Source organism: Takifugu rubripes, chromosome 6, assembly GCF_901000725.2.
Source record: "Takifugu rubripes chromosome 6, fTakRub1.2, whole genome shotgun sequence".
NCBI lineage: Eukaryota > Metazoa > Chordata > Actinopteri > Tetraodontiformes > Tetraodontidae > Takifugu > Takifugu rubripes.
In genome coordinates this window covers 2,996,283-3,136,757 of record NC_042290.1, presented here as the reverse complement: position 1 = coordinate 3,136,757, position 140,475 = coordinate 2,996,283, and the positions used below count along the sequence as shown (strand labels likewise).

At 42.7% G+C, this 140,475-nt stretch overlaps 10 protein-coding genes across 23 annotated transcripts in view; 8 read left to right on the top strand and 2 right to left on the bottom strand.

Annotated features, from left to right (window-relative positions):
• grin1a (glutamate receptor, ionotropic, N-methyl D-aspartate 1a) overlaps positions 1-19,438 on the top strand; it is a 26,165-nt gene extending 6,727 nt beyond the window's left edge. The window contains exons 4-22 of one of the 6 annotated variants that reach the window (XM_029837806.1): positions 1,970-2,032; positions 2,796-2,893; positions 3,172-3,293; positions 4,239-4,413; positions 4,726-4,870; positions 5,214-5,300; positions 5,487-5,622; positions 5,787-5,914; positions 6,486-6,650; positions 6,778-6,896; positions 7,281-7,393; positions 7,824-7,972; positions 8,081-8,238; positions 8,767-8,928; positions 9,238-9,347; positions 9,678-9,823; positions 13,653-13,679; positions 14,391-14,501; positions 17,381-19,438. In XM_029837806.1, the coding sequence (XP_029693666.1) occupies positions 1,970-2,032; positions 2,796-2,893; positions 3,172-3,293; positions 4,239-4,413; positions 4,726-4,870; positions 5,214-5,300; positions 5,487-5,622; positions 5,787-5,914; positions 6,486-6,650; positions 6,778-6,896; positions 7,281-7,393; positions 7,824-7,972; positions 8,081-8,238; positions 8,767-8,928; positions 9,238-9,347; positions 9,678-9,823; positions 13,653-13,679; positions 14,391-14,501; positions 17,381-17,443 (2,277 nt within the window). In that variant the 3' untranslated portion in view covers positions 17,444-19,438. The remainder of the gene's footprint in view (positions 1-1,969; positions 2,033-2,795; positions 2,894-3,171; positions 3,294-4,238; positions 4,414-4,725; positions 4,871-5,213; positions 5,301-5,486; positions 5,623-5,786; positions 5,915-6,485; positions 6,651-6,777; positions 6,897-7,280; positions 7,394-7,823; positions 7,973-8,080; positions 8,239-8,766; positions 8,929-9,237; positions 9,348-9,677; positions 9,824-13,652; positions 13,680-14,390; positions 14,502-17,380) is intronic. The other 5 variants (XM_029837807.1, XM_029837808.1, XM_029837810.1 and 2 more) reach the window with 5 other exon arrangements.
• A 6,388-nt stretch (positions 19,439-25,826) lies between these two features.
• LOC101074310 (ectonucleoside triphosphate diphosphohydrolase 2) lies at positions 25,827-31,538 on the top strand. Its single transcript, XM_003976610.3, has 9 exons — positions 25,827-26,192; positions 26,601-26,718; positions 27,139-27,289; positions 28,984-29,143; positions 29,370-29,597; positions 29,736-30,005; positions 30,427-30,546; positions 30,869-31,003; positions 31,084-31,538. The coding sequence occupies exons 1-9, from the start codon at positions 26,079-26,081 to the stop codon at positions 31,315-31,317; spliced, it is 1,530 nt and encodes a 509-aa protein (XP_003976659.2). The 5' UTR covers positions 25,827-26,078; the 3' UTR covers positions 31,318-31,538.
• A 707-nt stretch (positions 31,539-32,245) lies between these two features.
• On the top strand, positions 32,246-34,112 carry phpt1 (phosphohistidine phosphatase 1). Its single transcript, XM_003976608.3, has 3 exons — positions 32,246-32,639; positions 33,500-33,627; positions 33,782-34,112. The coding sequence occupies exons 1-3, from the start codon at positions 32,474-32,476 to the stop codon at positions 33,872-33,874; spliced, it is 387 nt and encodes a 128-aa protein (XP_003976657.1). The 5' UTR covers positions 32,246-32,473; the 3' UTR covers positions 33,875-34,112.
• Positions 34,113-34,251: 139 nt separating this feature from the next.
• mamdc4 (MAM domain containing 4) lies at positions 34,252-46,507 on the top strand. Its single transcript, XM_011617585.2, has 29 exons — positions 34,252-34,703; positions 35,672-35,755; positions 35,976-36,140; positions 37,466-37,591; positions 37,660-37,893; positions 38,018-38,137; positions 38,359-38,508; positions 38,595-38,698; positions 39,240-39,395; positions 39,861-39,951; positions 40,051-40,164; positions 40,262-40,354; positions 40,444-40,581; positions 40,656-40,795; positions 40,949-41,057; positions 41,137-41,241; positions 41,549-41,683; positions 41,758-41,885; positions 41,970-42,186; positions 42,278-42,409; positions 42,486-42,613; positions 42,719-42,809; positions 43,718-43,867; positions 43,957-44,082; positions 44,181-44,305; positions 44,479-44,584; positions 45,118-45,311; positions 45,410-45,478; positions 45,773-46,507. Exons 1-29 carry the CDS (start codon positions 34,652-34,654, stop codon positions 45,806-45,808), a joined length of 3,618 nt encoding a protein of 1,205 aa, XP_011615887.2. The 5' UTR covers positions 34,252-34,651; the 3' UTR covers positions 45,809-46,507.
• Positions 46,508-51,112: 4,605 nt separating this feature from the next.
• Positions 51,113-55,437, top strand: LOC101073641 (glutamine synthetase-like). Its single transcript, XM_003976607.3, has 7 exons — positions 51,113-51,244; positions 51,956-52,130; positions 52,696-52,857; positions 52,951-53,097; positions 53,379-53,506; positions 53,595-53,794; positions 54,948-55,437. The coding sequence occupies exons 2-7, from the start codon at positions 51,962-51,964 to the stop codon at positions 55,258-55,260; spliced, it is 1,119 nt and encodes a 372-aa protein (XP_003976656.2). The 5' UTR covers positions 51,113-51,244; positions 51,956-51,961; the 3' UTR covers positions 55,261-55,437.
• A 1,768-nt stretch (positions 55,438-57,205) lies between these two features.
• On the top strand, positions 57,206-81,142 carry arrdc1b (arrestin domain containing 1b). The gene is made up of 8 exons (XM_029838003.1): positions 57,206-57,397; positions 69,146-69,256; positions 73,368-73,418; positions 75,990-76,144; positions 76,293-76,475; positions 76,981-77,157; positions 78,000-78,456; positions 78,960-81,142. The coding sequence occupies exons 1-8, from the start codon at positions 57,280-57,282 to the stop codon at positions 79,022-79,024; spliced, it is 1,317 nt and encodes a 438-aa protein (XP_029693863.1). The 5' UTR covers positions 57,206-57,279; the 3' UTR covers positions 79,025-81,142.
• An 858-nt stretch (positions 81,143-82,000) lies between these two features.
• slc31a2 (solute carrier family 31 member 2) lies at positions 82,001-85,449 on the top strand. Of its 2 annotated transcripts, none has more exons than XM_003976508.3 (4): positions 82,001-82,175; positions 83,383-83,449; positions 84,532-84,760; positions 84,881-85,449. In XM_003976508.3, the coding sequence occupies exons 1-4, from the start codon at positions 82,167-82,169 to the stop codon at positions 85,044-85,046; spliced, it is 471 nt and encodes a 156-aa protein (XP_003976557.1). In that variant the 5' UTR covers positions 82,001-82,166; the 3' UTR covers positions 85,047-85,449. The 2 variants fall into 2 exon arrangements, with proteins under 2 accessions (XP_003976557.1, XP_029693864.1); XM_029838004.1 differs by lacking the exon at positions 82,001-82,175 and adding an exon at positions 82,238-82,319.
• Positions 85,450-85,835: 386 nt separating this feature from the next.
• niban2a (niban apoptosis regulator 2a) lies at positions 85,836-103,447 on the bottom strand. Its single transcript, XM_003976507.3, has 14 exons — positions 103,179-103,447; positions 100,437-100,567; positions 99,597-99,725; positions 99,404-99,509; positions 99,105-99,272; positions 93,282-93,397; positions 91,728-91,832; positions 91,372-91,534; positions 89,506-89,693; positions 88,841-88,996; positions 88,516-88,629; positions 88,268-88,375; positions 87,677-87,788; positions 85,836-87,591 (listed from the first exon to the last, which is right to left on the bottom strand). Exons 1-14 carry the CDS (start codon positions 103,231-103,233, stop codon positions 86,690-86,692), a joined length of 2,553 nt encoding a protein of 850 aa, XP_003976556.1. The 5' UTR covers positions 103,234-103,447; the 3' UTR covers positions 85,836-86,689.
• Positions 103,448-104,439: 992 nt separating this feature from the next.
• Positions 104,440-124,362, top strand: stxbp1a (syntaxin binding protein 1a). Of its 2 annotated transcripts, XM_029838002.1 has the most exons (20): positions 104,440-104,573; positions 110,865-110,914; positions 111,901-111,982; positions 112,066-112,142; positions 113,387-113,465; positions 113,659-113,762; positions 115,053-115,201; positions 115,369-115,453; positions 115,581-115,711; positions 115,822-115,929; positions 116,004-116,064; positions 116,513-116,578; positions 116,727-116,807; positions 116,961-117,099; positions 117,270-117,379; positions 117,520-117,621; positions 117,898-117,983; positions 118,650-118,804; positions 119,642-119,799; positions 122,798-124,362. In XM_029838002.1, the coding sequence occupies exons 1-19, from the start codon at positions 104,537-104,539 to the stop codon at positions 119,749-119,751; spliced, it is 1,812 nt and encodes a 603-aa protein (XP_029693862.1). In that variant the 5' UTR covers positions 104,440-104,536; the 3' UTR covers positions 119,752-119,799; positions 122,798-124,362. The 2 variants fall into 2 exon arrangements, with proteins under 2 accessions (XP_029693862.1, XP_003976554.1); XM_003976505.3 differs by lacking the exon at positions 119,642-119,799 and having other exon boundaries at positions 104,441-104,573.
• On the bottom strand, positions 124,170-136,416 carry akna (AT-hook transcription factor). 7 transcript variants are annotated; one of them, XM_029837994.1, is made up of 23 exons: positions 136,301-136,416; positions 133,008-133,455; positions 132,386-132,935; positions 132,045-132,306; positions 131,797-131,871; positions 130,660-130,816; positions 130,500-130,585; positions 130,368-130,427; positions 130,182-130,297; positions 129,946-130,105; positions 129,442-129,617; positions 129,203-129,367; positions 128,901-129,096; positions 128,055-128,161; positions 127,686-127,930; positions 127,443-127,584; positions 126,877-127,026; positions 126,719-126,795; positions 126,397-126,534; positions 126,187-126,315; positions 125,993-126,070; positions 125,401-125,527; positions 124,170-125,310 (listed from the first exon to the last, which is right to left on the bottom strand). In XM_029837994.1, the coding sequence occupies exons 2-23, from the start codon at positions 133,342-133,344 to the stop codon at positions 125,040-125,042; spliced, it is 3,804 nt and encodes a 1,267-aa protein (XP_029693854.1). In that variant the 5' UTR covers positions 133,345-133,455; positions 136,301-136,416; the 3' UTR covers positions 124,170-125,039. The 7 variants fall into 7 exon arrangements, with proteins under 7 accessions (XP_029693854.1, XP_029693857.1, XP_029693858.1 ...); XM_029837997.1 differs by having other exon boundaries at positions 126,400-126,534; XM_029837998.1 differs by having other exon boundaries at positions 126,719-126,792.
• Between the last annotated feature and the right edge of the window lie 4,059 nt (positions 136,417-140,475).

The window sequence follows — 140,475 nt, the reverse complement described above, 5'->3', positions numbered from 1 at the left end:
AATATTAATAAAGTGCATCTACTCATCTTTTACCTGGCCTTTCAAGAAATGTTTCAAATGGAAAGCATTGGACACCAGAGACACTTTCAATAAGAATCATGCCTAATACTAGCATGTCGATGCTAACCATCGTTCCTGATGAATCTACATATGATTGCAATAACGTCAAGTGTTTAAGTGGGGGTGAAGGGTGTGCATTACACACTGCAGCTTCCTCCTGTCGCGCTCTGATTAAAGGAGAAAGAGGCGCTGCTGCTGCGATTCGGCCATTCTGCACACGCTGCAAATGTGTGCGCGCTGCAGTCTCATGGCATGTTTTTAGCTGGGTCACACATTCACAGGGGATCACTGTCACCAGCAGCAAAGAGGCTCTGGACACAGTGGACTTAAAATGCAAATGTGGCCGACGCGAGATGAAATATTAATGCCTGGCGGAGGGTGTAAAAATAGGGCTCAGGAAATCTCTTCAGGAAAAACAAAGATTTGGGTTTTGTGCTGCTGAATTTTAGTAGTGGACATTCTTCATTTTAGCTGTTACTAATGTATATGGCAAAACTCTGGGGGCATTACAGGAAGTCTTATAGTAACTAAGTCTTATATATAAATATATAGATATTGCGATAGTGACATTTAGATTAGGTGCGGCTGATTTTTTACATTGTCACCTTTGCCTTTCGGAATTCTGTTTACATCAAAATAAAACTACAGTTGGGTACAAGGTCTTCAAGGCTTTCAGTTATGAATGGAGGACAGATGCACAGTCAGTGTCGACTTACTGAAAGGAAGCAAATGGGCCAGGAGTGCACTGAAGTGTGTCCTGAGGAGCCAGGCAGCTGTGAAGAAAATCCTGCCAAGCAGAAAGATATTGTTTTCCAGCAAAATGGTTCCACGTCTCAGGCAGGACTATCAAATGTCTCCTCCCACGGAACATAAAGCTCAACTGCAGTTACAAATAGTGACAGCATGGGTGCTAAAATAATTTAAAAAACAATAAGAGTAGGTTTTCTCTGGAATTTCTGGAATTCATTCATAAAGAGCCAGGACAGCAGATGTATCCATAACCCCAGGAACCAATCCGTTCAATGTGTAGGGGTGGGGATTGTCTTTATAGAGCTAGTAGAAACCAATTCTTAAAATTTGGACTAGGGAGTAGGTGGCCTTGCCCAATCTTCTGTGTTTGGATCTGACAATTCTGACTCTATTTTATCAACGTTACCATTACTGGTCAGTGTAGTAGGGTGGGTGGATGTGGATGGGCCTGAGCAGTGAGCTAACTGCACATGCTAGCTTAACATATTACATCAGGCTTCCGAAGGTGTAAAAAAGCAGTTGGTCGTTGCAACTGGCTACTTGGAATTATGCACGCTGTGTTGGAATCTAGACTGTGTTGAAAAAAAGATGAGTGCTGCTCCAAAGGCTGTTGTTGACAACATTGTTAGCAAATGCGAGCCGATGAACACTGCTGCACATTATCCCATACCGCCAGTGTACAGTGCAATGTGAGTCATCTCAGATTAAACTAGTATTATCATTTTATGTGAAAGTTGGAAAAAAGTGTTGGTTCGTAGCTTATTATTTATTCTTTGAACTGGGTAATAAAGCACATTTTGCGCCCTAGAACAAGCTAGGAGAAAAGCTGTATTGCCTTAACCAAGTGTTAGCTTCTTTTTATATTTTTGCTAAAAACCTTCAAGAACGTATGTTTGACACCTATTGAGTGTTTATATTACAGTATGTTTCAAAGCATTTGGTATTGATTTTGGATGTCATTCATGCAAGTGTTCTGGTTTCCCCTAATCTTTGTGTTTTCGTAAATCGGCGCTGGTGTTCTTTGCAAGCCCCAATGTTAAAGATCCCAATTTGAAAAAAAAAGTGGAGATTTGTTGGAATGCTTTATTGCCCTCCATTTTCAAGTGTTTATAATATTTTTCTATGTCTGCATATTTTCTCTGTGCACATTACTCATCAGAATAAAAAAAGGAACTATGAAAACCTCGACCAACTGTCCTATGACAACAAGCGAGGACCTAAGGTATATTTGCATGGTCAATGCACGCCGCCCACCAACTTTCCAAACGTAGCAACTAGAAACCAGCCCAAACCAGTCACCAGTCGACCCAGAAATGTCCCCCTTCTCTCGATAGCACGTGTTTTTCTTTAATATTTTACGTTGAGATTTTTTTCCCCTATGATTTAAATAAAGAATGGTTTTTGTTATGAAAACTCTATAATTTTTTTGTCATTATGGAAAAAAAAAAGGAACTCAGTGAACAGCGCCCGGCTTTTTATCATTTTCATTTTCTCCTTCGATAAAGGAATGCATGTACTCAGAACACACACATACAAAAAGAGTTTGCAAGTTCATTCCTTTGTGGAGAACCGTTAGTGGGGGACAAAACTGTTTCCCGGATGCTACTTCCTCCTGTTTTGTAGCACTTCCCCAGTTTTCAGCAGCTTTTTTGTTGGGGGAAAACATCCTCCTCACCTCCTCACTTGTTTTTAGTTACCGGTTGCATTGACCTTCTTCTTCTTCCCCCTTACCTAACACATGCACGTCCTTCTTTGGAGCCTTGATAACCCTCAGTTTGCATGCGAACAAATGCAAAAGTTTTTTCCCCCCTTCAAGCTTTTTAATCTTTTAGTTCAGCCGGTTCCCATGGATCGTTTTCCTTTCAGTCTCTGACTGTAAAAAAAAAAAGCAACGTCTAAGCTCAAACCAACGAGGTAAAGAGGCAGCATGGTGTCTGAGGGAGGTAAGATAAGCTGGCTTGACCTTTCTTATGCCCCGATCACAGGCAGAGAAAGTCCTCCAGTTCAGCCAGGAGACTAACTTAACTGCCCTGCTGCTGGAGGCAAAAGAGCTGGAGGCCCGAGTTATCATCCTGTCGGCCAGGTAAGAACCTCACAGCTACAGGTAGACGTCACACAGAATGCTGCTGCTACAAGCTAATGTAAAAACAGTGCTGCCCAGGATGATTTTCATTGCTGATTCACCTGCTTATTTGCAAGATTTGCACAGAAGTCCCACGGGCGTAACGCTTCTTTAGCCAATTCTGTGCCTCTGCTCAGACTCATGCAGTGGAAAAGCATATTTGACCTTTACGGGGGGGAAAGACATTTATAAGTAAAATGTGTCCACTAGATTTTCTCTCTTCTTAATGAAAATTTCAGCGAGGAAGATGCCGCTGCAGTGTACAAGGCTGCCCGCTTCCTCAACATGACGGGCTCGGGCTACGTGTGGCTGGTGGGGGAGCGAGAGATGTCGGGTAAAGCCCTGAGTGAGGCGCCAGACGGTAGGTTCGCTCAGTGGCCAGTGGGCGTACATGAGTTAACCCCCCTGGTTTTAATCACAGGCTGATAACTAATGCACGCAGATTAGAGGGATTAACCATCGAACAATCCATGTGTTGCATAATTTGTTCCAAACGCATGTGGTGTGTTGGGCATTTAAACGTTTAAGCAGTGTGTGTTTAAAGGTTTAAATGTGCTGTGTAAATGCAGAACACAGTTAAACATATATGTGTTGGATTAAGGTAAATGCACTGTGCTAACGTGTCGTATTAACGCCCTGGATTCTAATGAATTAGACAGGAAGTTTTGTGCGACAGATAACTGATAGAGTGGTAAGGTAAAACCGATTTTCCTCGCAAGCCTCTCACAATATTTACTCACTCTGTGGTCACAAACGTCGAGTGTCTTCCTGCACCGTAAGCACAACCAGTCCCCGCAGAGCATCTGCTGTCCTGTCTGTGTCCAGTTTCATCCACCTCCTGAGACTGACGGACCCGGTTGCAATCAGAAAACTTAGCTGAAGTTGGATTGATGCTTGTGCTCAAATATACTTTTGTTTCCTTTATTTTACTTTCTACTTTTCTTTTTTCGGTTTCCTTTTTTCTGTTTTTACCTGGCACAAATACAGCTTTGCTTGTCCTAAACTTAATAGGATCTAAAATCCAACTTCAAGGGACTCTTTACACATGCTGTAAAAAAGGTCAGTTCAACCATCAGAGACCTGATCGGGACTCTTGCCTGGTTTCTTGAACAACCCAAATTAGGCACATTTCCTGAGATGAACAGGCATTGAGGACGGATCATGCTGCTGATGTCTGACCTTCGTTCAGGATGTCTAAACTGGAAGCCCTATAAGTTCTGATCCACTCTGTGTATTGCAAAAGGATCCTGACAGTTTCTAATTGGCTCAGATTAGTGACGCTTGTTTGCTTTGGGCCCGGTCTCAGGTCTGATTGGTCTCCAACTCATCAACGGCAAGAATGAGTCAGCCCACATCAATGATGCAGTGGCTGTCGTGGCTCAGTCCATCCAGGAGCTTTTTGAGAAGGAGAACATCACGGAACCCCCCAGGGGATGCGTGGGCAACACCAACATCTGGAAAACAGGGCCACTCTTTAAACGGTAACTGCCAGAAAAGATGCAGAATTGTAGATCCATAAATTTCCAGAGCACTCAATAGGATACAAAAATCTTACAAGTTTATACCTCAAGTTTGAAACCACTTTAATTTGGGTTCGAAATCACATTAAAAGGAAAACAAAAAAGCAGCAAGAAAAAGGACTGCAACCTGATAAATATGGTGACGGGAGCATCTCTTCAGCCATAACTCATCCTTGTTTATCATGAATGTTAGTCATTGTAACTCCAGCGCCTTCGAAGGCATCAGCGGTGTGATAATCCCACATGAAAGGTAACTTCAACCATTTCATACAGGGTACTGATGTCTTCGAAGTACCCAGAGGGCCTGACGGGACGCGTGGAGTTCAACGACGACGGCGACAGGAAGTATGCCCACTACAGTATCCTCAACTACCAGAAGAGTCGACTCATTCAAGTTGGAATCTACAATGGAACACAGGTGAAATGATATGATGCTTTTGTTGCTTCTCCGCTAATTCAGCAGGGGAATTCAAGCACTCCCACGAGATTATTTAGGATTTCATTTAATTTTTGAATTAAAATCCCAAACACAAAAATCATCTGATGATATGATAACAATCTCCTGAAAGTCAGAGGGTGGGTGGAGTAAATAGAAGAAGTGATGACCTGTGATTATATAATGCTGACTCATTAGTGCTGCTCACCTACAGTTTTGGTGCCACATCATCAGCCAGCCTTCTGTCAACACTTACCTATAACACTGCGTCTGCCTGCGTGCGTGTGTGTGTGCATGTGTGTGTGTGTGTGTGGCATCCCTGTAGGTGGTAATGAACAACCAGAGGAAGATCATCTGGCCTGGAGGAGAAACTGAAAAACCGCAGGGCTTCCAGATGTCCACTCGATTAAAGGTTCGGGCCCTTTTCCATCACAAACCTGGAAAGTGCACTGATATTTGCATCTCCGAGGGAAAAGAAACCTGCCAATGTCTATACAGGCAGCATTAATTCCGTATATTCCAGTTGCTCCGCTCCCTTTAGGATCGCAGCCGCTCCACCTCCCACATGGTAACCAGCTCTCTGTCCCATCTTCTGTAGATAGTGACGATACACCAGGAGCCATTTGTTTATGTGAAACCCACGATGCCAGATGGGACATGCAAGGAGGAAATGACGTTAAATGGAGTCTTAATTAAAAAGGTTATCTGCACTGGGCCTAATGAGACGATACCAGGTACCCCAACAGTGTGTTAGATTTATTATCGGTGTTTTTACTGCACAGCCCACACGCCTTTAGAGGTGTACACACCATAATATGCATTAGGTGTTTACGTGTAGCTTAGTTTACCATTCAGAATAAATGTGGGTTTTGTCAGTCCCTCTTTACGTCTGTTACAGGTCGGCCGACTGTACCTCAGTGTTGCTATGGATTTTGTGTTGATCTTCTAATCAAGTTGGCCATGACCATGAACTTCACCTATGAGGTGCACCTGGTGGCTGATGGGAAATTCGGAACACAAGAGCGGGTTCGTTTTATGATCACATTCATTCTATTATGAGCTGCTGGTTTTATTCACTCCAGTTTACCACAGTGACACATTAATGGTTAACAAAACTGTGGAGCAGAGCTTTTAAAATAAATACCCTTGGGTTTCTGGGATTCCAGAGTCGCCTCATTTACAAGAAATAAATTGGATGTTATTGTTTGATTGAATTAATATTTTCACTATTATGGTTTCTGATGGGTGGTTTAATTACAAGGTTTCTTCTGACAGCTGATCAATCTCAGATCATTTAAGGAAGGAATTCATTAAATTAGCAAAATACAGTAGTTTCTGCAAGTGTTTTTACACACTTTGTGTGCATATTCATCACAGACACACGTACAATATTACTTTAGTGCATCATTTTTAACCCTCCTTAACTAGTACAACAGAGACTTTTCCACAGATGTAGAGCAGAGACAGATATAGCCCAGACCCAATACGTCTATCCTCATCAGGCCTAACCCAGTTCCTTAGCGTCTGGAAACATTCTATGACAAACACGACAGCATTGTTGATTTTCAATGGCACCTTCTTTGTTCTGGGACTTTAGGTAAACAACAGTAACAAGAAAGAATGGAATGGCATGATGGGAGAGCTCCTGGGAGGCCTGGCTGACATGATTGTGGCTCCACTGACGATAAACAATGAACGAGCTCAGTACATTGAATTCTCTAAACCCTTTAAATATCAGGGCCTCACCATCCTGGTCAAAAAGGTCAGTATTCACCTTTGCACCACACGGAAGATGCGCAACAGTACACTGCAGTTCCTGAATCACATTGAAACCTTTTGTACATAAAATGATTGCATGTTTTCTAAAAGAAGCTCTGCGGCGTTTTCAGGAAATCCCTCGCAGTACATTGGACTCGTTCATGCAGCCTTTCCAGAGCACGCTGTGGTTGCTGGTGGGTCTTTCGGTGCATGTGGTGGCGGTGATGCTTTACCTACTAGACCGGTTCAGGTACAAGGTTGATCCGTGTTTGCGTGTGTCCCTCTCGGCCTGTGTGTGTGCGTGTGCGTGTGCGTGTGCGTGTGTGTGTTGGGGGAGGAGGGTATGACTGGATGACTGAATGGTTTATTTTTAATTTATTCCTGCGTGTACATGCACTTCTGCACACTGCTGATCTTCCCTCAGTGTGGACATCAAGGCAGAAAAAGGTGAAGATCGACCACAACATCCCACCTTTATGTCCACCTGCTTTCCTTCAGAGTTTGCATCTTTCTTGCTTTGCTTGCTTGGTTTTTAGTTCCTCTCCTTGCCTGGGGATGCCAAGGTTTTCTTGTTTTATTAAATACTGACATATCCTCACTTAATCTCCTCCAACCTCCCGGTGTTTCCCTTCAGCCCATTTGGAAGATTTAAAGTAAACAGTGAAGAGGAAGAAGAAGATGCCCTCACCTTGTCATCTGCCATGTGGTTCTCTTGGGGAGTCTTGCTGAACTCTGGAATTGGAGAAGGTGAGGCCAAAAAAAGAGGGAAAACAGAAAGATCTCCAAGTCGTCAACTTTAATAGCATCAAGCATTTTGGTCTCTGTGCACGTTTGCAGTTGCTGCAAGACAAAAATCAAGGCATTTCTAGTTCCAAATGTTGTTTCTTTGTCATGTTTTTCTTTGAGGGCGATGAATTAATTCCTTCCTTTCTTGTCACAGTTTCTTCTGTCATTTCAGTTAGCTTTGTTTTTTTCACTTCTCTTCTGTGCCAAGTTTGGGTGAAATGACTTTCAGTCATTACACAGTTGTCCATGTCATACTGAGGAACAAGGCCTCTCTCAGTGTTCTTCTACTCACCAACTTAAAACACTGATTTTACTCGAATCTAGAGGTTTCTAATGAAAACGAATTTATTGGAAGTAACTGGAAGAATTTCAAAACTTACGCTCCACACAGGTGCGCCTCGCAGCTTCTCAGCAAGAATTCTGGGAATGGTGTGGGCTGGATTCGCTATGATCATTGTGGCTTCCTACACTGCCAACCTGGCTGCCTTCCTGGTGTTGGATCGGCCTGAGGAGCGCATCACCGGCATCAATGACCCGAGGGTGTGTGCATGAAGACGCTCTAGTCACCAACCTATAAATACTGTATAAGATGAGATAAATCATCTATCAATTATGCAATTACCTTATTGTTCCTGTCTGTTTTTACAGCTGAGAAATCCATCAGACAAGTTCATCTACGCCACAGTGAAACAGAGCTCTGTGGACATCTATTTCCGGCGGCAAGTGGAGCTTAGCACCATGTACCGCCACATGGAGAAGCACAACTATGAGAGTGCCGCCGAGGCTATCCAGGCTGTGCGTGACAAGTGAGTCACGGTCAGATAGGGCTGACCAGAGCGCCTCTCGCCTGAACACACAGACCAGGGTTATTCCAGTCAGATTGGTTTGGTTATGGGTCGGGTGGGCATGGGCCGCAGGACCAGATGGAAGCGGTAGGATTTACTGCAGCTTCTGCTCTGATCCAGGTCCATCACCGAAATAACGATGATGTCCAGGGACAATGTGGATGTGTCAACTAAAGCGACACCAGTGTGAGGTTGAGCTAATACTGAGTCAAGGAGCACACTTTTTCAGGTTGAATCCAGACGCACATCAGTGAGATGGTGAGATGGGGAAAGCCAATGGGGGACACGCCCTCACCCATCTGGCATTGGATTTCATTTGGCCATAAGCAGGGAGCGCTGGTAAACGCCGAACGACTCACATGCTGTGGTGTGCGAGAAAGAGGGCTGGGAGCCGTAAATGTGTATGTAAATCATTGTACTGTTGCACCGTAACCCCCTCCTTCCCCTCCTCCTCCTCCTCCTCCTCCTCCTCCTCCCCTCCCCCCACAGCAAACTGCATGCTTTCATCTGGGACTCTGCGGTGCTGGAGTTTGAAGCCTCGCAGAAGTGCGACCTGGTGACCACGGGAGAGCTGTTTTTCCGTTCGGGCTTTGGCATAGGCATGCGCAAGGACAGCCCCTGGAAACAGAATGTGTCCCTGGCCATTCTCAGGTCTGTCCCAGCCAAAGCTGCATTACTCGTATGAATCTTTGATTTCCTATCGCTCTGATTTCGGGGTCAGGTATTGACCCTCAACAGCCATCCAATACATTGCCTAGTGTCATATCTCTGTCTATATCTCCCCTCTCCTTCCCTTGCTATCTGTTTGTCTGAGTCATGTTTGTGCCAGTCTGTCACCTGCCCTGCTGTTCCAATTTGCGTCCGTGTTGTTATCTCGAGGTGAACGGCTCAGCTCCTTCATCGTTTGCGTCTTTTGTTAACTTTGTCACATTTCTCCCCACCACCCCCGACCCCTTGCAGTTCTCATGAGAATGGATTCATGGAAGACCTAGATAAAACCTGGGTGAGATACCAGGAGTGTGACTCAAGGAGCAATGCCCCAGCCACACTCACCTTTGAAAACATGGCAGGTATGGTCCTTGTCGCATAGAGAGTGCGTTTAAAAGTGATTGGACAAAAACTGCAGTGGTAAGGTACTGTAGCATTTTTTTGTCCAATACCTTTATAAAAATCGATGTTTTAATGTCCGCCTGGGTGCTCTGTGCCGTACATTATCTTGTGCTGTGGCTTTGTGCAGTTGTGGTCTGCAAATAAAAGTGCGTTGTTTACCACTGTCATCAGTAGGAGCAGAGTTAAAATGGAGGCGCGGCCACTGAGTAAGACAGAGACGGAATGCAGATGGTTGTAGGTTACATCTCTACCTCTTTTCTCTGTTTGTCTGTCTTGTCACTTTCTAACAGGGGTCTTCATGCTGGTGGCTGGAGGCATAGCAGCAGGGATCTTCCTCATCTTTATCGAAATCGCCTATAAACGCCATAAAGACGCCCGCAGGAAGCAGATGCAGCTGGCCTTTGCGGCCGTCAACGTCTGGAGGAAGAACCTGCAGGTAGGATTTGGTCCCCTCAGGCTGCTCTAGGGTGGAGGGGGGTGGAGGAGCTGGGGCTATAATGGAGAAGGGGTCAACAGCTTGATAAACCTTATCAGATCCAGTTGCCACCCTTCAGTCCCAACAGTGACAGTTCCCAGAGGCCGTGTTTCTTCTGTGCGCCTGCGGGAGACTAAGGAGGCCTCTAGAAGTCAAGCTGTGGCTCGCACGCCTTCACTAGTACGTAATTAAAGAGCAGAGCCACATCCACCTCCATGTCAGCTCTTGTTCTTGGAGTAGCAATCAAATCAGCAGCTTCGCAATACTCTATTATGATCAATATCCAAACTAAAATGTCACCATCCAAGTCCATGACCTCATCACACACAAACACACCCAAACATTATTTAGAATATTAATCCTGATTACTTTCAATTTTGGGCGCTTTTCCAAGGACACCATTGATTTGTGTCACAGTCAGGATATAAGAACACAAATAGAGCGTAAAGATTAGAATCAATGCACTGGCATCATGCTGCAATGACACTTTCAATAAAAGCAGCAGAATTCTCGAGTGCACACTGCATTTGTCCCAACTGTAGTTATTTAATGCAAATGTATTACCCTTCATATCATACAGTTTCTCAGCCCACACAAAATCCCAATAAAAAGCACATTAATTAACATAAATCAATCTTGTAATAATGTAATATGACTAAATAATGTATTCACTAATGGGCACGATTGTAATTAATTACTGAAGGAATTGAAATATGCAGTTAAGTACTATTTACATATTACATTTAGTTCACATATAATATATCTAATGTCAATAAACAAATACCCTTACTGTAACAGGTCACCAATTCCCTCTCCAAACTTCTCAGCAAATAAACAAAAGTTAACGCCCTGCACCCCAAATGCAATCAAACCAGGCTTCAATTCAAATCATTCCCGATTGCTTGGGGTCCCATAAGGACCATTGTCCACACTGTTCATGGTTGATGGGGCCCGCTTTGTCTGCTGACTCCCTGTCAGCTTTGAGTCAGTGCAGCAGCCCTGCTGAGGTCATTCAGCAGGGCTTCTAGAAGGTACAGTATTCAATCTCAAGTGCTTGTCAGCGACCCAGTGTCCTTCTGACGGTGTCTGCCATCAGCCTGATAACTATATGTACATGTCTTGAGTGTCCTCTTGTGGATGTGTGTTCCTGAGGTGCGTACAGCAGGCAAATGCATGCAGAGGGGATTCACTGAGAAAGGAGAGGGTCACACTAAACTGCCGGGGGACTAGTATGTTTTATAATCATGTCAGCGATCATCATGTTGATTTATCCGCACTACTGAACAAAGACGTCCCACACTTGCACATCTTTGCTCATTGACCTCCACTGTGAGCCCCTCAAGCCAAAATAATGGATACGCACAATCGTCCACATCCCAATTGGGACAGTAGTTATGGGGTCTTATGCAAGTTTTCTCAAGAGGGAGTCATGTCATATCAAGCTAATACAGTCTGTTTGGTGCTGTGTGAAAGTGCTTCCGGATATTATTCAGATATTAAACAACTTATATAATTCCGCCCCCCCATGATGAGTCTCTCAAATTAAAAATGGCAGCTTTGTCATGTAGAACAGACACACTAAAATATGAAACGCAAAACCGGTTGATGTGGCCTCCTCCTTCCTTAGTGTAGCTCAGAAAATTATTTTTCTCACGTCATTCTGACTGCTTGTACATGTTTGTACATGAATGTATATCCTGCCCAAGGCTAATGTTTTAAGTTATTTGTCTACCTACCGGTATATATCCTCAAACACACACAAGGAACTTCAGACACCGTGCACTTCTGATGAACCTCAACCCCTGCTGTAAGGTGACATTATCTCTACGTGTGCTTAAATTCCCTGTAAATAAAACTTTAAACATTTTAGTGCTTTGCACTTGTATTAGAAATGCATGCTTAAGCTATTCCGGGTTTAAAGAGCCACAATGATGTAGTGGAGTTAAAGCAATTTGCCTACGTAAAGTTAAATATTGATGGCACAATTTAGCATATTGCACCACGTAGCTTTATTTGTGTCATATAATATAAGTAGGAGATGTAATGTTTACTGTATCTGATCTACAGTTACTCATGCATGAATACGATCGTATGGAGGCATTTAAAAGTCTCGCTGCGCCGATGCACTGTTCCAGCTAAAATAGCAACCTGAATAAGTGTACTGGTTTTATTGTTGGAAGAGCTGCGATTGCCCTACCGTCAGTGATGAAAATACAAAATGAAAGACTCAGGCCTATTTACAGCAAAACTGCAGTGAGTCATTCGCCATTGGTCTTAACAGCAAAAACAAGTCATCTTTTGATGTGTTTTGGTTTTGCTCACATAATCTGGTGTTTATGTTCAGGTTTAACATTACTATTATTGATATGGGTCTACACTACTTGGTTACATTTTTAATTCCTTCAATCAGGTCAGTTAATGCATCGTCGTGTGGTTGTGACAAGCCCGACAAAATAACTCATCATCATTATTAGCATTACAATATCAATTGTGTGTTGTCCACTACATCACTGAGGGGCTGCAGAGCTTAGCTTCTTTCTCCCCCTCCTACTGATGTTACTCAGAAGTGCACAGTCTAAAGAAACCAAACTTTTGGTCCAATTTCGGGTGAAAATACCGGTAGTGTTGGGCTGTGATGATGACAAGGCCGAGGAATTACGAAGACGCACTCTGGAAGCTTTCCTCTGTTTTGAACAAGAAGCAAATGAAGTCTCGTTCCACGCTCCATCTGATGGTCCAGCATGCCACGCATGGCCGGGGCTGCGCGCCAGCAGTGACCAGACATGGACACGTGTAAGAAATGCGGGAATGTAAAAGGTTAAAAGACGTAAACTGACTTGGGCATTGATTTCCCCGGCACTGAGATGTCGGTCCAGCGCTCCTGACCTTTCTCATTTACTAACATATTATTTTCCAGCAGGAATAAGAGTTTTTTTCATTATTGCTGCACAAAAAAAAAAATCCTTAAACCCAACGCAGATGTCCATTCAAACACTTCTTTGCCAGCCTTCATCTTATTCTCCAGGCCAGTGAATGTGAGCCACCATTGGATCTCATGTTTTATGGGGGATGGGAGACATGTGACCATGTGACGGATGATATAGTTGGGCTTTAATGGTGCCTAGTCATGTGACCTGATGAAAAAGGATGTACTGCAGGGCCAGTGCTGGCCAAGACGTATCTGTCTTGCTTTTTGTTTGGTGTTTATTATTCTATGCCCCCACCCCCCGCCCTCTCTCCATCCTTGAGAACGTTCCGGCATGTTGAAATTCACACCACACTGCCCGCCCAATCAAAGGGTTTTCCCCCGAAACTACATGCTCATCTTTCTCCTTATACGTTGCCATGCATCTTTTTCTTTAGTAGCTTCTTTTAGCCAATAATTCAGCATTATTTAAGAATTAACATTTATTTTACAGCTGCGGAAGGTGTGTAACACCTCTTTTACCCCCTTTTTTTGAGCACTCTTCATCGCCATCCCATTCCTTTGGGTGTGGGGTGAATTTCCATTATACCTCTAAGGTATAATGACTTTGAATGGGCTTTGATTACTGAGTTTGTCATTGCTGTTTTCCATCTTTGATATGCTTTTAAGTGGCTATTAAGACTGTAGCTTTTCTGCCTGCTTGGCTTTGGATGTGAGTGTAACGTAAGCTTGGCTAGTTTTTTTTAATCATCATTTTAAAATCTGCCCTATTTTGGTTTCTTTGGCTTTTGCTTATGGAGCGTCTTTGAAGTAATAATAATTGGATGGACATTTATTTTACTTTTCTTTTCTCCTCCTATGCAGCCCTCTTCCTCTCTAGAGACTCAGGATGTAAGAATACCTTAATATGAGTTTTCTTTCTTTACACACAAACACCAAGTTATTGTTTTGAGAGTAGCTGTGGAGCACTCTGATGGTATAACGGAGGGAGGGCACCAAATTGGCCCGCTATTTATAACAATATGGTCAAAATTGATATTAGTTTCTACTTTTTAGTATCTAAATGTCCCGAATTCTGCATTAGAGTACAGCAGTAGACATGCTTTCCTCATTATTAAGGCGTTCCATCTTTTTTCAAAACTTCCTTTGTGTTGTGATGAGGATGTTGCAACTGTCAGGCAATGAGGCTGCTCCAGGCAGAATATGGTAAACAGTTAACGTAGGTATCACAACCACTGACATCTTTACTAGTCATCTCTCATTTCAATGCATTTCTAAGGACCAAGTGAATGTGTCAACACTACTGTGCCATCGTGGAGAGATAATTTAAGCAGATGATCTCATGTCAGTCTGAACAGGTGATTTCCACTCTCGCATGGCTTTATCTCTTCCTTTCTCCCTCTATGCGCGTTTTATATATCCAAATGCTTTGGCCCTTCGCTCAAGGACCCTCCCTCTATTTAGACAAAATAAAGTAAGATCATTTATTGAGGTTGTGGACAGTGGTGGTGTTGTGGGCTACAAAGACTGGGTGAGACTGACTCCATGGTTATCACCCCAGCCAGAGAACATGAATAATTTTTCTACATATATTTATTTTAGGATAGGAAAAGTGGTAGAGCAGAGCCCGACCCCAAAAAGAAAGCCTCTTTTAGGTCCATCAGTACCTCCCTGGCCTCCAGCATCAAGAGACGTAGGTCCTCCAAAGACACGGTAAGAAGACGGAGAAGCAGCCTCTTCCCTTCTTTATTCCTCTCTTTTCCTCTCTTTCTCCCCCCCTGTCTCTGCTTTCACTCCTTCTTTCCTCCCGCTCTGTCCTCTCTACCGACATATCCATACCCAACCGAGAGACAACGCCATCTTTCAGTCCGTCCATCACAGCAGCCACAGTGTCTGTCCATCCACCATCGATCAGCCATTACCATTTAGCTGCTGTAGGTCCTCTAAAGGTGATCAGTTCAGGAGGGCAGGTCAGGTCAGGGGCTGAGGGGTGGGGTTGTGGTCCAGGGCAAGTTTTCTGCAATGTGATGTCCTAATGGTGCGTTCCTCTGGAGGAGAGGAGCGACAAAAGCCAGGCAGTCGACCTGTGGTGCTTTGTAATGGGCTGCGTTTCCTCCCCGCCTCTGGTTTGGACATTGATTCTTGATGGTGGTGTTGTGGTGTAAGCGTGTGCGTGTTTGTGATCGTGTCCTGTTTCGACCGACTGCTGAGTCCTTTGTGAACTCGTCATTTCTTCGCATCGACCCTGCCCGCAGTTGTGTTTGGCTTTCAGCCACTGCTGGTCCTGCTCTTGGTTTGAAAAGCATGTGCTGGTTTCTTGTCATTCCTATTTGAAGCGCGCCCTCCTGGGAACGGAAAAGCGACACTGTATGTTCTCATTTTGCCCCTTTCGGCGATACAAATCCTGTGAATGAATTGTCTCTTTGCTTTGTCATATTTTGTTCTCCTTGTTCATTTTCTTTCAGTTCCCTTGTGTTCTGAACTGTGCATGCCTCTTTCAGCTGGTCAAGGCAGCCTTCTAGTATGTTTCATGACTTGTTTTTGTGAGGTAAAAACCCAAGACGCTTCAGACTCTCATTGTGACACAAATACACAAATCTCGGCGATTCAATGAATGACTCTTAACACCAGGTTTGGATCCGTGCTTTGCACAATGAGGGTGTTGGGGTGCTTGTTCTTTTTTGGAGACTGTACTCCACAAACGATGGAGTGCACTGACAAACCGGTGATGTGTGATTATTTGGGCCCAGCTGTACAGCCAGACAAAGCTGGCCGCTCACCAAATTTGGCATGAAACTCTCTCTGGAGGTAGAATAGACACCTACACAGACAGGCTGATGTATTACTGTTGTGTTTTGAATGTGTCTCTCAGGGGAAATATAGCCTATGGAAGCGAAGGGCGTCCCAAATGAAAAGGATTTTGTGTGTTTCTGTTTTTATTTCAACTCTTGTCTTTTCTCTCCCTTTTGATTATGTTGTGTCATGTATATTTTTTGCATTGAACCTTCACTTTTTTGATCAAGGAAATCTGCTTTGTCGGTAACAACGATGAGTGAGTTTATTATGGTGAATGTAAAAAAGGAAGAAAAAAAAACGGGCCGTCGGATAAAAAAAAAGATGTTCCAACTGAAATATTTGTCATCCCCAGTCTTTGAGTTTTATTTTTGATTTTATATAAATGTGTTTTTTTTATATTAATGGATATCAATGGACTTGAGTGTCGGTGTCCCTCACCCACATGCCACACTGCTCCTCTCTCCCTCTGCTAGCATGCCAATGACTGTCATAGCCGTAGTAAAACTAGAATAAATGCAGATCCTCTTTGTAGCCACATTTAAGAAGTCATACCATCATAGTTTAATAGGTTTTATCGCACTAACTGTGGTTGTGATGTCAGTTTAGTGTCTCTCTTTTGCTGGTTTACTTGACCCCTGTAGAACCCTGAAGGTACCAGACAAGAGAAGATGCAAACTGGGGCTGTTAGCCTCATCATGATGCAAGTTCCCAATCAAAGCTGAGGAACACTGAATCTGAGTCTATTTAGAAAACCCCACTTTTTAACTCTCAGTACGCTATTCCACCATCTGTCCGCATGTTAGTTGCATAAGAGCTTCTAAAGCTTGAATGTAATGGCATAAAAGGAGAGGCACTTAAATTTCTATCATCCTGCTGAAGTGGATACGACTAAAGAACAAAAAAGAAACTAGAGGCGCACAAATGGAGGCAATACTCCTCCTTGTTTGGACCCCGCACTCCTTGTGCTAATGTGTGATGCATTCACTGAATGATGATAATTAGGCTTTTAAGAATTACAGCTGTGCAATGAATCAAGATTACAATTGGTATATTTAAAATAAATGCCCAACACTCCAGAAATCATGAGACTGCACCACAAAACGCTCTATGTCATTAGTATGCATGTGTTCTGACAATTATTTCACGAGTGACACAAACAGCCTCAGCTGCCTGATGCCTGTTATCCAATTTAAAAGACACGGGCAGAAGCGAAATCACCGGTGCCATAGAGACTGTAGATCTGAATCAAATCAGGACCTTGTTTAAATCCTGTAAATGCCCTTAATTCAATGCCGTCTGCTTCCAAAGAAGTATGGTGAAATGGGGAAAGAGTCTAAGAATCCAGCACAGCAACACTTTGAAATCAGTCAAAGATTCTTCTTCTGCAGAGGTGCTAAAATTAGAGATGTCTGCATAAATAATAACTCTGGGGACCTTCGGAACCATTTGCAGGATTAGTACGCACTGTAGAAAGGACTGATTCCAATGTGCTGCTGTCTACAACAGGATCCTCTGACTGTTCCCAAATGACCCACCTCAGACACAACCAAACTGAAATGAACCCAGCCCGTTTTAATCAACTCCATAGATAGATATGCACACATGTGTCTGAGAGGGGTCAGAGACCACTAATGCTTCTTAATTTCTGCAGCTATGCGGCAAATGTGCCAAAATAAGCAAACCAAAAAATGTAGAATGCTTCTAATGTTAGCTAATCTTCCCAATGCTACTGTTGTCACGATGTCCTGTTAAATGGCTGTCTTCTTTCTTCCTCCCATTTGTCCTAACCTCTGCAGCAGTACCCACCCACTGATATCACAGGCCAACTGTCTGACCCATCTGTCAGCACTGTGGTGTAGAAGAGAGTGGGGACGCCGATGTGCGCTTCTGAAGGAGAGAGGAAACGCGACCAGGAGGAAAAAGGATGACCCCCTTTTCCCCGTCGGGACAAAGTTTTCATGTCACTGATCTGCACGCAATGATTTTGAGGAGACGGCTTGGAAAGTATCGAAAAACACTTAATTGCACATTTTAAAAAGTCAGGATTACTTGTTATTAGATCGTAGGGTCCCTAAGCATGCACGTATATACCCATATGACACATAAACTTTTTCCTTCTGTATGTTATTAACTCAATGGTTTGACCTTTGTTATTTTTTATTTTTTGGTCTTTTTACTCACGGATATTTACTTAATGTTTGGTGTTAATGGGTTTCAGAGTTTAGCCTGGTCTAATAACTGGTCAATACTTTACTTGACATATCACATCCAATTAAATTTAGATAGCATTCCAATATCTATCTCTTTCTTAACATCTTGTAATGTAAGCTTTAGTGGACTTCAATAGTTTTCTAAGACACGATCTGTGTTTTTACACTTTACGGTTTTGTAGATGATGTTTTGTTGATTTGGGAGCACCAATGTGGAGGACTGTCTCGTAAACGATGGACGCATGCGTGTGCTCGGATAGGAATAAAGCCGAGTTTCCATCAAGGGGTTCAGTTCAGTTCAGGATAGAGCAGTCATTTTTGGAAGTGTCATTCCTAATTAGGCCTCTGTTTTTATCCAAAGATGAATAAGCTAGCTAGCGATAGCTAGTTAGGCTACAGTAATTAAAGTTAAATAAGTTAAATTACAGGAAAGTAGTGATAAATATAATGTAAATTACATCACGATAACTTAATATTTGTGATAAACTAAATAATACATCAAATAAATAGCTTTAAATTGTTCTTTTTTGGAGGTGCCAATATGTACTGTACTGAACTTTATCCTTCATTTGAATGATGAAACATTACTGTAATTATCAAATTGTGTATTTTATCTCTTTTCTGTTTACTTTTGTACTAATGTGAGAAATGCATGTTATTTTATTTGGAAAGCACTCTTATAAGAAAATTGTTACACTTTAGTACTATTTATAACAAGAGCTAAATATCCGAAGGCAGAAATTCACAGTATTAATCGATGATGTTGCAGTTCTGTTCGGTCCTTGTTCATCAACTGTAAGCCATGTTACACTTGGGGACACCCTCTTCCTCTCTCCTGCCGCAGCAACCTTTCTCATTTCCAGTCACCAGTGGGGTTGCATCAAAGGGCCAAGTTTTTCACCCAACCAACACTCGCTCTTTCCTGTAAAACTTCCTGCCTTCATGGCACCAGCGAACTTTTACACGAAGGAGCCTGAGTGACTTGAAAGCGCGGCTCAGTTTGTGAGCAGGTCTTGGTTAGATGCAAAAACAGGCCGTTTCCCAAACTTCTGGAGCTGAGAAACCACTGCTGTTTGTTCAGAGACTACCTTGTAAAATCCCTCGAGTGTCTGACACTGCTAGCACTTTATACTGAGGGGGGTCGAAGCTATTGCGTCATCACGAATTACACCATTTCCGCTAAGTCGCTCTTTAATTTCTTTTCTTAAGAAATCAAATTGTAAGTTTATCGCCTATGACGTCTCTGTGAGTAATGTTTCTCAAGATGTTAAAATTGGACTTGTTTCCTGAACTCAGAATCATCTCATTCTGACCTCTGCATGCTTATTTTCAGTGTTTTGTTTTTGGATCCCTGTTGCTAACTACAGTTAGCTGAGCCTCGTCGATCACCCGAGCAACATGAACTGTAATTCAGTTGAGGTTCAGTATCGCTACGTTTGATAAAATTGTGCTTGAAACATGACTGAAGCTGAGAATGTTTTAAACTGTAACTGTACACACACACATGGGCATGCATTCACACAAACACACCACCCAAAAGGGGAAGAAATTCTTTTTTTTGTTACCTTTTCCAAGGAAGACCTTACATTGAGCCATCATATTTATACAGATGTAAATAAAATATACTTTAAGTGCCATGCCTAACTAAGCCTGTGATTTCTTTTTCTTTTCATAATAAATCAGTAATAATGTTTTGAAATTAATGCTAACAGCTTTTGTTGTATTAAGACTTAAGTGAAATCAATACATTTAGAATAGTAAAAAGGCTGAAATATATACATATATACTGTATATTGAAATTTGTTATCATTTCCCTTCCTTCCCTTCCCATGTGTAAATTATGGATGTGACTGCTGCATTTTTAGTAACATACAATGTAAAACTCAGGAATGCACTCAAAGGTTATAACTTATTGAACATAAATCATTTTAAATGAATCACTGTCCCCTCTCTAAAGAGCTGTTGTAAACAGAATAAAGATTAAACAACATTTAAATACAACCTCAATAATGAGAATAATGTGGGGATTTCAGTGGACACGTTGCCTTCAGAACGCTTATAAAAACTACTGTCCTTGAACACAGCTCATCTCTGCATGACTAATGACACCTCTTAAGCAAACCAGATTTATTTAAACTAACTCCAGAAACTGTGTTACTTTAAATGCACCATGGTGTGTTTGCAGGTACAAATTAGATCATGTCACCTTTTGGGAACTTCCTTGATTATTTCCCCAGGTTCAAAGCAATTTTTAAACTTTTAAAATAGCTTTCTAACATGCAGTTTTAACCACTGTGACAGACTGCATTCATTTATTGGTGCCACTGTCATCCCCGTCACCATCATCACCATCATCATCATCGTCATCATCATCATCATCGTTATTGTCAGCATGGTTGCCGGTTTTAATAAGCAACATATTGTCCATTGTAGAAGCAGATGAGTCCCATTATAAGCTAGGACAGTTAATTGGGTACATTGATCCCCGGCCATGATTTTTGCCATCATTGTGTCAGAATGACTAATGAGGCAATTAACGAGTGCTGATTCATCGCCGTGGAAATGAGGGCAAGTGGTAGCTGTTTATAGGCTGTGGGTCACAGATGGGCGGATAGGCTGATATCAATAGCAGTTATGAAAAGTCAAGAATAATCCACACAAGCAAGATGAAGGGCCTCAGTGCTGGTCATCATTCCTGTCAGGGGAGGACTGGGACAATAATTCAGGCTGGGAGTTTGACTCCATCCCAGTACACCACCACCCGATCACTAGAGTGAGTTAGGTTGGGTGCTACTGATGGAGGAGGGTAAAATAATAAAGCAAAGGCTCCGTGTGCACCCACGCAGTTTTTTCTGTTTCTTTTCCCAAAATAAATGTCTCTCTTGTGCTGTGATAATCCTGAAATTTAAAATACGATGCAAACAATAGCCACAGTGAGTAAAAAAGGAAAGAAAAGGCTACGACGCTCAAAAACCCAAACTAATAACCTGGACTCAGTTCTCACCACTCTCACAAAAGCAGGCCACAGTCGGCCGCTGCCCTCTGCCATCCCATCAGTGGATAAACCTCCATCTCCAACAGAACCTCTTTCTCTTTTGCCATCAAAGGAAATGCTTCAAGTTTTCCTTCACCGAGGGAGGTTCTTGGGTGGTTCTTCACTAACCACCCAAAAGAGAGTTTAATCTCACAAGCAACCTGAGAGATCGACAGTGTGAGGAAGAATTTGGAGCCCAAACCAATGATGCGACATGCAGACACACTCTTATGGAGTACGACCCCCTACTCCACGTTTCCATCAGTGTCCTCCATGCCTTCGACTCGTTCATCACTGGAGGTTGTCCTGGTGTTGGAGCTGTTTATTAGTGGATGTTTAAATCTGTCCCACTGTAGAAGTGCTGATCAGTTCAACCTTTATTCTGTCAACACTGGTTTCATTGGTTTCCAGTAGATAATGGCTGAAGTCTCTTCTGGCAGCTTCTGGAAGGCCTTTTCTCCCTGAAAAGCTTCAGTCTTATAATTCTCTTCTCTTCTCCCCCCTCTTGACACGTGAAAACATCAACATGGACATGTTCTTGTAGGAGACGTCATGCTTGCTTAGCAACAGCAGAAGCTCCATGAAGTTTCCATGGTTGACAGCAATGTTTTCTAAGTCATATGCAGCTTTATTACAGTGTCCTCTGTAGCTAAGCCCACATTTACCAGTAGCCTTCGCTACATTAATAACACGTTAATTGACCTGCCTCCTTTTCCTGTCCCAGCTCCGCTAAACTGATTATCTGCTGGCTTCGAGGACAAAGACTTCTGTGATTTCTCTATGGACATTGTTTCTCTCAAGCTCTTTTATTCTCTGATCGAAATGTTTCCAAGTCTGGATGCCTCCTTTGAGCAATACACCAGTTGAAGGCTTCCTAAATGCAAGACATACTGAAGAGAATAGGGGGTGATTAGCATCCTTGTGTGTGCCATCTTTGGGGATTAACACATTGGGGATGAGTGTTTGAGGTCTCTGAATTGAACAGGGGAAGCGACCCAACAGCTTCACCATGAACAGACACCCTACCAACACCAAGGAACCCGAACAAACACCCACACTAGACAAACAAACACACTCCCCCACACGAACAGCCACCCCGGCCCTGACAGGCAGGCACAACCTGCTTAAATAGGCAGCAAGATGTAAATTGCCTACAGGTGCGCCCGCCTGCAGTTCCAGCTGCACCCAATTGTGCTCAACACCACCCCCTGCAGGCCAAAGACAGACACAACCCAGAAATCCCAACAAGCGCGGGCAAAATAATCCAGTGGATTTAGATGGATTAGAATTTAAATAATCTATACTAGTTATGCTTATCCTCAGAAGTGAAGCACAAATTGTTAAAAGCATAGTGTGTTTGGTTTCTATGCTCAGGCTTTCTGCACTGTTGCTGTCCACCGCCGCCATGACAGCACTGACAGCGGTTGTGAGTTGACGTTTGACAGCATGTGCACGGTGAGCTGCCCTCTTGTGCGTGTGCTGGGTTTTGATTGTATATCTCAGACCATGGGTCTAGCTGCTCCAAAGACAGTTCATACAATGGGCGAAGGCAGGTCCACCCCTGGATGAGGAGGCAGTTCAATAGTACCTTGGCAGTGGTCTGTTAATATTACTAAACATAATGTTACTACCATTTTTATTTTGTTACTACCATTGCTACCAGAACACCTGCCAAGTTTTGTCTGCACTGGGGCTTGAACCAAGAACCCGCCGCCTCTCAGCCCAGTCTCCAACAGGCTTAGCTACCATCGCCCACGGTACCTGAAAGGTCTCAATAACTAGCAACTAGCCGTATCCTCTGCGAGCTCTTGGCAATATATGTTTCAAGCACCACCATTAATCCAGGGCTCGTGGTGGCTCCTAGCTGCTCCAAAGACAGTTCATACAAACACTTTAGCTGCTACCTCGCTAGCTAACCTCTGTATGGATTGTTGCGCTGTGAACAACAAAGCAACTATTTTGGTTTCCTTGTGTAGATGTAAAGGCACTTATGTGTGTGTGTGTGTGGGGGGGGGGGGGGGGGGGGGGTATTGTGACAGAGAGCTTTACAAAACGAGAGGAAGGGCTGTGGTTGTGCCCAACGTTGCTGCTCTTCCTGTGAGGGACTGTTGGATTGCAGTACCTCTCGTGTGTCACTGCCAATCCGCGTGTTCTTGGAATGAAGACTTCAAGAAGAATAATGCCAATTTCAAAATGTATTTAACAATAGAACCAATTCAAGATACAAATATTACAGAGCTCCGGGCCAGTTCATAACCCTACAATAACAGAGTCTATTGCCAGGGCATGAAGTCTGACAACCTAACTATCCCTTGGCCCAGTCTTTTATAGAAAGACAGATGTAAATTATTGATGCTAATTCAGTCCAATCCAGTCCTTCTTCTTGGATGACCTCGTCTTCTTCTTCCAGCCTCATTTGGTGTTGGTGCGTCCTTCTTCTCCATTGTCTTCCCAAATGGCCAGGTCAGAACCTGTCCAGGAACTTATCAATCACCAGTAAATTATGCTGTCATTACCTTTTCCCTCTAAAGAGTTCTCCTTGCTGTGACCTTTGCACTTTACGACTGCGACCTCTGCTGGTTCCATGAGTGCCTGTGTCAGTTGCCTCATCTCTGCCTCATTTTTATAAGAGAGCCTGATGCTGTGTTAAAACCTGCCCGCAACCATTGACAAAGTTCTAAGTGGATAGCTCCCACTACATACGCTGAATCTGTATAGATGGTCAATTTCTTTCCCTTTGATATTTCTAATGCTGTAATAACGGCCTTCAATTATGCAAGTTGTGCTGACTCTTTACCTAGAATCTTTCCTGTTTTCACTTCCTCAAAGCCTTCTTCTGACTGTCTAACTATTGCATAGGCAGCTTTCAGCCCCTCCTGTGGGTGTCTGAAACAACAGCCATCTGTGATTAGTATTTCATCTGGATCCTTTAACGGCTCCGCCTTAAGATCTACTCTGATTTTTTCCTCTTTCTTCACTTTCTCCTCACATCTATGTGGTTCGCCCTCTCCCATACCATCTGCCATATTTATCCCTTCATGAGTGTATGTTATGTGCGGTGCAGTTAAAATCTTGTCCATCCTGGTCTGCCTAAGTGAGGTCATGGTGAATGCTGCTGAGCTGACCAGTGATACCACACTATGTGTTGTAAGAACTGTCAGAGCGTAACCCATCACTAAATGTGCTGTTTTTTGTAAAAGTTTTGCTACCCCTGCTACCTGCCTTACACATGGTGGCTGCCTGTTTTCAATGGGGTCCAGCATTATACTTGCATACATTAATACTTTCCTTTCACCCCCTTTTTTCTGAAAGAGAACACCATGTACTGTATGTTCTCCTTCAGAAACATCCAAAAAGAAAGTATCCTTATATTCCGGAACTGCCAAATGTGCAGCTGTAGTGAGTGCCTGTTTAAGAGCAATTAACGCTTTCTCTCCCTCAGTTGTCCATGTTAGCCGGGCTGTCAAATCACGCATTCCCTGTTCATTCACCATTGCACGTAGGGGCGTAGTCTTTTCTGAATATGCAGGAATAAAATGTCTATTATAGCTCGCGAGACCCAGAAATGACAACATTTCCTTTACAGTCTCTCATACCACTCATTCTGTTCAGCAAAGTCGACCTGTGCAGCCACACCCTCAGGCCCAACACACAAACACGGTGATGTAATCATCCAGAAACTTCCCTATAACTTTTCTCTAAACGCATCCTGATAGACCTCATTATTCCCACGGTCGTAAAATAGGGTGACATGATGGGGATCAACTGGCGGGGCAAAGGGACTCGGCATCGACAGCCAGGGCCTCCAGCTCTGAAACAATGCCACAACACCGACACCAGGTGAGGTCTCAGGCTCAAGTTCTCCCCAATAAATATCCGCCCACACCCCCTGTTCTGGAGAGGGTGTCGGACTCATCAGAATTTGTCCCTTCACACCTTGGTGTGAAATACAGCAATTCAGTTTCATTCCATTAGGAAATTGCACCACCAGACCTTTGTCTCCACACAGAATAGCTGCTCCTGTCCTCACAAGGAGATCTCGTCCCAACAGGTTGATAGGGCCATGTGGTGAAATCAAAAAGGGTGCAACACAGTCTGTCCAGCAAAACGAGTCACTAATGGCACAGAAAACGGCAGTCTCTCCGGTCTCCCTGAGAACCCCACAAGCTCGACGGTGTCAGATGAGATCGGCTCCGGTGATAAATTCCATGAGATGGTGGAACACTGCCTGGTACCTCCGGGTAGTTGTGATATGGACAGTCCCTTTGCCAATGACCATACCCTTTTGCTTCAGGACACACCCTAATGAGCAGGACGACTGATTGCTTATTTATAAAGCAAGCGCAGCCCGTGCCGAGCCTTTGGTCCCGACCCTCGGTGGTCCACCAGAAGGCCATGTTGTCGTCCAGGCTGCTGGGAAATCCCCGGCTCTCCCGATGGCCAGTCTGCCGCTGATTCCTGTAAAAGCATATCTCTTAGATGCTTCCAGCAATTTTCTTTGAAGTTCTGATTTAGATGAAAGCTGTTGATTTTTTTAAGGTCAAGGTCAATTGGTCAATGTGTGCGATTTTTTTTTTTTTTTACTGCTCCTACAAAGGCAAGCAAGGACTGTGTGACAGAAAAAATACAGCAACCTGAATGATGAATTATGTGCATGAAGCCACTGAAAATGTTACACTTTCGGCTAAATTTAGACTCTCTGAAGGGGAATTTATCAAAAATAGACTAATGTGGGAAAAAATACTTTGAAGCTCTGACTTCGGGAGATGAGGACAACATTTGTGAGTCGGGCATTGAGCTGCGCCGATTCAGATGCAAATGTGCCCACTGGACCGGAAGATCCAGCCTTTAAGTTCTTCGGTGCAACAATCTGGATCCCAGCCACCATAAGCCGCGTCCCTCGATGAGTTTAGGTGTGCGTAACACAGGGAATGTGAATGAGCAGCAGTGTGTCCAGCAGTTCTGGCTGAGATAAAAACATTTTTCCCTCCATAGCACCAGTAGCCTTGGAGTTGCTTTCATTCGCTGAGCAAAGGGGGGATCAGGCACATGGAGGAGGACCATAAATTCAGATTCAGGCTCTGCCAGCTCAAGTGAAATGTAAAACACGAGGCAGACAGGAGGTGAAGCGTGAATCACACGCAGGCTGTGATAACATCTGTGCACGGGGAAGCCACTTCTCTCCCAGCGCTAGTGTCGCGGCTTAAATTTCCGTCCTGGCCACAGAGGCTCACTGCTCACTTTCCCTTCATGGCTCATTGCTTCACGCGTGCTGTCCCAATCGTGCTGCTGGTGTTTGGACTGGCTGCGATTCTGCTCCTGACTGTCCCCACTGAAGACATCCAGGAGGCTCCGGGGTTCAGGGTAAGGCCAGTTAAGTTGGGTATTTTTGGAGCAATGTTCGCCTGGGTCTGAAGTATTTTAAGGTGAGGTAATCCAAGCTGTGCCCACTGCCATCGGCCCCACACAGCATTTTAAAAATAATTTAGCTTTTTTTTCTTTTTCTCATTTTGTTTCATTTTGTTTCAGCCATCAACGGTTCCATCATGGTTACATTAACAGTACCTGTATTTTGTAGGAGACAAGATTAGTTTGCTACTCTTCGACTGCTTTACTTCATCTTTTAAAAACTGAGTTTTTACAATATAATTACAATAACTTCTTTGTGGGAATTTCACCGGAATGAGCCTTTAATCACCCCTTAAAGGCCTTTTTTATACTATCGAGTCTAATTTCCAGGACGACCTCCTTCATCACTTTTTGTCTCTGCAGTATGGCATCGTTCTGGATGCTGGATCGTCACACACTTCTCTGTTCATATACAAATGGCGAGCTGACAAGGAAAATGGGACAGGCGTTGTGACTCAGCACAGTGAATGTCATGTTAAAGGTAAACACCGTCACCTTCTCTCTCAGGAAATGTAAAAAACAAGACTCACGCCACATCTGCCTGTTTGACAATATTACCTTTGCAGCTACATAAACTACCGGTATGTTAAATTGTTTTCACAGATCAATACTATTTAATCCCAACATTTAATCAGAATTTTAAATGAACAAAATGAAATGAGCAAGTGGCACCTCGATATTTGTGGGCAGCAGTGTCCAAATCTAGCAACACTCTTTTGACTGTGGTGTTTTTTCTATACTCGTCATCATGCTATTGCTAGGCAACACTATTAAAAAAAGCAAGTGCACAATTTTTATACATGTCAAATGTGATTTGTGCAGCTACAAAGTGAAATTGGGGCAGAGTTGGCAGCAGAGCCATATAATTCTCCAGAAATGTAACCAGATATCTCTCACACAGGAGGAGGAATCTCAAGCTACGCAGGTCAGCGCGGGGCAGCGGGGCGATCTTTGGGGGGCTGTCTTGATCAGGCAGTAAAGGACATCCCCAAAGAGAAACACAACCTCACGCCAGTTTACCTGGGGGCAACAGCCGGCATGAGGCTTTTGCAGTGAGTCTGTGTGTGTGTGTGTGTGTGTGTGTGTGTGTGTGTGTGTGTGTGTGTGTGTGTGTGTGTGTGTATGGGTGTGTGCGTGTGCGCGTGTGTGTGTGTGTGTGTGTGGCAAATAGAAAATTTACATAAGGGAGAACATGATACGGGCAGCACGGTGGTGTGGTGGTTAGCACTGTGGCCTCACAGCAAGAATAGTGGCCCCGGGTTCGATCCCCGGTTGGGACTGAGGCTGGGGACTTTCTGTGTGGAGTTTGCACGTTCTCCCTGTGCCTGCGTGGGTTCTCTCCGGGTACTCTGGCTTCCTCCCACAGTCCAAATACATGCATGATTGGGGATTAGGCTAATTGGAAACTCTAAATTGCCAGTAGGTGTGAGCGTGAGAGAGAATGGTTGTTTGTCTATATGTGTTAGCCCTGCGATTGACTGGCGTCCAGTCCAGGGTGTACCCTGCCTCCGCCCATTGTGCTGGGATAGGCTCCAGTCCCCCCGCGACCCTCAGTGGAGGAACAAGCGGTAGAGAGTGAGTGAGTGAGTGAGAACATGATACCTCAAACTGAAAATGAAAATAAAGGAGATATTGTTTGCATATCATTTGACTCCAGTTGCAGTGATCTCTCTGTCATAACTTACATGCTGGTTCATAAAGTAGCATTTTAAATGGCAAAATGTGCTGCGTTCAGTAACATTAGTGCTGAGTTTAGTAACATTGCTGTTGTGTTCAGTAACATTACTGTTGTGTTCAGTAACATTAGTGTTTGTTCAGTAACATTAGTGCTGAGTTCAGTAAAATTAGTGCTGAGTTCAATAACATTAGTGTTGCGTTCAGTAACATTAGTGCTGCGTTCAGTAACATTAGTGCTGAGTTTAGTAACATTACTGTTGTGTTCAGTAACATTAGTGTTTGTTCAGTAACATTAGTGTTGTGTTCAGGAACATTAGTGCTGAGTTCAGTAAAATTAGTGCTGAGTTCAGTAACATTAGTGTTGCGTTCAGTAACATTAGTGCTGCGTTCAGTAACATTAGTGCTGAGTTCAGTAACACTAGTGTTGCGTTCAGTAACATTAGTGTTGCGTTCAGTAACATTAGTGCTGAGTTCAGTAACATTGCTGTTGTGTTCAGTAACATTAGTGTTGTGTTCAGTAACATTAGTGTGGTGTTCAGGAACATTAGTGCTGAGTTCAGTAACATTAGTGTTGTGTTCAGTAACATTAGTGTTGTGTTCAGTAACATTATTGTTGTGTTCAGTAACATTATTGTTGCGTTCAGTAACATTAGTGTTGCGTTCAGTAACATTAGTGTTGTGTTCAGTAACATTATTGTTGCGTTCAGTAACATTAGTGTTGCGTTCAGTAACGTTAGTGCTGCGTTCAGTAACATTATTGTTGTGTTCAGTAACATTGTGTTGAGTTCAGTAACATTATGTTGCGTTCAGTAACATTAGTGTTGCGTTCAGTAACATTAGTGTTGTGTTCAGTAACATTATTGTTGTGTTCAGTAACATTGTGTTGAGTTCAGTAACATTATGTTGCGTTCAGTAACATTAGTGTTGCGTTCAGTAACATTAGTTATTGCTTGGTTTGTGGATCAATCTGTCCACCGGTCTGTCTGAATATGTAAGATATTTTGCATATTCAGCATTGGGTAATAGAAAACAGGTGTAAAGCAGTGGTATTCATATATCTTCCCACCAGGCTCTCCAGCCCACAACAGTCATTTCAGATTCTGCAAGAAGTGAGCCAGAAAATCCAGTCGTATCCTTTCGACTACCGGGGGGCATCAGTCCTCAGCGGTCAAGAGGAGGGGGCGTACGGCTGGGTCACCGTTAACTATCTCTCAGAGAACTTCATAAAGGTATCAGCTGTCACACATAGTGCAATGTGCAAACTATATATACACTTTTTTTCTTTTTTATTTTAGCACCTCTTAACGGTTAATCTTTTAATCTCAAATCAAACAAACAGTTGAATGATTGGGCTCCAAATCTGTAATTGGATTCGAAGTGCTGCATCTTACCTTTCAAGTAAAAGGCTTTAAAATAGAATTTCCCGCTAACTTCTGCTTTATTCTTGCTTCGCAGTATGGTTTTGTGGGACACTGGTTGAGCCCCAGCAGGCCCACAGTGGGAGCGCTAGATTTTGGCGGCGCGTCCACCCAGATCACATTTGAGACGCGGGATAAGATTGAGGATGACACTGATATGATAAAGTTGCGTCTCTATGGTTACGAGTACTCTGTGTACACACACAGCTTCCTGTGCTATGGACAGGGCCAAGTTCTTAAGAGGCTCCTGGCCCATTTACTAAAGGTAACACATATGCAAATAATGATAATAATACAGAACTTCTCACTATCCTAATTCTTTATTGACCATCTGTCCATCCATCTCTAGTGTTCACATTAAAGCCAACTAAAGTGAGCATCCCTCACAATCTCTCTGTCTCAGTCTCAGGGTTACTCTGCCTCCATCATTCATCCCTGCTATCCGGTGGGCCACAGCACCAACATAAAGCTGGACTCTATATTCGATTCTCCGTGCTCAGACAAATACAAAGCGCAGACCTACAACTCCCAGTCCACTCTGTCAGTACGCGGCAGCGGACATTATGAGCACTGCCTGGGCAACGTGTCCGAGATCTTTTCCTTTGACAACTGCAGTTTCTCCCAGTGCTCCTTTGATAACGTCTTTCAGCCGAATGTCACCGGGAGCTTTGTGGTAAGAACACCTGGAGAGGACACACCTACACACATCGGCTATTGAGCGGTAAATCGTTAGAGAGGTTATGGATTGGTTTTAGTGGTAAAAAGATGCTAAATAGACGTTTTACTCAGGTGTTGAACTGCAGCATTAGTACCAATTTCAGCCTCTCATGGGTCAAAATGCTGCTGGACAGTTCCCAACCACACAGAAACTCACAGTTCCAACAACTGCTTTCAACAAATATGGATCAATACTATTAGACATTTGATGTCTAATTTATTATTACAGATAGCCTTCTCCTAATCTACATAGAGACTCCATTTTAAGGCATTTTAAAGAGAATAATATCTCAAAAATTCAGTTTGTGGTTATTTTTTTTCTATCAATGCTCTTATCTCTTTTAGCGTTGTATTCTCTTTTCTGTCTGGGGTCTCAGGCTTTCTCTGCATTCTTCTACCTTCACTCATTCCTGGAGCGGATCACTGGGATCAGAGTTATTACTCCTTCACTACTGGATCAGGCTGCCAAAACAGTGTGCCAGATGACTTACAGCCAAGTAATCTCCCTTTTTTCTCTATTTTTATATAAAATCTCCTGTTTGGTTATGTGGCAAGTGTTACAGTATTTTTGACTAAAAATTCAAATTAATGTTGACTTGTAAACATGTGGACCATGTAAGAGTAAACCATCTGTTATGTCTTCCATGTTATAAGCAAAACTATGACAATGTTAGCATATGGCTAAACCAGAACAGCCTTTACTACACTACTTAGCTCGTACTTTAATATTGACATTTGTCAATATTATAGGAACAATGTTTAATGTATAGATTTGTTGTGTTCTCCTAATACATGTGAGACTCTTGGTTTTTGATCCAGATGCTGATTCGTGCTCCAGAGGACCAGGCTCGTTTGCAGGACTACTGTGCCGTGTCTGTGTTTGTGAAAATACTCATGTTGAGAGGTTACAGCTTTGACGAAACAACATTCCCACACATTTCTTTCCAGAAGAAGGTACGACCTGTATGGACTGAAAGAGAAACAAAAGAGGATTTTGATTCAATGCCAATCATTATTCATTTTGGATCCTCCAGGTCGGCGACGCCTCGGTGGGCTGGGCTCTCGGGTACATGCTCACTTTGAGCAATTTGCTGCCAGCAGAGATGCCGGCAACAAGGAAAAGTTTAAGCATGGAGGTGTGGGGAGCACTTCTGTTTCTTCTGGTATTCCTGCTGGTAGCAGTTCTGTTATTCACCTTATTAAAGGTTTGTTTTATAAAGAAATCAGTGGACTACCATGAGCCCAACACTGTTTCTGAGACCTTGTGAATGGTCGTTAATGCACCTATGCCAGAGGTTTGTTTTGCATTTAATGTACTTTTGATAATGATCAGGGACTCTACATTGTACTGAATTTATGTCAACTAATCTTTTGCATCTAAAAAGACCATGATGATTGGGAATCAGTAGTTGTTTAAGAGTGATAATAGTAATATTTACCTTTTAAACAGTATACAATGATGAAAAATAAAGGAATGGGAGACATCTTACGGCAGTTGTCATCATTTGTGGTCACAGTAAAATGGGTTTTCTTAGATGGGGTAAGGATCCGGTGAGAGCTGGAGCGTGGCTTGATGAGTCAGCCAACTCCACCAACTCCACCCACGTGAGCTCCTCAGGCCAGGACTCAGCAGTTCACCTGCATTCGAGGGACAAAAGACACTCATTTGAGGACAATGCCAGAGGTTGTGGAGGAGGAGAGGCCATTTGCACATGGCTACTAATGAACCAGCTACTAATTGTGTCAGCACAAGTGTCAGCAACCCAGATAATGAGGGGTGGAGCAACCAACAACCAGGTGACTGAGACTTCAAATGTGTTAAGGGATCCTGAAGAGTTGAAGTACCTGAAACTCCCCAACAGTTGGCTAGAATGAATGAAGCCTCTTGGATGAGAGGTGAAACATCTTCAAGAAACTCAAACTTACTATGATTCAGCTACCAGTACACATCAATCTTGATTAATTAAAAATGCATAAAAAATTGAGATTGTTTGTCATAAAGACTGAAAGATGATCATAAAAACTATAATAACGATTTCTTGGGGAAATAACCGTGTTCTCCACAAGGGGGCGGTCTCGGTCTGCGTGGTTTTCATATAGCCTTAGAGGAAGAAACTGACGCCGGGTTACTTTCACAATAAAAGCATGGGATTCATTAAAATGGGTGGAGTCATAAGAGAAAGGAACAACAATACTGAATTCTTTTATATTGAAAGGCGTATCATAATGTATTGCTAGTCCACGGTGGAACTGGAGAATCGTTATTATAACAAGTTCGCAGTAGTCATTCGTGTTTAATTTAAAAGTAACGACCCAAACCACTGCAACTCTTTCTGTGCTGGCCGAGACGCATAGCTTGTTATCAAAATTCAAGCCTTTTGGCTGATATTCTGTTGGCTAGTGTGGCCGCTGACAGGAGTCGAGATGTGCACCCAGACGAGGGCAGCGGCTCTCATGGCCAACATCCCGCCGGCAGATATCGACCCGTCCGGCGTGTTTAAGTATGTTCTCATCAGAGTTCACAGCAGAGAGGAGGGAGACGACTCGGAGGTAGATATAGTCCGAGGATACAGCTGGGCTGAGTACCACGGTGAGTCTCCGCTGGAAAGAGTCATGACGCACAGCGGAACAAAACCAGCAGCCGAACTCTAAAACGATTCTCTTCGTCAACACTCGGGATAACACACCAATCAAACTCATCCAGATCGTGTGTCTTATATAGACCCATGGCCTCCTGAGCTGCAGTCTCGATTTTGAATTTGATCTACAATAATGCTGGAGTTGAACCCGTTGTGTTGCGTTCGAGGTGCAGTCTGTGCACCATCTGGTGGCCATAGTACAGCCAGAGATCCAACAATAATGCTCCAGGTTTTCATCAGTCGCTAATATTAGATTGCATATTCATGTGGCTTAATAATAGTTTCAAAATAAATTAGCTTTCCACAATATTTCCAAGAAATCTGTATTCTGATAAGCAATTCCTCAGGGCTTGATCCGAGCCAGGTTTTGTATCCTACCAGGTAGAACCTGAAAGCGTTGCCTACCTGTAGGAGGGAAAACCCGGCATGTAACACTGGATTTGACCATCCCTGATGATCCAGGCTTGGTCCCAAAGCATTCTTGAGCCTATGAGTTGGACAGTATGCCAAGAATGATGCACCTGTGCCAGGTACTAGAGAGCCAGACAGGTGACTTTACTAGAGGTAAATAAACTATTCACCAGGGGTAAATGCAAAACACTTGTGAAATGTATGATAACAACAGCCACGAGGGCATGCGCCATTCACGCTCAACACCAGAAACGGGAGGTAAAAAAACAATGTGCCATCTCCAATGTTCATCTGTAATACAACATTGATTGGTTCATTCTTAAAACCTTTTTTTTTTTAAAGTTGATAACATTTTCTTAATAAATTGCTGTACTGTCATCTTTTTTTTTTTGTCCTGCAGCGGATATATATGAAAAGGTTTCTGAGGAGCTGGAAAAAGGTGAAATCTTAGACTGCGAATGCATCGGAGGGGGAAGGATCAGACATGACGCCCAGGCCAAGAAGATTCATGTCTATGGATACTCAATGGTGAGATTAGATTACAAATGGTGAATATTTACAGAACACCAGGAAGTTTAAAGCTGCAGGTTGCAGTAATGTGGGCTGGTTGTTTCTGAACTATGTACGCTAAAGTATTGGCTATTTTCCCAGTTGAATAGATCAATAATGTGTTTGTTTTCAGGGGTTTGGACGAGCAAACCATGCAGTAACTACTGAGAAACTGAAGGCTCGGTATCCGGATTATGAGGTGACCTGGGATAACGAGGGATACTGAACTGACCACAGATCAGCCGCTGGACTAAAGGAGCACTTAACGTTTCACACCAAGACTAAAACACTGACACAGCTAACAAAACAGGCCGTTTTTAAAATCACGAGGCTCGATTTGAGCAGAGAATTACACACAGCATTGCTTCATTTTCATTTCTGTGTTTGTATAAGTGTTTTTATTTCATTTCAATGGAGTGACGTTTTACAAGACAAAGTAAATAAACGGTCAGGTTGATTTTCTGCACAATAGTCTCCTAAATTTGTATTATAGAATGTGTTTTTTTGGTGCACATAAATCCTCCATTGTTAAATAACAGACTCAGAACCTGAGACAGGAAGCAGTTTCACTATTAAAATATTAATAAAAAAATCTATTTATTTTACTGACTTTGAACTGAAATGATCATTTAATATGTAGTTAGGAAGTGGGGAAACTGGCCATTGTGAATGAAGTGCAGAGGCACTAAATGACCTAAAAATGTATATGCAATATTGTGTAGACAGCTGATTGTGTACATTCACTGTTCTAATGGGAATATTGTGTTAAGCACATTCTGAAATCAACGGCCTCCAGCTCACTTCATGATACTGTGAATTGGCTGCTGCGACACTAGGTGTTGCGCAACGTCCAGGTCAGCCCTGTGCAGAAGACGTGTGCTGGATACTGCTTTATGATTACTGTGTTGCCGTGGCATTCTGGGAAAACGTAAAGTCCAGGACGGACTTGAGAAGCGGAGCAGAGAGTTCAGAGTCAACCAGTCTGTTCAGACGTGGAGTGAAGATGAAGAGGTGGATTAAATCAACCTTCCTTCTTTTCCTCGCTCTGCCCTTTGGTAAGAAAACATGCAGATTCCTTTAAAACTGAGGTGGTTTTTTTTTTCTTGTCACCTTTTGAAAATATGCATTTGTTTCAGCACCGGAATGTTGAACAGCGAGGGCGCTCCCAGATAGAATTAGTTTCATACACATTTAATATGTCTCTAAATGAGAAATTCACAATGGTCAGAGTGTGTTGCATTCATTTTCTAAGTATAAAAACGTCGCACTTTTGAGTGGAAATAGGAGCCTAGAATGATCCGTAAGTCTTATCATCTAACTGGGGATGGAACGTGCTTTTCCAGGACGCCTCTGACATAAATCCGTCAGTCTTAATCAGAGAACTTTGGATGGATAGACGCCTTTTGCTGATGTTGCTGACTAATTTTCATCTGTGTACTGACACGGGTGCACCATAAATGTTGGAGCTCTGATAAGAATCTGCTTTAAAACTTGAGCAACAATGGAAACTTTTAAACCTTATTATTGTGCTTGTCTAGTTACCGCCGGCGACAGTGGAGTTGAAAGCTTCACCTCCCTCCTCTCCCATTATTGAAATCTTGAGAAAATTGAAAAACAATTCAAAATAAAGCCCACAGAGGCATTTGGAAACTTCCTTTTTAAAGTTCCTATTAAAAGAAGCTTCTTTAAATTGGAGGTCAGATGTTTTTTAAAGGTGAAAGCAGGATGTCTGGGACTCAATAAACTGATTTATTTCTGACTTTTTATTTTATTTTATAGATGAAAACTTTAACCTTGGGGGTTAATCTGAGGCATTTTTGGTAATGTTTAAAGTGCATTTTGGGATATCGGTCAATAGGAACAGTACATTTGTTTTTAAAATTTTACCATCACAATTTTACTGAGTGATTAAATAGTGTTTTTTTTCTACCCCTCCCATATCCTTTTCTTTTTTTAGTCATCTGTCCTTTTCTGCTGTTTTTTTCCTTTACTTTTAGTCATATATTTTTCTTTTATTTTACAGTTTTTGGTTCTTCAAGACAGAATCTGGAAGAGAAATGTAACTTTGTGTGTCAGGCATCTGACTGCAGTGATGAAAATGACTGTGGTGAGTTTATTTGAAGTATATTAAGGATTGAATCTTGAGGAGTTTTGCTGTCTTTTGACCACATTCCTCTACTGCTACCCACATGTAAAATATACAAAGAGCATCAGCTAGTTTTACCAGTTAATCAGTCTTTTAAGCATCACATTAATAAGTTTGTACCATTTGTAGGAAAGTTGGGACTCGAAGTTTGATTGTGGACTTGTGTTTTTTGCCCGACAAGGATACAGTGGTAAAGATTTCAAGTGTGACTTTGAGGATGCAGGAATGTGCGGATGGCAAGACACGTCCCTGAATGCAGCAGTCTACAGCTGGGAGAGACGTCAGAGGGGGGAGACGCTGCCAGACAGCGGCCCGTCCTCTGACTACACCATCGGCACGGCCACAGGTACAGTCGGCATTAGTCGCGTTTTGTTTTCATCTGCTTCTCACATCAACACATTTAAATTCATTTCAACAATATTCTGTTTGATTTGGTACAAGCGTTTTCTTACGAAAGTAGAATTTCTTGGTGTTTATGATTGTACATAAAAAAAGCAAATAAGCAAGAACCTCCTACTGGCTGATCATTGCATGAGTGACTGTTTCAGCTAGCAAAACCCCAATTTTAACCCCAACTGAGTTGCTTCAGAGTTTTAAAATAACCATGTTGAAGGATGTAGAAAATGTAAGTTGGAGAAGGCTGCATCAGAGAAAACATCAAAGGAGGTTGGAGAAACTACTTAAAGGGGTTTATGGACTGTTCAACACATGATTAAAATCTGGAAGGACAGTGGGAAAGCATCGTCTTTGGGATCGAGAAGGAAATCCAGAATGATCATGATCAGCGATCGCTTGATCGTTTGGTGAAATTGAACCATAGAAAAACAACAGTAGAATTAGGGTCTATATTTATTGTGCAGGTAAGAGCATTTCCACACGTCCAAAGGGAAGGTGACCCAAGGGATTGGGCTGAACAGCTGTGTGGCCTTAAGAATAACCTCTAATCACTAATTGGGGGTAAATTTTGATTTGCTATGGAGCATAAAGATTGGACTCCAGAGCAACGGAAAACAGTCATGTGATCTGATGAGTCCAGATTTACCCTATTCCAGAGTCATGGGAGCATGGGGGTCAGAAGAGAGGCATCCTGCTTCCTGCTGACTGTACCAGCCTGTGGGGGCAGCGCTCTGATCTGGGGGGGCTACAGATGGTCAGGTCCAGGTTCAGCAACAATATCTGACCAAAGAGGTCAGAGGTCAGCAGAACACATGAATATACCCAACGACCAGATTATTGCATCAGTGGATCTAATCTTTCCCTGATGGCACGGGCAGATTCAAAAACACCAGGACTCATTGGGAGCAAATTCTGATTCAGGGAACATGAGACATCATTTTCACAGACATTTCATTTTCCTGGATCAGCCACCACAGAGTCCTGACCTTAACCCCATTGAGAATCTTTGGGAATTGCTGGAGAAGGCTTTACGCAGTGGTCCGACTCTACCATCATCCGTAAATGATCTTGGTGAAATGAAAATAAAAATGCCAAAGCTGAAGGTCCAGTGAAATATTGGAGCGCGTGGCCTTTCTTTGGTGGCGACTTTTTTTGGGGGGCCAGGCAGAGTGATTCAACAGTGGAAACAGGAAATAGTGGAAATCCTGGAATTTTCAATATGTTCAAGACCCGAGGTGAAAATTTAAAAAACAAAACGCATTTCCCTCCCCGCAGGTTCGTTTGTTGGTGTGAGTGAGGTGAATTCGCAGCATGGCAGCACAGCCGTCTTAATATCTCCCACAATGAGAGAGTCTTCAGCAACATGCCGCCTGCGTCTCAGATATTTCCTGTGGGATTCAGGTAGAGGCCGTTGTTTGGCTGTAAAGATGTCAAATGTAGCCCGTCCTGCTAATAATGCCTCTTATTAGGTCAGACAGGTCTGGGCTCTACACCCTTGTGGGCTTCCATCGTTTACCCGGACGCGACTGAGGCCGTAGTGTGGCGTCCTGAGGCCACCAGTATCCGAGCCTGGAGGGAGGGTAACATCTTTCTAGGCCGTATTCCCACAGCTTTTCAAATCCAGTTTCACTCCCAACGCTCCCACGGCCAAACAGGAGACGTGGCCATCGACCAGCTGGAGTTCTTAGACTGCGCTCTTCCCTGTGAGTCCCATCACATGAAGACAGGAGGGTCTTCACTTTAATCCGAATCGATCAAACAGGTTTGCAGAGGTCTGAGGAGTGTGTGACTGATGATTTTCTTATTTCTCTGTTCGAACATCATCAGCGCCTGGTGGAGAATGTCCTGCAGGCACGATGAGGTGTACCAATGAGGTCTGCGTGGAAGAACGGCTGGTCTGTGATGGCACAGATGACTGCGGGGACGGAACAGATGAACTGAGCTGTGGTGAATGACACGAATATGACAGATGGCAAAATACAGATTTGCATTTAATATTTTAAGTACATTTTAAAAAGAGTAAAAATAATAGGGAGACAATAAAAGAAACAGGATGTATGTTCCACAAACAACCACCAGGGGGCAATGAAGATGTTTCTGTCTTGACCCTTGAGTTGTGTTGTTAGGTACCTTTGTATTAAGGTAATATTTTACTTTATGATCGGCAGGAGGGTTGTGTAATTTTGACGAGGGCCTCTGTGAATGGAACCTACTCACCCTCTCCAAACTGAAATGGATCAGGACCAATCAGGAGAACATTTCCCTCTCCGATCCTCGGAAGGGACCCGGCAGGGATCATTCCAACAACAGTGTGACAGGTGTGAAACAATGCTGATGTTTCAGCGTGTGTAAGCAGCTCTGCCTGCATCTGTATCAATATTAACAATTATTGTTTCTAATGAAGGTCACTTCTTATATGTCACCGTCCCTGATGCCGGTCTCTCGAACGACTGGGCTTCGTTCCAGAGTCATCCGCTGGAACCAACAAATAGTTCCCATCCTTGCAAGGTCAGTCATCTGTTGTATAAAAAACTACTGTAGTAAAAATCACAATGCTAAAGTTTAAATACCAGTTTGATATTAAATATTTTCCTAGCAATAAATGTGCACAATCAGTCAGCTTTCTATATTGTTACACCACATTTAGTGTCATTTGCAAATCCACATTTTAAGTACCGGTCGTGTAACTTATGAACTTTCTCTTCACTCTTCACTCTTTTCTCACACTTTGCTTTGAATTCAAAAATATTTCTGTTTAATTCAGACTTGAAAGGAAGAATTTAAAATTAAAAAAATATTTTGAATGAATACTGGAGAGTAAAAGTAATGAATGTATTGTGAACTTTAGCATTGTGTGCAAAAATAAACTTAAGTACAGTGCTTCTGTAGATTTGTATTTGTTTTGTCCATTTTTGTCTTGTAAATTAGAAAATTAATGCCTTCTCAATTACTAAAGTGCAAAAGCACTAAATATCTTAATGCAGTCTTTCTGTTTGAGTCCATGAAACAGAAAAAAGTCCCAGAAAAAGAGTTTTCTGTACTTGTGCAGATGGTTATGTACACCCATCAGTTCGGGCCAAGGTCCGGCGGTCTGACGGTGCTGGTGGCCGATCGTAAAATCTACCCAGTGTGGGAGAGGGGCGGAGCTTTAGGCGACGTTTGGGTCAAAGCTGAGGTGGAGATCGTCACCAGCTCCGTTTTCCAAGTAAGGTTTCACTTTGTTACTTTTTTTTCACTTTTTGTGTTTCGTACAAATGTGACATTCTGACACCAACGTCCATCAAGGGTATTTAACTGCACTTGTGAGGTCCAGCAAGTCTCAAAGTCCTGAAATTGTGACCTAATCCTTGACAAAATTTCCCAACCCACTCTAAACACAAGTGATGGCAAATGTCCACATTAATTAAGTGAATAGGGAGGCCAGAAAAGGCTGTTTGTGCAGTTCTGTAAGTCTTTTCTATGGAACTGGGTCAGAAGATCAACCCACGATTTAAATTACGATCTCTGACCTTGTAAGACTTTAATTATTTTAGAATGAATCTTTCAGTTGTACTGAAACCAATCGGTGACCGATGAAAATGATTCCGCAATAAGACAGTTAAGCTTCCTGGAGCTGTTTAGTGGTTACCAGGATACGAGGATAACTGCACATCTCGCTGTGTCCTTTCAGATCGTAATAATGGCAGCCATCAGGGATTCTTCATACGGAGGTATCGCCATAGACAGCATTCGTTTGTCTCCCGACTGCAGAAAAGCATCTGGTAACACTCTCATACCAGTTTTTAAAAGTATCATCCCAGTTTTAATCTTGGCTTTAAGCATTGGCCCTTTTTTTATCCCCCTTTGTTCCTCTTAAGCAGAAAATAACACTTTAGCAGAATTCCCCAAACCTCCAAAAAATCCATGTGTGGAAGCAGACAAGATGTGTGACTTCACACCAGACTGCGCACACAAAGAGGACGAAGCCAAGTGCGGTGTGTCTGCCGCCCGGTTCCATCTTCCACTCCATTTACTTTCTACATATCTACACAGGAAGTAGCTTTAAAGCTGACTTGCTGCTTCTTCTCGCAGGGGACTTTTCCTACCCGGAGGGCAGCTCAGGCTGGACTGACACCAGCATCGGGAGTCAAGGTTGGGATCTGTATAAAAATTCTACATCTAAAGGTAAAACAACATTTTCATTCCATTATCTTGTCTCACTCCCACCCAGTGATTAATCATATCGCTCATATTTGTCTCGGTGTGTGTTGCAGAGGAGTACCTGTACCTAGTGGAAGCCTCAGGCCAGCAGCTGACCGAGGCCCAGACCCGGACCCCTCTCCTGGGCCCCACTGGCCCAGCCTGCACCCTGAGCTTTGATTTTGCATTAACTGGGAATTTAGATCATATCGGTAACCGGTTTGACGTGTTTTATGGCTATTTATGTTTTCAAAAGGGTGATTTTTTTTTCATGTGGGTGCTGCAGGTGAGCTGTCGGTCAGGGTGATTGACAGCATGCTGGGCCTGCAGCCGGGACTGTGGGAATTCATCGGAAAGACGGGAACGGAGGGGGAGGCGTGGCAGCAGGTCAACCTGACTATTGGAGCCAGGAAACACCGCTTCCAGGTCAGCCCAAAACATCAATGTCTAAATACTCCAGCATTCCTTAAAAACGTTTTCTTAGGGGGAAAAGAAAGTATATGTAATTTATTTTGAACTTCATTGCTTGGTGTTGGACAAATCTTTCCTGACGGGTTGGATTGACTCCATCTTTCCCAGCTGGCGTTCGAGGCCCGCGCTGTGAAACTCAGCCCTCCGACAATGATCAAAGTGAGAAACGTCAGCTTTCTAAACTGTTACGCCAGATATTTTCCGCTTTCTCCTACCGGTAAGCACGAGTAGACACTTGGGTAACATTGTATACCTTCATACATCACTTGATTAAATGTGATTTATTCATCGCCCAGGACTCTCGTGTAACTTTGAAGATGATCTGTGTGGATGGTATCAAGACAACAGCGACAATTTTGACTGGACGCTGCTTCGTGGGATGGACCACACCATCGGGATTGGTAGATTTATTTAAAAGGACAAAAAAATCATACGATATACATACAGGTTAAATGTGTAGTAAATATTAAAATGAGTACTTCTTAGCCTCTGTGGCAGGAAAATGAAATGATCAAAACAACAGTAATATTAAAATAATATACAGTTTTCCACATGATCTCATGGAGAGTATTTATTTTGGTATTTTTACAAGCCTATTGTTTTTTTTAAAAATGTATTAATATTATTTAGTGACGAACCAAGATTGCAGTACTGATACTTGTGAAAAGCCATGAAAAAGTGCCGACTGGGCTTTTTGCCTTCGTCCAGGCAGGAGCCCCACCGTGGACGTGTGGAGTCCCTCTCTTCGAGGCCTGTCCGGCCGGCTAATTTCTTACACGCAGCCACCGCGCTCCACAGCATACTGCCTGTCCTTCTTTTACAAGCTGTATGGGCCGGATGCAGGTAAGGACAGGAGGGGGGTTAAGGGGGAAGGTCGCCGCAGAGCGCGGCGTTTTAAAGCGGCGCATCTCGTCCAGGTACTTTGAATGTGAAGCTGGCAGACAAAGTGGATTTTGAGAAGCTCCTGTGGACCCGCAGTGGAGCACACGGCAACCTTTGGCATGAAGCGCACTGCCCAGTGCCGGCCCAGATTACAGAATTTCAGGTTTGCAAATGCGCCCTGAAATCACTAAAGAACATCCCAGCCTAAATTCTTCTGGATTTCTGATATTTTCGTGACTACTTCCAGCTGATTTTTGAAGTGGTTCGTTCTGGTTTCGATGGCCGTGTGGCCATTGACGACGTGAGTTTTGTGAACCGGGAATGCGCCATCCCGAGGATGTGTTCCTTTGAAGATCAGCGCTGCGGGTTCACGAGCTCAGGTGATGTTTTGTGGCTTCACCGCAATGGACACACGAGCTCAAGTATCGGACCCAGGACTGACCACACTCTGGAGACGTCTATGGGTGAGGGAAAGTCCATCAGGGGGGAGGTATACCATGTTGCATGCTGCAGAAAGGACAAGTGTGATCTTTCCCTGCCCTGTTGACGGTACAGGCTTCTACATGATGGCCAGAGCCGATATTCTTTCTGCTGGTCAAACCACAGTCCTTGTCTCTCCCGTACACCCTGGAAATGCCAAGACAGAGTGCGTCCAGTTCTGGTATTACATGGGAGGAGAGACTCCTGGTGAGATCACATGTAAACACATAATCAGTGGTGATAGAAAATACCGAATGAGCTTCACACCTGGATACTTCTGCAGGCTCGCTGACATTGTATATGAAGCTGGTGAGCGGCAGGAGGGAAAAGATCTTCTCAAACAGTCTGAATCAGGGAGACATGTGGCGCCACGCCAGCGGGAACATCTCGGGCGGGGGCGAGAACTGGCAGGTTCATTCTGCCGTTCATTCTGCGGCTTTTTCTGGCTATTGACAGCATCATTTCATGCGCAGAGTCTTAACCTAGGTGACTTGGAACATTTATTCTGCTCCACAGTTGGAGTTTGAGGTGACTGGAGCTGGAGGCAAAGACAGTTACGTTGCAGTTGACGACATCCTTATTTCAGCTCACCCATGTCAACGTCAAGGTATGTATCAAAAATATGTGTTTATTAAGAAAATATGTGACTTTTAGAATAACTTGCATTGATCTGGTACCACCTTGGACGAGGTACTACTAGACCATATAATTGTAAAAGGACCAAAGGTTCTGTGTTTCCAAATTCAAGTAGAGTCAATATGCATATTTGTTACCAGGCAATGAAAGGGCAAGGGAGTGGCGCTGTTGTATAAGTAAAAATCAGTTAATGTGTAAGCCTTTGTGATTGTGAATCTCTAAAGTTGCATATCTCAAGATATCTCAAGAAATTGCCTACAACTATAAACATTATCTCCCTGAATTCAGATTGGCACTGCAGTAAGTTTGCCTATGCATTTGGTGTCACATGTCAGGCTGTTATCTCTACAAAAGTCATAATTGTTGGCGCTGGTTGGACTCAGTTGTCATGACGCCAGTACACCACTAGGTGGAGACATTGTAACGCTGGAGTTTATAGCTATGAGTTATTTCTAAAATGTATACTTAATGTTCCGTTTATTTTGTATTTTAATTTTTTAAATTTAAAATAAAGGTAAATTCAATTTTGCATATTTCTAACCTCATCTTTATTTTTAAGTAATTCAGACAGGCATGATGATAGGAAATTAAAAATTTAATGTAACTCTACCTTTATTTTTTAAGCACCTCATATTTAGTCAAATAACAAGGTCATATGATTAAAAAAGAGAGAGATTAGCTAGAAACAGGAAAAACAAACCCAAAAAAAGAATATAAACACACAATGATAACAGTTTTATGTTCTTGGTCACGTGTTCCAAAAAACATCTATTGTTATTGGCAACTTCATGTAGTATCGACAAAATGTCTTAAAAAGCCACATTTATTTTACAGTGCAGCGCAGAGTGAAAGGTCTTTTTGTTGTGTTAACTGTGTCAGATTCTACGTGCACTTTGGAGAGAGGGTTGTGTACGTGGAGCAACACTCAAAATATGAACAGGGACAGTTTGGACTGGGAACTGACGAGCTCCGAATTAGAGAAACACTACCCCGTCCCACATGAGGACCACACTCTGGGCACAGAAAGAGGTAAACCACCTCAGCACGACCATCAAAGGATTAATGTATGTTAATGTTCAACACCGTGCTTTAAAATATTCATCCCATCCTTTGTCCAGGTCACTTCCTGTTCCTGTCGAGCAGCAACCGAACAGCAATCCATGAAAACGCACATTTGCTCAGCCCCCACCTGCCCCCAACCAAAGGCACCTGCCTCAAATTCTGGGCTTTCATGCCACACTCATGTAAGGTTCATTGCTCCACAATAATTCCCACATTTAGAATTCTTACATTTCCACCCAATAGAAGTCAAACAGACCCACATTCTGTCTAATAAACGCAGCGGACAGCACACTGAAGGTGTGGACGATCACTGGAGGACATTTAAAGGAGTTGCTGGTGGTGACTGAAGTGGGGGCCCTATGGAAACGCTTTGACATTAACATCATATCTCCTGAAGAATACCAGGTCAGGCTCTTAGCTTTTACCTTCAGCACCATGTAGCGTCCTTGTGGAGGCCTTTACAGATGTTCACTGTGGTGCTGTGGACACCTGCAATGATGGGAGTGAGGAGGAAAGACAGATGTGTTCAGATCCTGATTTACCAAATATCCATCAATATGCATTCTGGCTTTCATCAGATTGTATTAGAAGGAATCAAAGGAGCATCGGGTTTCGTTGCTCTGGATGACATCGAGTACACAACCGGAGTCAACTGTGATGATCAGCTCGTGGATCCTAAACCAGGTAAGATGCACCGGTGGCGTGAGCAGATGGATGGTTTAATACACGCAGATGTTTTAAGGAGATTTAAAATGGGTTGTTATTAGTTTCTTCATTCTGCAGTGGTGCTGGTCATGTTTTTCTCTCTTGTTTTAACATTTATTGGGGTTCTGCCACAGTCCAAAAACATGCCTATTAGGTTGATTGGTAAATATAATACCTTTGAGTGGTTGCGTATGATGTCTTTATCATACGTACATAAGTTCTTTCAGTAATTAATAGGACAAGAGAATTTCATTCCATTAATTTTGTGCATTTATGCAGATTTTTAGAATTAACAGGACCTAGTGCGGCCCATTAGACTTGCGACTACAATCTGAAATTAGTGTCTCCCCCAAAACTTGCTTTAAATAAAATAAGGATGATTTTTTTTAATGTCACCAAGTTTAACCAATTGGTTTGCAGTCCTGCTCATGTCCCACTTTGCTAATAAGCCACTCTTTACATGCCAGCTGTCGTTATCACTCAGAACACCAAATGGTGATTGTTTTCTGTAGGCTCAAAACAGCCAGACAATGCTGGAGGAATCGCAGCCTCCGTCATCGTGGTCCTGCTCCTTATTGCTACGTTGATCGCCTTGCTGGTCTACTACCTGCGAACCCGCCAAGACGCCGTTGCTGCTCCCTCGTCACCACCCCCATCGTCAGCTGGAGCTGGTTTCAGTAATGAAACGTACGGATCAGAACCTACTGTGAGTTCCTCTGATATCCAGAGCTTTCGCAACAAACACAACTGTCCATGTAAAATCATGTGACCGCCACTGATTCCTGTTTATTCACCTGTTTACAGCAGCCGGACCGTGTGATGGTTCAAACCGTGGAAAATCATCCAATGGCTGCTGGGTTCAATAATATCTCTGTGAGTATGTTGTGCATCCATAAAAGCAATGCCGCCCTTAAAATGTGTTATAAAGTCTTTGGCCGCTAGGGGGAAACAGTACACCCCAAATAAGAAGCGATTATCAAATATTGTATTTTTTAACATTCTTCGTTCTTTTAAATGAAATATTTAAAATGATAAAACACAATGAATTGGGTTGACATTCAATGAGCCATGAATATCTGGATTTAAAGGAAAATGTTCACCTTCCTGTAATCAGATTTGTGGATAAATTGTGGTTGTGCTCATCATCAGATCAACATCTTTCCACAGATCTCTGCTGATTTCAGCGAGAAAGAGGTGGCTTGAGGCAGAGAACACGGCGGTGGTGCCACCCAAAGGTGGCTCTGTGAAATGAAGGTGATATCACAGCAGAAGAACTGCTTGTGTCACCCGTACACGGCACTCACACACCTGCACACACGTACACGCTCACAGACGCAAACCGCAAGCAAAACCCACGATGGAGAGGCAATCGGATCAGACATCTCGGAGCTGAGCTGGAGGTCCTGAAGGTCGCTGCCTGTGGAGGGACAGATGGAAGAGAGAAGGATGACATGTCGCGGATGGACAATGGATGAACTTTCTTCAAATGAGGAAGAAAAGAGGCGTCCAGCAGAAACGATGGGTTATGGGGTGCTGAATCACACTTTTAGCTAACAGAATGTTGTGAAATGCCCCTTTAAAACTGTACCGCCCAAGACGTTGATTCCTGAGAAGCTGGAAGACCTGAGAAAGCCTCCAGGCTGACCCCTGGTGGCCAGAAGACAGTACGACAATAAGCGGCTCTTTATTCTTTTACTTTAGCTGTCACTGATTCCCAATGACGAATTATCTTGGTGGTTTTATCAAGTCAACAGATTTTCAATGTTGATTTTGTTATTTTTCTTTATGATAAAAAAGAATAAGATCAACATCATCAACATTAAATCAACATCATTGATAACTGGAACTGAAAGTCAATGCTCCAATCAGTATAAATAAATTAAAACTGAGCTTTCTCTCATATTTACTGTCCTTTATTCCGCTCAGATGTTAAATATTCTTGGACTTTAGTGAAATGTTTAGATTAATGACATGATATATTAAAAAACATGAAATTATTTCAGTCACATTTCATTATAACTTTGTTATCACATACGCATCACTTTATTGTTCTTTAATTCCGTTCAATGAAAAGCACGCTAAATACTACCAGGGAGACTAAAAATGAGTTTCTTTCTTGAGTTAAAGAAAAAAAAACAGATAAAATATCGAATTCCTGATGTAGTTTAGAATTCGATTTTTTAAAAATAAAAAAATCAATACAAGTGTATCCATTTGTGTTTTGATAAGTAATGATTTAGTGAGAAAATACATTCTTCAGTGGAACTTTTGCCGTTCTTTTTTTCAAATGTACAACAGTGAACGGCTTAAACCGCACGACGTCACGTCCTTAGCAACGGTCGCGTCTCTACGGCAACATCCTCCGAAGTCCCCTGTCGGCTGCGTCGAGGCAGAGAGCAAAATGTAAATGATTCTCTGGAACTCCGAAGAGCTGAAGACGGTCTGTTGCCATCATGCGGGACGTGCGTTCGTCCACCGCAACAATGCACAAAGAACGATATGTGCGCAGGATCCTTAATCCACGGTGATCCTCCTGTAGATGACCCGCAGATCCGTTCTGCTCTTTCCCACCTGGAACCGGACTGAGCGCGTGAGCGGCTGAACCACCCGGATCTCCTCCAGCGGCGCGTGCGGCCGAATGGATCCTGCTGTGCTCATCTTCCTGCTCTACGTCATGATTGCGCACGAGCTGTTCTGCGGGTGGATGCATTACCGCAGACAGAGACACAAAGCCCGCAAAGCTGAGGGACCTGTGCTGCGCTCAAGGTGTGTGTGTGTGTGTGTGTGTGTGTGTGTGTGTGTGTGTGTGTGTTTGTGTGTGTGTGGGTGGGTGTGTGTGTGTGTGAGAGAGAGAGAGAGAGAGAGAGATGGGACAAGGGACAGAAAGCTTATATATTGTCATTAAGGATACCAGTTAAAACCCAGTTCATTAAAGCCTTGGCTGTTTATTCACAATTCAAATATTTAGAGGGTTGTTCCAGCAGAAAGGTCTATAAGATGTTCTATGTTTCTTTTAAATTTATAGGAAGGTGTCAAACTCATTTAAATCCAGGGGCCAACATACTTACAACATACAACGTACAATTTGAGCTTTGGTGTTGCAGACTGCTAGAATAATATTACAATCATCATCCAAAATCAAGAGGAAGCTGGAAGTATCTCTTATATTTCATGTATAAGTGAGACTGAAATTAGAGAGAGTATTTGTTATAGTAAAGGAATATTATCCATTCTTCATTAATTTAAGAGACCATGGACAAATAAGTAAATGCATTAGGCTTTCATCATTTTTTCATATTTAGTCTTTGTCCAGATTGGACCCTGAGTTGAACCAGTTCTGGCCCATGGACTTTAGGTTTGACACCCCTGCAAGGAACATCTTATGGACTGAAAAACATGAGTAAAGTGCTGGAAACAGCTGGTATTTCATGTCTTCCCGTCAGGACTGTACGGGAAGCTGTAGCCATGGTTCACTTGAGGCAAAGGTCTGAGATCAGGTTTTAAAATAGAGATGTATCATTTATATATAGATATTATATTTATGGCTTATTACTAGCTTTAATCCATTTTTAAATTCCAGGGGCTTAAAGATCACTGGACACATGAAGAATCAACAACAGCATTTGTTCGATGTTACTCTGTCTAAACCTTTTATTCTTTTATTCCCTTCCCAGTAGCTGGGTGTATCCGAGAACTCGTCGGACAAGCAACCACCTGATCCCAGCTGCCAGAGGAGGGAGGGACCTTAGAAAATGTGGACGCATTATAAGAAAAGCCTGAGCTGGCAGAGGTGGATGGATGGATGAATTCTGTTTATTGATCAATTATATAAGGGTTTAACCAAGGATCATCCTCAAAAAAACTTGCTATCATCCAGAAATAATAAATATCAAGCTACTTACTGACACTGAAATATGAAGGACACAATTAAAGATGAGACATGAGTTACAGCAGCCCCAAAAGTCACTTTTGCCTTGGATTCTGATAGAGTTACTATTGTTGTCTGAGTGTGTCTTGTCTTTTTGCTGAAAACACACACACACACGCCAACCCAAATGCACACACCTCACACGCACGTACATACGCAAAGGCACACAAGCCAAACTACATTTTTCTTTTCAGTTGTACATTGATTAAAGGCTTCAGTCTCATGAATGGTGCTGGTTGCTGTGTCTTCGGGGACAACAAATACCAACTGGTTACATTCACCACTGGGACGGTGGCTTTTGGGCCTTGGACTCAATATCTGAGTAAATGTGGATATAATGCACATATAAACAACACGCATGTTAAATACATTACAGCATCTTTGTAAAATAAATAATAATTTGAAACTATGTAATGTTAGCCAGTAATTAAGAGAATTTATTTTACATTGACCAAAAACAAAACTGCAAAGTAAAGCAAAAAATATGTGAATGGTTGTTATTATTGTTGTTAATAATAATATTGTTGTTGTTATCATCATCATGACTATTATCATTATTATTATTGTATTGTGTTGCTGTTGTTATTGCTGGTATTATTATTGTTGTTGTTGTCATGTTCATGTTGTCATGATTTATTTTACTAACCTGCTGACAGAATTGTTCAACCATGTTGAGGCTTTGTCAGAATTGAACACCAGAGGTAAAACGGCTTCAAAACGTTGACGTCCAGCCGTCTTTTGTTCTTCAGCGAACGTCTTTTCTTTGATCTGGACCACTGAGAACCTTCACCGACACGTTTCAACTGGGGGTTTTAGGAAGAGGCCTTTCCTCCAGTGTTGACCCCTGACGTGTTGCTATTAACCAGGCGAGTTGGCCAGCGTAGCCGCAGGGTGATGCTAGGCAGGGCAGAGGACCTCCACAGGGACGGAGGAGAGCAGGAGAAGCTGCTACATTCCTGGAGCCCCCCAAGAATAGATTAGAGAAGGTCCAACCTCAGTCTGTCCACCTCAGGGGGAGGATCAGTGGATTAAAATGGGTTGTAGCTTTCTTTCCTAGGAGCTCCAGGGATGGAAAAGTGTGGAGTGCCAGGGGAACCTACCCTCTAAGCCCCCTCCTAGGTCCAGTTCCTGCCGCGTATTGACTGCTAATGCTGCTCGACAGGGCATTTTGTAACTGTCCTAAGGCGATGACCAATGCCATGCGCCAGGAGGCAAACGCCTATTGGTGCTCTGCTTTCCTATCGGATTGAGAAAGATCGGAGGATGTTCATGAGGGGTTTTCCCAGTCAGGGGAGGCAGGAGAGGCCCGTCATGATAAATAAAGGAAAGAATAAAGAGAATTAGTACTATTTGCACACACACCGAGTAGTGTTTGTGAATTTGGCCTATGCACTTAACCCATCTGTTTACACACCAGTGAACACACACTTGCCAGGCGTGGGAGGTTTTAATAGAAATATTAAAGCATTGCCAAGTGCCATGTTGTTTTTGCTGATATGGAATTAGAGATATTATGATATGTTTCTGTACCCTGCAGAGGGTAAAAATAAATGCCAGCTCCTGGTGGAGCAGGCAGAACAGGGATGTCAACCCCAATGACAATCCACCCAAGCTCGTCACACATGCTCAAAACAGGGAGTGATTTTAAGTGTGCATGTTTGTGCACATTTCAAACATTCTCTCTGGTTTCTGCTTCTGGGAAATGACATTGAACGCACAACAAAAGAAGAGCATTTATTGTCTTCGTATGTATAAGATCTTTCATAGGTGCATAACTAATATAAAAGGTAGATCATTGGTGAAGTTTGTGCGCTGATGCCAACTCTGGAGTGGGACCTTGAATCTGAAAATAACTTTTTATCTTATCTAACAATAAAGTTTTTATGATGAAGCTTAACAAATCAGAATAACTAGCAGAATTTCTCAAGCATGCTTGAATGCACTAGGTGTGTTATGATGATGTCAAAGCCGGTAAATCCAGTAAAGTTGTCAGGTGGCATTTTGACAGGCATTTTGACATCCATCAACGTCATATTTCTGTTTGGTGAAACAAGCAAATGATTCTGCAGATGCTATATGCGTATCTGCATCCAGAAAAACCTTCAGAGGACTAAGGTGACCTCCTGACCCTTAAGCCAGTCACCTCTTGATGTGCAGCTCATTATACGCTGAAGTACCCCTTCAAGGGTTTCCACCATGACGGCCGTTTCTTGGGAGCTGAATTCCCTCCCTACCTGCTTAATAGTTTCCAGAATGCTGACTAGAAGGAACAAGCAGATAACAGTGTTATCTGTGATTGTGCTCAGTGAACAGCGGCGCTGAGCTCAGCGGCCACCGCGGATGTCCGCTCCGAAATAGCCGGGTCTGGTCCCATTGGGACTTTATGTCAGCAGCCGCAATTTCTCTCTTATTCATTTTTAGAAATCATACAGACTTAGCTAACCCCCCCCCACCCCCCCACCCCCACCCCCACAAACAAACAGGTTTTGGATGATAATTAATATTTTTAAAAAGAGGTTTCTTTTAGAAACCGGATTGACAATGTCGTGCGTCTTAGCGCCAGTCTCGTGGAAAGTCTACTACAGACGTCACGGGCATTTTTGGAGGCACGGTTTCCATGTGTGACATCAGCCTAAACTATAAAGCCGGCCTGGAGGAGGCCCTTCACAACTTCACAGACTCTTACGGCGCGCGGAGCTGCTCTCAACACCGTGAGTACTCCTTGAATAGTTGTCTCTTTTTCCCTCCTGCACACACTGAATATCTTGTATAAAATTATATTATACGCGTTGTATCACGTTTGTATTTTTATTTTAATGCATTTGAATGATTTATTTGACGTTCTGACGACCTTGAAAAGTCTGATGCAACTTCTTGACAACTTTGCGTGAAACTACGTGAACGTTTTTTTTCGAGTTTCTTCTGCGTAAATGTCTGCGCTCTTCATTGGATATCCATATCTATATCTATATACGTCGTTTTCTTAATGTGAAGTACGATATTGAGCGTTAAATTAGGTGTTTTTTCTCTTTTCTCTTTAACCACTCCCCACACACGCACAAATATTCCAGGAAACGTCATATGAAGTGCGGCTGGGTGTGTAGTGACGTTACGGATTCCGTTGAATTTTTGCCATATTACGCGCGCATCGAATCGTGAAAAGATAAGATATCTTTACAATCATCCTTGGATTAAAACACAAAGAATAAAAGCGGTGGATCTCGTTTTGGCTCCTTTTCAGCACACAAAGTTCACGTTACGCGCCCAAACAAGCTCAGCTTTGTGTTGCGTTTGGAAGCCCAGAATCAGTTTCTGTTGACGTGTCACCATTTTGCCATCGTTCAGATCAGGGATGGCGTCGGTTAAATCTGCCGGGATTTGATCAAGAATGTAAAAGTAATTCTGCGTCTGTCCTCTTCCAGGTGAACATGGCATCAGCTTCACTCAGCTCCCAGCTCAACAAGGCCGTGCGCCAGCAGTACATGAGTCTGCCTCAGGGTAACACCTGCATGGTCACCTACGTCTGGATCGATGGCACCGGAGAAGGCCTTCGGAGCAAGACCCGCACCCTGTACGAGGAGCCCAAAACCCCCGCAGGTAATAAATGCGTAGTTACAATGTTTGGAGTTCTTTTTAAAATTAAAGAGAAAAAAAGGGCGGTAATAAACTGTCCAGGCCTGTCAGGGAGACGCGTCACGGAACAAGGTGGGAGGTATATTGCAGACAATATCCATGTGCATCCGGGAACAGCTGTAAGGTTCTGAAAGTGAACAAATATTTGCTGATATATTCATCACCATGCAGCAGCAGTGTGGGCCCTACACACAGGGAAGCTCACAATCATTTTAGCACGCTTCACTTTGCGTTTCCACCTTTGACAAATCCATTTTCTACTCATGTTGACACTGTTGTCTTTCTGTTTTCTCTGACTGCATTTTCCCACCCCCCAAAAATCACAAAGTTATGTGAAATCAATTCATTTGTTTTAGTACATTTGTACTAATCAAAACAGCAACCAATGTTTTTTTTTACATTCTTACTTTTAAAGCTGAGATCTTGTTTTCATGATGGGTTACTTTTTTCCCACCTTTAATGTCACATTTAATCATTTGTATCTTTTTAAAGCCTTGTTTGCCTAAATCTCAAACATTGTCTCCCTCAGATGTTCCTGAGTGGAACTTTGACGGCTCCAGCACGTTCCAGGCTGAAGGTTCCAACAGTGACATGTACCTCATTCCCGTTAGCATGTTCAGGGATCCATTCAGTCTGGACCCAAACAAACTGGTTCTCTGTGAGGTCCTCAAGTACAACCGTTTGCCTGCAGGTAGAGTTCACGGCGTTTTTCTTTTCTATGGTTTGTTTTTTTTAATATGTTTTAGGATGAGCAGAAGATTTATGCTTCTTTTTCCCTCCCTAGAAAACAATCACCGCAACAGCTGCAAGAGAGTAATGGACAAGGTCGCCGACAGCCACATCTGGTTCGGCATGGAGCAGGAGTACACGCTGTTTGGGATGGATGGGCATCCGTTCAGTTGGCCGAAAAATGGTTATCCTGCACCCCAAGGTGATTCAACTGACCTCCTTTCAGAGGGAAACAAAAATAAACTCTGACAAAGTGTGTAAAACACAACATAATAGACCTTTGAAAATGAGGACTAATAAGTCTTCAGAAATCATTAACTTGATGAGACCATTTATCATCGTGATCACGGCTAATTTGCCAGTAAAATAGAGATTAATTGTTGTTTGGAGACAGAATTCGGGATCCCCTGTTGATTAGATATGATGCATTTTTGCTCCCGATTATTTTGTGTTAACAAGCTTGCAATAATCATCCCCATCCAGGACCTTACTACTGTGGGGTGGGAGCGAACAACGTCTTTGGACGCGACATCGTGGAGTGCCACTACAAGGCATGTCTCTACGCAGGGGTCAAAATCTGTGGCACCAACGCCGAAGTGATGCCGTCTCAGGTAGATATCAACATCGCAGCAGGGATCTTGATCCAGAGACAGCACGTGGCGCTCGCTCTTCATGTCTGCTGCACACTTTCGTCTGCAGTGGGAGTTCCAGGTGGGCCCCTGTGAGGGCATCGACATGGCCGACCACCTCTGGATTGCCCGTTACTTGCTGCACCGGGTGTGTGAAGATTTCGGAATTATTGCATCACTGGACCCCAAACCAATGGAGGGCAACTGGAACGGCGCCGGGTGCCACACAAATGTCAGCACCTTGCAGATGAGGGAAGAAGACGGACTCAAGTGAGTAACATTTTAAATACACGGATGTATTTCTAGGGTGGATACTGTCAAGCTCAGTAGGTTGTATTGACAAGCTCAGCATAGATGGTGACATTAGCGTGACTGTGGAAGAAGACACCATGGGCGGAGTTAGGCAAGAACATCATGTTCTGAAAAGTTATTAATACATTAAAAGGAATTTTCGATCAAAACGGATACCACTATTTATATTACTAGAATTCTGCTTCTAAATGGAAGCAACTATTCTTTAAAATTAAGTGATCCTCATGAAAGTTGAATCTGTATGAAACATGGAACCTCAGTGGCTGATAATCCATAGCTATCATCATTGGAGTCACGGAGAAGCTGCTGTCATTTGTGTATCCGACACATTTGCTATTAACGTGATAATAAAAAGTTACTTCTCCCCTGCAGAGTGGAGGGTGGGGGGTTGGGAGTAAGTCTATTCTGGTATGTGACAGCGCTCCAACTGCAGTAATGTGCAAGCTATAATTATGAGACAGCCACAGGGTGGATCGGTTCAGGCTGCAGTGCAATAGTCTTTGAAAATGAGTGTGGTTTATTCTGCCACAGGCGTGACTGCAATTCTTTGTTAGTGCAGCTTTATTGCGCCATTCCTTCAATTTAATTTATGTTCAGCTTGAGTCATAATTAAAAGTTCAGGTTTCAAGTTACTGGAGTTGCGTAACAAAAACGGAAAAACAAAAAGAAGCTGATCAAACATGATTAAAGCTAGAAAATCAGCTCTGTGTTGTTTATGAGATGAGGTCACTTCACATGATTTCAGTTTTTCTGTCAGTTGTGAGATAACCAGTTGCATTGTGGTCACCTACACACATGACCAAAACATTATGGGACATTAGTGATAAAAGAAATTAATTATTCAATTGTTTCTACAAGTTGAATGTATTTTGGAGAATTTTTTAACTTGGCGATAAATGTTATAAATCGACGTTAAATTATTTATCATAAATGCAGCTATTTACTGCCCCTAGTGGCCATATTTGTGAATTTAAAAAATAAGATCGATTTTTATAAACCAACAATTAGGTGTTAGTCAATAAAGAAATTGTAAAAGTGTGTATATTGGCATTGTAGGTATTCTTAAAACATTTTGCAATTTTTAATGAAATGCCTTTTCTTCTGACGGCAGGTACATCGAACAAGCCATCGAGAAGCTGAGCACAAAACACAGCGAACATATCCGTGCATATGACCCACATGAGGGAAACGACAACAAAAGGCGTCTCACAGGTCGCCATGAAACCTCCAGCATTGAAGATTTCTCAGCTGGTGTGGCCAACAGGGGCTCCAGCATCCGCATCCCTCGCCAGGTAGCCCAGGAAATGAAAGGTTACTTCGAGGATCGCCGACCATCAGCTAACTGTGACCCGTATTGTGTTACAATGGCCATTGCAAAAACATGTCTGCTCAGCTCAGAAGGCAAAACAACTGATCAGTCATAATGAACTGAGCACACCCAACAAATTGTCAATACACGTTCATCCACAACATCCGTTTCAGTGCTAACTTTATAAATTAAACACTTTTTTTTATCCCTGGGACGAAATAAATTATTGTGCTCCAGAATTATGACAATACATTTTCGGTGAATTGAAATAAAATGTTAGTGGGCCTTTCATGTCTTGTTTGGACTTTTCTTAATTTATGTAGACGTGTCACGTTCTTGACCCGGACATCCAAAATGACAGTATCTGTATTTTAAGGCTATGGTTTGGTAGAAAAAAGTTCCACCTTTTTAAAGGTTTTTATGACTCAAATATCAGTTTTACCACAAAAAGGAATCCATGTGTTTTAATTAAAAATACAATTTGTGGGATTTGCTGCAGCAGCAGAAAAGCGTGTCAATCGCCCCAATATAGTCATGAGACAGCTACGCCTACAGGTGGCGCCACTTGTATGCTTGTCCTGTTTTTATTGATTTAGCCTCTATTTTACCACGTTGTCCGTTGACATTCGAGCTTTGGCGAAGGAGACCCGGCCCAGATGCTGAACTGGTGCACGGCTGCTGCGTGCCTTCGTTTTTCCTTATTCGAGATTAGATCAAAGGTCAGAGTGTCACAACATTGCAGCGCTGTCTGTGCAGGAGCGTCAAAACATCGACATTAAATGCTGCTACACAACATTTAGAGACGAGACGTGAGAGAAGACTTGACCTGAAGTGTCCTGTGGTCACGCTCCCACCTGACGTTCAGTCTGCCTAGCGTGACCTTATCCTTTTACTGATATTCAATCCCGTCACTTTCAACCCCCCAAAGTCAATAGGACTCATTCTTGAAGCTTTATGAAGGGCGGACTTTGTAAGAGCAGTCAAGACAAAAGAGAGATGCTGGTCCGATGCAACCGCACATGAGATTTCCCTGGATACTGGCTGTAACTTGGCAACCGCGGTGTTTGCCTGTAGTTGTGGATACGCGTGCTTCTGCAGCTTGGGGTGCGTTTAAGTTGTTTCCTGCAAGGTGATGCGTCTGAAAGTTCGAAGAAAGTCAAATAACATTCATTCTAAAGCACTGATGTTCCATACCACATCTGCCCCTCAGCTGCAGCTGCACATTGAGACAGGAAGTGCAGTCAGAGGCAGGAAGTGTGAGGGATGTACGCCATTCATGAAGAGCTCCGCGACTCTCATTTAAAATAATAAATGTATGGGTCGGTGCTGACATCATATTGGGGAGGAGTTTACAAAATACAAGATGATGTAGTGCAAATTTTGTCAGGAGTGGGAGCAAAAAGCAGAATATAGAAAAAGAGCAAACATAAAAGGCTATACAGTAGTTCTAGTGGAACTAGTCGTAGGAAGAGGGAAAGACAAGGACCGCTAGAGGACACTAGATGATGCTGTGGAGTAGTTGAAATAGTGGCGAGGTTAATGTGGGATCATCCCCACTTCTGTACCTGGTGGGAGGAACGATGAGATAGCCAAACACCATTTTTATTTCCCAAAGGTTGCTCAAGGAGACTCCCAAGAATATTTACTGTGGCTGAGCTGACAGAGCATCAGTAGTTTCACTAAAAATGCAAAGTGACATTCAGGGGAAGGAGACTCGAGACATCTGACTGATAATTTAATGCTTTTCTTCAATTTGAGAGCGTGTTTGTGGGAGGTGGGTCCACTCTCCATCCTGGTTCGCGGCGTGCACGTTTATTTGAGATGTTGTCATTTGGGGGTGTTGGTGGTGGTGGTGGTGGGGGGAGGGGGTTGTTGGTCGGGCGGAGATAATGCGGCTTGACTCTCGCTGAATTACATGTGAGACCCCAAAAAGCGCAAAGTCCAACATTCCCAGCATCGTCTGCGCTTCAGCGCGTTGGGAGTGACGTCACTGGTCTCTGGGGAGGTGGTGGCAGGTGGGAGGTGGGAGATGGTTGGGGGGGGGGGGGGGGGGGGAGAGAGAGCGAGAGAGAGAGAAGCGTCTCTCTGCATCTGTCCGAGCCTCAGAGCGGCCAGGGAGTAGCGAAACTGAGCCATGGGGAAGCTTCAAGAATTTGACATCACTTTTACCAACAACAAGGTGGTTTACGGTCCTGGAGAGTCCATGAGCGGAACCGTAAAGATACGAACCGGCAATCCGCTGCAGTATAAAGGTACAAGCTCCCTTCCCTCTTTTCACGCCTTTCTCCGACCGCGTTTTGCGCGCAGTGAAGCGCGCAGCTCGATGGAAATAAACTTTTCGTCAGCGTGGACGCGAAGAAGAGTAGAAGCAGGGGACAATCGTCGGGATTTGGGGTCTGTCCGACTCATTTTGTGGCGGCGAAACTCTCGGAATCCATCTCGGCTTTTCGGCTGTGGTGCGGCACGTTTGCTCCCTCCAGCTGAAGGGGCGGCTGTTGCGCTGTCCTCGGGCACATCCTGCTTTTCACAGCCTCTTACTTCCATGTATTGTCTAACATTAATTAAAGCGTCAGGGGGGCTGTGAGTAAAAGACAACAAAAACGCAAAAGTTTTTAGACACCTTCTTGTTTTCCGCCCGGATTTGCCTAAAATGGAGGTGGACAAGGTGAAGGACAACCTCTGAAGTTGCCATGGGAGAACACAAAGAATCTCTTGTATGGATCTCAGAGGCAAAGCTGCCTGATAATAACCACTCGAGTTGGGCATGTTGAATTTGGGAGGTGTAAAGTACAGAATAAATGGGTTGGTGATGGTAAAGTGATTTGTAACAATAAGGAGCTCCTATTCCAGGGCTGGTTGGCCTCAAACACCACATAGCAAGAAAGATTTGGGTTCAGTTCGTGGATTATTAGCATTATCGACTGGGCTGGACTGTGTGACCGAATGGTGTCCTGGACTGGCCCCCTGTCCAGGGTGGTGGTGTTGGCCGTGATGAGCAAATGAGGTGGGGGTTATTCTGGTCTAAGGTGGGTTTTGAGATGGGAATTGATGTTGATATGCAAATTCCCTCTTGTAGCACTTTCCAAAGTCAATAAGTGCCCAAAGGATCCAAGTCTCATGGTGATTGGATGGCAGAGTGGAGAGGAGGGAAGCTGAGGATGATCTCAGTGGACAGGGGGGTCTGAATATTTCGCAATGAGATCTGGAGGAGCAGGGTGGAAGCACAGAGGGGCAGCTGGTGGTCAGGTGGTAGACAGGCCGTGCCAGTGAGGCCAAAGTCTGAGTTCCCATACACTCTTTGGTGTATACATGTTACTGGTGCTTCTTTGTGTGGACATTTTCTGCCGTCAGCGTAAAATGTGGGCGTGAATGAGACGTGTCATGTAAGTAGTCAGCAATAAAGTGTTAGATAAACACACAGTTGTTGGTTTTTAGGTGCAAATTTGAAATAGATCACAGTTAATTTCATAAAGTATAAAAAAAAAGGCAAGTTTAGCAGTGCAATCAAAGTTTAGTTTGGTGTTCTCAGAAAAAGAGCGCTGGGTGGCTTTGAAAGGGATTTGAGAGTGAGAATAGAAACCAGTCTATTCATTGCTGCTCTGCTCTGTGAGGTTATTTTCTCTGTAGTCTTAAGAAGTCACACCTGCACCAAACTGCTAAAGTGTGACGGTGGCGGTTTTTAGTTGTGGCAGCAGCACATTTCAGAAAAACTGATGCCACATCAGGCATTTTCATTTTACTGGGTGGCCTCAACACCATGATTGTAGGACTCAGTCTGCAAACAATACAAATGATAATATGCACAATTATTGTGGGGGCAGTAATATAAATAACACATTGTAATGGAGCAGACTATTATTTAGCATAGCTCTGGATTTTAAACATTGAAACATTCCTCACCCCACCGAGCGGTTAACCCGCAGTGTCATGTTGTCTTTGTCTCTTTCATTCTTTCAGCCACTATTTCACTCATGCTTCTTTAAAGCATATGTTATTTCCTCATTAGTCTGAGCACCTTTGTGCGCTTCCTGTTTCATATCAGGAACAGTGACACTCAAACATGTACGTCTGGTGTTCACTGTCAAAGGAAAAAGCAGCAAAGGAGTAAACAAGTCGAGTTCAGTTAATTCTTTTACTACTCGTCATAAAATGTGACCGTGAGCATTTGAAAAATGCAGTGTCCCAGACTTTATTTGTATATTTAAAGTGTGATCTTTAAGTTCAAAGAAGGTACTCTAGTCCCATACTTGAGCTCGGTGTGCTGGTTAATGTACTGTAAATGCCAGCGCTGCATTATTGGCTCAATGACATCACCCCTTTGCACTTCAACCAGTGAGGACTCCATTAATCAGCCAGCTTAAATCGTGCTGAAGCTGGGGAACGTGCCTCTGCTGTCTATGCCCATGAGAACGTCCTGTTTTCACATGTTAGGAAGAGACGCGCTGTTTTGTTGGTAATCTGGGCAGTCGAAAGCGGGTTTGTCATTTCCTGCATTTCTTGATAATGATCCCATCTTGTTTAGTCGAGGGCAAAGATGATGAATCACGTGGAAGTAATTACAAACCATTTCCACAAAGGAGCCTGGTTAAAAGCTCAACCTGGCCCTCATTTTAAAAAAAAAAGAAAGAAAAAGAAACAGCTGTCAATATAAAGTGAAATACCCAAAGTGGAGAGAGCTGCAGCTGCCATAAGCGCTGAGTGACCTCACACATGTGGGGACAGGTGGCACGCAGGTGTTAGGAGATGCGACTGTTCCGAATTCTCCTGCAACTCACTGTCTTCACAAACTCATTACAGCTGGAAACAACTGTTGTTGGCAATAATTGACCTGGCTGTTGTCAATCCAGGAATGTCACTATGAAACAGCTTCAGTCAACGTTTGCAGTCATGTATCTGAGCAGGTTATTAGACGGGAAGTTCTGAAACATGATTCTGTATAATATACACACTTGCTAAATCACATACACTATATAGAACTACCTTTATTCTCCCATTGGTAGGCCTTTTATGGCCTGGGACGGGATGTAGAATATTCATCAGCTGTATCAAGGAGCACTTTATTATCCTGTGACAAACCCCCATTTTTTTTTCATACTAAACCTGTTTGTTCAATTCTAGTTGGTTTAGAGTCAACTATCAGCTTGTTGGTGACTGACATGATAAGCCTCCCACCAATAACACTGCATGCATCAGGAGATCTGTATCCTCTTCCATCTCATGCCACTAATGAGGTCATCAAATGTCATCTGGTTTTGCCAGTTTTGTTTTTCTAGTCAACCATGAAGTTTGGTCAAAATTACAACTAGTAATTACACCGTGCTTCATGAATTTCCCCTGTGGCAAATATAAATACATTTGGCAAAAGATGATATGTAGTAGGAATCCAGCAGTACGTAGCAGTCCGGTAAATTCCATAATCAGCTAATCTAGCTAATTTCATTTTAGCTAATTGACTAATTTACCCTCCAACGATGTGTTTTGGGACGACATTTGGACAGATGATGGGAGCAGGTCCAGCTTTTAACTACTCCTTTCACTCACCAAAGTTTGATTGCCTGTCCCTGTAGTTTCCTTTTTTCCTCCTCTGCTTTTCTCTTGTCTCAATGGCCCGCTGTTATAAAGACCAACTTCTTCAGCTCCCTCTATTATTGATGGTAGAACCCATTAGACAGCATTTGTATTGATCACCTTCCTGACAAAGACAGTAGAGCAGGACCAGTGCTTAGGTGAAAGTGCATGAATGATCCATTTACACACACGCTGAACTACAACCCCGTTGAAAACTTGATCACCATCGACACCAACATTTTTTTGTGATACTGGAGCCCCGTAGACCACAGCCTTGAAGGTGGGTTGCAGATTGGAGGCAGAAGGCGTGTCGTCATCCGATACTGCTGTTGTTACTGGTGGGGCTCACCTTGTGTGGACGTTTCATCTCATCTGGGTCACATGCATGTTGACAATTGGCTCAAGGCTTCAACCTTCTGAAATAACATGCTCAGATGTGGCTAAAGAAGAGCGAAGCGGTTTTGGATTAGCGAGCTGAAACAGGAAATGACTGACAATGTGCCAGTCCGTTAAATGTGACACACACCCTGGCTGTCTAATGTACAGTATCTTTGTTGTATGTACAGACTCTATAACAGCTCTGGCGTGTTTGGATGTGTTTTCTTTTGTCTCTCTGCTGACAGCATTGGATCTCAGTTTACTTTTCAATAAAACAGAAACACAAACACTCGCTGTAACCCAATCGTCATCTGCGGTAATAGAAACAACCAGCCTTATGTAAACAGCAGAAGATGGCCTAGTTCACATGAAACTGGCCACAGGTGTGTATATAATGTATACACACGTGCTCACACGGGCTCGGTTGGACAGTTAATTTGAGTAATTTATAGATTACAGCCAGAGGCTGAAACGTTGATTTCTTAACTGTTTCCTGTCTGACTTTATGCTCTTCCTCTATACTTTTTAGGACTTTTTTGCTCAGGAAATGGGCGATTTACCCATAAATAGCACCAGCAAAATTGGGTGATGCTTTACCTTTTAAGGTGTTTTAAGTAAGGTCAATAAAAACTGTAGGAATTGACTTGGTAAATTGTCAATCTGTGATGCAAATCACATAAATGATACATTGTTGTAACCTTTCGCGTATGTGTTGGTTTGAGGGAATTAATCTGCTTCTATTTGCTAATGTGATGTTACTTTCTGAAGCCTGACTTCTGGCTTGTAGATATGTTGATACATAATCCAAAGTAGATCGTGAGCAGTTTAATCGCATCCGGAACATGCCTTGATATTGTCATGGTAGATAGAATTCAGAGATTTGGATATATATCAAAAATGTAAACGCCACGCTCTCTGTTCTTGCTGCTACGTCAGACAGTCATTGAGAATTAATCAAAAACAGACAATATTGTGGCCCAAGTGTCATGATTCAGAGTCCAGTTAGCAGAAACACATCTGGAGAGGTCTCATTATCTGCATCAAAATACATAATTAAACCACTGTGCAGATTTTTGGATTAACAGATTAAACACTAAGTGATATAAAATTGATTGAAAAGCATTTTGTTAGTAAATTGCCGGTGCTACGGGGCGGGGACAGGGGTCCCCGTGTGGATGTCTAGACTTTAGGGCCTGATTAAATGATGACATCACTGCCTGGAGAGCGAATTATTAACCACCTGTGAGAGAAATCACACAGAAACCAAAGAGATGAGACATCCTGATGACAGCTATTTGCACATTTGTCTCAGACTCGGTGCAAACGAACACAACAGAGGTCCTTTTATTGAGAACTCTGAATCTGCTACCTTGCTTGAGCAACTGATGACTTAATGCTCAGTTTGTTTAAATCATGATAGAGTAAGATGGGAGGATGTTTTCTGGATTGGTGAGTAATTGGGATTGAATAATTATTTCCCTGTTGACAAAAACTCTCTCAATTTAAAACACTTGTGAATTGTAGACAAAATAAGTTAAATGTCTTGTAATAAAACCACTTTAAACAACACAGAAGTCTCCACGAGAGCAAAAACAATACAATATTTTTGTGAGTGAATAAGTGAGTGAATAAAAAACAAATATGCATAAGATTTTTATGAAGTATAAGACAAAGGGCCTGTGCTTGGTTTTCCCCTTCTGTCCTGAATTGTGGAACTTGAGCCACGATTACTCAGTGTGAATAACAGTGACTCAGATTGACTCCTTCCTCTCTGCTGCACCTTCGCTGTGGGTTGGAGGCATTGATCCAAGTCTGCCCATCAAGCCTGGCATCAGCTGCTCTCTCTCCCCTCAGACAAATTAATCACACACCGTATTCATCCTTTGTCTTTCAAAGTCAAGCCTCACAGCTGGTTATTTAGGTTGAGTATAAGAGGATTCTGTCTATCCCCCTCTTAAAGCACAGAGACACCCTCATGGCCCCTCCTCTTCCTCTCTATAAAAAAAACACGTCCCACTTCCAACACTGTAAAATGAGCTCCCAGAGATGCTGTCTAAAGTGTGCAGAAGTGGAACAAAATCTTGGTTGATTGTAGCAGAAAAGAAACCCAAGATAGAACACTCAGCTGGTGTCGGTGGTTGTGCTGCGCTGTTGTGAAATGTTGGGCAATGTGACCGTGCACACCCAAATGGTAAATAGTTAACAGTTGTTACTTAAGACAGTGGAGTGGGAAAGCTTTCCTTCCCTGGCAGATGAAGCATGACTGCCAACCACAAAACTTAGGACCTTTTTTAAAAGTTGCATTTGCACTTAAGCATTGTGGTCCACTCAGCTTTTTTTTTATTATCTTCAAACAGGTTCTGATAAACATCACCATAGTCTTGTACATTCCCACAGTCAGCAAGTTTAAAGTTTGTGACTAGCTTGTTGAAAATATGACTCAGCTCCAATTAGGAGACAAACTTTTTAGGCCCTTTTTTTACAACTTAAAGAATATTTCCACAATTATTTGGAAAATCTATAAAAGAAAATAGCACTATTAAGGAATCATTGTCCAGGTGTAATGGACAACGTCATCTCCAGAGCAGGTTTTTATTTAAAAAATGGAAACCAAGCTCTGATATAGCCATATATGACTTCAATCAATCAATCAATCAATCAATCAATCAATCAATCAATCAATCAATCAATCAATCAATCAATCAATCAATCAATCAATCAATCAATCAATCAATCAATCAATCAATCAATCAATCAATCAATCTTTATTTATATCGCGTCTGTTACAATCAGAATTGTTTCTAGGCCCTTTCCAGAATCCCAGGGCCTGACCCCAGACAAGCAGCAGTGGCAAGGAAAAACTCCCCTTTAACAGGAAGAAACCTTGAGCAGGACCAGGCTCATGTAGGGGGACCCTCCTGCTGATGGCCTGCAGATTTGTCTTAATCCATCTTCTGTTAGGATCTCTGAATTACCATTTTTTACTTTGTCTATTTTGAGTACTTCAAGTCATCGTTTTCGCTCCTCATCAGCCTGACATCTCCCCCCTTGCCTGTATTGTTTAACAAAGCTCATCTTTTGACACTGTTAAACTATCATTGCACGTACCCTTGAGTCACCCTCGGTCAGCTGACGTGATGTATGTCAGTCTGGTCTGTTTGGATTACAGAACAGAGGGATGAACATCCGGAAAACGGCAGAGCAGCTGGAGCTCCTTCGTCTTCAGCGCCTGCTGTGTGGAGCTGCTCTGCTGCCAACAGTGCTTGTACCGATCGATTTTACAATTATGTGCTGCTGACAGTTTAGATACCGGAAAGGAACAAAGTATATCCGTTTTGTTTCTGCGTGGTGTGAAATAAAACAAGAAGAACGTCATAATTAGGGTTTAATTGTCGGAAATAATCTCGCTACGACTGTTGAAATGAGTCGAGATGATGCTGTTGCAGCGAGAGAGCAGCTTAAACATCTGCCTGTAGTGATGTAAGTAATGTGAGCGTAAGCCTCTCGCAGAAGGGAGTGGCGTGCACCTCACACGCATGCATCACTCTCTGATTTGACTGAAGTGCGCAATGCTTGTCTGCAGCCGTGCAATGACAACAGGTTTGGCCTAGCAAGTGGTATTTTATTTACATTCAAAGATCCATCTGCAAGCGATGACTTGCAAATAATAGGTCTCTTCTGCCATTGTCATAGGAACTGCAGCCACTGACACTACTTCCTGTTTCCTATGGAAACTCGCCATGTTTCCTAATCAGGCTTTGGTGATTAGCTTCCTGAATTTTGAACATTTGTTGCCATGAGAGGGGCCTGTTTGGTTGTCTAGGGTGAGAAAGCAGGGCCTGTAGGAGGATGAAGTGTGTATCACACCCTGCCCTGAGGGTAGGAAGAGATTTAAGTTTTGACTAATGGAGCCATGAAGGGAATAAATGTCTGAAGTTTAAATGCACCCCAACTACTGAACACTGGACATTTCATGTTGCCTTGGTTAACGGTCTCTAGCGGCGACTCGTGCTGCCATTTTCACACATTTTCTTGCATTGTTGAGATGGTTGTGATGTTTATGTTCAAGCTTTAGCATTTGTAGCTACTCACACCGCAACATTTCTATGTGGAAATGTTACTCACTGCGTGTCTGAACAAACAGCCTGGGCTCTGTGGAGCCGCAGGGCTGCCTTTCCAGTCAGGAGTAATAGATCAAGAGCTCAGATAAACCCACTGACACCTCTCCCTGTGAGGCATTTGAAAGCAGATGAGGTAAGGAAATGTTATAAATAGGAAACTAGAAGTGGGGTTGTTTGTCCCCTGTTGTCGACATGAGGTTGTGATCTCTGGCATTTGTAGAAGAAATCGGGCAGACTTCTTTTGAGATTGTCCAAAGTGGCAGAAAATCGTCTGCAGCAAAATTGCTGTTTTGTGAGTCCAACAATGAGAATAGTGTGGTAACGTTTCCTCTTTTTGTGCAAGTCACTCTGCTTTTGAGAGTGGCTTCATTTAACAGGAATTTTCAAATTTCCGAGGAGTGCGTAAGAGCATGTAAGGAATGCTGGTCGTTTCAAGCAGCTTGATGTCTTCCTGATCCATTTCAGGAAGAAAATCTCCAAGTTGCTGAGACAAAAGTCTTTGTTTTGCTGTTTGAGCTCAAGGTTCAGTTAAAGTTAGGACCGTAAGCAAACCCACTGAGGCCTCTTTGTTCTTCCAGCCATCAGCTCTGACCATTGTAAACAAAGGAACTGTCATTATCGACCCCTACTTCCCGGCATGCTCCCCACCTACAACTCAAGTTTTGCCAGTTTCCCCTGATGCAACAGGCAGCGCTCTCTGACTGCACGATTCTATCTGCAGTGGCGCATTGTTTCTTGTCAATTTTCCTGGTAGAAATGCCCTAAAGGACAACATTCCTCTACAGGGAAGGTGAACCCAGCCAAACAGGACTTAATGTCTTACATCATCTTTATGCTTAACACAATTTGAAGTGACCCAAAACTGTTGAGTTCATCAGGTTGGGCATTAACCCCTACTGGTTTCTCAAGAACCGGCTCTCCACCCTCCATTGTGTCTTGTTGACCTGTGTAAACATCACATTGTTGTGATGGGGGTTCAAACTCTCTCAACAGCTAGTGAGGATGTAGAAAGGCGACTCATAACGGAGATTTTAAAGTAGCAGGCATCAATTCTGACAACGCCCATTCAAGAATACTTAGAATGGATAACAACTGCACAAGAAAATGTGTGCACCCTAATGATTAAACTTTGCTTACATTAGCATTGCAGTTCTGGAAATGTTATCTTCTTCCTTTCTGTGTTATCTGATGTGGCAGAGATGAATCTTTCAAGCTTTTTCTCTGCCTATCAGCTATCGCTTTTAGTGAAATCCCCATCTATTCTCTTCACCCACATCCTCCTTCACCAACAAGCTTCTCATAACCCACATCTGAGAGCCCAAATTCAGCAAAGCTTTTCATGTTGATGCAGCCAGATCTGGGAAACAATATTCGGTGCAGTTTCCAAGATGTGTCTGCCCACACAGTCTAATTGTAAAATCTAATGAGTAGTAGCACCATGATCATCACCACCTACAGACACACTCATCACAGACTGGACTGACTCCAGTGCGTTGGCAAATCCTCCAGGGAGCAGCTGAATCAGAGAATGTCCAGCTCTTGGTTTAGCTGTGGTTTATAGCCGGCATCTCTGGATGTACAGTCTGATCATAACTCCCTCTGATTTTGATAGTCAGCCTCAATGTATTAGTGTAATACTGTTGCTCTTCTGCTAGATGTCATAGGTCACCACCAGGTTTGTAATAATCCAGTCCTTCAAAGCTTCTGTCTTCAGAATGCACAACTTCCTTTCCATGATAGGCCCTGGTGACCATGACATTATCATTAGCCAGCACACTGAGCCAATTGTACAGTTGTATGACTGGTATGTTAGAAATGTGCCAAAAATCAATTGCAGCCAAAAAAAATATAGTCATAAAAGTAATAACTATTTGAATGTAGCCGGTACTTGCTTTACAGGATTGGCAACAACAGATTTTCAGGTTAATTGGGACTAATATTCACTATTTGTGTTATTTTCACGTCAGGAAAGTTGCAATTTCACTTCAAATGGAAGTAGAGTAGCATTTTTGTCCAGTTCTCATGGTTTCTGCAATACTGACCTCATCACCATCATCATCATCATCATCATCATCATCCCCGCTCTGGTTTCATGTGGCTCCATGTGTCTGGGTGTGTGTGTGTTTGGAAAGCCCAGGCTGTTATTCAGACCGCTCAGTCTCTGAGCCAAATCAGTGCATCTCTCATGACAACTATTCACTATTCAGCCCTGCTACAGCTGCTGATGCTAACAGATTGCCCCGTCCTGACCTTCCACGGGCTGAGCTCTTCACTTTTTCCAACACAGACAGCTGCAAAACAGTATCCTATCACAGCAATACAGAAGTTCCCATAGCCGTCACATGCATGTGAAATACATTTGTCAGAAGGGCACCAAAAATCACATTTGCAGTGTTGAAAAGGTATTTGTCTTTAAGAAGGTTGCAGGTGGAGGAGCAGATTGTACATGGGTTTAATTAATGATTAGATGAATGAAAATGTGCTCTGCATGGCTGAATGGCCCCTCATTGTCCAGTGAGGGGCAGATTTTAGGTTTTATTTTTACTGGTAGAAGGAGGTTCCTCCCCCTTTATGGAAACTGTGCCAGCAGCCCCGCTGCCATGGAGGGTGAGACCATCTGCCGCTGCGAGACTGCATTTGTGTGTACAGTGAGTGTAGCAGGAGATCCAGGATAGACATGAACCTGCATTAGAACCTTTTCCTGGCATGTTATTTCTTAAGAATATCTATTAGAGTATAGTTTTACCATGCATCTAAATCCGCGGTCCAGATCAGCATGTTGACACTGTCGACATGATTATTGGATCATTTTTAGATCATTGTGGCTTAGAGTAGCTGTAACAGCCCTTTTTTTTGCTTTGTCTGAATGCGTTAATACTCAGGGTGTTATTTCAGAAATAAAATATTTATATCAGAATGTCTGTCTGTCTGTTTTTCTGTAATTCTGTCTGTCTAGCAGAAAATTGGGATGATTCTCAGACTAGGACATCATTCAGTTTAATCCCTTGGCTTCTGTTGCCGTGTGTGTGTGTGTGTGTGTGTGCGTGTGTGTGTGTGTGTGTGTGTGTGTGTGCGCGCGCGCGCGTGTGTGTTTTATCAGAGGTTTTCATTTCCTCACAGACAGATCAACAGAGAGATTGAGTAGGGGTGACATGGGGGGGGGGGGGGGTTCTGTTGTCCATTTCAGTTCTTCTTTGTTTAAACTCTTCAAGGTGGAACTTTCAAATCAAATCAAATCAAATCGAACTTTATTTATATGGTACTTTTCATACGATTGACTAGCACAAAGTGCCTTGTAGAGGGCAAAAACAACAATCAAAACAAGACCAGATCCTCCCTCGCCCGCATGTATAGGCACAGAGATACATATAGTTATAGGCACACTCACACTCACACTCGTGCACTTGCACACATCCATAAATACCCGTACACACACACTCACACATTCGACCTCACACATCTTGTCTCTCAAGAAACATGACTGAGTACTGAGACCTGAATTGAGGAAGAAGCTACCTTTAGAGGGTCAACCACTTCCCCTTTTTCGGTTGTGTGCATCTTTACTGCTGTGTTTATTTAGTGGGAGTCTAATTTATGACAAGAAGTGCTTCTTTTAGCGTCGTCATTACCTCGACCACCGTTTTTGTACTCTGTACTCTGTTCCTCAGATCATGTCATCATGGAGGGTATCATAGGTCATAATAAGGGTCATTGGAGATGCTGTTTTGCTAATCTCTGGTTGACCTTAGAGAGAGGAATTGATATCACAGGTATTAAGCACTTAAAAGCCACTAGATAAAATAAATAAAGGTTATGGAAATCATATATACTTGTGGTGGAGGCACAAAGAGTTGAAAGGCAAAATCATTGAGAACATGTTAAAACCATTTAATATGGAATATGAATTGACCTTTGTCCTTTCTTGTTTCACAGCCATTAAAGTCAACTGTCAGGGCTCATGTGGGATCTCCAACAAACTGAATGACAGCTCGTGGGCCGTGGAGGAGCAGTACTTCAACAGCACATTGTCCGTTGCTGACAAAGGTAGTGAATCATTAATTAGTTCATTTTTATTTTGCTCTACAATATGACAGCAACAAAGAATCTGCTCATTATTCCATCACACATGTGCTTCAGTGCTGTGAAACTGAGGCCGCCTGTTAATTTACAGCCGCTATTGATAGAGAAAAGCATCAGCTTAAGTCAGCTGATGTCTGAATTGTAGCAGCTCTTGCAGAATTTTGCTGACCTCCCGCATATGAAATCCATTATCGCTGTTCTTTGAGAGAAGTGAAGTGTCAGAAGCTCCGCCCTTATCATCACAACGACATCACCGAAGCCCCCAGTCTTTCACCTCATTTGCTTTATGAGAAAACTGCTGCAAGACTTAATCCTGCAGGGGCTGCAGCAGGCTTCTGTAGAGATGAGCTATAGCTTCAGCTCCACGTAGCTGTGCACGGGCTTTTAGTGGAGCTTTTGAACGTGATTCACTGATGACCGATGGGTTTGTTTTGTGCTGCTGATATCCTCCCAAGCCAGGGGAACAGTGTCCCGCATGCATGAAATTGTAAATGGTAGAATTCTTAAAGGTACTCACTAGAGCGCATAATCAATGCAAACACCAAGGAGCAGTTTAAAGTTTAACTTTTAAGGCTGTTTGCAGCTATGTGTGCTGTATAGTCAGTGACTCTCATGGCAACCTGGCCAATGATTTCCATGTTATGGGTAATCATTTGCTATTATTACCAGCAAATATTAATGTAAAATGTAAAGCTCTAATAATTATATAAAGTCTTGGGTTGTGTTTATATTGGTGGAGACTCTCACATGTAATGAATATGTGGGAAACACAACATGCCCGTGTCAAATAACCCTGTAACCAGTACAACAGGGACCCATTTAATCTATCTATCTCATTTATCTATGATATAAATGATGCTTATAAGACAGTATTGTGCTTATACGTACATCAAAATCTATACCTTGCAAATAGCATTGATTTCATTGTCCATCTTTAAATTTGAATTTGTTACAGTATGTTGCCAAGCTAATCTCTATGATGTTTTACATATGTAGGGTTTTTATTTTGATATTCTTCAGAATAGGCGATGGTTCTATAACTTCCTGTACTATTCTGCACTCATTTTGAAATCACTGGTATATAGTGAGTTATCATCATTAAATCATTTGATTATCATAATTAAATCTTGAAAGTTCAGGTTTTTGAAGGAGTTAATTAATTTGTTTTTATTAAAACAATTATAATCAAAAATGAATTGCTGGGAAAGAAAATAAACCTGATTCTTAATTTTTCATCTTGAGCTATTGAATACTGGGCCACAACTATAATTATACAAGCAACATCGTTTAAGACTGTTCATTCAAGCACCAGACACATCACAGTCCAAATGTAGGATGACGTTAATAATTCAGGCCTCATCCTCCCTTTGTGCCCCAGTCAAACTCTGCCTTTTCTTTATATCTCTTTCTCTTTCCAAATCGGGCTGCTCTGGCCCCGGGGGCCGGACAGCTCAGGGAGTGTGAGGCAGACAGGGTGACGGTGGGCCAACACACACACAAAAGTGTGCAACGCTCTCTCTATGGCTGACTGATAATCTGGTATGCCATACATGCTTGATGGTTACAGGAGAGAAAGCCGGTGACGTCAGCGTCCACTGCTCATCCTGTCAGTCTAACTGTTCTTTTCTCTGCATCAGAATGATTTAATAAATAAATGTAAAGAAATGCTTAAAACTAAAGATGTGCTCCTAGTATGACGCTTGTTTGCTTTGTCCGTTGTCAGTTTTGTAAAGGAAATTGAACCAGCAGGACAGGTCTGTTATTGCTAAGTCAATATTGGCATCCGGCCATAGCAATTACAAGTCCATTCTTAAACAAAACTATTTTGTGGGCTGCAGTTTCTGTTCTGAAGAACCAGTTGGGGGAATATATAAGCTGACTGATTGTGTGTTAACCTGCTTAGTCATCATGGAATGCTGGTTATATTCCCTTGACTTTGGCACAGGATTTGAAACAACATGCCAAGTATTGCATGAAACTATGCTTTAAAAGGATTCATGTCTCATCATTTTCACAAATGTACTTGAATAGTCTGTCATTGATTAGATATTTATATAATGAAATATGATTAAGATCGGGATTCTGCATTAGAAGGCAACTTCTTCGTAAAATGCTAATTATGGCTGAGTGGTGTGAAAATGGTGTTGCTAATTTAGACTTCCTCGTGAGAGGGTTGCAAGTGGAGACAAACATTGCAACAGGTATAATGCGATGACACATTCATTTCTCTAAGTAATAAAATGACATTTTTAATTGATATCCATGTACCAACCCTTCCCCGCGTTAATCTTTTTACTGTGTGCTGAGCTCACCACAAAAGCATAAACGCGGGTGTTTTTTCCTTTACTTGTGCAGCACTAAGAGTACAATGCAAATGAGCGCACACGCCACTTCCCCCTGAGGAAAACAAAGCCGATGGAAAAACATTGCCCTTCGCTAATGACATCAGACATGTTGCTGTCTGGAAGAATTTAATTGGCCTGATCTAGCTGATCTAGGGAATTAACACAGAAGTTGGACTCTTTCGGCCACAGCCATGGAAAGAGTGTGACTGGCATTATGCCCTTGGTATCACTTTAAATGAACTTATGAACTTAAAGTGCTATGCTTCTTCTTGAATGGCTGAATCTGTATATCAAATACAAAATGTATAATAATTTAGTAGACTTTAATTAAAATAGTTAAAAACAGTTAAACACACTATTAGACAAACCTAGCATTTAAAGTTTTTAGACCGTGTTAGAGAAAACGTCAAAGATCACTGGTGAATCATTAAAAATCCATTTACAGGTATCGCCGCCTTCAGAGCTGTGTACTGACCTCCGACCCCGCCGACCCACTCAACCAGCAGCTTATTCAATTCAATTTAATTCAATATAATGTATTTTTGTATGTATTTCTATGCCTTCCCTCCCCTCCCCTCTCCTCTCCTCTCCTCTCCTCTCCTCTCCTCTCCTCTCCTCTCCTCTCCTCTCCTCTCCTCTCCTCTCCTCTCCTCTCCTTCCCCTACCTCCCCTCTCCTCTCCTCTCCTCTCCTCTCCTCTCCCTCTCCTCTCCTCTCCTCTCTATCCTACCTCTCCTCTCCTCGCCTCTCCTCTCCTCTCCTCTTCTTCCTCTCCTTCTCCTCTACCTCTCCTCTCCGCTCCGCTCCTCTCCTCTCCCTCCTCGCTCTCCTTCCCCTACCTCTCCTCTCCGCTCCTCTCCTCTCCTCTCTCTCCTCTCCTCTCCTCTTCCAGCCTCTCCTCTCCGTCTCCTTCCCTCTACCTATCCTCTCCGCTACTCTCCTCTCCTCTCCTCCGCCTCTCCTCTTCCTCATTCCCGCTACCTCTCCTCTCCTGCATCCTCTCCTCTTCCTCTCCTAGGCCCTCTCCGCTCCTCGCCTCTCCTCTCCCTCCGCTCCTCGCCTCTCTCTCCTCGCCTCTCCTCACTCTCCTCTCCTCTCCTCTCCTCTCCTCTCCTCTCCTCTCTCTCCTTCCCCTACCTCTCCTCTCCTCTCTTCTCCTCTCCTCTCCTCTCCTCTCCTCTCCTCTCCTCTCCCTCCCCTCCCTCCTCTCCTCTCCTCTCCTCTCCTCTCCTCTCCTCTCCTCTCCTCTCCTTTCCCCTACCTCTCCTCTCCTCTCTTCTCTTCTCCTCTCTTCTCCTCTCCTCTCTCTCTAACCCCCCCCCCCCTCATCAGCAGGAGGGTCCCCCTACATGAGCCTGGTTCTGCTCAAGGTTTCTTCCTGTTAAAGGAGAGTTTTTCCTTGCCACTGTTGCTTGTCTGGGGTCAGGCCCTGGGATTCTGGAGAGCGCCTTGAAACAAATCTGATTGTAAAAGACGCCATATAAATAAAGATTGATTGATTGATTGAAAAAAAAAAAAGAAAAAAACCCCACATGATTTTAATGATAACTGCTGAAATGATTCCAGTTTGGTCATTTCTCTCCAACTCAGATTTATTTTTTGATTTGATTTCACTGCAGAAAGGTTCAGAGGCGCCTGCCATTTCAGTCTCGATGGAAAAGTACCCATTCATAACTTTTAAGAACTTTTTTTAAGATTTGACATTAGCTGACGCCGTTTCCTCTTTTACAGGAACTCTGGCAGCAGGTGAACATAGTTTCCCTTTCCAGTTTGTCATTCCAGGTGAGTGTGGGATTAACTCCTGTTGCACTGAGCCTCATTTCTCCATGTCAGGAACACAGGCACCTATTTTCCTGGACGTCTGCCTGACGTCAGTGAACAGGAGTGCACTGTGCAGGTGTGATAACCTCTGATAACACTGACGTTCTTTTTCCTTGACATATAATGAGCTTGTTTTTTTTCCAGACACACCCAGATTTCTGCTCCTGTTGCTGTGAGAAAGATCAGTTATTTAATAGCCAGCAGTGGCACAGTATTATCAAGATGATGTGGTTAATAGCTTTTTTTTTTGGTGAGACCGAGATAACCCAAAAGGAACTGAGCATATGCTGTGCAGGATTCTGTCTGATGCGCTCTCAGATGTCAGCGGAGGCTGATGGAGGGGTTATTTTTAGGTTTATCCCCTGTTGCGCAGTCAGTGTTTAATTGGTCTTCATTGCCCCGCGATTCCCCCTCCCCTTCATTTAGGCCCTCATACTTGACACCATCAGCCCACAGGCTGCGTTAACTACCGTTCATTGGGAAGTCAATCAAATGGCTCCTGCTGCCTCCTGCTGGTGCATCAACTGCACTGACACGCTCTTCGTTGTCTATTTTAGACGTGCACTATATCTGTGTGCAGAGGTGAGGACCATCGCATATTTACCCTATGAAATTCTGAGCTAATTGCAATTTAAGTTTCATATTTTGACCTGGAAAAAGGAACCTTTCACACAATTCCTGCTAATTCTCTTGTGAGAATTGTCAATGAGGTAAAAATGACAAACCAACAGAGCTTTGAGGAGCCTGGGTAGAGGGGAGGAGAGCAGGAAGCCAGTTTATAGACTGAAGAAAGACCTTCTGTCCTCCCTACAGAATGAGCCTGGATATAAAGCGTAGGAGGATAAGCTTCCATGAGTGTGTAATTAGCCAGGTGTGTGAGTGGTCAACAGGTCTCAGTCAGGGGAGGAGTGCACACCCACACCATGTGGTCTAACCCCTCATCATATGGAATCATTATTACCTGGAGTCCTCTCGATCTGCAGCGTCTGTCTGTCCGCTGTAGCGCTCCCCCGCTGCGCCACAGCTCTCACCTCCTCTGGCTGCTTTTCTACTGCTCGCATACGACTCTGGACGATCTGATGAAATGGTGATCAGATTTATCTGGAGAAGAGGCCGAAACCAACCAGACAACCACCTGCTGGCCCAGAGCACAAGAACCAACATTATAAATGCTACATGCTGTTACATCATTAATATAAGTGGGAAAAGCTAATGGCTCACTGATGATCAATGTAGGCATTTGAGATGTTTAACGTAAATATTCCGTGCACGTGGCCTCATACAGCGTTACAGGATAAAGATCACTGTTACAGTAACTCATTCTGTAACTACATGCACCATCATGTTGTTGTTATATCATAAGAAATGGGGTACAGTTTTTATTTTCTGACACTCCAGGGATGCACCTGTGTAACGCTCAGATTATCCTACACTTTGTAAGGATTGATGCAGGTCAGGAGGAAATTAGAGCTGGATATTTGTGACCTGGAAAAAGGAACCTTTCACACAATGCCTGTTGTAATGCAGCAGCAGAGTAGTGGGTTTTTTCTTCTTTTTTTTTGTTGTCGAAGCCCAGGGGAACATGTCAGAGTACATATTCCTCAGCCACCTTTGGCTGCCATCACCATTTCACTTTGGTGTGTCTCAAGGGAAAGTCTGGTGCTTCGGCTTGGCCTTGGTTGGCCAATACTCAGCTCTGTTCTTGTTACCAGGCTGTCTGCAAGAAAGCAACATCCCAACGCTTGTAATGAATTCTTATTGACAGCATCAGTCCCTGGAGCAGGTTCATCTTGCCTCACATCTGAATGAGTGTCAGGGAAAACAAAGATGCCTGCGAATGGTTTGCTGAGTAGGAGTCTTTAGCCTTTATTTTTCCTTCTTATTTGGAGATGCATCCTTTTTAAATGCTGAATGCACTGAAGTGGCATGCACACTAGTGTATGGAAACATTAAACACATTCAATTAGAAGGAGTCACCCAGGGAGCGACACTGGGGAGCAGTGCCTTGCTCAAGGGTGCTTCAGCAGCTCCCAGTAGGTGAAGTGGCACCTCGCCAGCTACCAGTGCACACTGGATACCAACTTGTTGTGGTGCTCTACCATTCTCCGTTTATTTTGTTTCTTGTTTCTAAGTAGGTTGTTGGTTTTATTTGGTTGGTAAATTGGTTAAAGGGGATTGAAAAATGGGACTTTCTGAATTTTGTCAGTTTCATTGCTTGATAACATCTCAGCAAGCACTAAAATGTTTTTTTTTTTTTTAAACAAAAAACAACAATTCTTCAACATAATCCTGCAATTTTGGCTCATCTCAAAAATAATGGTACTTTCAATTGAACAAATCAATGGTTTCAAATATGGAGAAGAAATCTTGTTAGACAATATTATACAGTACATCTAATAGACAGGGTGCTGTTTGACATTAATATGGATCATTATATCTGTTCCACTATTGATATTCACCATTATTATAATTCAAACACATTCTCAGATTTTTACATCAGTTTAATGTCAATATGTACAATTCTTTCTCCAGTTGCTGTCCCGACATCCTTTGAAGGACCCTTTGGAAAGATTGTTTATCGAGTGAAGGCAGTTATTGACACGCCGCGGTTCTCTAAAGACTACAAAGCCCAGAAACCTTTCTACCTATTGAACCTGCTCAACCTCAACGAGGTGCCTGACATTGAAGTAAGAAACCGGTGCACACTTGTTACTTCCAGAACAACCGTGACCAAGTCTTCTAATTCTTTTCTTTTTTAGTTGATCAGTGCAGCATCTTGTGAAACGCCACCATTCATTAATAGCGGGCGGTTTGTCTTCACCTGTCTCTCTGCAGCAGCCTAGTTATGCTGTGACAACAAAGAAGTTCAACTACCTCCTGGTGAAAACAGGGACGCTGATGCTCAAAGCTCGCAGTGACCTGAGGGGTTACATCCCTGGGCAGGTGATCAAGTTAGCCACAGAGATCCACAACAAGTCTGGGAGGGACACAGGATGTGTCCTGGCAAGTCTCATTCAGGTAGCTGCTTGACTGTGCCCACTCATTTTTTTAATCCATTGATTTGAGGAATGGAGCGACTCTTGATTTCTTATTGTGATTTTATTTTGCAAATTCTATGAATTCCTGAAAAGTTCACCTTTCTAGCTCTTCTAAAGGTGAATTAAAATGGGAATTCAGTTAAAAGAAGACAAACGACTGTGGCCATTAACATCATCTCATCTCCATTGTCCGCATTAATCTTTCCTCATCTCCGTTGCCTTGCCGTAATGCAATTATTGGTAATATGCCCCGGGGGGCATCAAGCATGCACGCTGCCCCCCGGGACATCTCCATTTTAGAAGTAGTGACCTTTGAGAGGAGAACCATTAATCTCTGTTACAACTCCAATTAGATCTAGATATTAGCATTCATGGTGCTAATCCTTTATGTGGGTGCTCTAAAAAATGCCCATACATTGCACTGCAGCTGGCATTAAAGTCACCACACGTTTAATTTCTGTGTCTTTTTTTTAACATCAAATCAGAAAGTGACCTATAAAACCAAGCGGCCCATGTTTGACCTGCGGACCATCGCAGAGGTGGAGGGGGCCGGGGTGAAAGCAGGAAAACACGCCGAGTGGAGAGAGCAGATCATCGTCCCTCCTCTTCCTCAGTCAGCCTTGGCTGGCTGCAGCCTCATAGAGATTGAATATTTTATTCAGGTCAGACGCGTGTGTTTATATGATGATCCTCCAAAGCTTTATTTTATCGCATTTCATTTTGAGATCGAAAGATTAGTTTGGGCCTTTTTGAATAACAGCTGTCAGTAGATCAATTTGTGTTCTTTTCCATTTTCTTTTCAGTTAAACTCACTGGAGCTCCAGATATTATTTGGTTGTTTCTGCTGCGTTCTAAAATTTATTTGAGAACAATCAACTACAATTTTTTGGAATTGAAGAGTGATATAGAGACCGTCAGCTTCATTTATCACAGATAAACCACCTGTTGTAGTAAAAATAATAACTGTTTATTTTGTTATTGTTAGAATTATGTAGAATCAGTTTCTATAAAAATTGAAAGTAAAGTACATTTTAAGTATATTGCACCAAATTAAAACTTTAAAATTAAAACTGGGTATACCAAACATTCACTACAGCAAATTAGAAAAAATACAATAAATAAATAAATAAAAAGCCAATTATCATAACTGAAGCCCTAAAGACATAGTTTTTCCACTGGAGAATGAACCCAGGAAGTTTAATATCTAAAAAGATGTAAGGTTCTTTATCACTGTGAAATGTTAGAAATATGTGTAGATACATACATACATACATACATACATACATACATACATACATACATACATACATACAATACAATACAATACAATACAATAAATAATAGACTAGTTTGATATGTCATTTATTTTGTACACTGAGGGTGTGTAGTGATGCCTCTGATAATAGAGCTCTCATTTCCAGCTCACATCTGTGGACATAATGATGTTTATTTATATACCTAATGGAGGTCACTGTTGTGTTCATAAGCCATGTTTGTGTTGCAGGTATCGCTAAAATCTCCCGATGCTGTTGTTACTTTGCCCATCTACATTGGCAACATTGCCGTAAACCTGTCTCCATCGAGGACCATGCCCCCCACTCCTGTGCGTAGCCCTGCGGACGTTGCATCACCAGGTGTGACTCCCAGTGCCCCGCCAGCGGAGGACAACCCTCAAGAGAGACTCTGTGCAGGCGGGTTAGTCAATGAAGAGATTTCAACCAAGAGTCACTCTCAACAAGATCCGTCGGGTCAGCCGGTCACGATGTCTCCCAGCGCCTTTAGCCACGCCCCCGGCGCCGCCATTCCTCCCAGCCACAGGCAGCCGAATGCATCTGCTCCCTTGTTCTGCGTGTCCACCGGGGCCACCATACCTTTCTTCACAGAAGGAAATGTGACTCCCATCCCCACATCCTGTTCGCTCATCCTTCCTCCCGAGTACAGCAGCTGGGAGTACCCTCATGGTTAGTTTTACAGTTGGTGCATTATTAGTCATGGATCTTATCATTCCACCCACATGGGTTGATATCATGTAGAGACACGAAAGCTATGTCTGAGATCTCACTCTCGTACCCAAACTCTCACTCTCGTACCCATACTCTCACTCTTGTACCCTACTGGCTATATAGAAGGCTAGGTTGAGTGGACAACCTCACATACCTGAAAATCTGCTTTTGGACATGAAGCCATTTCCATGGCGTTACAGCATCCCATAATGACTATATATTTGATATTGATTAACGCATTTAAAAAAAACACTACCAATACATTGTGGGATACATGGAATGAAGTAAATACATTGATTCTAAATGAACATCTTGACAGCCCTAAAAAACTGGCACACACCCTAATTAGTGCACTATATAGGGAATAGGGAGTCATTTCAGACACAACTTTAGACAAGTTTTCTTTAGACAAGTAGAACAGAGACAATACTCACTCGTTGTTTTATCCTTGTCTGTTATAGAGCCCCCTCCCACCTACGAGGAAAGCTGCAGCACCGCCAACTCTAACTTCGACAGCAGACCGTAAAGAAGCAAGAGGTGCTGCGCTGAGCTGCTGCTGTTCACACTTTTTCTCTCAACACATCAGGACAGAGAAGTATGGGGCCGGGGACATGGCACCGCCTGCAACTGACTGTGACAGTAGCGTCATGGGATGGGAGATTCCAAGGATAAGCCACAAGAATATCTAAGCCGGTGAACATGTCTGTGCTTCATTCGAAGTGAACACTTTATTCACCTCCTTGCTCAAATCGAGCAGAAATCTACAGGAGGCGAATATTCACCAGTGCTTGTTTCAAGTGACCAGTCGCACCGACAGATGACCCATTTCAACACTCAAGAACATCCTAAATACTCTTTCTGTCCTCGAATGTGTAACAAAAGGATTGCAGTTCATATCGATAGTTGACATTTCTCCTCTTTTCCAACCAAACTGTCTGAAAAGAATTGATGAACATCGTCTGTGCCTAAAAGATCATTGATCAGCATTGAATAACTGAACAAAATCATACTTTCATTCTACTTTATGTGAGCCAACATTGATCCTTCATTCAGACCTCTTACATTTGTGCACTTGCCCTAGTGGTTCACTGCTGCTGAGTCTTCTTGCTATCATTTTCTTGCTAAATGTCGAAAGAGGCAATTGTTGCTAGTGCAATTTCAGTTGTCTGTACAGCAAAATATAAGATATTTAAACAGAGCTCTACTGGATTACATATTTGAAGTACATTCTGAAAATAACCAAGCATAAATGTAGTGATACTTAATGTTCTTGGATATGATGAATCGGGTTAGCTTAAATGATTTATCTCCTCTAAACCACCGCCATCTTTTCTATAGCCAGGATGCTTTGTATTCAGAAGAGAGTGTATCTGCAGATGAGGCTGATTTTTCCTTCAGCTGAGTAGGAAGTCTGCAGTCATTGCTCCTTATCTGCCCTCTCCTGGTCATTGTTGATACAAGCTTTATGTTGACGCAACACAAAACCTTATCCAGGCAAAGGTCTTTTGTCCAGAGGTAGTTTTTATATGGTATGCATATTTCTTCTTGTTTGGGGCCTTATTTTTATGCTTCCCTGAGTAGATCATCTAACTTTTATCCCGTGCAAATTATAGACATGCACAAGCACAAAAATGCACCTTTTTTTTTAAAATCTTAAATTGTTCTAGTGTGTGTGTATGTGTGTGACAGAGGAATAGAGAGAGAGACATATATGTTCCCTTGTTACTAAGGCATGTGTTATATTATTGTTACTTCATAAAAATGCAGTATCAGAATTTCACATGTTCTGATTGTCCTCTTAAACTCCCAACAGTTTTAATTAAAGAAGCATGTAAGTAATGCCTTTTATTCACATTTGGTTTTTTTTAAATGAATAAAAAACACAACACAGCCTGACTGATCGCATTTCTGTAGAAAACAGTGTGAATGTTTAGCACAACTGCTGTGCAGGCTAGTAAATGTTTATGAATAGAGAAAAGCTGTGCTCTTTGACCCTTAGCTGTTAGCCATTTTGCCATGGTGTTGCTTTTTTGAACTCTATTTTCCATCTCAAATGTTAGACGCACTGCTGATCATGATTACCTAAAGTGTGGTTTAGTAAATACAAGTCTTAATTGATCCCGCCCACCCCCCTAAAATCTCTCTTAGGAGCTTTGAATAACTTTTTTGTTATTTTAGTCATCCAGGTTGTCAGAACGCTTCCCAGCTGCTTATCCTGTTTTGTGAATCCTGCTAAGTGCCCTACTTGTGTACAAATGTAGCTTTTAGAATTAGCAGTGACACTGGACTTGTTGAATTTTGTTTTTCATTAAAATATGTGCAATTCGTGTTATCTCTTTGAATGCTGCAACAGTAGCCTTCTGAAGTCATTTGTTGCTGCCTTTGTTTATCCTGATTAGGTTCAGCCCTCCAGATGGTACTATAGCTTTTATAAAGGATAAAGGTTTCATCACTTTATGCTTTTCGTTTTGTTTCATCTTTACATGAATGGTGTCTGGTTTTGTACTTTTTTGTACTTGTAAAGAGTTTACAGGTGCAGTATGCAAACACTGCAGCACCTCGATCAGCAAATGTAATTTAAACACTTACAGGGCAGAATCAAAAATGTACTGTACATAGCACACAAATAAATATCAGAAAAGGTGTTATTGTGGTTTCTGAGTGGAGCACTTTTAAGCACGACAAATCAAACAGTGTTTATATTTTATTATTGCTTAAAGCATATTTTGAATATAGCAACAGCTTATCGTGGCTACTGAGCATGTGAAAAAGAAGTTATTTTAAAGTGTCATATATGTTGTCACATATTTTCTATCTATACAGGTGGAAAATGAGAATGGTGGGGAGAAAACGTGCACATTGAAACATGCACCAAAATCAAATGTAAGAGAACTGTTTTTAATTGTTTCATACCGAGTTTATTTGATTGGTTTGTGTGTCATGTTTGGCTGTATATACCCCCAATGCTGTCTGTCTGCAAGGGCTCTAAAAAGGTTAGGGTTAGGTTTTAAAGGTTTCAAAAGACATGTTAAAACAGTCTACATGAACCTGTCGCTCCAGAACAGCATTTAAAATTAAAAGTTAGAAACTGTAACTGTTGGAAAATAAACAACCAGAGGTTTACACTCAAGATCATGAATAAACCTTTCATAATCATATCGATGTCGAATTCAGTGCACTACATATTTCACTCAATCCAACATCCCTATGTAGTGAGTAGTGAATAGGAAGCGAGTGTGTGGTTCCGGACACGGCGTTTAATTTACCACGGAAGAAAAAGGCGTTTATTTGCGAGATTACGTCGACCACGTGACCACGGCGCACAACGTAATTCGTTCGCTCTGCAATTCTCTCCAGATTCTTTGAACGTTACGGAAACAAAGGCGATTCTGTCACTGCCGTACGCAGCTTGAGCGCCGTTCCACCAATAGACAGTGTGGATTTGTTCAGACTGTTGCGCTCCGCTTGCTTCCGCACTTATCAAAGACTCCATTTCCCATCAGCCCACTGTTCTGTCGTCACGCATCCGCTTCATTCTGCAGCACGATAACAGAGCTGCGTTTGAGGCGGTGTAGTACCATACGGAGCAGGAATAACAAGCTGCTCTGTGGGGAATGGGGAAGCCCAAATCGCAAAGCTGCTAGCTTGAGTCCACTTTCCAGGTCGCCATGATGCCCGTAAGTCGTGGTTTTATTTTAATGTGTTAATTGTGCGAAGCGCAGTGAAAATAAGTGGCAGTTCGACAATTGGCGCGTCTCGCTTGTCGTCAAAGAACAAAAGTCTCTTGTGTTCTTGAGAATGGATGATCTGCTTTCGATAAAGTTAGTGCTCGCTCAAAAGGCATTTTTTAACATTTTTATTTATTCGCATGTTTATGCAATTGTGCACGGCAGCAATCCCAACACACAATTTGTAACGAAAAATATATATTACTGATCCAGAAGCCGTTTTCCTTCAGTTTTGCTTCCTGTCTTGGATTTCTAGTTACATATTTGCAGTGAAGATATCATTTCTAAAGGTTAGAGTGAACATTTCCATTGCAACACACTTGAATGTGTGAGAAATAAGAAATATGAGCACTGTTAGCGCTCCTCGCATTTTATATCAGTTGGATTTGCTGACCACGAAATTGTTTGCAACCTGCTTCTTTCTTTCCAGTTGACAGGATCCTTTTTATTCAAAATAAAATTCGTAGTATTTTTGCATATATTAGTATCCATAATTTGCTGCAACACACCCCGATCCATGGAACAGGTGTGCTGTTAACAAATTTCTGTTGCAACCTGATCATTTTCCAGAACTTCTCCCCAAAATGCATAAGCCTTATCTCCATGTTCATTCGTTCTCATCTTGACCTTGGGCTCCTAAACCTCATCATGACCTCCACTGAATGAAAATATGCCCATTCCTTTCTGCGAACTGCCATTTCTTAAGATTCCAAACGGAGGAGTCAGCTACCTGACAACAATACGCCGTCTATTCAGTATTAAGATGGTTGGGACACCGTTATGAGTAGGGTTCTTTGTCTTTCTGTTCTGATAGTCTCAGGCTGTAGTTGTTGATTAGATGGCAACTAGAAAAGCACTCACACACTTTTCGCACTATGTAACTGTTGAAATTTTTCAGTATCAGCTCACATCCCGAAGCCTTAGAGCTCCTGGACCACTTATTCTCTGCTCAGAAGTTTGGTTTTTTTTGCCCGATTGCAGTTTTAGAATAATATTTAACCTGATTACATGATTCAATTCTTGTATCAACGTGTTGTTGCTCCATCTCAGCAGTGTGGAGGCTCCAAGACCGTTCTGCCCTAAGGACAAACGCAGAACAAAAAATGCTGATCGGGCTTCCCCTTCAAGTTTTGAGATGTTATTGTTTCTCTTCCAGATGACGTTTTATGTGTCAAACAGAGTTACGCTGCTGTTTGACTTTTGGGATGTGCATGGACCTGTAGGTGAGTGCGACACGGCAGGCATTAATGCTTTACTAGCTAATGGGATTGTTTTAAAGGTGTTTCCAGGTGTTTTGAGAGATTTAAAAAAAAACAACAAACCTTTAGTTACATCCTTCTTCAGCACAGCCTTCATTAAAAGGTTTCTGGGATATTTATAGTCTTTGTGGTCATAAATGCAGTTGGCATGGGGTGGAATCAATCGCCAACTTAAACAGCCCCATGAAGCCTGTGCCAGGGCCCAACATTGATTTCCTGTTTTGTTTACTGTATCACAGCAATGATGAAATGTATGAACCTATATTTAAGCTCGAGGCCCAACGATGGCTATCTTTAAAACAAATATGAGTTCTATGGATTTGGACTGTATTTGCTACTGTCAGACATTGTTTTTGGTAAGGAAAAATGACTCCTGCCCCTTTAAAGACCCCTTTATAGTTTCTCCCTAATTTCACCCTAACTTGTCCTGTAGATTCACCTTTACTCTCTGGCCCCTCTTATTTAGTGTCCTGAGGTAGCTTCAGAACTCCGTGACCTTTTCTTCTTTAGCGTTCTTTCTGTAGACAAAGCAGCACAAGGGACAAACAAGCCAGATAATTCTGCTGTATCCAAGGTTAACGTTCTCTACTTGGGATAGCTAAAGACGGAATGGCTGACGCCGTACATGGTCGTAACCAGCCATTGACCTTCCACCTACCTCTTGGTAGGAATGGCTCATCAGATTTGTTGCTGCCTCCTTGGGCATGAACTGTTGCTACGTTGGTACCACTTCTCCCAAATGTGTCTGGCGTGTCTGTTTCAAACCAAAATCAGCTTTCATTAATATACACCATTTTCCTCAGTTTACCTCTAGATATACAGCGATCTTAGCTCACTGCTTACAAAAGAAAAAAAGGGTTTTAGAGTTGTGAAAACTTTGAAAAGGTAACGTTGGCCTGTAGGGAGTGAACTGTTTTTATCGACAGAGCGTGATATTTTGTAAAGAACGCACAGAGAAAATGCAAATAGAGTTGAATGATATTTAAAGATATGCATGCAAAGCACTTCTGCATGGACGTAAAAGCTATATGTGTCTGTTTCCTCAGGGATGCTGCTATCTGTGTTCGTGGTCCTGCTACTGACGGTTTTCTACGAGCTGTTTAAAGTGTGGAGGGCCTGGCTTGAAACCAAGTCAGAGCTGCCTCAGCCCCACCTGAAATACACCCCCCCTCCACCCGTCAGGAGTGACAGTACCACTGTACTGGAGAGCAGCCAGTCTGAACTCTCCCTAACACACGAGGAACCTCGCCGTCTCGCTGTGAACGTCAAGAACAGGTCAGCAGCTCTCTGAAACCCACCTACGGGTTAACATACACGTTCGGATCAGGCTGGATGTGACTTTTATCTGGAGTGGTAAACTTAAATACTTGTATTTACACACTATTTGCTTTTCAGCTGGCTGCTTCACATCATCCAGACGTTCCTCCACCTTCTGCAGGTGACTCTGGGCTACATGTTGATGCTCTGTGTCATGTCGTACAACACCTGGATCTTCCTTGGAGTTATAGTGGGCTCTGGCCTCGGATATTTCATCTCATTCCCGCTCTTGAACCGGAGCTGATGGTGTAATCGCTCCAGTGATGTATATTTCCTCGCACTTTGAATCCACTGGGCAGTGTGTGTGACGTCAGTTTATGAGCTGAATGTAAAAGCTTTATTTTAACATGAATGAAACCTTTCATTCACTGATTGTTGCTAAGAATCTTTTTTTATTTTTTATGAGCAGTTATTTTGCATTAAAGCAGCATAACTTTTGCATCTTGATGCCAGCACTGGAGACTGACCAATGCAGGTGGAGCCTAGATCGCTGCCTGCTTCAATTAATAGTTAATTTGTGGGAAAAAAAAAAAACAGTTCTAAAGATTTAATAGACATTTTTATATACCTATTGCTTCTTGTGTATGACAGAAGACTACTGTTACAAGAATGAGATAATAGAGGTCCTTTATAAAAAAAAAAAAAAAGATTTTATACTGTTATCTATTTTATTGACACAACAGATAAGAATTTAGGAGAGCTCCAAACTCACTATTGTCCGGGCTTTGGAATTATTGCGCAACAACACCTTTGTGCAGATTCTTTAGCACTTATTTACAGTGGGGTTGCATGATACTGCTCATAATCAGCAAATGAAATGTGTAACTGGATCTCTAAACTTGTCCTGTCATCTCAGGATCACACGGCCATGACACACAAGCGTGATCATGAGGTTCTTATGGTCTTTCCCAACCTAAGTGCCTTTGGGATTTCTGATGTTACTGAAATCAAATGTCTTTTTACCTGTTTAATTCATTAAATCATTCACAGAGTGATGATTTGCTAACAGAATAAAGGGTTATATCATACAAAGTCGATGAAGCTGTTTTATTCATCTTATGGATTTACACAAAAAGTGGTAAACAAAGGTTACGCTGCTCACAAGGGACAGATCTTTGTCATAAATAAAATGGATATGTGGAATTGAGCCTCTCGTGTCAGCATTTTCACTCTTCAGATGACAGAAAATAGATTTTCCCTCTTGTGTCAGCAAATCTCTAAATTCCAAATGATACGGTTGTGTCAAAAAGCACTGGATCTAAACTAAAGATGTGAATTCAGTAAAACAACTGCTTGAGTCTGAGCATTTACTATATGACACGAAGGAAATTTTAAATAAGTCCTATAAAGTTTATGTAAGTTTAAAGTCATCTTCACCTGCCAGCAATGCAACAATAAACTATACTGGTTGTAAAATAAAAAACCTAAAACAACCAAAGCTGGTTCCTGGTTCGAGTCCTAAAAAAGCCCATTTCTAAATCTAGAAAAAGCAACATGGAATTTACAAAATGACTCTTTCAAACAAACAAACAAAAACGTTACTTTGTAAACCACTACGTCTACTACAACTCCCCATAGAGTACGACCTCGAATGTTTGATTTGCGCGCCCCCTACTGCTCAAATAGTAGAAATACATGAATAGTTTAAGGCCCATATACGGTAGAGAAAATAGACCCTTTATTTTTTTCTTTGCAATACTTGTTAAGGGGCCCTGTGTATGCTTTTAGTATAGACATCAATTATCACTAATCAGATTTAAAAAAAAAGGAGCTCCATACAAAAATGGAGTCACCAAGCTGCAGAGAGAATGCTTCCAAATGTCTATGAGAAGATGGAAGTGTCAGTTTAACAGTTTATAGTATAAATAATAAAACCGTAATGCTCTTCTACACTAAAACCACTTTTACTGGGCTTGTAATTTTCTCCTCCTTATCAAGACTTTCATTAAGTGGCAGGGGATCGACTTCATCCATCCCTTTACTGGTTAGTGACTGGAAGCCACTGTCGCTGCCTAAGCTGGAGTCTGTAACAAGTGGAGACTTTGGTGACGACTCGCCATCAGATTCTGCTGTAGAGACCTCAGCGGTCTGTTCGCTGGCATCTGGCCGTACCTCCGTCTCCTCACTGGTGCTCTCAAAAACCATTTCCTCTGGTTTATCGGCTTCATGCTTCCTCATTCCTTTCAGCTCCTGGAGAATTGCTTGAGGGGAAGACTTGTCTCTTACAGATTTTCTGGAGACGGTCTCCACCTTGGTGGTGAGGTGTGTGATGTCCTCTTCCAGCCCGTCCTCTGAGATGACGGTGCCTGTTCTGATCTCCATCCCTGTGCGTTTGAGCGAGTCCTCCTCCTGGTTTCGCTCTGATGCAGGCAGCACCATCTCCAGCATGGGGTTGATCAGACCTCGGATTTCGTTCACACTGTCAGGAGATTTTGGATTATCGCACGGGTCCAGATCTTCATTATCCTTTCCTCCATCTTTGCCCTCAGTCATCTCAGCGTCCTCCTCGGGGATGAGCTCCACACCTGGCACCTCCAGACAGGACTCGTAGGGCAGAGGCACGCCATCCAGCTGGATCATAGACACAACCTGCTTACGTCTTCTTGAAGAACCGCCTTCTTTGACTTCAGCAACATCCACAGAACCGTCCACCTCATTGCCTCCAAACTTAGTAGACCACTCTACTGACGGGGTTTCTCCCAGCAGCTGCAGGTTTGGATCGCTGTTGGACAGAATGATACTGTCTCGGTACAGGTTGTGTCTCCTCTGGACAGCCGCCTCCTTCACAGCTGGACCATGAAATAAAGAACAGGCCGTGTTAGACTACAGTGATTATTGCTACGATGAGAACAGGAACCCCCCTTCCTTCCTCACCCATCATTATGTCCTTGGAAACAGACTGGAGCACCACCTCCTCATATATGTTTTCCACCAGCAGGAACTTGGAGAAGTCCTCAAAGATCAGCTCTTTGAAGCGAGGCAGCTCCTGAGGATAGCAGGGCAGATATGGCAGTGCCTTCTCATCCATTTCTTGATTAATAATCCTAAGAATTTATCCTCCTTTACTCAGATGACCTCAACTGACTCCCATAAAGCAGAGCTGGTGATTATGCGAATGCTACTTCCACTTATGTTTGTCAGGAAGTTGTCAATTCTCGTCACACAACAGGTTGCACAAGTAACTGCTGACTTCCTAATTTACATCCAGTACATGTGACTAGTTTGTCTAAAAAGATGAGACATTTTTCCCTCGACATCATTGGTTGCACCAAAAATGCTGGCACTTAAAAGAAGAATGCAATTTTCCTGTTTGGTTATCTTGAGGTCTCTCTGGGGATGAACTCTGAGGACACAAGTCTGGCTTCATTACACAAAATATATTTTGTCCATTCTACAGATACGTAGCGGTGCAGCTAAAAGAAGAAAAACACAATACTCTAATGGATGCAGTGTTGTTCAACTTACGGGTGAGCAGGTTGGCGAGAGCTGTTTTAGCATGTAGGGGATGATAATCTGCAGCAGAGCCTCTCTGAAGAATTTCTTGCGCACAGTGCTGCTGTCGTAATCGTATTTCTTACAAGAACACAGCAGAAAGACATTCTCACTCAGTGACTCCTAAACAACACTCACTGCTGTCTTTGTCTGACATCTCATTCTGCTAAAAGCCTTTTTTAAGAGGACATGTTTTTTATACTTTCTTCCCCATTTTATACCTTGAGAACGCGGTCTTGGCACCTCTGAATGGTCTTGCACATGTCCTCTTGTCCCTGGGACTCTAGAGACTGGTTAAACAGCTGCTCAAAGGTGTACACCGAATTGTCCATTTGCTGTAAGAACAACAGTAATAACTTTAGGAAAAAAAAAATTGAATTACACAACATAATGCTTCTGGTCATGGGACCGCCTTGACTGGTTGTAATACTTGATTTGTGCAGTAGGTGTCAGTATAGACAATTTGCTAGCGTATTTTTAGGGAGTGTTTTGGTACACACATCCTTTTTCTGTGTTACAAAGGAGTTAACTAGTGTTGCACATTACCTCCCTCATCAGGATCTGAACCCTGCTGACAAACACTGACGGGCCATGGACATCAAACCTCTGCTGTAGTCCCTCCAGATTGAGCTCTTCCACCTTGTCATAACAGCTCTGCATCTTCACAGGGTGGAAAGCGAGCATGGATAGCTTCTCCATGTTCTGAGGGGACATTTAGAGGTGATATTCAGGTTATGAGGCTCTAAATTTTCTAAAATCTACAGTAAAAGAATATGAGGACAATGCAGCTAGGGTTAGATGAAGCCCAGTGACGCATCTGTACAGTTGTATCTCAATTTCTCTGAGTTATCCTCAGAGTTACTAATGCAAGTTAAATGTCATTCCATATTCAACCACTACATTTAATTGAATATGCATTTCCTATTGTCACATATTTTTTTGTCAAAGAAACACAGGCATCTTTCAAATATTTCCTGTAAAGTTAAAGCTTAGTCAATGCTTTTAACAGTAACAGCAAACTTTGGTCTTAGCTTTATATTGAATTTTCACTGTGGCACTTTTATTCTGGAAACCTTTTTCACTCTGGAGGCCCAAAAAGAATGAGATTTTGACACGACCTCTAATGTGACCTATACTTTTCTTTACTTTAAATCAAGGTCAAAATTTAAAAAGCAATGATTGTAGCACGTTGGCATTGGAACATGACTCACGTCTCCCAGTTTTTCTTTGCCTCCTCCATTTAGTGAGTTCTTGCTGAGTTCCACCAGCTCTTTGAAGAAAATATCCCTGACCTCAGAGAAACCTCTACTGGTGGGCTCCATAAGAGCATCTAGGATGGAGCTGATGTAGGGCTGCACGCTGGTTTGTAGGAGTTGCTCTGCTTTTGGCGACACCAGAGCTTTAGACCAGCAGGGGCACGTAATGAAAAAGAGAAAAGAGTGTGTTTAGTTGCAGTGACTAGTCAATCAATGGGATTTTAGAAATATCTGTACATCCAAATGTATTATTTGCCTTCAATAATATTAACAATGCATGAGCTTCTATGAATACACTCTATATGTAACATAACCTGTGGGAAAAACAAAAAGTTAAAATGACATTTAGACTTACACCCCTCAGAGATTTACATGATCCTTGTGTAATGTACACCAACATATTTCAGTCCAGTGGACTAGTTTGAGGCTATATATGAGAGTCATAAGAGCAGATATGGTACTGTAAGTGATGGAATGTAGTTGGGCCACTTTAGCTGAATGGGAAACAGCCACGCAAAAATGAGCAGACTGTGCCGAGTTGGAATAGAAATGTCGACTGCTTGACATTCAAGCAGGTTTAATGCAGAATTACCAAAAAGGTAAAATATGAGAAGAAAAACACTGGGAATGTTCTTTACCAAAAAAATGAAAGAAACTGTCTGAGTCACAGGGAAAAGCTATTTTTACCCCCCCCCACCCCCCCTCCAAAAAATAGTGAGAGAATCCTCGGTGATCTGACTCTAGGAGTTCCTGAAACAGACAAACAGCAGCTACACCTCAGATGAGTTAAACAATGAAGCCTTATTGGCTCAGGTTACAGAGCACAATGAGCACCAAGTCAACAATGCAAGCCTGAGTTTCATGAGTTTGAAGTCAACCAAGGGGTTGTCAGCTACATTTAAAGAGAAAATACTATTTTCCGCACTTTACTGTGTTTTTTTTGGGAACTGCAACAGCCTCTTCAGGCAGCCAATCCACAAGAATTTGGTGGGAACATTTTTTTTTGCCCCAAAAGGCCAAGGTATGTTTGGCATGAAGGTGGAATTGGTATTCACAGAAAAGCTGGCTGGTGCTTGGACCAGTTCGCTGAAAGGGTGTGTCAAAGCATGGGCTCCTGACGACAAACTGCATAAAGGAACACCCATCTGAATAGGCCTTTCTGAACTTCACTCATATGAGGCTGTTTTGTACAGGGGCCAAAAGATTTTGATGCTCTGCAGCACACACGCAACACAACACGTGCTGGGCAAGTTCTTAACTCAGCCAAAACAAAAATGTGCTTGCTGCTTTAGCTTATCTAGTTGTCAGTCTTGGCTAAGGTACATTAGCATTTTGCTAGTCATTAATTAATGATGAGAATGACCGCATTCACGGGGATAAGCGTGCATATAAAGACAGATGCACATAGGCGCATGTGTCATGCTGTTTTACAGATAAATGCAGCTGTGCATGAGTTCATTTAAGTGAGATAAAAAGAAAAAAGAAATCTTTGTCTATAGCACAGAGGCTGTCACAGCTGGAGACCCTCCATGCTGCACTTGAGGAGCAGGACCAGTGTCCATCTGCGCTCCTGGTTAAAAACGTCTGCTGTAACTGGTTTTCTGGCTGCTGGGCCTCTGCATGCCAGGCTCACCAAGGGCTTAAGCACCAGCTCGTGGCTGCTGTTGTATACAGATACTCCGAGCCAGACCTGAGGGCTAAGTGCCAGAGGAGCGTCAATTATGAGTGAAATATGTGACTTTGTCCTGTCCTGAGAGGTACTTCCCTCTTCCTGACACCATGGAAAAGCATAAAACAAAAAGAAAAAGCTCTTTTTCCTACCTCTTATCTTGTTGGTGACATGCTCTTTAGATGTGACAATCTGGTCCATGTCAGTTCGAAGCCTGGCGTCCAGCGGGACTCTCTGCACTTCGCATGATTCCACCAGCTCTTTATATCGTCCATTGGTGTGACACAAGACCTGTCTGTACACCGCGTCAGAGATCTGCAGGGAGAATCATTCCGTAACGTTTGGTTTGTCCCTCCTCTGCACTGCTTAGAGCAGGGGGCCCAAATCCAGTCCTCGAGGGCCATGCTCGGGATCCAAGGTGACAGTGGTGTCTAATCCCAGCTGCACTTCGGTCCTCAAGGACTGGATTTGGGCACCCCTGGCTTTGAGCAAGTCTGCTGGAACTCACCAGCATCCAATTCCTCTGCTTCTGCTGCATCTTTCCCTTGAGGCGAGGACCAATCATGTCTCTCAGGTCTGAGTGAAGGGTCTCCATGACCAGATTAGCCAAAATCTGCACAGAAAGGAGAAGTAATGACATGATTTTCCTGATTTTCCTTTTAATTTTGCATTTCTTGATTTACATGACCAAAAAAAGGACTGTGCTCCCCAAAATTACTGTAATTCTGTTAATACGGCAAGGTTCAGTCCATGATTTTGAAATCAAAACACAACCAGTTGTGTAAATGTTTGTCATATACTAAAATGTGTGTTTGTTTATTGACAGCTAATATATCAGCCCCGCCTTCTTCAGAGGGAAGTTCTGCTTGTTCTGGCAATGTGTCAGGGTTTTTACAAGGGTGGAGTCATGCAATAAATACCTCCACCTAATTTAAAACACACACACACACACACATAGAAGTAAGTGCACTCTCTCTCCTTCCTTTTGTTTAGAGATATAGAGGGTGGAGATGGTGCACAGCTGGAGGTAGAAAAGATGGTATCAGTGGCACTGCCCTCATAACACACACACTGCATTTTAGCATGTGTTCATATACTGTAATTATTGCCTTGTTAATCTGCTTTGAATCAAATCAAAACAAAACTAAGCTTGGTGTACCTCCTTGACTGTAATGTTTGGTACTTTTTCACTTGTGGTTGTAAATTCTGCATCCGTGTAGCTGAATAAACATGGGACTGCTGGTAACAGAGCTGAACTGTTACACCAGGAAGAGACTGAAAGGGTCTCATTCAGAGAGACCCTAGAAAAGAGTGTGTGTGTGTGTGTGTGTGTGTGTGTGTGTGTGTGTGTGTGTGTGTATGTTGACAGTGAGGGGTGAGGTCTTTTCTCTTTAGAGGTCTTACATAGCTGCGTACTACTTGAATGGTTATGTGAAAAAAGAGGTTGTAAGTTGTGGCTGGAGAGTTTTCCATGTTTTTCCCTGGAAACAGGCCCCTCCCCTACCTCTACAGCCATCCCTGCAGTCTCTGAGCCAGCAGCCATGTCACAAACTGACAGAATTCAGCGGTAAAACCCCTGATAAATCAATGTATACGATGCCAGGTTTATGATGTGTTCTAAACTACTGATGATTTGATGGTTTTAGGTAGTTGAAGCTGACCACCAGTTCAAAAGGGAGTTTTTGGGAGAGGTGGGCTCTACTCAGCAAATGCAGGCTTCCGTTTAAGCACAACAACACGTAAAGCTCTCCAACCACCTTATTTTTGTAAATTCGACTGGACACAATTCAATTATTCCCAACACAAGAGATGAAAACAACAAAACACAATGGAACCAAACTGTTTTGGAACCAAACTGAGGAAACTGTTTTACACACTTAAGTACAAACTTAGACAAAGCAAAAAGGAAAAATATCAAACATTATACCTGTTTTTCCATCTTTACTTCTGATGCATTAAGGCACAGCAATGACTATCAAAGGCACTTTCTCATCCATGTTCCCTCCATGCTGTCTCACACCATCTTTCAGTGTAATCTACAGAACAATAGTGAAGTCCTGACCTGTGGGGGCTGTCCACACATCATGTCCCATGTCCCATAGTGTCCCTTGGCCTGTCTGTATAGTCTCACAGCATTGGTGAAGGCTGGTGTCTGAACAGGGAGGTCCTCTGATATACCTGTTGTTTGAAGGGAAAACATTTTTGGTGATCCTATATTACATGAAACCTGTTTTGACCATATTTGTTGATGAAATTAATAGAAAACAATGGAACATTTCTGTTATTTAGCAGTAAATCTGTCACGTTTGCTTATTTGTAAATGAAGATTTATTTGTAGAAGTGTGTTCTGTGTGGTCCACTTGGGCTATGGTATAACCTCCATTATTTTCCTTTAAGGGGAAATGGGTTCTTATGGGTTCTGGAGGTCCAGATGCCATGAGCAGATGATAAACAATGCGTTTAGGCTTGGATGTACATGACAGATGATGGGCGAAAGGACTTGAAAACAGCTGATTCACTACATTACTGTGATTTAAGCAATCATCTTGTTATATTAAGCCACTTTCCAAGCACAAACAACAACGGGCCACAGGAACCTTCCAGAGAAATCTACTGGCACCCTATTTGGTGGGATGTGAATTTCTTTCAATAGCTTTCATAAAATGAGTCAGAAAAGCAACATTTTGGTCAGTGGGACCGTCACCTACACACCATGGATCATTCCTCTGAAGAAAAACACGAGTCGCTTTCTTGGAAGACAGATTTGAGTTGGTGAGGTCATCATCCATCCCAGTTGCCGAGACAATAGATGCCGCTCACAAAGAACGCAACCGTGTTTGCTTGGTTTTGGGGATCTGATCTTTATTGTGCGTTTGTGTTATGCATATTATATTCCGTGCCTCCCACAGGAATACACACATGCTTGTGGAAGGAAAGAACATCTTTGGGTGGATGAAACCAAGATGTGTGTAAGAGCTCAGGTGGAGACCAACAGAGGAGCAAACACACAACAACAACAACAACAACAGGTGGAGACAAACAACCATAAATGCTGAAATTTCCCACTGTGAATAATAGTTGGTTTACCCAGCATGCCTCCTTGGCTAATTACTGCATGTACAAGTAAGAAAAAAACAAGCATCACACAGCAAGTGTGTGTCTGTCTGTGAGTGTGTCACTGTGGTCTGTGACTCAGATGAAGCTGACAAAGACAGGAAGTGGCTGAGGAGTGAGGAGGGGGAGAAGCAGAGCCAGACAGGAAGCTCCCGGTTCACGGATGTTGATCTGAGGGTCAGTGAGGGGGCTTATTTTGGCTCAAATTTTCCAAACCAAACCTTAGTTGGAGGTGTTGGGAAATTGCCCACTGCTGCCATACTGGGAAACCCACAGCAGTCATTTGGAGGCCCGAGCGCTGCAGCAACAGTCTGGTTCATGCATTTCTATGTATACTTGTACCAGACAGGTCGCCCGAAGCTAATACGCACATCAACAACAGCTAAACAGGCTGACCGAGCAGTCTGCGCATGATAATTGTTCTCTGAAAGAATGAATGAGCATTCACAAACTTGCACCAGTGGATGTTTACAACTTTATACTGTCGCTCCCTTTTTCTGGTTTAGCACAGAATGACATTGTGGCTCTTCTGATGCACGAAAAGCTGCACTTTGGGTAGATCTCGTGGGAAAATCTGCAAATTTGGACGGGAAAAGCGATGCGATAGTGTGTGTGTGGCAATAGGAGCACGCAGAGAACCAGTCGCAGCTGCGTTCACCATCCAGATGTTTCCCCCATATATATAATTTATAGAAAAGCAGAAGTACTGGGTGTGACTGTGAGTCAGGACTGAGTCAAATTTCAACAGACACGGTCCACAACATTCAGTGTGACCTGTTAATGTGTCGTTATGTCCAGTTTTTCCTCAGTTCTATAAAGGTTTTAATTTGGCAAATAGAGATTATAAAAAAAAAGAGGATAACAGGAACAGCTTATTTGCTGTCTTCCTCAATACACTTACAAATCCAATACAAATGTTCTATTTATAGACAGTTTAAGGATGCTTTTACCTTTACACTACTAATTGGTTAAAGTTCTGCGGGGAAAATCCTCCAGTAATTATAATCAGGGTCACAGAAGGTGCTGGAGCCTGCACCAGTGATCACTGGGACAATACTGGACGGGTGGACAGTCCATCACAAGGGACGCACCATTCACTCACACACTCATAATGTACATAGCTGCATTTTAATCAAAAATGCTAAATTTACAACTTTTTTGAGTTGTGACGTTTTAGAACTTTAGCGAAGCATTTAAAAGAAATCATACAAATAAAGCCAAATGTTTTCTAGATATTTTTCCATTTTTAAATCACGATCATTATCCCACCTGGGATAATGATCTGTGAACGTATACCTGAAGAGGAACCTTGCAGACTGATGGAAATTTAACATTAAACTGGTGGATGTTTGTTAAGCTTAGCTAACAGGACTGAGAAATGCCACATACATAATTCACCACTCTGAGTTCTGAACATTTCCTCTTGAGTCACACAGAAATAAATGCTGTAAAGTATAACAGTAAACACGACCCCATCACATGCGCCCCAACCATGTTGGGTTGGGGGGCACATTCCAGTTAACATGCACATGTGGCAACACTTAATACGGTCACTCCATTTGAGGAATTTCCTTTACAGACTCACCAGCCTGTATCTGCAACCACAGATAGGTTCCCAGGCATTTGTGTGCACAAATGTGAGGCAGGTTTTTAATTGCACACACACACACAAACGCGCGCACACACACATGCACACTACTAGGCACATGAGTAAGATTTCCTACTCACACCACACGCAAAGATGTGGAAAAGATGTGACTAAATGAATACTTCCTTGCATTTTAACTTTAAGTTAACACATTATTTTCTTGGCAATCATCGTAATATTCTCTGGTAAAAATAACACAACGCGCAGAGGTTCTGACAAGCATCTGGTAAAAGAGCCTTTATCTTTTAAATGTACAAGTCTCTTCATGCTCACTGGATTTAGCCAGATTGGAACAGGCAGATTGGGATTGGTTTGAAAGGTTCAGGGGGAGGAGAGATGCTATTGTGCCTGGAATCGTAATGCATCAGGCGGCAAAACACAGGTGCAACACATGTTTCCATTTATATTTATATTGTAATAATACATTGATACTAATATGTGAAAGAACCTTGAACCATTCACATTATTTACAATAGAAACACAATAAAAAATCAAAAGTTGAAGCAAAGTTCAGTTGGATATTGAACAAGTAAAGGGATGTGGCGATGTCTAGTGTCCAAGAACATTTGGTTTTAGCCCATTGAGGTTATGGGGACATCTCAGTCCGGATGACACTGAGAAGTGGAGGGTTCTGGGGTCATGTCCCCGTGTTGTGCCGTGACACCTTTAGAGCACCGCCGAGTTACCCGAACCCCCAAATGCTCACAAAGGACCCTGCAATGAGCTGGCGGCTGGTTCAGGGGCGACCAAAGGCAGCTGGGATAGGCTCCTCCCACGTTAATATTCAGAAAACCAGTAGGGCTTCAGCCTCCTTTTAACGGAGGCGGTTAACTTTGCGTTTTGCAAAGCATTCAGTTTATTGTGGAACTATTGTGGATCACATGTTCAGTAAATTCAAATAGGCATTAGGGATATCTACGTGAACATTTAGTTTCAGGTCTGAAGCTATCAAACGAGTTGAATAGTGTCAGTGTCGTGCTGACCTGAACTGCTTTGCATGACGCCTATGAGTCAGCGTTTCATTCTTCATGCATAAAGGCAGTCGCCAGGTTAGCATAGACAACATTTTTAAAAAAAAATGCACCAGGAAGCAAAGGTGGAGCTATAAAATCATTTATCACCCCACGGAAATGCCTATTAACCTGCTCTGGTTTGCATCAAAACGCCAACACACCAAAGGCGAGAGTGGACGTGTCGCCACTGGCCCGTAGCACAAACACCAAACTCTACCAGCGACACCAGGCAAACAGAAACACACTTGTTCATTACAATTAGTCTTGGAGGCCAGTTTCACAGCTGGAATGTGCAGCAGGAGTTTAGTGAGCATGCCTGAACAGGTAGTGTCAGGAAGTTCATCAGTCAAAGGAAAAGCCGTGCTGGCTGCTCCTGATTCCTACGGCTACACAATGAACTTGGTCTTTCAGGGGTTGGTCGATAATACGACGGTTGGCATCGTAATATGAGCTTTCTTGGCAGTGTAGCTGACCAGAGTACGTGTTGGCTGGGTGGATAGGGGCTTGACTTCAGTAAGCAGTAATTAGATTTAGTAAATTGCACGAATGCGCACCGATTACCTCGAGAACAGAAAGGACTTTAGCATTATTGGGCTTGCTAGCACTCAAGGGAAGAAAACTATTCATAAAACAAAAAGCTCAACCATTAATTTAATGACGTGCGTACAATCAATGGAATGTTAGAGCTGTAGTTTTTCTTCCCGCCTGTGCCTGTGGTACATTAGCATGCCATTACCAACCGTCATCATTTCAGGTTTGCAACTTATTAGTCACTAATCGTTAAGATAAACTACATAAGGGCAAATGGAGCAAACCGAAAGATGAGATGGCGTGTTTACTGCGTCTACACGTGCATGCGGGGGCAAAAGCACTTTGGGCTGCTGGTGAAAATCGATGCCAGAGTCGCTGGCAACAGACTCAGATCAAACTGGTTCCTCCTTCTACCAGACAACCAACACATGGCTTCCACACGAGCCTTTAAAGGCACGTTGGTTAAAACGCTCAGGTTCAGATCCAGCGAACATGGGCGGGGGTTAATCAGACAGGTTAAACTTGGCTGCTCAAAGAAGTTAAGCCATATTATGGAACGCCCATGTGACTGCAAAAAACAAAACATTGCCACGGTAACAGATGAGTTTGCATTTCCATTGTCTGGCAAAGATCACCCCAAACCAAAAGAATGTGTTTATTTATTTGGACTTGTTGCAGACCGTAAAGGCAGATAAGTGCTTCGATTTGGGCAGCTCAGCGTTTAAAGACTGATTTAATTTCTCCTTTTAGGGAAACACCTACATGATGTGAACTGATCAGGTTTCAAAAATGACTTTAGGGAGTTTAGAATATGGCGCAAGGCTCAATGTTACTTCAGGGTTGACATTTTAGAGGTCAAATGTCAGGGCCATATGTTCTAAATGTCTTCAGAATAAAGAAATAGAATAGAGGAGGACTATAGACAGCTTTACACGACCACAAAACCCAACTCAGCTCTTCCTCTCGACCCACCACACACGATAACCATCATTTAACCACCGGGCTGTGACACAATAGGAACACAGACTAGATCTTAATGTCATTAATGTTTATATCAACACTGACGCAGACTGTAAGAGCAAGTGTGGGTCACACAGCGCCAATCATTAATCGGGCAAATATTTCGATTTACTTGTCTCCAAATCTGAAATAGTAACAAAGGCCCCCACCCACTGTGTGAGTGACGCAGACGACGTTGGGATTTCCATGTGGTAACCATTTACCAAGAAGAAAAACAACATAGACACAACATTCCAGCATCCATCCAGCTCACCCACATGGCATGAACACATTCAACACTACGACACACACACGCGCGAGCAGACACACACGTACACACGCCCTCTACAGTGCCAAAAACGGCTAAGAAAGGCATTTCTTGTCTTAGGTGGAGCGCAGAGGTAAAGTGAATTCCCTATGTGGTCTCTCAGTGCATTAGGAAATTAAAATTCAGACCTAAAAACATGCAAAATTACATTTGGACTATGTTTTGTATTTGCCCTCTAATGGGTGGAGTAATTAGAAGTATGAATTGATGTGAAAGAGGCTGAATGAAGCTGAGGAATAGATGCATGGTTACCGTTGTTATTGTGCCTCACACAGTCCTGCAGCACAGCGTGCCACTTCTTCTGCTCCTTCTCCGTCATCACGCAGAAGTAGCGATGGCGGGCGTAAGGGTGCCAGAGGATGAGGGGGAACTGAGTAACACGCTTGATGAACGGCTGATTGCCCACTTTGCCCTTGATGCCTAAAGAGAGAAGTGAGTATTCGATTTGGAAACATAACAACAACACAAAAGCAGAAAAAGCAAGTGGGGCTAAAATGTAAAAGACAATAACACAACAAAGCATGAATTGGGGATTCATTTGCTTTTCCTACCTGGGAGGCTGGTATTGATCAACTCAAGGTATTCCTCCATTGACGTCAGCACTTTGTAACCAGCACAGTTGATGGTCACTTTTGGGTGGAGACCCCGATCATATGCCTGTTAAATAGACAGCAAAAAGGTCCGTTTTAGTATATATGTGTCCAATCATCTAAAGAAGCGGGGAAGGTTTCAGCTGGAACGCACCGTTTTTCTCTCATACAGTCTGATGGCGTAGCTGTTTGGCACGGACACAAACCGATTCCTCCATTTCTGATTTTCTTCCAAGTACTGAAAGAGGCTTCCTGAGAAGATGGAGCGGCCCGCCAGAGGGTCCTGAAACAACAGGTGGACCTGAAAGATGATCTCTAACGCGCATGTTGTGAAACAAGGGGTTCAGTTGACAGGTGGCAAAAAATGCTAACCCTTGGCAGAGCTGTTGCGGCGTTGCTAAAGAAGTTCAGATGGACTTCAAAAGGAGCGTGCTAAATTTATTTGCTAACGTTAGTTCCTTTCTAGAAATTAAACAATTTTAACATTGAACATGAATTTAGACATTGTTGTTATTTGTTACTTGCATGTAGCACATTTTAGTCTCGTAATTGTTTAAATGATTTATTTCATCATGTGCGTGGCTGCACTTTATGACTTCATAGGTCAAAAGACAACACATTTTATAAAACTGAGGTGGGCTGGAGTCTTGTGTGTTGGTTACTACAAACATCATCTCTGTTCATGTGTGAAACGTGCTCCACTTCCTCCTTAGTGAGTGAAATGCGAACAAAAGTGGGACCATGGCTGCTACGTTAGCTAAAGGGGACGCATCTCAAGCTGGAGAGCTGACGGCACATCTTATTTGCTCATTCAAATTTTGGAATTAACTCAATTTGCTAGTAAAATCCGGCCATAAAAATCAACAGATAAGATGCAGCTATATAGGAGACTAACATGTTTATTGCTCGGCTCTACTCAGCTGCAGTTGTGTTGCTGTTTTTCCAACATTGCTGGTTCAACTTTTCCTTTCCGAGCCAATAAAAGCAAACTTGCCTTTCGGTGCAGCAGCTGGGACTGCGGCCCTCCTCCTCCTTCTATCTCGAAGCGGACGCTGTTGAAGAGAGCGACGGCGTACTGCTGCTCGTACGTGCTGCTGAACTCCTGCATGACTTCTCTGCTCCGTGCTTCAAGAGACCACACAGAGTCACCATGAGTTCAGCCATTCAAGTTCACCAAATGACTTTAAACGAGGTGCTCCAGACTTCTGCAGGGAACAATTCTGTCCACCGACAACAGTCAAAGCTCACCATTGGTTACCGTGGATACAGACAGATAAACTTAGACAGGGGGCTGCCCATTAAAACCATTACTCAGATCGCCCCAGTGTTAGCTGAATAATGTTGATTTCAACTCCACAGGTGTAATTGAATGGTGTGTGTGTGTGTGTGTGTGTGTGTGTGTGTGTGCCCTGAATAATGTCACTACTGTGATTGGCTCCAGCATCACCTGCAGCCCTGCAGAGCTGTTTGACAGAAGATGGATGTTATAAATCTGTCACTTCCCGTCTCATGTCACAGCACTGTAAAGAGGTCAAAGGTCGTAGAAGTTCTAAGTGACGGTGACACGCCGAGGACATTCTGATCCAGTTAGAACTTCAATGTGCAGAATTTTTGTCAGTGTTCTTGTGCAGGGTCCGCGTGCTTGCTGGATGAGGCGCAGTTCGACTGGGGGAACCTGAGTCAGCAGGTATTCAGTCTTGACTTTGATTTGTTTGTGGACCAGACAAGACAGGAAGGAGGCAGATGTCCTGGCGTGGGAGAGCAGGAAGGAACAAGCTGACGGGACAGGGCACATTGGGAGAGAATGTGGAGGAGATGGGAAACAACAGAAACTAACGAGGCTGCTCCACTGCAGGAGCAACTGGGGACGTTTGGGTCTAAAATATAGAGACGCTCCTGAATCCCTGGTCAGACACACGGCGTTCTGCTAACCAAGTGGACTTTGCTATCTCAGTGTCATCGGCGTGGATAAATGAGCTTTTGGAGATGTGAATCCTATTTAAATATCACAAAAACAATAAAGGTTTGCTGTGAAGAGGGCCTTTCATAGAGCTGGCATCACATTTGCATATTATAGTGACATATTCAAAAATGACAGAAGTGGCGTCCAATCTGGTCCACTAACGTCTCCAGGTCCATGTACTGGCACTCAAATCTACATTTACCCCAGAGGGCAATATGAACCCCCAATGTCTGTATGTCCAGTAGTGAGTCCGGGAGCTTGGAGTCGCTGAATATGTACCTTTATTCTTTAGGGCTCCATTAACAACGGTGCTGTCGTTCAGAGGGAGGAGATCGGTTTGCAGAAATGTGCCTGGTAAGCAAAACTGAAGGAATCCCCTTCTGGGGACGTGCACACCTCAAACAAAACTTCCAATTCCAAATGTTGACACACACACACACACACACACTCTGAGCTACATATGCTCACTGTAATTCACGTTATTGCTGTTCACTTCTAAGCCAAAGGCTCCACTCAAGGAATGACGGGCTGAGACGATGGGGGGGGGGGGGGACCAGGGGCGTAACGCCGTTTTGCCATTGACATGTTGGTACCTGCTTAACCGCAGCTTCATTTGCACTCTTCTCTCATTCGCCATCAGGTCACCAGAGATTTGGGTTTCTTTCTTTCTTTCTTTTTAAAAATGTTTTACTAATAAATCTACCAAAGTAGAAAATATCACTTTATGTGAGGTCATCGTGGGAATGAAAAGGTGAAAGAACTATTGTATATAGTTGTAGATGAGAATTGAACATATTTTTAGGCCTTTTAGTTCATCATTCCAGCTCATTTTGACTAATATAGTTGATAGCATGAAAGTTCTGGGTTCATTTTAGGCGTGGGGCCTCTCTAGTTGGCATGTACTCTGAGAGTCAGTGCACGAGGTTGATTATAGACTCTAGAATGGCCCTGGCTGTGAACGTGCGCATGTCCTGCCACGCAGGACACCGATTGTACAAGGCCAGCCCACTTTTTTAGATGATATGATTATTGTTCTGCTTCTAATGACACAGACATTCCTACTGTATCATATGTTTCATATGTTCACGTGGCCTTTAAAGAACATAATCATCTGTTTCCAGAAGTGGTTTCTCTCGTGCACGTACGCCTGCTAACACGATCACAACCCTGCAGTATGTTTATACTGAGGCGAAAATGACCCTGATCCAAGTTTGTGCAAATCCCAGGTCTGCTCCTCCGTCATCATTAACAGTTTAACTGTTCAGGGATGTGTTGCAGCCTCTTCCAGCTGCCTCACGCAGACCTGCACAATTCACACAGCAATCTGAGACTGAAATAGCAGCCAGTCCCTAACTTAGACAAACTTTGGGGAACCTACTTATTATCTCAGAGAAACGAGCCTGCATCAGAGAGAGGATTTAGGGGGAGAGCGCAGCAAACTGCAGGGGGAAGAGGATGAAGGAGGGGCGTGAGAGAGAACTGATTGGATTAACACATAAAATGGTTCTATTTAGGATTTTACAGGTCATGCAAGAAACTACGGGAAGGTTTCCGTGGATTTCGCTCATGATCAGACTGAATGTAGTGTTAAATTAGAGTCTTTGGGTACTTCTGGGACAAAGAAAAGTTTATAATTGTGCTTCACCAGTGATAGCCGTCGTTATTAACACAGAGACTTCAGCAAAAATAACACTGATCACTTTATTTAAGGACATGAGTGCGGGGTGTTTTTAAATCGTGGCTTGCGCATTGATAAATGACACCGAGACTTACCTGTAATTATCTCCCGCCTGCTCTCATCCAGGTGAGAGGAAACCACGTCCCCCATGGTTGCAGAGAGCCTTGCAGAGCTGGCAGGTATCGGCGGTCGTTACAGCTGAAAATCTCAAAGTAGTTCCCCAGCAGAGGTCCGGACAAAGAGTCCGTGAGAATGTGTGGCTTCCCCAGAGAGGCGTATCTGAGAGCGGGATCGGGGGGAGAACATGCGCCGTGGGACACCAACGCGCTCCCTGTCGCTATGGTGGAGGTGCGGGAGGTGAACAGTGGCTCACAGGGGCAGGACACACCTTCGAAGAGTCATCACTGGTCCAACGTGTTCAGTCAGCCCTGCCAAGGGTGTGGTCTGGAGCTGAGCAGATGAAAATAGGATTCGTTTAAATTCTAACCTATAGCGCATTGTGCTAATAACATGACTTGGGATAATTATTGTTATTGTTGTTGTTATTTTCCTTATCTTTGTGTGTTAACTCGTATAATATTGTTGGAAATGAGTAATTTAGTTCAAATTGACACACTGAAGCATTTTTTTCGGGAGGCGCAGATTTTTTTCCGCCACTTTTGATAGACAAATTCTGCCCCCTAGTGGACATTCGGCTCCTCTGCACTCACGGTTAAGAGAAACTATAAATAATTTAGAATTTACATTTTTATGATAATACAACTGTAATTGCAAATGATTTATTGATTTCTATTTTATACAGAGGAAAGAGAGTGGAATATATTCAGTTTATGTATTGCCGTATAAAAGCAATTTAAGACACGAATTCACCGTGAAAACAATTATTTACAATATAGCAGATTGGGTCTATAATATTTTAAAAAATATGTAATAGAATATTTACATATTTTATCATATTGTTTATTATTTATATGTAAAACATCATTTTGTTACGAAGAGTATTTGTGGGTCTTATAGTCATTAATGTCATTAATTGATCCACTACAACAGTCGATTAATTTATTAATACATCAGTTTGTTTAATCGAGGAATGTTCGACTACACAAAAATCTAGAAAGTTGGCATTGCTCTTGTAGTAGTGACCTTAAAAAAAGAACTCGAACCTTTTTAAAGGGGAATTTAATGGTTAAAAAAAACATCCAGGCGTTGCGGCTCCCGCAGACGTCGCCAGAGGATGCGGAAGGATACGTGCGCAGTGACGCGACGGAACTGGAGACGCTGGTTCCTCCGCAGCGACGTGAGGTGAGAAGAGGAGGAGGAGGAGGAGGAAGAGGGGGAGCAAGGGAGAGAGAGGGGAGAGAGAGAGAGGAGAGAACGAGAGAGAGGAGAGAGAAGAGAGAGAGAGGGGGAGGGAGGGAGAGGCAGAGCGCTCAGTGTAACACTCAGCAGCATCATGGCACCCATCGGATTAAAGGCGGTGGTCGGCGAAAGTAAGATTCTTTTATTCTTACTTTGCTTTGTATTTGACATGTTACGTGGATGCTCTTGTGAGCGCAAAAAAGCGCATTTGGCGCGTGCTTTTACGCGTTTTCGGCAAGCTGCGGATGTTCCCTACAGGGCATCTCGGTGGCGGCGATGATGATGAGGGTGATGATGAAGGTCGATGCTGGGTTGTATCCTATTGTAAAGCCCAACCTCACCAGCTCCCCGCGCTGCGGATGCGATAATTATATTCCCAGATGTGACAAAGCAGCGATGAACCCGCTGATCGACCACATCAGTCTCCCAAACGATGCAGAGATCCCCGGGCCAAGTCCAGCCCACATCCGCCTCTTCACACTCCTCAATCAGCGTTTATTCTAAGAGACGCTGCGCTGCTTTAGCTGCAGCAGAAACTGCGGATTTTCCAGATTTGTGCTCGATAAGGTGATGCAAACACTCGCTCCCGAGGCGGCTCTCAGCCAGTTTCAGCTCGTAGCCAGTCAGATTGTAAATGTCTATAAAAAAACCCAGTGCAGAGTGGGATTCCCTGATTTCTGCCGCGCCTCACCCCCTCTGATGGATCCCGAACGGCTGCGTAAAACCAGAACCAAACTGCCATCATCGGCCGCTAAACGTTAATGGCGGATTTTGTATCCAAGAGCAGAAAGTTGGCTCAAAATTGCGCATTATCCGTGCCCAAGCTGTAACTACCGGAGATGCTATGTGCGCGTGTGGCCTTTGCAGGCGTTTACTGATCAAACCTACGTGTGTTAGCAGATTTAATCAATGGCTGGTGTATCATTCTAGTTTCATGCATTGTGGCGTGTGGCCGATGTCGGCGCATGCATCCCCACCAGGGTCAACTGGGTACAAGTGATGGTGGTGGAGATATTGTGAGACAGACCCCAAAAAAGTGCAGCTCCACGTCTCACAGGAGCTCCAATGAATTCAGCTGCACCCTCTCTTCTGTTTTTTGGACGCCCTGCCCAGCCCATGCTGCAGGATTCGCTCCACTTGCTTCAGATTATTGATCCCGATTCACATTTCACCACTGAAATCTGAACACCTGCAGCCATGGTCCGCTTGCGTGATCCTTTTTATATAAGAAATGAGCCACTGTGCCAGTGAGGAAGGCAAGCAGGGATGAAGGTCCAGCTCTGATAGATTATGAGGTGACTCACGGAAGGTATCGTCATAAAAGGACACATTTTGCAACATCCCATGTGCAAATGTGTGTTCTAGCAACACAGTCACACACATGGGGAGTTTATTGTGATGCTAAATTTGCCTTTGTGTTGACACAAACCATCGCTTTCGAACTGTTGGGGTTATTTCTTTAATCATCCTGCATTATTTGATTAATTTCTGGCTCATGTGACAATTGCATAACCCAGTTCGTGACACAGACACGCGCAGCTTCTGACTGTTGAGTGTATTTTCTGGAACGCTGTACGCACTCGCTGGTAGGTAAAGGCGGTCATGCAGTGAGCAACACCTGTGCTCTGTTTGGCTTAGACAGTGGGATGGGATTGGTGAGGGAATAGGGGTTTTAAAACCAAAAAAAAAAAGGTGGTGGGGGAAGGGGGCAGCATCATGGCTCTTCTCTGCAGCAGTGGATGGAGCAGGCAGGGTGAAAGAGGGGGATGGGCTGCAAGCATAGCTTCTCCCTCCGGTTCCATGACTGTACAAGCATCAGCCCTAGAAATAAGGCCAGACTGGGCAAGGTATGACAACAATAAGATGGAAACCATTCAAACCACCGTGAATCATTGAGTGGAAGGAGCTCAGGAAGCCATTAATATAACAGCCATTAATATACACAGCACAGTATTTTAAAAGGGAAAGAGTGACATTCATGGTGAGAGAGTTCAATAATATTGTTCATCGTGCTTAATTAGGTCTAACTAGGTTGCATAGAAGCATGCAAACAAGCATACACACAGAGTAATGACAACACTGTTTAGTGACCTTGGCAGCATGTTTTTTTCCCTGTTCTTTATCAGCTGAGGATTCTCCAGTCACATCAGTCTGAGCACGTTTAATAATTATGTTGTTTTTGCTGTTGTTGTTATTGTTGTTATTGGCAGCCATCATGTGGAATCAGTCTTCATCGTCACGTGTGGATATTTTTGTGTCTCACACGTTACTTCCTAAATTGTGGATTAAACTACTGATATGGGCAGTCACTTAAAGTATAAATGACTGAAGTAATGATGCTCAACATTTAAGAGGAAAAATACATTTAACATATATGAAGGTGTTAAGGAAAGAGACTTTCCAGCTAAATCCATAGGAACGAAAATAAAAGCCTGATTCAAAATCATGTGACAGGAAACACCTGACATCAACTGGCCTGTGTGTGTGTGTGTGGGGGGGGGGGGGGGGGGTATTCTGTCCTGAACATTAATTAGTGAAAACATCATTATTGTCTACACTTTTGATGCCACAGTTTCATTGATATGAAATGAGTAAATAAGTGGTGAAGGCCCGAGTGGTGTTAGAGGGAAATAGTCCGTTACCGGAGTCAAAGGCAGGAGAGGTTTTAGGTGTTGTTCACATGTCATGGTTGTTTTGGGGGGTTATAAAAATGACTGAAATCCTCAATCAAGCTATTGTTTAAGTGACTGTATAATCACCTGTGGACGGTGGATTATTTATCTGCTATCATGACTTCTGCAAAGAAGCCTGCTGACCTTTGACCCTGAGCACAGTTACAGGTTTAAAGTGTCTAATTCCTGGATTTTAATGTAGTTTAGAAATAGCACACTTGAAAACACAAGCAGTATTATGTCTAAATGCATGGCTCGTATCAAATGTCTGGGAGGACAGACAACAGAGGACAGTTACCTGCACACACACACACACACACACACACACACACACACACACACACACACACACACACGCACAGGCCTTTGATACCAGAGCATTAAACACGTCTGGGCTTGGTTTGTGACGCAGCGCCTGCTGCTGTTGGGCCTCAATAAAATGCAAACACAAACACGCACACCAATAAATCCAGGCGGAAATGTCACGTCTCTGTGGTTACAGAGCATGGAAGGCTGGCAAAAACAGAGCTTCCTGATGCAGGGCTCACATGACTTCCCTTTCATTGAGGAAGAGTGCTGTGTCAGAGCTAGCAGAGAGCCTCCTCCTCTTCTTCCTCATCTTCCTCCTCCTCCTCTGCCCACTCTCCTCAACAGCATGTGACCGCGCTCTTCATCCTCACACACATGCTGTGGAGGCACGTTTGAGCCTTACTTACAGCACATAGCATGAATGCAGCAAGGGCTGGGAAGCACTCATTGTCCAGCATTAAACAAGAACAGGAAATGTACGTTAAAGACAATGAAAGACAAAAACGGCACGTGTCTTTGTGTGACAGGTTGTTATTGCTCAGTTGTCTGCAGAGATAAAATTAGAATCATTTGGGTTGTTGTGTTGCACAGGAGCCCAAAAGCTGTTAGACTTTCACTTTGGAGATATAATGATTCTCAATTTAAGGGTTGTCACACACCTTCATAAGGGAAAATGGCTTTAATTCTTATAAATTGAGGATGACATAGCAGGAACAAATTAGCAACAGAAACCCTGCTCTGCTCAGTCGGTCAAACCTGTTCCTGCTCTGTAAAACACACCCTGAAAACACACATCCAGCAGCATCCATCTGGGATAAGACAAGTTAATGAGCTTCACTAATTAGTTACAACCCAAACAGAATTCCTTTTATTTCTTTGCAGTTGCACACGAAGTGTGTTTTAGGCTGCGGATTCTGTACGCCCCTGCCGAGTGTGTGTTAAGAGAACCTGCCTCTCCCGCTGTGTGTGGATGGGTGTCGTGATTCTGTGGTTGCTTTACAACCAACTCATTCTAGCTTGGGCTGGTTGCTGTGTTACGTAACTGTAGCCTCTGAGACCAGACAGCAGGCCTTGAATTGGATTTTGGAGATTGCTGCTGGTGACAAAGCCTTTTTTTAACTGTAACTTTCTAGATTCTGACTCAGGCATATCTTTTAGATTAAGCTGCTAGCGGCGGCGCTTCGTGTTTCCGCCTGTCTCTTTAAGATCGGCCATGTCGGACCTCAAGGGATCGACGCTTCTGTGAAGCTGAGATCCAGTGGAGGAAAAAAAATGGGTCATGCACTGATCGGAAGAGGTGTTGATGAAACTACCACCCTCTCTGTTGTCTCCTCATTTCTTCATAATGTAGTTAATCTGCACCTGCCAGGAAGAGCTGTGGGGCTTTTTCCTTCGGTGGGACTGTTGGATCCTGTATTTTTGTTCCTTTGTTATCAGGAGGTCATCGAGGCAGAAGCTCCAGCGGTGATTCTCTGCTGCTGCCGTGGCGTGTACCTTCTCTCTCCTGTTCCTTCCGCGCCACAGTCAGGGGCCGCAGCAGAGGAAATAGGAAACCAAATGTCGGATATCCCTTCCGCTTCTTTGTGTTCAGATCTGTCTCGTCCCGCGGTCAGCAAACTCCACTTTGTGTAAAACTAAGATCTTTCCGGGCGTTATAAGTAAACTGGATTTTACACTTCAGCTGTTATGGGCCGCAGAATTGGCTGTGTGGTCAGAGTCCCAGTCCTGGCTCTTAATAAAATGAGTGTGTTGTTTTGTCTGGTCTGCTGAGGCAGCAGCTAATAGAAGATGCTGGAAATAGACTGAAGCGGAGTCTGGGAGTCTCGCCGACATTTAATGAGAATAATGTTGGGACTATTCCAAGATCATATGTCCCACCGGGGGTCAAACACAGTTCCTCCGACTCACAGGAGGAGTAGAGCGAAGTCTGCCACCGTTCACTCGGTCACATTCTCAGTCAGGCTGCCTTCAAATTCCTCCAATGAAATCTGGTTTTTGACCTTGTCAAAGGTGTAAAGAACTTGTGTGTTCCACCTCACACACCATGACCAAAACACACAGTCGACACAGTCGACACAGTTGAGCAACCAGGATATATGTTGGTAGCTGATAACCAGTCCTGCTGTGCAGGCGTTCGGATTAACGTTGTCCAGATGAAGACGGGAACGCCCAACTTTCCAGTTTGATGCACCAACGTCTCTGGAGTTCTGGCTATAATCATACTACCATCCACAATCTCCACATTTTACACTTGTATCTGAATTCTAGCTAAAGTGTTTTATCCTCTAAGAATTCCTAATCCCTCAGATTCATTTACGTCAAACTGAGAAAACAGATTCTGACGTAATATGATACAATTATACTGTATTCTAAATGTGACCATAGATTTAATCTAAAAAAAACAACTATATATCATTCTGTACTAATTTAATCAGTTTCCATTGTATTTATTTTAGGACTGTCAGATAAATGACCATTTTTACCAGATTAATCACAGGGCAGCTGGGTTAATCTTGACTGATCAGAATTCAAAGATTGCCTGATAAATTAAAGGTGATTGATCTTGTCAAAAGAACTTTTGAACTCCATCTCACTCTTTGGTACTCTGAAGGGTCCAGCGGTTAATCTTCAATCCCATCCGATATTTGGCAGTAATTCACCCAGAAAGGATTCATCCTAATGCTGTTGGCAGATGGTTGGTCCAGTGATTTAGCCAATATTGGGAATGTAGCGTAAACACAGAGGTCAGGTCACGTCCGTCACCATGGAGGGATTACTCATCCTCTGGCCGTTTCAGATTACAGCACAATGGATAGTCCCTCATCAGTGAGATGATTTATTCCATGATCTGTTGTTGACCTTGTTGGAGGCCACATTTCTCTTCTGCTTGTTATTCTGGTGCAGTGGGGGAAATGCATTCTGGGAAATTAAAAGTTGCAACAGAAGCCGGCAGGATGCAGCTATTACGGCTGCTTTTCATTTGATTTGAACAAATAAATATATTTATTCATTTTAAATATGAAAATGGATCTTTGAAATGAATAAACTTAAGCAATCTTAAAGAAATAAAACAAGAAAGGATGAAAGAAAAAGAAAGGAGGTGTGAATAATCCTCCTGAAGCATCATACCATTTAACACTGTCATACATGAACAAGAACACATTTTCTGGAGGGTTCTAAGAGTTTAAGATGTTCAGATACTCATTAATATATGTAAGAAGCATATTTCAAAGAAATTTATGAAGTCCTGTCATAAAACAAATGTACATGTATATGTGTCCACATGTCCTAGAGGGGCTAGAAGCTTTAAACTACCATATGACATCTGTTTATTGTAGATTATAAATCCAGATTTTAGCAGCCTATAGCGTCCCATTTGTATATCACAGTATCTCCATGTTGGTTAAATTTGCTGCTAATCCACTGTTTTGACTTTTCCAGAAATTATGAATGATGTGATCAAGAAGGTGAAGAAGAAGGGAGAATGGAAGGTAAGACGTGCACAGTCAGGGACAATATCCTGAAAACAACCTTTTGGGATCTATGCAAACCGGTTTTGGCAAAAATATAACATTTGTGTGCATTAAATTGGAGCAACGCAAATATGAATTGGCAGATTTATTTGAACAGCACAATCCAAGAACGAGGTGAAGATATAATTCATCAGGACAAAAATGTTAGAAGACAGAGATAAAAAACAGTAATATTATAATGTATAGACAATTTTCATAATGTGGTTCTGAAAAACTCCCTCCACAATTTATTGATTTCAAAAAGCAATTCGATAAATATGGCAAAGAATTTAGTAGTAACATATAAAGACTCTGACAGCTGAGTCTGTATGATTGTTTAAGTATAGAAAAATTATTTTAAAGGCTTTTTTGTAATTATCTAATACACAAATGTTCATTCATTTAGTTATTGAGTTTCCATAATGAGGATTTAAAACCATCAGCATATTTCAGGTAGCAAACTTTAATGTATAAACCTTCCCCATTAGTGCTGATTAAAAGCCATAAATTAACTGGATGGTTATGAAATACTGCAGGTCTGTGCACCGTGGCAGTGGCTCACTTGAAGCAATTCCCTAAATTGAGTTTTAGTGGCACAAATTGCTGCCAAATAATCTTGTGGCCATAGAAGGTCAAGTCTGTGCAGCGTCCTGCTTGAGGATTGCATCCAAAATATCCCCCCAAAATTCAGGAAATAAGGAAAATTCAGGGCAGTTTTAAACACAAAACAGGGCTTTAAGCTTCCTGCAAGTCCAGAGGTGGTCAGATTTTACATTGTAGTGAACATAAGTGGTCATTTTCTTCAATGAGTTTTCACAAGATATCAAATAATGAAATCAATAATCAGTTTTTTTATGTTTACAGGTCAGCGTTTATGGTGACAACAGCTGGATCTGACACTTGTAACCTGTGATGTTCATGACAAACCTAATTTTTACAGCTCAAGTCTTCTTTTCTGTTGCCAGGCGCTGATCGTGGATCAGCTGAGCATGAGGATGCTGTCGTCCTGCTGCAAGATGACAGACATCATGACCGAAGGCATCACCAGTAAGAGATGGCCACAACGGCTGTTTTATCAATGGCTATGCTTTTTGGGAAGTGTTATGGAGTGTGCCCGTCTGTTTCCCCAGTTGTGGAGGACATCAATAAGAGACGAGAGCCTCTGCCCAGCCTGGAGTCCATTTACCTGATTACCCCCACTGAAAAGGTGCGCTGGCTCTTTGCTCGTCCTTCACGGTGTGTTTGCAGAGGCGGTTCTGCAGCTGCACGGGAGACGTGAAACACCTGCGTGTGTTCAAACACACTGTGGCTGACCGCTAAATTAATCAAACACTGTCACACACGCAAGGCTATGATTGATCACTGCAGCCTGTCCCCAGCATCCCCACCGACGTTACAGTGAGAGGCTCTGCAAGTGTTGATAATTGACTAATGAGGACTAAAATAATAAGAAAGCAGCAGTTTTAAGTGTTTTCAAGGTTCTATGCGTATAAAGTTTGATTATTCTTTCGCTAACGCTTCATTTTATTTTGTTTGTGTCTCACTCGCTGTTTCAGTTGACATGGTTAGTTATTATTTTTCTGTTTTATCATTTGTTACATGTCCTGTCTCTCTGTTTGATGTGTGCGTGTTTCCTTTGTGTCTTCTCTTCATTTACATTCAATTAACACTATCAGTAACATTGCTGATAGGGTTGCTCTTTTCCTTCTGTTTTCTTCACAGTAACCCTTTTTTTGCTATTTTTTTTCTTTATTTCTTTTTCTATTTTTTGTCATTCTTTTAATGATGGTGATTTACCATGTGACTTTTGTTGAGCCAGTTTTAAAGAGAAAGCCCTACGAGTGTAAATGAGGTTATTTTCCATCTACGGTGTTGTTATTAGCATCATTTGCTTTATCTGCCCCACCCTTCGTGCCTCAGATGTGTGTTTAGTTTTCTCCACCTTTTGTCTGTGTATGTCGTTTGCTGTTTAGCTTCATGTGTATTTTTAGTGAGTCGGTCTTGAACACGTCACAGTTTGTGGGATCCTCCTGTTTGTATTTGGTGTGAAACTGACCTCCTCGTGGATTCCACCCTTTTAGATCACAGTACCTGGGACGTAGATCTCAGCAAATTCCATTTCCTTCCCTTTAGTGGGGCCCAAACTGTGTCGTCCTTGGCACATTTTATAACAATGTATAATAATAATGATAATGGCCTTTGAAAGCTACAAAATATAAACAGCACAAATCTCTTTACAGCCTGCGTTGCCTTGCTGTCTGGTTCATGATGACCTTGGCAGATAGTTTGGATTTTATGAAGTAATAATGAAGAAAATATGAATGGTGGTAGCTCAGCTGCGGTCATTACACTTTAAGTAAAGGAAGTAGTGACACCTCCGTTTACAGTGAGCTAAACTGCACTCTGGTAAGTGACTGTGGTTTACTCAGCAGTCTGTTTCTGTGTCCTCAGTCTGTCCGAACACTCATCTCAGACTTCAAAGATCCTCATTCAGCTAAATACAAGGCAGCTCATGTTTTCTTCACTGACTGTGAGTACTAAGATTGACTTCAGGACCTCTCTGTTGTCTTTGCCTTTCAAAACATGCCTGTATCCCAGAATTCACAGCACCACAAACAACCAAACTCGCCCTCATAGCTCAGATATATGTTTCTCTAAAGCCACATGATGGAAGTCAACACCGCTTTAAGCTAATAAGAGTAACTGTTTTTCTGGATCTCTAGCCTGCCCTGATCCTCTCTTCAATGAGCTGGTGAAAAGCCGTACTTCCAAAGTCACCAAGACTCTGACAGAGATCAACATCGCCTTCCTGCCCTACGAGTCGCAGGTAAATATCCAGCTGTGCACGGTATGGGCGGGTAATAACTGCACATTTTACTGTTTGCACTTGTTGTTTATGCTGCTTTTGTCACAGAAATGATGAGCACAGGCAGGAATATCAACAGTCACCTTAGGGATGGATAAAAAAAGAGAAATACACACTCGTGGTTTCGCTGTGAAATATTTTTTTTGTAATTGCTGTACATTGTTTACAGCTTCACACCTTTTGATTTAATTTTGATTCGCCTAAATGCTTTCCGGACTCCTGATTTGATCCCTCTCCTTCTCTTCCACCTTTGGTCCAACCTTCGCTATCTCAGATGTTCGACCCACGATGCTTTGCTCTCTGCTGTCTGCTCTGATTAGTTCAGAGTCACTGGTTTTATGCTTCAGGCGTTGAGCTGCCTCAGAGCTCCGCCCACATGGCGAGGCTCTCACTCAATAGGATGAACCCATGTCTCGTACAGCAGACTGTAACCAATGGCAGCCAGAATGACAGGAACCCATCTGCAAAGCAGCATGTGACCATGGGCAGATGGGGCAGAAGGAGAGGATGTAGGGGAGAAGAGGAGGAAGAAGGAGAGAGGAAAGATGGGGAAATGGAAGTGTGCTGGGCTGACAGGAGAAGTAAATAGCGACATAGAGAAAAGGCATGTGCGTAAATAATGAAACGAGTTGAATCACAAAAAGGAGAGAATATAGGTAGTAAAAGCTCAATAAAAGACCGTAAGTGCATCCCTGGTGTTAATGGTGTCAGTCTGGATTTTGAGCCATCATTTTATTATTCAATATGTGTTTAATTATGTTGTATATATTATTTTACGAGGGCTTTTTGATGGTATTTTTGGTAGTCTTCTATATCAAACAGTGTTTTCACTGGTCAGGTCAGAAGCTTAGCATGTGCGTCTTTGAGTCCTTCATAACTCTGAGAGTGTCCTTGAGTAGCATTGAGATGTATCTTTTTTTTTCAAACTTCTTTTGTAGTATCCTTCCCCCCAGAAGAGCCTGGAGCTCAAATTATTTTATGAGTTTTGAATCTTTCAAAAGTGAGAAGCTGAAAATTCAAAGTCTCATTTTCTTAACACATTTTTCTACTCTTCAAAACCATCTCAGGATTTACTCCTGTCACGAGTCACCGCCGCAGAAATCATCAGCTACCAGTTATTGTTAATTTTGCATTAATTTTGCTACAGGTTTCTATGAGTTCCTGGCAGTGTATAACCTGTCCAACCGGTCTGTACCGGGCAGAAGATGAAAAGCAAACGTGTGATGGTGGAGTCCACCTTTGTGTGTGCAGGTGTACTCTCTGGACAATCCTGATGCCTTCCACAGTTTCTACAGTCCCCACAAGACTCAGCTGAAGAACCCGGTGATGGAGAGGCTGGCGGAGCAGATTGCCACACTCTGTGCCACCCTGAAGGAGTACCCTGCAGTCCGATACCGAGGGTGAGCAGTAGGGGGCGCAATTGATACGTTTTTTTGGATTAAATGGATTAAATAAAGTTCCTTTTGTTAGATAAGGTGTTCAAATCTTTTGACTGATCTGCTTTCTACCATTTCTCTTCTTCTTCTCACTTTATCTCACATCCCTTTATTTTCTGCCAATCTAACAGTGAGTACAAAGATAATGCCACCTTGGCTCAGCTGGTTCAGGACAAACTGGACGCTTACAAGGCTGACGACCCCACCATGGGAGAGGTCAGAAGCAGTAATTTGTCGTTTTCTTTTTCTTTTTTTGACTGGGCCACGATCAAACTCTGCATTTAACATAACAGCAGTGACCTATATGTTGATTTTCACTCCTGCCCATTGCCCCCCTCCCCAGGGTCCAGACAAAGCACGTTCACAGCTGATCATCCTGGACAGGGCATTCGACCCTGTGTCTCCTGTCCTGCACGAGCTTACCTTCCAGGCTATGGGCTACGACCTGCTGCCAATCGAGAATGACGTCTACAAGTAGGACATACACTCCCACTATGTGTATTTTACAGCTTGAATAAGCCCCCGCTACAGCAAGCTCGTTCTTCTGACAAAGTGGGACTTTTCGTGGGACTTTTCCTCTTCAGGTACGAGACCAGTGGCATCGGAGACTCCCGTGAGAAGGAGGTCCTGCTGCATGAAGATGATGATCTGTGGGTCAGCCTGAGGCACAAGCACATAGCAGAGGTCTCCCAGTGAGTACGGCTCACATTATTTCACATAGTGAAGTGTCTCGCTTGTGTCTTACTGCCTTTTCTGCTGTTTTCAGGGAAGTGACGCGTCAGCTAAAGGAGTTCTCCTCCAGCAAGAGGATGAACACAGGAGAGAAGGTATTAATACGACTATTACAACCATCACCACCACTATGGCTAACGCTGTAACTGCTGCTGCTTCTGCTAGCTGATGGTGATGATGTTGTTGCTGCTGCTGAAAAACAAAATCCTGATTAATGAATGTATAACCATATACATATATATGTATATTAGTACAGCCTTATTTAAAGGGACCTCTGAGAGTCTGGAAAATCAGCTGAGGTGGAAAATCGGCTGCTAAATAACAGAAATGATGAAATTCAATGAAATTTGTCTTTGACAGAGGGCCTGTGGTGCAGCCTACACAGCACAGATGACTACATGTGACATAATGTCCATGATTTAGTGTGTATAGGATAATTGAATGAAATTTAATCTATTTTTTCATCGCATAGATGCAAACATTATTTAATGCACAATATTAGAAATTGCGTTTAGTTGATGTCGTGTTTTTGTTTTTCCACAGACCACAATGAGGGATCTGTCCCAGATGCTGAAGAAGATGCCGCAATACCAGAAGGAGCTCAGCAAGGTGAGTCTGTGTATGTGTGTTCTTGTACATGCTATATAGGAAGCTATATAGGTAAGGAAGGAAGGAAGGAGCCGAGGGAAGCATTATGTCCTCACAAAGATGGAAGTAAAACTGTGTGTTTTGTGACTGGGCCTTGTGTTCTTTTCAGTACTCCACTCATCTGCAGCTAGCTGAGGACTGCATGAAACATTACCAGGGAACAGTGGACAAACTGTGTCGCGTGGAACAGGTGAGAACAAGACAAGATCGGCCAAAAAGATCACCAAATCGGAATGTGTCTTTTAAATAACTGTCTTGAGGACAAAGCTCGGTTAAAATGTCTTCATTTTGTGGAGCTGTGTTTTTGAGACTGTGTTAAATCATGCATGTTTGTCTGCCTCAGGATCTGGCTATGGGCACAGACGCCGAGGGAGAAAAGATCAAAGACCCCATGAGGGCCATTGTGCCCATCCTGCTGGATGCTAATGTCAGCACATATGACAAAATCCGCATTATTCTGCTCTACATTTTCCTCAAGAATGGTAAGAAGGACTAGAGGAAGACATTTAATCTGTATTTTCCTCTTTGGAGCACCTCCAAATGATTCATTCGCTAATTTTTTTCCCCCACAATGTGGCTCAATAAAAAAAAAATCACCTCTGTGTGAGTTCAGCATGTCTGATTTTCAGGAAACACGACAATTTGTCTCCAGGTATTACAGAGGAAAACCTGAACAAACTGATCCAGCATGCTCAGATTCCCCCTGAGGACAGCGAGATCATCACCAACATGGCTCACCTGGGCGTTCCCATCATCACAGATGTAAGCCCACCTCACCAACACCAACGCGCCTGTCTCCTCCTCTCCTTTTCCTTACTTCTTTACTTGGTTATTGTGCAACCTGCAGCTGATTCTGATCATCATTTCGTCTGTGTGGTCTACACTCTGCCCCGTCTTATTAGTCCACCCTCCGCAGAGGAAAGAAGTTGGACAGGAAGGAGCGCGTGAGCGAGCAGACCTATCAGTTGTCCCGCTGGACACCGCTGGTGAAGGACATCATGGAGGTGTGTTTGTTGGATCTCTACAGTGGACGCTACATGTTCTTCATTTAAACTGCTGCTTCCTGTTTTTTCCTCTTTACAAACATGTACCCAACGCCAACAAACTGTTAATTTGACATCCTAAATCATCTCATTTTCCCAGGGAATCTTCCTGTACCTGTTTGTTACGTGGTAAATGTAAAGCCACCATTGAAGTGTGTGTGTGTGTGTGTGTGTGTGTGTGTGTGTCTGTGGTTAAGTCTGCTAATGATGAGGTTTTGTCTTTTTGCTTACTTACAGGATGCTATAGATGACAAGCTCGACACCAAGCACTATCCTTACATCTCCACTCGCTCCTCTGCATCGTTTAGCACCACAGCAGTCAGGTACACGTGCACACACACACACACACACATACATACACACACACATGGAGAGCAGGGAGGAGATACTGACAGTAACAAATGTAGGAAATGTAGGAAAAACATTTAATTAGTGTTTCAATCACTTCTTATAACAATTCTTGAAATCGAAAGTAGTATTAGTATTAGTTAGTATTATTAGTATTAGTTAGTAATGAATAAACAATTGAAATTAGATGGAATCTGTAGCTGAAGTGTTTGGATTTCTGACCGGAAACCTTCTGGTTCATTGTCATCCATGTATGTTTTTAATGTTCTCAAGGGGAAAAGCATAATTTATGTCAGAGTTACTTTTAAAATATTGCTTGTGCTAAATTGCAGGTATAACCTCATATACTGAACAGATTTCTTTGTTACTGCCCCCTAGAGGCAAAAGCCTGTATCGTAATTAACACTAGTTTTTTCTGTTTTTTATATATATATGTACAGTTTCAGCATCTAAAGATGCATCTTAGCTGCTTCCAAGGATTCTATTTATTTGTAAAAGTGTGTTAACAATATATATATATTTATTTGGATATTTATTTTACTTTATATATGTCTATCTATATAGTCTTTATTTTAGAGTAGAGTTGGTAAAAGAAGAATGGATCTGAATCAGTAAAATTGTTTTTCCTGTTTCTCCGTCAGTGCTCGGTATGGCCACTGGCACAAGAATAAGACTCCTGGAGAGTACCGCACTGGGCCACGCGTTCTAGTCTTCATCATCGGCGGGGTCTCCTTCAGCGAGATGCGCTGCGCCTATGAGGTCACACAGGCCAATGGGAAGTGGGAGGCCATCATTGGTAAGTAGTGCACCAGGAGGCGCTGCTGAGCTCCAGTCAGGAGCAAAATCTACGAGAAAGGTTCATTCTGATTGGCACAGTATCAGGGAGCATGGGGCGAGCTCGTCTGGATGCTGTATAGATTTCAAGATTAAGCTGCGGGGTGATTCCAACAAATGAAGGTTAAATGACTAATACAGGAAGTACAAATCGTAAGGTGGATAGAGAGGTGCAACCCGGGGTGTAAAACAAGCAGTAAAGCTTTTATCCTGCACACTTGACCTTATACAAGATCATGAGATGAGCTGACATTTTTTTCTGCAATTTGAAAGAAAGGAGATTAAGTCTGAAACGCTTCAAAACGTGAAACGGGATCAATTTAAAATCGGGTCATATTCTGAGAATTTGTGAGTCTGCTACAAATAATAATTCAAAGGTTTGTTCTGTTACATCAACATCCAACACGGCTGCTATAAAAGAGCTAAAAAAGAACCCATCTATGTTGTGTTTATATGGCGTGACGCCCCTCTGTATTGTTTACTGTAATGTCCAAAGCTTCGCCAGCTAGTCTGTGCTTTTAAGTGTCCTGCTGGATTTTGTTGTCCTTTGCTTCAGCTGTTGTCTTTAAAACCAACTCGTGTCTGATTTGCAGAGCTGCCATGTCTTTCTCTGTGTCTCTGTCCTTGTTCAACATGGCGAGAGTGTGTGTGTGTGTGTGTGTGACCCTTCAATGGATGAGTGTGTCTCAGTCTGAGTGTTGCTTGTTTTTTTTAACCCTTGTGTCTTTTGGAGCGAGTGGGGCAAAGGTGTGCCATGTGCCGAGAGATGAGTGGTGAAGCCACCTCTGTTCCTCCGCAGGTTCCACCCACACGCTCACTCCCACCAAATTCTTATCGGACCTGCAGCACCCCGACTTCCGAGAGTCCACTAGGGTTTCCTTTGAGGACGCAGACTCCTCAGCCGAGTGAGGCAGAGGCAGATTGGGAGGGAGGGAGAGAGAAATCACACTGAAAAAAGTAAAGGCAGCCGCTCAAAGAAGCCCTTTCTGATCCTTCACAGCACAAGGGCTTCCTTCTTCTTTTTTTGATCACTCAGTGCTGTGTAGCTCCACCCACCTCCTCCTCCCCGTGTCCCTCAGGGATGGGCGACCTTTCCTCATTGCATGAACCCATGACCCAGTTAAGCTGTATCACCAATAGTGATACATAACAGGGAAGAAACCGGGATCAACACCAGGCTCATGCAGAGCTCCCCTCCTCCTTTGCCTGTCAGGTAAAGGAGGAGGAGAATGGGGACAGAAAGGGGACAAGGACAGACAGCTACATCACTAATACAGTTCTATAATGTAGGGGTTGTTATACAAATGAGAAGATATATGAGAAGATGGAGCTGGTTCCACAGTTCCACTAGCTTCTGTTTCATGGACATGCTGAGCTTCTGCTGTGGTCATTTTTAGGCAACAAAAGGATGCAAATCATGTAGCATATCATCATTAAGGACTGAGAGACTTTACCTGTATGATGTGGAAGTATTTCACCACAGAGGACGTTACTGCAGCTCTAAGAGGGAGGAGAGTAGGAGGAAGTTCATGTGTGAGGGGGTCGTGAGCCCATCCCTGCTGCCTCGTCACATCATCTCAACTGGGTGGATTAAATCCACACGACTGTATCGGCAGCCCACGGGCCCTTTGAGCCTTTTGAACACCAAACTCCAGATTTAATCTACCCTCAAGTTTCACCTTTATTAATTGTCACCTTTTTGTCACCACGTAACCCTTCCCAAAGACAATCACTCTGATTCATTGCAGTTTTTTTTTTTTTACAACAGGTTTGTTGGATTACAGAGAACTGTTCTCTGTTGTTTTGTTTTCCTGCTTCATTTTCCAGTATTTCGACTGTTTCCACCATGCTCACATAGCCTGTCTGCAGAGAGCGCTGAACATCAGCGTCACATGTTCCCGAGGCTGAGAGAAGGCCCAGGTTCGCCTGTGAGCGCAGCCTCCCTGCTGACAGTCTGAGAATGTAGCATCACTTCACCGGATATGCTTTAGCAAACTAACCAAATGCAACGATGCTGCACACTCCTCCCCCTGATTTAATGTTGAACCTTCTTCCTTTCCTCTAAAACTCCTCAAGGCTTTCGGTTCCCAGGTTTTCGATGCAAGAATTATTCACACGTTTCCAATACTGACACATATTTAGCCACATGTTAGACAGGATTCTGATCTCTACAAGGTATTTGTCAACAAAATATTGATCAGTGAGGTTCATCAGCTTTGTCATGAGGATTAAAAACACTGAAACGTGTGAGCGTAATGTGGTTGTCATCTACCTCAGTCTACTGTTCATTTAGATTTAGCAAGAAGGAAGCATTTGTTTCAGCCTACAGTCATGATATTATCATTGGAATTAATGGGCTAATTAATTTATTGACTTACTTTGCCCTATTAACCTTTATTTGATAACTGGAGACTAATGAGCTACTCTCTATACAACCACAAGGTGGCACTGTTTGCATCTAAAACTTAATTTCTCTTAAGAGTATCTTATGCTTGATGATTGACAGATAATTCATATCCATGGCATCCTGTTGCTCTCTTTCTTTTATAAATACACATTTGACAGATTTTAGCTCACAAGATTCAGCTGTTAAGGTTCCATCTCAGTATTCTGCTAAAGCACTATCGTTTACAGACTTTGTTTCCTCAGTGAGCATGAGCTCTCACCATAAGCAGTATGGTGAAGATCCCCCCCCCCCCATAATGCAGCACCGTAGACCTCCTCAGCAAAATGACCATCACTAACGGCAACACGTCTGTGCTGTTGGAGCTCAACATCACAGTGTTTCTGTTTCAAAGGCCTCAAAGCTGCATGTTTGTGAGGAGACGCTTCTGAGAAGCAGGCAAAGCTGGCTTGACCCACACTGAAATCCCTTGACACCAACAACGTCCTGCATTGCCATAGTAACCCAACTGCACATGAGCTTGCCTTCTTTTCTTGTTTCTACCTGTAACTTTCTCCTCTTCCTGACCTGGGCCCTCAGGGCCAAACAGGAAGAAACATGCAGTTTTGCAACAGAAACAACCCATTTTTAGACTAAATATCGATTATTGTGTTAAACAGGTGAGAGAAGTAAATCAAACAGTGTCTTTGTCTTTCATCTGATGACGGATTACAGTGGCTGTACTCCATCTGCAAATGTGGGGATGAAGCGACAGACTTGTTTGCTTTACTTCAGCCCTGCACCTCTCTGTGTCTGAAATGTGTCTTCAGCTGTCACAACAGTTCATTTCTGTGTTGCCAGGGTTACCACGTTTAGTATTATTTTACACATTTATCGCAGACTTGGATTTCATAACACATTTTAAACAGATTTTGTGTTTTTGCTGTAGCTTTCTATTGATTTTCTGACAGCACATGACAACAATGTGCATGAGTTTAAAGGCAGAAAATGGTCACGTGACCTTTTTTTAAAAAAAACACCTGATTGGCTGTTTGGAGGTATCAGCCTGCATGCAATATAACATGTCTAGTAAATCAAAAATAATAAATATATCAACTCTAGTGTATTAACTTTGCTGTTGTTACTCACCATTATACTTTATAGAAATGCATAAACGTCTACGTATGTCTAATCTGAATCAAAGGCAGAAGTCGTGTGTTTTGCCTTTTAGACTTAAAATAATGTCTGAAACTGACTGTTGTTGGTGCAAGTATGAAATATAATACTTTTGATTTTAGTGAAATGCGATTTAATATTTGGAAAAATATATAGAATTCAAAGAAAGAGCATCTTTAGCTTTAGTTGTGCTTTTGGAGAGTTAAGGTTTGATTCTGCTCGTTGAACTGATCGAATGTCACATTTTGGGTTAGAGGGCTCTTTCTGTCTTTAGTTTCATCCTTTTGTGCGAACGTCCCTCATTAACAAGCATCCATAGCCAGAGCTGAAAACACATTTTGAATCTTTCTCAGCCAAAATACGTAAATCTGACTCTATGTGTGTGTGTGTCTTCAGGATCAACCAGCATCGTCACCCCCACCACCCTGCTGGAGCAGCTCAAGTCCATGAACAAACCAGATGAAGAAGTGACAAGTTAAACTCCTCCTGTCGCATCTCTCCACCCCCCCACTGGTTCACCTCAGTACCCCCCGCCCCCCCCAAAAGCCCTTACATTGATCGTGTATGCATCTTGCTTGAGAAGACGAAAAAAAAAAAAACAGATGACAAAAAATATATATGTTGTATCAAAGAAAACTGTTGCAAGTATTCTCATGTTTTACAATGGATGCAAATAAATGAGCTTATTTAAAACGGTTTAAATATCAAAAGAGAAGGCCATTTAAGACCTGAAGTACCAAAATGTAATATTATATGCTATGAAACCTGCTAGAATGTGTAAAAGTAGTAGTTTTCTTTTGATCCTTGGGGTTGCTTTCTTGTGAGTGTGGGTTTTGATTTGGAAGCAGTCGGAGGAGGGATGGGAATTGCGGCGTTTGTTATTAGGTGCGGATGCTCAGAAAGTAGCTTTTTTTTTTCACGAGCTTGTATTAAAGTACATTCCGTCCTTCTCAAACCTCTCAACGTTACTCTTCACCTGTACACATACACTTTGTCGTCGTTAACAGATGCGTTTTATTAGATCTGTACTCGTGTGGCGCGACCTCTCAGCAGATTTGCACGGGGTGATTTCTTTGGTTTCTTTTTTATTCATTTCAGTGTTGGATATTCAAAGCTGGTATTTTTAGCACTGCTTTAGTGAAGGTGGGTTTAGGAGATGCTGTGAAAGCCTGGTTCATCCCTCCTCCAGCTGCTCAGGCCGTATTTACACAAACCACAAGCCTTTTCCTTTCTCCAGAGAAACTTTCCGTTTTAATGTCAAATAAAGGCCGTTGCTTGCGAATATTTAATAAATATTGTTAAAAGGGCCGGTTGTATTTCAGTATTGTATGCTGTCGGAGTAATCTTTGGTTAGTAATGATGTCTCATCGGGCCATGCACTGAGTAGTGTTGTGTAGCTGCCATATGTTGCCGTTTTAGCGTCTCACTGTTGACTGGTGATGTTTCTGACTGTGAACTAGTGATGCTTTTCCTTTCTAAATGCCAACGTGCAGCCGCCGTGTTTGTGATGTTTAGCTGTAGTTGTTAGCTGTCAAACCCCCGGAAAAAGAAGTAATAACTATTTTTCCTCTGGTGCAATGTAAAACCCTCCACTGGTGAATGGCTTTGCTGTACACACCCCTCCCCCCCCCAGGCTCCTTGCTTTAATTCTTCCTATTTCCCAGCCAGACCAGTTGTATATTGCACTATGCTGCATTTTCTGTGATGCAAATGCTTGACTTTGTGTTTATGATTTTTTTTATTTTATTTTATTTACAGTTGTATAGGGTTTACGCTGTCAAATCAATCAGTTTATATCCAAATTATTTATCAGAGGAAAAAAGAAATATGATGCATTAGTCTGTCCTTAACTGTTATTGGGATTGTATGTTTGCGAGTGTTGAAGCACAAACAAAACTTCCATGTGTACCTAAATATGTAATAAGGCTGTCTAATAATAAATTGGCTTCAATTATGGTAAATTGTCCCATTTTTTTTATTAGAACAATGAGATCAGGAGTAAAATATCAGTCAGAGACACTAAAGCAAAAAAAGCTAACAAATTCCACCAGAGTTTTACAAAAATATCATTGAATTTCACATAAAAACAAATTTCTACCTTAGTAGACACGTTTTTAACATTATTAGTGGTCCTGTTTAGTATTCAGTACATTAAACTACTAATTTTAGTAGGCTAAAAAATACTACAGTTAAAAATATGAATGGGTCATGTGACCAATGACTAAAAAACCCTGAGGAAATCCAGCATCTTTCATTGAATACAGTCTTTTTACATAATAGCTTGAAAAATGACCATTTATAAAGAATTTGACTGTTGTGCATTTGGTCAACAGCGGAATCAACAGTATATTCACTTGCTGAGTACCACGCACCAACACCGGACAAAGAATGTACACAATAAAACATGCTGGTCATGTGAACTATAAATAGCTCCACGCAAATATGGACGTTACCATTAGCTGCAACTTGAAGAAGTCAGAATTCCCTCATTCATTCGAAAATCAATATGATCAATAACAATGTTAAAAAACTGATCTATGTCGCCACAGTTTGAGTGGAACTTACTTCTTCAAGTATCATTCCATCTGACAAAAAAGGCCTCAGTGATACATGCAGATTGATGACGTTACCATGGAGATCAGTTTGATGTCTGTCTTTGACTCAGCTGGGACATCAGTGGAGTGAGCAGCTGCTGCTGCTGGTGCAGTCCAAAACTCAGAGAGTGAGACATGTGTCCTGAGGTGCTCTTCATGTGCTTCGCTGCTCTGATGGCTTTGTTCAGTGAGCGGTCCAGGAAATTCCGCCCACCAGGAGACGCTGCAAACTTCCGCGCCGCTTTTTGACTTCTGACTCCTGCTATTGTGTCGTTGTTGTTGCTAGGAGATGGACAGGATGGTGATGGGCACAACCTGAAGTGGGGGTCAACACAAAGAAATGTGACATCAGCTCGAGCTGAGGCAGGAAATACTTTCTGGACGGCTTAATGGAGATGAACTTACAGGACAGGAAGTGGACACAAGTACTGGAGAGATGAAGGTGGAGCTGCAGATGCGGATGCGCAGCATTTAACTGCTTCAGCTGGTTGGTGGTGTGTGTTTGTGTTACTGTGTGTGAATCTGGGACAGTCTGGGAACGACAGGCACCTCAGATGATTAGACTTGTTTTATTTACTGCACACTGATCTGGGAACTGTGGTGCTGAACAAGATTTGGGCAACGTCATGGATCATTCTGCATGTGTAGAAGCTAAAATTATGAAGTTTGTTGTCTTTTAAAAAAAAACTATAGTCATCTTTATGATTGGCATTGTATACTATGGAAATTGAAACCAAATTAGGCAATTCTAATTTAAATTACATTTAGTTTTTAGCAATATTTTTCATTTCAGTTCGTGTTAATAAGAGCTCTACAGACTGACTATTAGTTACCCGCCAGTCATTGATAATTATGACAAATAAAGTAGCGGCTAATTAGGATTTATGGGTAATTAATATCAATGGCTCAGACCACAAGAATTCAGCTGAATTCAAACCAGCACAATCAGTAATTCTTCAGTGATGGTTCTGTCCAAAAGCTCATTTTTATCCCTCACCTGTGTCTGTGCTTCCACAGTGACGGCAGTGACGACTGCAGCAGGAGCGAACTGACTCTTTGCTGCTAGCGGCTGGAACTAGAAGAGGATTTAACGCCTCTGTTTAACAGCAGAGCTGCAATGGCCTCAGCTTTCATTGACAAAGTTAGATTTTAAAAAACAACAACAACATCAGGACAAAAAGGCCTTCTCACCCTCAGCTTGCGCTCGCTGATATGAAATACAGTGGCAACACGGAGCTTGATGGTGAGCGGGACGAGGGTGCGTGGTGTCGGGTTCATCTGAGGCTTCGGGTGCTTGGACCGACACACTCCTGTGTGTTACTGTAACCAACAACCAAACACACGCCTGACTCGGTATGATGTTTGTAAGTGGGAGAAAACTACATGAATTTAAATATTAACTGCCTATCGTGGACTCTGTTGTCCTGGAAGGGTCCTTCTTCCTGTGGACAGTGTTGGTGTATGAAGCTGCAGACAGTGTTTGGGTACATCTGGACACCACAGACTGGGGGGGTGTATGGGGATCATCTGAACATCCCACTAAGAATAAACACATCAAACACACTCAACAATGTGTGAATGTAATATTCATATTAGATCAAAGAGTTATGAAACACTCTACTGTCCTGTCCTTCATTAAAGTTAATGAAGAATTTGGCTTTAGGATATAACTCGGATTCTACAACGTTCTTTAAGAGAATGTCAGATACGAAGGCTCACTTACAGACGTCAGGACTGTGTCTTTGACCACAGCAGGGTCTTTTCCTGACCGCTGCTCCCCCATCTGTGTTCACTGCCCTGCTATGGGAGGGGGGGGGGGATTACCTGTGAGATCTACGTACACGCGCTCTACAGCCCACATTAAGGGGAAAAGCCACCAACCTGACACGAGGTGTGGACGTCCTGGGGTGATGGTGGTTTTCCTGAACCATAGTTGCACTTGAGGACACTGATTGCCCCCTCTCTTTCAGACAACTTTCTAGCCTCGTGTGCAGTCTGCTCACCTCAGCCTGCAGCATCTGCATGGAAACACTGACAAAAAATGGATGGAATCGCTTTGAAAAAAAATAGAAGTGGTCCCCAAATCAACCACCATATAACTTAAAATCAAACAGAAGTAGCCTGTGTTTCACAATAATGACGTCCATGCAAGTGTCAGTGCAGTTGCACACGCATTCAAAACACAACCACGCAACACCACACACCATGTGGAAACAATACCTCCTAAACTGTAAGCACAATCAATAGCAGCCAACTCTGCAATAAAATACAAATTGTTACACAATGAGAGTTGAATATTGGGTTTTCATTATATGTGTGACCTGATGCAGCAAAGACATTTTCAACATCACGTCTCAGATAAATATTTGACATTCTCTATAGGTCTCAGCATGGACACGCAAATCCTTTCACGTGTATCCACACTGCAACTGTCGGGTCACACTCACCTGTTGTTGGGCAGCTCAGGGAAGCTCCGGGCTTTGGCACAACTTCCATGGCAGTGCTGGGAAGAACGGGAGGAAGTTGCACTGGCAGGAGTGACCGACTCTGCGTAGCGGCCAATCCGTCCAGCTTCAGACACAGAGGAACCTGAAGACAAAAAAGACAGCAGAATACAACGCCGATGAAGAAGAACAATTACAAAGAATAGTCTTTTATAAGATTCAAAGATGTCAGAAGTAAAAACTCACTCGATGGCTCAACGTCACTCATCTCGCTCTCGCTTTTTTTAAGCCAGGACTGATGAGAGCAGGTGAAGGTCCTTCTCCTCTGTCCCTTTCTGGGTTTGGTTCTCCTCGGTTGCTTTGAATTGAACTTGGACGTTGCCCTGAGCTCTGTTGCCGGGCAACAGCTTGGCAACAAAGAATAAGGATGTGGTGATGTAACCACACCACTGTCTGGGTTCTTGGAATCCCTGTTGCGAACCACTGAAGAACTGTGACAAATGTTAAAGAAATATTCAAAATACAGACACAGATCAGACAGATCCGTTTGTTGCAACAGTAAATCCACGTGTATTGTGTGATGAAGTCGTTTCAACCAGGCACAGACCACCCCACCTCTCTATTGCCCCCTGATGGAGAAGACTGGGAACTCCTGTAGGAGTTGGATGGCGGCTCTCCGTACCATTAAACCCACTATCGGTCTCCGGAGAGAAGATTCCATCCTGCTCAACACACAATGAAGACACATTGTAGCTAAAGCTGAAAGCAAAACAAAAAGAAAAGAGTGCTCGGCGTGGAAACATTAACATTATTATCAATCTACTCTCCAGAGACAAGAAGAAGCAGTCAAATCATGACAGCAGGCAAGTAGGCTTCACTGGTTTATATTGATCAAGTCATAGAAACTTTCGTGTGTTTAAATATAACTTTTAATAATCCCCTGATTAGAGTTGTATATGGAGTAAAAAAACAGACATTAAGTGGACAAAAGTATTTAATTATGTCTGTTGATTATTTAATTAAGATATTTGCTTGATACAGGAAGCACCTAGCATCTAGTACTGCAGTCTCATTTTCAAATATTTTTTACACAAAGTAGACCATTCTGAGGTCTCTGGGGCTTTACTTTTACAGGATTTTACTCTCATAAGACACAAGTTATCTCAGCTACTTACTGTATTTCAAAATAAACTGTAAACAATATTAAATAATGTGAGCATTTAGGAACAAGAGCAATTTAGCCATGGAGCATTATAACCCAGAATGGGTGTGGGCTAGAAGGGTTCATACCAGTGAAGCGCAATCTTAACATTTTCAGCTTACTGTTGGACACTGCTGTTCATAAAACTTTGGGGCAACAAGGCCTGACCTCAATGTCACCAAACAACTGGAACGGTGACTGCATACTAGCCCTTTAGCAGCTAATGCTAATTTTGCCACAATTCTTGATGTTAACATAACCTGAGAAGGCATCCTGCAGCTCCCAGACTGAAGTTTGGAGTTCTTCTTCTCCAAGGCAGCAGTCTCTCCCAGACTGCTCAGGCTACTGCTGTGGGATGTTTTCATCTCACACCCTTGTCTGCTGGAAGGATCCAGCATGATGGGCTGGCTGACGGGCTGTGCGCCGCTATATGAATGAGGAGAGGAGTCCTGGGGGCTGATGGGAAAAGAAACATGTTAGGTATAAATTGTTTTATAAAAAGGTCAAAGTTTACAGTTTTTCTCAACTGGAATATTCCATCCAGTTTGTGTTTAAGACTAACCTCTGTTGAGGCCTCTCTTTTACTTTCAGCTTTTCAAAGCTTTGATTTGATTCTTCTTCCTCCAACTCCACCGGCTGCATGTCTGGTTTTGATGCAGGGGGAAGGTGAGCTTCGTTCTTCTGACTCAGAGCTAAAGGCTGAGGGATTTCCCTGATGCTTTGATGGCTAGTTATGAAGGACAACATGCATGATTAAATATGACTTTAAACAATCAATCCCCCCCAAATATCCTCACTCACTTATCTGGTGGTTTATTAAATTCTCCATTGTGCCCAGCTTTGCCATCGACAGTTCTGAGGTGGAGAGTTTCTTTCTGGGCTTCTTCTCTGTCACTCTTGTTGCTGATGGAGCTGAACATGGCTGCTGCTGCTGCTGCTGCCTGTTGTGGCTCAACCACTGAAGGTATATGTGTTTTCTGGGAGAGAGAAAGACGGAAATCGGATTTTACGGCAAGAATAAAGGCCTTGAGTCAAGATTTTAGAAATGCGAATATAAAGCAGCATGTGAGATGTAATTCATCTCTACTTAAGCCACAAATTCAAAAGATGATCGCCAGCTCACACACATCGCATGACGGATTAAAGCAAATTTCAACCAGGGTGCAAAAACATGAACCATGACTTTGGCCTTGGGCGTGAACGCATCATTTTAGTCCTGCTACATGCTGCTTGTACGTGTGTATTTTCTCCTCTTCAACACAAGGACCAGGGGTAAAAGTCTCTAGTGGTGTTGTTTGGTGGTACCTGAGGGTCAGTCAGGTATTCTTTGGCCTCTGAAAGGGAAGGGCTACGAGCTAGAGTGGGAGAAGGCTCGAAGGTCAGCAGATCCTCTGTTATTTGCTCTGCATGCTCCCTCAGTTCTTCCATGTACAGAACACAATCAAAGATCAGCCCCTCCAGCTCCCTGAGGGACACACAAATATTAACACACACCGGGGGATGATTGATGAACGTTCTCCTTAATTTGCTTTAATTCTCACCGGTCAGGGTCAAAATGGCTATTTTCTTCCTCTTTCTTCAGCAGTTTGTGCTCATCCTTTGCCAGCAAGAAGCTGCTCTCCAAAGATCGGAGACCTTCAAAAAGCTGTGAGAGTTCCTGAAGACGAGTGTTGTTGATGAGTATCTTTATATGGCGCTTAAATCGTTCTGTTAATATGAGATTTTACCTTTCTTTGTTCGTCAGGTTTGAGTTTCCTGCAGTTGAGGAGATCCTCAAACGTCTGCAGCTGGAAGTAAAACTGGGAAATTGAGCTTCTGATTACATTCAGGCCCCAAACGATTGTGAACAGTTGCTTTACCTGGTGGAGAAACTCGTTAGCCTGACTGCAGAGAATCCTGTCGGGCTCTTTTGTTACTGGAGAATCGGGGGGATCTCTTGGAGTATCTGATGAAAGGACAGAACGGGTAAATTCAGCCTCGTTGAACTATGATGATTAAGACTGAGTGGGATAAATATACATTCTGGAGTTCTGTGTCCATTGGAATGAAGAGAGACCGAGCTGGTCTCTGCTCTTTGGGCCTGAGGGAAATTCAGCATCATGAACTTCGAGGCCTCCTGGTTATAAATTGACTGCAGCAAGTGGCCGGGCTTTGGACCATCAGAGTGCAGGTTTACCTGCAGACAAGGACAGGTTATAGTAGCAGCACACCAACTATACGTATATCTTTAAATGTGCCAGGGCATTTTTACAGAAATTACACAATATTAGTGCCTTTAACAATTGTAACACTGTCATGAATTCCAATAATTTCCACAACTCTTGGTTTTCTATGCAATTGGTGTTTTATTACAAGAAGAATAAATAAAATTCCATGTTTATTCTCCTGACAAATGTGGGAACTACATGGGAAGTTACAAACTAGAAATTGAGAATTGGGGGAATTAGTGGGAGTCGTGGGCTACCACATTGAGAAAATTCGCCTTTAATTGTTTAGAAAAAATAAGATGAAAAGTCACATTAGCTTCTATTTCTTTATTTAACAAAACCAGGAGTGACTGGTGATGCAACACTAAAGGAATGATGCCTTTTCCTTCAACGTCACAGTAAATCATAATGACAGGTGAAATCAAGAGAAATTCTAAATGTTCATTGTCTCTTCTACAAAGTAAAATGAGCCATCACAGAGAACCAAAAAGGATGCATCACCTGCTGTAGTATAGAACTAATCTTTCAGTGTAAGCCCCTCCCCCACCTCTGATTTCATGGAGCAAAGGGAGGGCGGGGGGGGACAGATGGCAGTTTAGTGTTATACTGAAGGAGAACCACATGAGCTGAGGCACTGAGAGCTGATTTTAGGGTGCTGATATGGAGAACACAACAAAATGGGCTCATAATTCATCTCAGCAGCTCCCTGCCCAGAGACTAAACCTGCATTAGATGGTTATAGTTGAAAAAGAAAAGACAAGTAAAAAAAAGAGTTGTTATTGACATCAGATGACTGATTACAGGTGGATCTAACGTAACAATTTTGCATGCACCAGTGGCAGCTCTATTGTTGCAAATGGGCCTTTAAATGCAAACCGGAATTAAAAAAGGGTCATTTGGTTGAAGTTTTCCATGAATTTGTCTATTGCCACAGTCATTTAGAGTTTACCTTAGCTGCCAGGCGCAGATGGTCAATGGTGTTCTCTGCCTCCGCGTATCGAATCCACAGTTTGTTGTAGTTCTCCTGCAAAAAGAACTAAGCGGTGAGACAGAACAAAATGAAGGCAAAGAAAAGCAAAGACGGACAGTTTGGGAAGGGAGCAGTGCGGAGGATTTTCCCTGTATGTTGTACTGAGCCCTAAAGTGCGTGATGATGATATTCCTTTATGTTTATCAATGCCCGGACTGGAATCTCACCTCCAGCTCACTGAGAAGCCTGGTGGCCTCTTTGGGGCATCCCAACTCTTGACACTCTGTGGCAGAAGGAACGCCTGGCATGTTCGGTCCCACTTCTTTCCCACCTCCAGCCGAGGAGTCACACCTTGTGGGTGGCCCGGTCGACAGGGACTCCCTTTGGGAGCACAGTCGACTCTTGGGTGGCTTATAAAGGACTTTGGGGAAGTTAACCCTGGGTTTCACATTCGAGTAGTCTGGTGTGGAGCCATTCGGGCGACTTTTACTGCAAAACAAAGACAGGAAAAAATCCAGGTTGTTCTTCATGAATGGTGAAAGCTGCAACATAAGCAGATGTGCCTCACCTGGGATTTTTCAGCATAGCAGATTTACGACTGGCTGTGGGATTCCTGTCGGCTCGACTTGATGTGTTTCTGAAGGCTTCTGTTGTGAATGAAGCGGATGAACGTGCAGCATCAGGGCAGCCCTCGTTCATCGTCCTTGATGAGGGAGTTGGCGGTTGGCGAGTCCCATCTGGAAACTTGGATCCATTCACCAGCATGTTGGCAACACCCGACACGGTTTCTCCTGGAAACGCGGCTGACGGCGGGAAGCAGGGACCCAGCCTGAGGTTCGGTAAACTCCTGTGTGTTTCTTCGAGACCTTCCGTGAAGCTCAAATCCAAAAAGGTTTCGGCATCGATTCCCAAAGGAGCCGGAATTTCCTCACGTGCGCAGGTCGCTGTGGCAGGTGAGACGCGCTGAAATATGCGGCTGCGTTCTTTAGCGACACCTGTAGCTTGTGTAAGCATCCCAGATGGGCGAGTGTGTTTGCTTCTATTCTGTTTCCTGTCAGTCCTCCTCATCACTCCTTTGTTTTTCTTGTCTCCTGTCATTTCAGCCTCGCTGTTGAGACCTGTGGACAGAAGAGAGGCGATAGAATCTGTCCATTCGACACAGGTTGAATTGAAATACGGTAAAATCTGACCTGGAGACTGTGTCAGGATCTGCACATCTTCTGCTGGCGACTTCCTGCGCGGCAGAGACCCGCTCCGGTCATGACCCATCTCGTCCAACCGTGTCTCCGTCTCCACTGGGGCCGGAAGTCCAGAGGGCACTTTGTGACAACTTTCCCCATCATCGCTATATTCCCCAACTCCCACAATTTCCAGCGCTTCCAACAGTCCGATGATGCCATTCTCATCCATCAGACCGACAAAATCATCGTGGTCGTCGCTCTGGCTGCACCCACCCTCGCAGCTGGTGTGTGAGGAGGCTGGGGTCAGAACGACTTCCTCTTCTCCTGAGCTCCTTTTGGTCTCCATTCGCCTTCATTAACTGTTGCTCTCAGGGGAATCCTCAGCATCGTTCTTGTTTCAAGGGGAGATCATGAGTGCAGGTGCTTAAAGACCACACCCCTTGGAAGAGAGGGCTTTCTGTGGATGCAAAACGGAAGAAACTGCGGTAGTAAACTACTATTACAGTTCATTATCAAGTTATCAGGAAATGGGGCTTCTCAATTAACGACAGAATGCTCAAAATCACATTCTCACAACATTAGGAGCAGGAAGCTGTAAAAAAAACAGGTTGAATGTAAAAAACAAAATCAAATTAATTAAACTTACAATTCTTCCATTCATCAACATGTCTTATACAATTAAACATCTACTGTTTCCAGGTCAGTTTCAGCAGCACTTGCTGGACAAAGGAACCCTGGCATCATCTATTTTTTCATTTGCAACCACAAAATTATTTCTGCAACATTATGCAACCAGCCGCTGCAAAGACAACACAATAGAACCAGCCTGTGAAAGCAGGAAAATGGCAGCAACACTGTTTCTAATTAACAAAAGTAACAAGTTTCATTAACACCACACATTACTGCAAGAAGCTTACTACAGTTACAGATTTTGCACTGGGCAACAACCCACAAATCTCACAAATGCTATCAAACCAATATATCTATATACCCCATTTGTTTTGACTACACTCTATTAAAACACAGATCCACACCAAGTAGCCAAAGTAGCCAAGAGAAAACTCTGTGTGCATTTAAGGAAGACCACATTAAATGAAAGCATGGAGAAACAACTCAGAGTTACTGCAGGTTAGGGACAGCCTAGCATATGTAGCGTAGACTGTAATCTGTTTATAGTTGTCATGAATGTGGTGCTTAAACACAAATACAGCTATGAAGTAACTATTAGGAAGGTAATGCATCTCAATGATAAGGAGGGCAATGCTGGCGCTTCCCAGAGATGTTCTAAAGCATGGCTAAAAGATGAGATTTAAAAGAAAGCCAGAAGCAAAGTACAAAAGGTTAACTATTGCATTTTAATTTAAGAAGTTTCCCTTAATTCAGAACATCTGCTTGGTAAAAACAGTAAAAGAGGAACTCACCTGTTGCACTACTCATTTCTCCTACTCACTCCTATAGCAACTCAGGATTTAGCTCAGATGCCAGATGGGAAGAATTAAGCTTCTTTAAAACCCCTTTATAGGGGTTCAGCAATTGTACGGCAACGATGAGCATTAATACAAATGCAGGACAGGAGGTCTCACAGACGTCAGTAGGGTTGTGGCAGAAAGTTGTGTGGAGGCTGCACTGACAGCAGACAGGAATGCTAATGTAGCAACAGCTAATGCAAGCTGATGGTCACTAGGACAAGACAGCTAATCTGATTAGTAGCCCAAAGAGAGCTGAGGACAGACTGAAAATGTAGGATTGGTTAAGGCTGGGCTGTTCACGGACTACTGAAAAAAAGACTTATTCTATTTTATAGTGGAATACAAAAAGTTTGAGCATCTTTGGTCAAAATGTCCATTAATATTTTCACAATGAAGGTTTGGTATACCTAGCACCTAGTAGCACCCTCTTTGGCCAGTGTCACAGCTTGGAAATGGGCTTTTGCACCATTCTTCCTTCCAAAAGTCTCTCAGTTCTGACTGAATCCTGGGTCATCATACACACACTGTTGTCTTTTGTGGTCCAACCACAGGTTCCCAGTGATGTTTAGTTCACAATGTGCCGCTTGAGGGAGTCCAATGCAGATTTTGAAGTGTGCTTAGGATCATTATCCACCCGTAGAAGACATCCTCTTTTCAATTTCAGCTGTTTTATACTGATGGTTTGTTGTTTGCTTCCAGAATTTATTGGATTTCTATTGAATCATTCTTCTGTCCCAAACGTCCCAATTCCATTGGATGCAACACAATACCAAAGCATGATGGAACACAGTTGGACAGCTGTTCTATACATGAAATTCTCTGCCTTTTCTTCTCCAAGCAGGACTTTGCTCACTGCAGCCAATGAGTTCACCCTCTCATCCTGTACGATTCCCCAGCCTTTCCTTACATCGGTCAACGCTACAGTAATTACAATGCTTATTATTTCATGTTATTGGACAGATATATCCTTTTAGGTACAAACAGAATTTTGGTTATTATTTGCAGCAATGTATATTACTATCAAGATATTTATAAATATTGTTTCTATGTCATATTTTTCAGCACCGTTAGAGCACATATGTTTTGTGTCAATGTCAAGTTTCTATACTGCAAAAAGTTGAATATGCTTATTGTGGCTTCCTAATGCTGCTTCCTGTGTGTGTTTAATATAAAGTGGAATAAAAGTGAATGTCAGCAGTTTTCAAATTTGTACGAATTAAATTGAAAAGTATTTTAAAAAGATGACTTAGCTGTTTAGCAAGTTATGAAATTCAACATTTGACACATATAACACAATAGAAATTATATGTACAAGTATATAATGCACTTGTTATAATCACTGATTGAAATTTTTAAAAAAGGAGAAAAGAGTCTCATTAAATGAGACTTGCGCAACAACATTGCTGTTAACCAACCAGTCCGGCTGGCCTCGGATATTTACAGTGTTCTCAGGAAACACAAGAACAACATCAATCAAAGCTGAATGATATAAGCAGCATTTTCTCGCATAATATTAACATTATTCTGTAGTTCTTCGGTGCAGATTTTGCAGCGGTAGCCGCGGATCTGCCCCTGATCTGCCCCTGTCACCATGGCACACACACCACAACAAACCCGGGCATGTTACTCCCCACACGATCCACTAAAGCGGTGTTACCATAGATTCTACAGACAATTCATCATTAGTTAACCAAAATTAAGTGCAGATAGCGATAGGTAGCGGTAACTTTGAGCTAATAAAATAATCCAAAGTTTGACATTGATACCGCACATTTAGACTGCAAATTAAGACAGCGCTTAATAAGACAAGCGTCAGATCCGCAGTGTTGTTACCTGAGGTCTCAATAGTTTGCATCTCGTTTGTGTCTTGCAGAAAAGTTTGGTTCTGTGTATAAGCTAATTAAAGATTTCTCCAGTGTGGCACTGATTTAAGCTGGTAGAGTAGTTCTGGCTCCTACGTGCTCTTTGGAGGAACAAAGTAAGCCCTCAGTAGCCAATTACAGGCGTTTCATGTTCATCTAAATAACATGTTGAAGGCATACTTTGCTGTATAATGATAAAATAACCCACTATTTTACTTACTGAAACCAGAGTTCCAGCATACTAACTTAAAAAGGGAAGTTTTAGCTCAGGTTTGTTTCCTAACAGACTAAACTCAGGTCATAATGCTCCCACTAACCGGCGTGCTAATTGGTTTGATCGCAGATGTGGGCGGAAACAATTGCGTTTCGAACAAATAACGCGGCAGAGAAGTATTTTAGTTTATTTTATTTTTTACTCATTCTCAAATGTAAAATATATATACATCTACTGAAAGGGAAATAAACAGGGCAGAAACACAGCTTGAGAACACTCAATCCTGATACCTGTTATACATCCTTTCTATTTTTTCGGATGGTCAAAAGACAGAGGTGAAATTACATGTACGTACAGACAAGTACATTTTTCTATTCATACCAAATTGGTATGTACTGTATAGAAAAATGAATATGTCTGCAGATCGAGCCTTTGTTCTTTGTTTGTATGTATTCTTTGTAGATCGATGCAAATTAGGTTGACCACTAAGAACAGCAGACATTTATTCTCAACCTGCAAGAAATACATCAAATGACAACACATCATTAGGGAATTTAAAATATGTCACAGATTAATTATTTACATTGATTACAATAATAATAATATTGGAGGCTCTAACAGCTTTCATATTTCGTGATGATCAACATATAAATACATTTTAATTCAACATAAAAATGGGTGTGGACCGAATCAATCTTTATGTATATATACATCCCAGAAGAGAAATCCCTTTGATAGCATCATTGACAGGATGTGACTTTGTATTACAATTTTAAAAACAGATGATTTCTTCTGATATTGGAGTCAAAAGCAGTAAAAATGTCAGTAAAACAACTTTAACCCAGAGTTACTCAGAGTTAATGCATTAGATTTCATGAGAAATGGATTCAATTTCAAGCATAAGGGAGAAATATCAGTCAAAAACAGTCAATCTCACTTTTTTGCCGTCTTCATCTTGGGAGAGAGGTTTATAGATAATCAATTGCAGACTTATTTATCAAAATCTTTTCCTTCTTTCACTGCTATCATTGACAACAGAAACCTGTTAAGAAATCTCAATTTAAAATGATCCACAGGCTCCAGATTATAAACGTGCTATGAAATAAATTTCATTTGACCCCTTCCAAATATTATATGTAAGTATGTGGTCACATGATGGTCTTATTATTATGTACTTTTGTCCCTCTATTAATCAATCCTGGAAAAAGATTAGCAAAAGAATTTCTAATATTTTTGGTAAGGAACGGGATCCTAATCCTTCCATCCTTGGATCGCAACCCCCACTGAATCTTATATGTTGTACGTTGAGGCTGCTTGATGTCCTTCTCTCCGGTGTGTCCTACTCCAGTGGATCTCTGACAAATCTCCTGAGCTCTCACAGTGATTACAGAGCGTAGTGGACCCAGGCTGAAGGAGAAACCCAAGTTATTTTATAAATCCTCTAACCTCTTTTTTTAAAACTATATTGAAGTGGAAATGGTGTAGACATTATAGACCATTATGGGCTTATTTAGTCTGACTTACCTAGAACGAGCACCACCTGACCTCTTGTTGGGAGACACCATCTCCACAGGGGGGTGTCCTGAGTCCACTGCTGAAACATAACTGCCATGGCAGATCTGCTTCTAACCATAAAATATGAGAAGATCACAGAGTTTATGGTCGACTTCATGAGGCAGCAGACCAGTCACTCACCACCCATCATCCATAACAGAGCTGTGGATGTTGTTTCTAGGGGTGAACATTACTGACCGTGTAGACTGGACACTACAGAGCCTGTCTCTGGTAAAAAGGGCCAAAGCCTGTCCTGCTCTGGAAGAGGAGACAGCTGTCTCCTCCCAGGCTGACTACTTTTTAAAGAGGCACCTTAGGGAGTGTTCTGACCAGCTGCATCTTTACCTGATTTGGCAGCTCCGGGGCCTCCGATAGGAAGACATAAATTGATGAGGACAGCATAAGAGATCATCGGGTCCTCGCTGTCCAAGACATTGCGCTCACATGCGGTCTCAACAGAGCGTGGAACATATTCACACACCCACAGCTTGGACTGCTCTCCATGGACAGCCACACTCTGCAAAAGCTTCACACCACAGGCCAAACACATACGGACACATTCATTTTTTATTGTCTTTTGACATCACTTATTTGTGTAGACCTCTGCTGGACATATGGACATCTTTATTTATGCCTTTTATTCTGTTCTTGTCCAAATGGTGAGTCGTTTTTTTTTTTGTTTTTTTTTAATGCATACAACCCTCTTTCAGATGTGTATGTCTAACACTGTATGTCTGAATGACAACTTCTGTTCTATTTTTGTATCAACCAAACATATCCTGACACTATACTGCCTGGACATGTGCTCATTTACCTCGCAGCTTTTCTTTTGGTGGAACTTATTCATTTTTTATTCTTTATTCAGAAATTTCCTTTATAGTTGTGCTAATGTCACCACCCTCCTTTACTGTGGGGGAGGTTCTTCTCACCATATTCTGTGTAAAGTGAGGTGCCTTCGTGTCTTATGGCCTATACAAACTAAAAAAAGAATAAAGATATCTTTTCAACATACAGACATGATCATCAATGGTTCTGTAGCTGTGTATAGATGAGGGGAACACAACGATTATGTCATTTTCTGACTCACTCACATACACATAAATTAATATATCAAATTAGGTAAAGTATGGTAAGCCATTTGGTAATGGCTGCTGTGCTAATGTCATTACACATAGGATGATTTTTAGCTAAACTGAAGTCAGATCTTTGGCGCTGACATTAATTCCACCTTTTGTCTTGTAGTGTCCTTGCTCTGGAGGCACACAACGGGAGCTCAACACTGTTAGCGGGATAATTTCTTTCATAATTTTTAAATAAATCTGTCATCTCTGTTTGGTAATACCATTGCAGCTGAGATGGAAGGTCCTCTTCTTGCACTGTGCTCTGCTGCTGGCCATAAATGATGGATTTCCACCAGAACAGGACAGCGGCAGAGGTGGGCCCGGAGCTGTAATGATGGTTTCTCCATCCTCGTGAGTTCTCTCATGTTCAGTTGGTTGACAAATGAATAACACAAGTAAAATGTACTTTATATCATGTATACAAAAAAACAAAAAACAGTCTAACAATAATTTATAATAACTCCTTGGGTTCAGTGTGTACTACAGTACATCACCAATAAACCAACTCTTCTCATCATCATCAATGACTAGAGGATGGAAGGTTATGATATCTATAAAGAACTTGCACCCAGCACGTGAGTCCTTTCCTCTGCATGCTGTCATGTTAAAGCTCCTTCAAAAGCATCTCAGGCCAGTGATATTTCATCCACAGCTGTCTTCCTAGGTGTCTTCTAAGCTCTACCTCAAAGAAAGAAAGAAAAATGAAATAAAGAAAGACTTTTTAAAGTAAATATCTATCTGTTTCTAGCTCATCCTGATACAGTCCTCGGTTGAGTTTATGCATCATGGTTGACTCACATGTGGAAACTAGGGATATGTGATATTTATTATTATATTATTTTATGATATTTTGCCATTTTGTAGTCTGCAGGCGCACGAACACCCAGCTGGTAATATACACATTTAAACACAGACTATATAAGTAATTCAAAAACATACCAAACACTCCTTAGCCCAACTTATATGACTTATATGAACTGGGTCATAACTTTAGAACATTTTCGGACACATTGTGATGACAAAATGTTCAAATAAAGTCTAAATCAGCTGGTGATAACAAACGTGCTTCAGCAGTACTTTAGCATTGTTGATGTCGATTGTTCTCTGAAGCTAACCATTAGTTGCTGGAAGGTCAACAATTTAAACTTTGTCAATCAGGACAGTTGCAACATACATAGAATATAAATTAAGAAGCTGACCACAACACTCATCTATTAACTCACAAACAAAACACTGGTCCAATATTCAGATACTTAG

Bases quoted from the DNA above. Each gene is read 5' to 3' on its own strand.
- LOC101074310 (XM_003976610.3), top strand. From the start codon at position 26,079: ATGGCTCATTGCTTCACGCGTGCTGTCCCAATCGTGCTGCTGGTGTTT. The intron at 26,719-27,138 runs GTAAACACCGTC...TCTCTCACACAG, and splicing joins CAGTGAATGTCATGTTAAAG to GAGGAGGAATCTCAAGCTAC. The intron at 29,144-29,369 runs GTATCAGCTGTC...CTTGCTTCGCAG, and splicing joins TCTCAGAGAACTTCATAAAG to TATGGTTTTGTGGGACACTG.
- phpt1 (XM_003976608.3), top strand. From the start codon at position 32,474: ATGTGCACCCAGACGAGGGCAGCGGCTCTCATGGCCAACATCCCGCCG. The intron at 32,640-33,499 runs GTGAGTCTCCGC...TTTGTCCTGCAG, and splicing joins CAGCTGGGCTGAGTACCACG to CGGATATATATGAAAAGGTT. The intron at 33,628-33,781 runs GTGAGATTAGAT...GTTTGTTTTCAG, and splicing joins ATGTCTATGGATACTCAATG to GGGTTTGGACGAGCAAACCA.
- mamdc4 (XM_011617585.2), top strand. From the start codon at position 34,652: ATGAAGAGGTGGATTAAATCAACCTTCCTTCTTTTCCTCGCTCTGCCC. The intron at 43,868-43,956 runs GTAAACCACCTC...TCCTTTGTCCAG, and splicing joins CACTCTGGGCACAGAAAGAG to GTCACTTCCTGTTCCTGTCG. The intron at 45,479-45,772 runs GTGAGTATGTTG...ATCTTTCCACAG, and splicing joins CTGGGTTCAATAATATCTCT to ATCTCTGCTGATTTCAGCGA.
- LOC101073641 (XM_003976607.3), top strand. From the start codon at position 51,962: ATGGCATCAGCTTCACTCAGCTCCCAGCTCAACAAGGCCGTGCGCCAG. The intron at 53,507-53,594 runs GTAGATATCAAC...TTTCGTCTGCAG, and splicing joins CCGAAGTGATGCCGTCTCAG to TGGGAGTTCCAGGTGGGCCC. The intron at 53,795-54,947 runs GTGAGTAACATT...TTCTGACGGCAG, and splicing joins AGGGAAGAAGACGGACTCAA to GTACATCGAACAAGCCATCG.
- arrdc1b (XM_029838003.1), top strand. From the start codon at position 57,280: ATGGGGAAGCTTCAAGAATTTGACATCACTTTTACCAACAACAAGGTG. The intron at 76,476-76,980 runs GTAGCTGCTTGA...ACATCAAATCAG, and splicing joins TCCTGGCAAGTCTCATTCAG to AAAGTGACCTATAAAACCAA. The intron at 77,158-77,999 runs GTCAGACGCGTG...TTTGTGTTGCAG, and splicing joins AGATTGAATATTTTATTCAG to GTATCGCTAAAATCTCCCGA.
- slc31a2 (XM_003976508.3), top strand. The intron at 83,450-84,531 runs GTGAGTGCGACA...CTGTTTCCTCAG, and splicing joins GGATGTGCATGGACCTGTAG to GGATGCTGCTATCTGTGTTC. The intron at 84,761-84,880 runs GTCAGCAGCTCT...TTTGCTTTTCAG, and splicing joins GCTGTGAACGTCAAGAACAG to CTGGCTGCTTCACATCATCC.
- niban2a (XM_003976507.3), bottom strand. From the start codon at position 103,233: ATGGGGGACGTGGTTTCCTCTCACCTGGATGAGAGCAGGCGGGAGATA. The intron at 99,726-100,436 runs GCAAGTTTGCTT...CTGTTGTTTCAG, and splicing joins CCCAGCTGCTGCACCGAAAG to GACCCTCTGGCGGGCCGCTC. The intron at 88,376-88,515 runs GTATAAAATGGG...TGTTCTTGTAAG, and splicing joins GCCAAGACCGCGTTCTCAAG to AAATACGATTACGACAGCAG.
- stxbp1a (XM_029838002.1), top strand. From the start codon at position 104,537: ATGGCACCCATCGGATTAAAGGCGGTGGTCGGCGAAA. The intron at 113,763-115,052 runs GTAAATATCCAG...TTGTGTGTGCAG, and splicing joins TCCTGCCCTACGAGTCGCAG to GTGTACTCTCTGGACAATCC. The intron at 117,622-117,897 runs GTGTGTTTGTTG...GCTTACTTACAG, and splicing joins TGGTGAAGGACATCATGGAG to GATGCTATAGATGACAAGCT.
- akna (XM_029837994.1), bottom strand. From the start codon at position 133,344: ATGGAGACCAAAAGGAGCTCAGGAGAAGAGGAAGTCGTTCTGACCCCA. The intron at 132,936-133,007 runs GTCAGATTTTAC...TTCTGTCCACAG, and splicing joins GATCCTGACACAGTCTCCAG to GTCTCAACAGCGAGGCTGAA. The intron at 130,817-131,796 runs GTAAACTCTAAA...CCTTGTCTGCAG, and splicing joins ATCTGCGCCTGGCAGCTAAG to GTAAACCTGCACTCTGATGG.